General features: G+C 42.0%; 4 protein-coding genes and 2 long non-coding RNA genes across 7 annotated transcripts; 1 reads left to right on the forward strand and 5 right to left on the reverse strand.

Moving 5' to 3' along the window:
* Positions 1-3,426: 3,426 nt before the first annotated feature.
* On the forward strand, positions 3,427-13,619 carry LOC136714750 (uncharacterized). Its single transcript, XM_066692358.1, has 2 exons — positions 3,427-3,802; positions 11,360-13,619. Exons 1-2 carry the CDS (start codon positions 3,505-3,507, stop codon positions 12,922-12,924), a joined length of 1,863 nt encoding a protein of 620 aa, XP_066548455.1. The 5' UTR covers positions 3,427-3,504; the 3' UTR covers positions 12,925-13,619.
* Positions 13,620-19,055: 5,436 nt separating this feature from the next.
* Positions 19,056-64,553, reverse strand: abl2 (c-abl oncogene 2, non-receptor tyrosine kinase). Of its 2 annotated transcripts, none has more exons than XM_066692592.1 (11): positions 64,021-64,553; positions 40,466-40,636; positions 38,526-38,821; positions 36,969-37,241; positions 36,315-36,399; positions 35,726-35,903; positions 33,320-33,504; positions 32,768-32,920; positions 32,236-32,325; positions 31,302-31,469; positions 19,056-24,837 (listed from the first exon to the last, which is right to left on the reverse strand). In XM_066692592.1, exons 1-11 carry the CDS (start codon positions 64,250-64,252, stop codon positions 23,120-23,122), a joined length of 3,549 nt encoding a protein of 1,182 aa, XP_066548689.1. In that variant the 5' UTR covers positions 64,253-64,553; the 3' UTR covers positions 19,056-23,119. The 2 variants fall into 2 exon arrangements, with proteins under 2 accessions (XP_066548689.1, XP_066548690.1); XM_066692593.1 differs by lacking the exon at positions 64,021-64,553 and adding an exon at positions 41,984-42,598.
* A 1,084-nt stretch (positions 64,554-65,637) lies between these two features.
* Positions 65,638-66,906, reverse strand: LOC136714656 (uncharacterized). The gene is made up of 3 exons (XR_010805038.1): positions 65,959-66,906; positions 65,795-65,840; positions 65,638-65,720 (listed from the first exon to the last, which is right to left on the reverse strand). It is a non-coding gene; the product is annotated as an uncharacterized LOC136714656 (long non-coding RNA).
* Positions 66,907-68,008: 1,102 nt separating this feature from the next.
* Positions 68,009-105,748, reverse strand: soat1 (sterol O-acyltransferase 1). Its single transcript, XM_066691848.1, has 16 exons — positions 105,596-105,748; positions 100,253-100,374; positions 89,648-89,706; positions 83,161-83,309; positions 81,116-81,175; positions 80,019-80,126; positions 79,327-79,609; positions 78,899-78,977; positions 78,198-78,279; positions 77,697-77,742; positions 77,185-77,314; positions 73,935-74,032; positions 72,737-72,835; positions 72,386-72,521; positions 72,022-72,167; positions 68,009-71,257 (listed from the first exon to the last, which is right to left on the reverse strand). The coding sequence occupies exons 2-16, from the start codon at positions 100,371-100,373 to the stop codon at positions 71,180-71,182; spliced, it is 1,674 nt and encodes a 557-aa protein (XP_066547945.1). The 5' UTR covers position 100,374; positions 105,596-105,748; the 3' UTR covers positions 68,009-71,179.
* Positions 105,749-107,673: 1,925 nt separating this feature from the next.
* LOC136714546 (uncharacterized) lies at positions 107,674-111,018 on the reverse strand. The gene is made up of 4 exons (XR_010805033.1): positions 110,924-111,018; positions 110,348-110,428; positions 109,811-110,023; positions 107,674-108,457 (listed from the first exon to the last, which is right to left on the reverse strand). It is a non-coding gene; the product is annotated as an uncharacterized LOC136714546 (long non-coding RNA).
* A 5,197-nt stretch (positions 111,019-116,215) lies between these two features.
* LOC136714994 (collectin-12-like) lies at positions 116,216-124,841 on the reverse strand. Its single transcript, XM_066692654.1, has 11 exons — positions 124,792-124,841; positions 124,394-124,447; positions 123,758-123,811; positions 122,810-122,863; positions 118,815-118,868; positions 118,205-118,258; positions 118,056-118,109; positions 117,569-117,622; positions 117,416-117,433; positions 117,137-117,190; positions 116,216-116,266 (listed from the first exon to the last, which is right to left on the reverse strand). Exons 4-11 carry the CDS (start codon positions 122,837-122,839, stop codon positions 116,216-116,218), a joined length of 369 nt encoding a protein of 122 aa, XP_066548751.1. The 5' UTR covers positions 122,840-122,863; positions 123,758-123,811; positions 124,394-124,447; positions 124,792-124,841.
* Between the last annotated feature and the right edge of the window lie 19,338 nt (positions 124,842-144,179).

The raw sequence follows: 144,179 nt of genomic DNA on the forward strand, positions 1-144,179 counted from the left end.
CCATCTGCTCCCCACAGTGAAATCCGAGCCACTCAACATGAGCGCAAAGTTAATAAAAGTTTCCAGGGTCCAGTCACATTTGCCACAAGGTAGCAAGCATGATATGGTCTTGTCCAGTCCGAAACGAAAAACGTCCTTAAGAGCGACGTCATCGAAGTGTAGTTGACTGGCCAGAGTAGCAAGGAGACTAGGCTTGGAATCGTAGGATTGCTGACAAGACTTCACCCCAAGTGAGTGCAGTGAGGGGGTTTAAGAAGAGGAGCAGGTACTGGGAAGGCAGGTGCAGGGCCAATGGAAGCAGAGGTATGGAACAAACATGCACATGGTTGAGACGAATGTTAATGGAAAGATAAATAGAAGAAAGCAGTGAGGGGAGAGAAAAGGCAGGGAAACAGTGGCCACTAGAGGTGATAGCGGGTACAGACTGGGAACCATGACAGTATCACACCTGTCCCATACTTTCCTGATCATGAGCTATCTGTATTTAAACCCATGTGTCCTGCTCATCTATGTGAAGTTTTGTCTTGCCTCACTAACATCAATTCTAAGCCTTTCTATTGTAGAGGTTTTAGTAAATCCCAGGATACACAGATGAGGAAGCAAGTCTATTATACAAAATAAGAAATACAAGTTTACTCTGAGTTCTCCTTTCACATGTAGTGAAGAAAAGAACTAACAATGAGAATTGGAAGAAGCCTTTTTGTATCTTGTGCTGAACAATAGGTTCATTAAAATCCAGTTGTACTGTACAGGTTTTCAGTTTGCCACATGCATAATAATAGTCGTTGGTTAAGTCTCCAAGAGATTGAAAATACAAAAGACTGGTTGGTTAGTTAAAGTGCCCTCTCAGGCAGCAGTTGGCCAAGTATTCAGAACATAATGGCTGTATACAATTCAAGAAATTATAAACCTTAAGGTGGAGACAGGGTAACATGCTTTTTGTAGATTTCTGTAGTATTCAGAGTTTGGTATGAAACTACAGATGAAAATGCTTTAACAATAAGTTAAATACAAACAAATGATTGCTTCATAGACAAAACTGAAACAATTAATAAGATAAAGAATATAAAGTTAAAAAAAGTAAAGTTTCCCACTAAACTATTTTACTACTGCCTGAATTCCTGTGTCCTGACTCAAGCCTGATCTTTGTCCCTCATTCTCTAGATTGCCCTGTCTATTTGGTTTGCCCGAACGATTTACCTGGTGCCCGTTTCCTCGACTACGCCTTTCACCTCAGCCCCTTTGCACTGTCTGTAATTAGATCCTACTTTCTCTGTCACTTCTGGGTGTCCGATCCTAACCGCAACAATACATTGTTTTATTTATCACAGCGTTACACACACTGTTCTCACAGACACACACATTCACACATCCTTCTAATTATTGTCCAAACACATTAACAGGTATCTTCACATAATCATTTTTGCACCAATGTGCTATGACCTCGGTAGTTGAGATGAGAAGCCCAAGGTTGATGAAATAAGTGTCCAACAGAGACGTTGGGTCAAAAACCAGGGGTGGTGTATTTATTGTCCAGAGGTCAAAGTGCATTAAACAAAGTGGGTAAGCAGGTACCAGAACCAAAAACAAAAAGGGAGGAAATAAATAGAAATAGTTTGCAGGCATCCCTCAGTTAAAAGAGGGAAACTGAACCAACAGTTGGAAAAATAAACCAAAACAAATATGGCAAAACCACCAAATAAAGAAATGCTACATCTCTGAATTACAGTTTACAAAGACAATACCACAAAAGGACCCACACAGCATTAAAAACACCACTACTCACTCTGAGCCCCCCCACCCCCTACCCCACTGAATGGAGAGCAGCATTTTTATACCCTGGGTCTTGGCTTTGGGGGAAAAAAACATCTAAGTGGAGACACAGGTAAGTGAAGGGTAACTAATATGATTTACAATATCAAAAACATTGAAAACTAATGGGGAACTATGTATTAGTATCTATGTATCTAACTATGGGGAATTCAAATATTTAAACTACTAAATGAAAATGTAATTATACATTTAAAAACAATAAAAAAACATACACTTTATAACACAGTCTGTATTCAACTATGAATCCTCCTTATCAGTCATCTTCATAAGTTGATTTAGTGTGTATTATTGTTATGAATAATAGTTAGTATAGTGTTATTTTTATTGTTATGTGACAAAGAAAAAGTCCTTAGGTTTGAAATATTGCTGTCATTGAAATATTTGGTAACTAGACTATAAGGCCCCAGATGAAGGTGACATAGAGCCAAAATGGCGGCGGTGATGAAGGAGGGCTCAGTTCATCACACATTGCCAATACACGTTGACACAAGCACGTCACCACCTGCGTAGGCCACTATGTGTAGTGGGTTTCAATCGAGTTTGACTGGAAATACAGTGTTTTACAGAAAGAAAGAGCCTAAACACTTATTGTTGTTTATTCCAACACGCTTCTATTTAATTATGTAATCATCTAAAGAAGCAATTAAACCCCACAGGAAACCCCTACACAGTGTACTGGATACAGCTGTGAATGACAGAGTGGGTTTTGTCACATTGAAAATGAAACAGAAATACGGGAGACGCTTCGAAATGTAAAAGCCCACTGAGAAATGTAAATAGCAAAGCGGGAAACAGGAAATCATACATACATACATACATAAATGTTGACAAATACAGGAATTAATTAATGAATGTTTAAATTAATAAAATGTTGAAATAAATACAGAAATTAATAGATACATTATGCATGTGCTTATTTATTTATTGATGTATTATTTTCTCTTTGTATTTTTTATTTTTATTTAATTCTCGCATGGATAGTCCTCCATATCTTCCATTTGCTCGGTAAAATAAAATAAAATAAATTATCCATTGGGATGCCGGGCGCATCTCCTTTCTGTGGTTAGGAGGGGAATCAGAGTTGAATGGAAGGCGGTATAGTGACATGCGCATGCTCATACGATATGCTAATGCTAATGCTGGATGCTTTGTAAAACACTGTAAAAAGATAGTTATTTATTTCAGCCGTTGGTAAATTTAAGAAATCCAGTGCCTTTTGTTAATGTTGTCATGCGGAAAAAATGTATGTAGTATTCGTTCAGTTCAGTTTTCTTTATTGGTATGACAACATTGCTATTGCCAAAGCATTACCGAAATTTTGCAAACAATAGGGTACAGAAAATACATAAATAATATACATATGCATATCCCCCTTCTCCTCACATAACCCAAATATTCTCCATGTGATCGATCAGTTAAAAAATATGCCTTGACTATTTTTAAGGTTTTAAGATCCTTAGCCTAAACAATGGAAAGCTAAAAACCGTGACATTTAAAAGATTGAGAGAATTGCCACTGCGACATATATAATGTATACGTCTCAGTATAGTGTATGTACCACGGGGTGAATTATGTCCCTAACGGCGCCTCATAGCATCAGCAGTGTTTTTATATTGACTCAGACAGGAATACACACGAAGCGTCTGTCTGTCTAGTATGTATTGAACAAACATGTCGGCGTCTCCGTGTCTGGACGCCCGCCTGGCCTCGGCGCTGACCGGGCTGCTGAGAGCCGCCCTGTGGGAGATCGGGGAGGCGGTGGCAGAGACGGTGTCGGAGCACCGAGCGGAGATAACCCGCAGGGACGCGGAAAACGAGGCGCTGAGACGGAGGCTGCAGGAGCTCCTGGCGGCGGGGGAGGCGGCTGTGTGTGGCTGGAGCTCCGGAGCGGACGGGCCGCCTGTGAAGAGCCGAGGAGCAGAGTGGAGCTGCGGCCAGAGAGAGGGAGAGCCCCGCGGAGCTGTCGCTGGTAACTTCTCGTTTCTTTATGTATTCATGTGTTTACTTCTGTACAACATAGAGAGAGCACTTTACAATGAAAACAACACGGGCAACGTGTTTGCATTTGTTTGTGCGTATATTCTCCAGTAGAAAAAATGACACTAACAATACAGCACATCAACTGAGAAGGGAATATCTACCCCAAATGGTTGACTCGCATAAGAAACGGTACACATGCAAATTGTGTCAGGGAGTACAGGTCTGTAGTTACTGAGGAATCAAAGATGCAAGATATCAGTATATTTTGCACTTTTTGTTGTTTCCAACTACGGGGCGCCAAATGTAAAACAGCGCACACTTTTTAGTGTATTTTTAGTATTTAACTTAAACCTTTTTTTTCACGTTTAGTAAATAATTAAGCCGTTTTTTCCACATTTATAAATATTTAATTGAAATAAATACTTAAATAAATGCTAAATCTCCGTTTTTGAAGAATCATTATTTTTCGTTTGATTGAATATTTAACTAAATCACAATAAATATATAGGTTTTTTAATAAATAGTCTAAATGTAAATGTTAAATATAAACAAATGTTAGATATAAACGTTAAATGTAACTTAAATATAAATGTTAAATGTGCAAAATAAATATATAGCTAACATAACATGCCCCTTTGGCGCCGGTCAGCCTCTCACAGCAGTGGGCGGGGCGTGATCCCTTAAATGGCGGTAGTGTAGTGACGGCGGGTCCAGTGTATTATGTGTCTGTTATTAAGAGAAGAGATCCTGTCCGCACACTGCATTGAAAGGAAGCAAAGTTAGACATTTCTTTCTTTGTGGAATCGGGTCTTAAAGGCTCAAGAGAAAAAGCAGCAAACATTTCAGCTTAATTAGTGCGTAGGAAGCGCAGCTCACGAAGCTCAGTTTTTGCCAAAACTTAAAAATGCATATCTTACAAGGCATTCTAAATTAAACTGTCTGAATCCCATGATCTTTCCTATATTGAGTGTTTTACACGAGTAACTCAATGCATCTGTTTACAGGCATGACCGGCCACTATCACAGTGCACTAGTTCAGTGAGGGGACCACTGATGACCAGGACTGTGTTATTTATTATAAATCCAATATGCTGGTGTGACTGTGGGCTAGTGTCTCAAAAGGGGAAACTATTCTCTGTGAGTTTATACTACACACCCTGGACTGCTGGCCTGCTCATTGTATATAAACCCTGTCCTGACCCTCCTGCCGCATCTGCAGTTTGGTGATTGTTTTTAATTCAGTTTTTACTGGGAGTCAGTGTCCAGTCAGTGGGTCAGTGACCACTAGCTCCACTGACCGTATCACGGAAACACAATCCTACAATTTGATGCCCCCACGATGCATCGAAACGCAGCTCTCATTACACGGGTTGCTGAAGCCCCGCCCACTGCTGTGAGAGGCTGACTAACCAGAGGGGCGGGGCTGCATTTGCATTTTAGCTATATATTTATTTTGCAAACTCCACATTTAACATTTATATTTATATTTGTGTCCATATACCACCGAACTGACATAATATGAGCCGATATAATTATACTGCGTCGTGAAACCTTGAAACGCATTTGACGTGAATTTTAACGCGACATGTTACATGATCAAGGCATACAGTGACATTCTTCGAGGTTTACTGGAGAATTATTTCCCAGTTTTACATGAAAGTCTAAAATGCATGTGTCAATTGTGACCTGTTCTGTAACAACTTGTCTACAGAACAGGTCACAGTAGAAGGCAGGATTAACCAACTGATGCTTAATTGTAATAGGAAAATGTAGGCTAATTCACGGGACATTTTCTTTCATGAAATTGTAAGTGTCACTCAGATGTGCTACCTTGGAACAACCTTGCATTAGTATGAACTATATACATTACAGAACTGATGTTATGAATTCTGTATTTTATATTAATTATTAGGGGAATGAGTGCTGTTTTATTCCTCTCTACAGTGGGGGCAAAAAAGTATTTGATCCCCTGCTGATTTTGTACGTTTGCCCACTGACAAAGAAATGATCAGTCTATAATTTTAATGGTAGGTGTATTTTAACAGTGAGAGACAGAATAACAACAAAAAAATCCACGAAAACGCATTTCAAAAAAGTTATACATTGATTTGCATGTTAATGAGGGAAATAAGTATTTGATCCCCTATCAATCAGCAAGATTTCTGGCTCCCAGGTGTCTTTTATACAGGTAACGAGCTGAGATTAGGAGCACTCCCTTTAAGAGAGTGCTCCTAATCTCAGCTCGTTACCTGTATAAAAGACATCTGTCCACAGAAACAATCAATCAATCAGATTCCAAACTCTCCACCATGGCCAAGACCAAAGAGCTGTCCAAGGATGTCAGGGACAAGATTGTAGACCTACACAAGGCTGGAATGGGCTACAAGACCATCGCCAAGCAGCTTGGTGAGAAGGTGACAACAGTTGGCGCGATTATTCGCAAATGGAAGAAGCACAAAATAAATGTCAGTCTCCCTCGGTCTGGGGCTCCATGCAAGATCTCACCTCGTGGAGTTTCAATGATCATGAGAACGGTGAGGAATCAGCACAGAACTACACGGGAGGATCTGCAGCGCCCGCAAGGTCCCCCTGCTCAAGAAAGCACATGTACAGGCCCGTCTGAAGTTTGCCAATGAACATCTGAATGATTCAGAGGAGAACTGGGTGAAAGTGTTGTGGTCAGATGAGACCAAAATCGAGCTCTTTGGCATCAACTCAACTCGCCGTGTTTGGAGGAGAAGGAATGCTGCCTATGACCCCAAGAACACCATCCCCACCGTCAAACATGGAGGTGGAAACATTATGCTTTGGGGGTGTTTTTATGCTAAGGGGACAGGACAACTGCACCGCATCAAAGGAACGTTGGACGGGGCCATGTACTGTCAAATCTTGGGTGAGAACCTCCTTCCCTCAGCCAGGGCATTGAAAATGGGTCATGGATGGGTATTCCAGCATGACAATGACCCAAAACACACAGCCAAGGCAACAAAGGAGTGGCTCAAGAAGAAGCACATTAAGGTCCTGGAGTGGCCTAGCCAGTTTTGTTGTTATTCTGTCTCTCACTGTTAAAATACACCTACCATTAAAATTATAGACTGATCATTTCTTTGTCAGTGGGCAAATGTACAAAATCAGCAGGGGATCAAATACTTTTTTCCCTCACTGTATTTTGTTGACAAATAGTGTTACTGCTAACTAACAAAATGGAATAAGACATATTACTAATACAGGTCTGAAGCAGGAGAACCTTCCCACTATGTTGCACTGAATCCCTCGGATATGAATCCTTTAATGCTGTACTCCGTGTGGCATGTTTCACCAGCAGAGGCCCTGAGCGGGTGATCTTTATTGCTGTACTCAGAATAAAGTATGAAAAGTGTATTTGAACATAAAAAAACTAAATAAAGAACAAAACCTTCCAACATGGTATAACTGCAAGTCTTACATCTCACTCGGATAAATCCCTTACAACCTCTCTCCTCTATAGTGGTCTCCTTCCTACTGAGGTCTTGTATAGCCTAACCTCAATAGAATCTCCCCTGACTAAGGCTCTCACGAAGGGTCAATTTTTACCTTCAAAGGGTCAGAACACAGTACTAAAGTTCGAAGCAGGGCCAAAGCCAGATTTTTCCAGGGGGTGGGCCTGGGTATAACAGGGTGGGCAAGGGGTTTAAAGTAACTCTACTGTACTTGCACACCAACTTGCTACCCTTCAGTAATTTTTAACTAGTCACGGCACTGCACCGTGGTCCTGTGAAATCTGTGTAAGGGAAGTTTTTAATACACTGGGATATTAACTGTAATTGTTTCTGTATGTGGACTTCACTCCATGCTGCGTATAAAACAAATTACTTAGTGATCCCACATGGTACTTCGTAATGTAGCTAATGTGTATCTGATGTGTTTCTCTTCTCTGTCTGTCTACAAGTCGAGCACACATCTCTGCTTCTGGAAGCGAAGTATTTGTAGTGGGCGTATAGATCGTAAATTGCCATTGGACCATTGGAAATAGCAGCCCACAATATGCTGCAGTTGTCTACTACTAAAGATTGATTTCCTTCATCCTATTACACCAGTATCCCCGACATAAAGGCACAGGATAAACTAAGTCTAAAAATAGCCTACTCCAAATGATACGTATTTTCACAACAATGAGTAGAATATGTAAAGGAAGGAGTCATCATCTAATAATAAAACTTCAGGGCAACAAGGAATGTGCATATCAAGAATCTTAGATAGAGGAGACAAGATTCCAAAATACAGCCACATCAGAGCACTTCTAAACCATATACAAAAGGTTCAATGGTAGCCTGAGGACAAAGCAGACACAGAGGATCAGGAGTTTGCTTCATCTGAAACCGTTTAAGAGGAGTTGCATATGTTCTATGAATAAGGTTGTAGTGTATGAGTTGGTGATTTGGGTTCCTAGTAGGGCCTGACATGTATTGGAGCACCGATATTATCGGCCGATATTGGCCTTTTATAATGCACAAATACACTTTCTTAAACTGCTGACTAAATAGTTGTTTCAAATTACCATAACATCATTTTTACTGAAAAGTTAAATAAATCACTTTTCAAGATCTACAATAGCAAGTCAAATAAAGAAAAACACTAAGTAACAGTTCACTGAAGAATCTGACTGCATATTAGTAAAAAAAAAACGACACGCAAGTTCAGATCACAGTGAACAATCTAAAGAAAATGAGTGAAAAAACACGTCTCAGACAATGTTGGATAAAACAAACTATAACATTATATTTATAAAACATTCAAATCATACATCGTGTTTTGGCTATTATTCATATTGCAATACGTTTAACATATGTATTAAATAAGTACATTTTTTGAGCGCATTTTTAAATACATAAAAAAATTAAAACAATGCAGCTGTGATGTACTGCCTGCACTACAGCCTTCCGTGTGATCGGCAGTATTGAGGACTGAGGACCTGAGAGAACCTGACGTGTGTAAAATGCTAATATAATCTAGGCTAGCACTTAACACTATCTTATTCTTTGTTTTAATGTATAGAACATGCATATTGTTATTTCCTATTAATTTTATTTTAACAATGTTTGATTTGTGGTTATGTATGATGAAAATTAATGTTAAGTTTATTATGTAAAATGTAAAAATCCTGCCTTCAGTGCACATTTGACACAATTTCTCTCTGATAGGGAGAGATTTGAGGGATCCATGCTAGAAAATGTCTGTTTTGCATGCTTAGAAAAATATCGGCAGATATATAGGTAATCGGTATATTTGGTTCCGAATTATCGGTATCGGAGCCAAAAAAAAAGGTTATTTCTTCATTGGCAAAAGGTCCCTATTCCAAGTAGTATTGATCGTTAAAAAACTGTATGATGCTTGAAAGAAAAAAAAAAAAAAGCATACATTTTGGAAACTGACCCTCTATATCTAGTATAGTATGCAATGGCAGCTCTGTCCACATTTGCACTCCATTAGCATGCATAGCAGATCACTAAACTTGAATTAAAAAAGGAACAAGAATGGTAAGGCTCCATCCCTTTATAATGGACTCCAGGTGATTTAAGTACAGTATTTAGGGCTATTTCAAAGGCTCAATTGTTACATTCAAAGGTTCGAAGTTTCGTTGTACCAATTTGCATTATTTATTGATGACGTCACATTGGCTACGAGCACACTGTTTATGTACAGGTATTTGATTTTACTTGTATGACACATTATCCTTCCAGTAAAGAAGCACCTTACTCATAAGTCCAACTAAAGGAACTACAACTTAAGGTCAATATTTTATTATTTAGAAGTATAGAATAATAATATTAAGCAAATAATGCATATAATTTGACCAGTATAAATTTAAAAGATTATCAGAGATTGGTTCTTCCTCTGTGATGTACCAGTTTTTGCACAGTCCTTCAGCTTTTTTGGGGTCTTCTGTGCATTTAACAACAAATCTCAAATGACAGATGTTTTTCAAGACCATTTGTTTTACATTCCAATTTATATTATATAAAATACTTTGCTGTAAAGATGGTGGATAAAGAGAAAACATGTAGAATAACAAGTGGTCCACATGCATGGTGGTAGGTGGAGGTTAAGGGCTCTTCAGAATAAATATTTAATTAAATGATCAGTGCAAGCGTATATATTTTGTTTCATACTTATCTTACCATAGTATGTTTCTTACTATATGTCTTGCAAACTTGTACAATAAGCATTTACTCAGTTTACAGTTTAAATGTACCCCTACTTCAATGCCTGCTGACAAGACAGTGGCAACTGAGGGGCTTTTTATGATAGTTTTGAACTTTGTTACATCGAACAACTTTTATTTAAGTAATGGACATTATATAAATCAAATGTTTTAACAGCCACGGCTCGTCTGTATGGGCAGGTGGGGCAGAGCCCCACCAAAATATTCAGCCACTTGAAAACATAGAACTCTATATAAACTTAATAAATCCTAAAATTGTAAACTCGTAATTGTGTTCATCATTATTTCAAAAATATTTTTGGAGTTTCTAGGCTATTTTAAGTCGTAAAGTGGGATTGATATGTTGAAATTTAGCACATGGCTTCGGTTGACAGGGTGACTATATTAATGATTGCACTAAGCGCCCCACATTTTTCCAATGTAAATCTGTGGTGAAAAATGGAAATGCAGCACGCTCTAATAGAGAGCCATATGTGCAGATATGAGACTGCCCCGCCTGTTTTTACGTTACGTGAACGTAGTTCCGGACAATGCTATATCATTCTGCGTCAGCAATAATAACAATAAAATCATTGTTCTGAGAATTGGCTTTGTTTTCTTCTTCTGATTTTTTCCTCCTTGTAACCATTTAAATCAATATTCAAAGACAATAAATACTACATTAATATGTGCATTCTAAGATAACATTCTATGTATGTATGTTGAGCCTGCTAATCAACATTAGAGCGTCACCCGCAGGCTGAATTACACAAGGACACTAGATCTCTGCCCAAAGTGTTCTGCATGTGTTCAGTCATTTGTCAATCAATCGTAGGTTAATCATATAGAATCTGCCCCACCTAAATTTATGGTCAGGAGCCGCTACTGTGTTTTAATTTAAATAAGCTCTAAGGGACATCCTGAAGTGTGGTTTAGTACTCAAACATTGTCACAGAAAATTGAAGTGATGAACCTTCAAATGTTTGGAAAAACCTAACATTCTAAAGCCTGAACAGTATTTAGAGTAAGTATTTCAAGAAATCTGTAACTGATAATTTGACTTTTCATGCACTAGACTATGCTCTGATACAAAGTTCCTACATGCTCTCAATTTATTTAGACATCTACAGTATTTAGAGATTAAATATTTAAAGATATCTTGAAATCAGTTTGACATTGTATATATGAGCAGCCAGACTGTTTTGATTTTCTGAGTTTATATATGCTCCTAGTTTTATATGCTGACTGGACTTTGGAATAATGTTCCGATACAATGACTCATGTAGTAATTCTATTATTCTATTAAGTGTGAGTTTTCAGAGCTGCTGTTCTCACTGCTTTTCTTCTGTGTCATCTCTCCCCTAGGAGCTGTAGAGGCCAGCGTTCTCCCTGACTCTGGAGAAAGGGCTCCTGTTGAACAGCAGTCCTGTGAGCAGGAGTGGGACTCCAGTCTGAAGCAGGACCCAGAGCCCACAGCTACTGAAGGCAACCAGTGGCTGTCTGAGCAGTCCAAGAGCAGACCTAGCGAAGAGAAACTCACGGGACAGGAGTCTGGCCATATGGCAGAGCCACACACTGAAGGGTCAACACAGGGACTGCGGGCACTGGGATCTGATACAGCAGGGTCAATGGTCATGCCAAATTTAATAAACAACAACCCTGAGTTGGCGGGCTCTACCAGAACTCAGTGTGGACCCAGTCTGGTGTCTGATCACATCAAAACAGAGGACGAGACACTGGAATCTGTTTATGCAGTGGAGCCGAGAACACAGACTGTCTTCAGAGACGCACTCAGTAATCTCAAAATTGAGAATATTGCAGACAGCGCCTGTGACCTGGGGCCTGAGATCCCTGTAGCTGGACAGTGTGACCTGGGGCCTGAGCTCCCTGTAGCTGGACAGTGTGACCTGGGGCCTGAGCTCCCTGTAGCTGGACAGTGTGGCCTGGGGCCTGAGCTACCTGTAGCTGGACAGTGTGACCTGGGGCCTGAGCTACCTGTAGCTAGACAGTGTGGCCTGGGGCCTGAGCTACCTGTAGCTGGACAGTGTGGCCTGGGGCCTGAGCTACCTGTAGCTGGACAGTGTGGCCTGGGGCCTGAGCTACCTGTAGCTGGACAGTGTGGCCTGGGGCCTGAGCTACCTGTAGCTGGACAGTGTGACCCACAATCTGCTGCCTTGAAGACAGGGCTCAGTGGGGGGAGTGACAGTGCAGTGAGTTGGGAGAGCCCATCGTCACAGTGCAGACAACTACGTCCCAGACTCCCTAGACTACCTAGCTCATCCAGCTCCCCCTCCTCACCACTGCGGCGTGGAAAACAGCGTCCCCATCACCAGCCCCAGAGTGGGAAGGACTTCACAGGGCCATCAGCACTTATTAGGCAGCACAGCACTCACACAGGAGTGAAATCATTCCACTGTGCCCAGTGTGGGAAGAGTTTCTGTCAGGCAGCACATCTCATCACACACCAGCACACTCACACAGGAGAGAGACCGTTCTGCTGTGTCCAGTGTGGGAAGAGGTTCTCGAATGCATCTAATCTCAACAAACACAAGCGCATTCACACAGGAGAAAGACCATACTGCTGTGTCCAGTGTGGGAAGAGCTTCATTTATGCATCTAATCTCAACGCACACCAGCGCAGTCACACAGGAGAGAAACCATACTGCTGTGTGCAGTGTGGGAAGAGCTTTGCGTATGCATCAAATTTCAAGGCACACCAGCGCAGTCACACAGGAGAGAGACCATACAGCTGTGTGCAGTGTGGGAAAAGGTTCACTTATGCCTCTAATCTCAATGCTCACCAGCGGATTCACACAGGAAAGTGTTCCACTGTGCCCAGTGCTTCTCTGATGCATATAATGTCAACAGACACCCCTGCAATCATACAGGAAAGCGTTCCCTTGTGCCCAGTGTGGGAAGAGTTTCTCTAAGTCTCACTGTCTTGGGTGGAAATTATTATTAGTGTTATTGTTATAATTAAAGTATTTAACCATTATCCAAGGTTTCTTACATGGTTTGTCAGTCACTAACATGCATTGTCTTCTAGAGGCACTGTATTAAATGCATGACATCATCACAGTGAAAATACAATCAATACATAAGAAATACATTTAGGGACAGTAAAAATATATAAAAACAATTAGTTGAATTGACAATACAAATAATTCCATTATCCCCTTTGTTAAGATGTTTGAAAAACCTTCTGAACAAACAAATACTTACCTGGGGTGGGTTGTGGAATGGCCATCTTAGAGAAAGTAAGGTAAGGTTACAGAGGCTCTTGGTCTGGGACTTTAGAGACCGGAGTTGCCTTATTGCTGACATGGGGAGGGGGTTAAGGCTATTGTTTAGAGTATTATTTACTTGGTTTCTTTGGGGGTGTTTGTGTGGGGGGGGGGGTGCTGGAGTGTAGAGCACTTGACAGAGTGCATATATGTTGAATATGTAGACAACTGCAAACCTGACTCTAGGCAGCTCCGTGGTGTTACGGATCCTGGGAGTTTTCCTTTTCTTGTTTGTTCGTTGGTTCTTTTCTGGATTGAGTTTTGTTTTGAAACCTCCTGATTCTTTTTATCTTTTTTTCACAAGTGACAACAAATAAATTATATATTTTTTGCAAACCATATTTTTCAGTCTACATTGTTTCTGTTTTGTTTTAACACCTGACCCTTGGTCCACAACACCCTTCCAGATTTAAAATGAGCCAGCCCTTTCCATGTTGGAATAGTGGTGTCCTATTACCAACATTATGTTAAGGGGAATCCCAATATTGCCCCTCACCAAGACAGCCCCTGTAACCTCCAAGCATTCCCAAACAAATATGGCAACTCCCACAACCTTGTTCCACCCAAACCAAAGAATAATAAGTTAAAAGGTTATTTTGTTTTACATTTGCCCTTTGTACTTGGGCTTGACCTTATCCTCCCTCACCACAGGCAAGGACAAACTTTATTTAAACCCTTTTAACTTTCTAATAATCTTCGTTCTGTTGGTCCAGGGGAGATGGGCCTACTCCATCACAAAGTGATCTAATAGTGTTCATCTCTTAGGTAACCATGATGGGATAAATTTCTGTTAATTTGGCTAAAAAGGCAAAGCAACCATTTATATCAGATCAAAAGTATTATATAATTAAAAAAGAACAAAACGATAGAGTTAACCATTCTGATGCAGTAAACTGTCAATCCGTGTTACATTCCATTACTACAAGCATGCAGATTTAAATTAGATGTGTAAATTATTATATTGGGGTAAACACATAGCCTGTGTAATAAAAAATATCAATTTAAAATGAAGCACTTTTTTTGACATGCACCCTCTTTGGACTTCGCAGCAGCAGTGTTGCAATTCGCTGCAAAATGTATTTATATTCCTCAAACTTTCCATTAGAACGTTTTGCTCAGTCAGGCTGAAAAAGGTGCTCTGTTTTAATGTCATCTTAATGTCATCAAAAACATGGTGCGACACTACTTTAAAGTCAGCTGATTGTAGTGATTCAAATTGGGCCTTGGAAAGTGTGTCCAGCACCATATCAAGGCGCCATGCGGGCAGTGCAGGGGCATGAGATGGTCACCAGATACAATTTGAGCATGGACAGGGACTTGCGCTGGTCCAACAGCTCTTGTAAAAATTTTTACATGACCCTACTGGGGCAGATAACTGGGTCACATCAGGTGCGAAACATCCGCCCCAACTGAATAGTGGCTACTACTGCATCTGACAGACCCCAGGCTATCAAGTGATCCCACTCAGGGGCCAGGCCAAGAGCTGGAGCAAGCCTGGGTTGGTCTATAGAGGAGACAGCGTGATCACACGTGAGACAACATGTCGGTCCCCCAGGTAGTAAGGCCACCGGGGCTCCGGACCACATTCGGGCCACCAAGAAGTAAGGACATTAGTCACACTCTACTGGGAACAGTAATGCAGAGTGGGGAGGGCCAGTAGTGCCTCTACCCTCACCTTCAACAATAACTAATAACAATAATACAATAAGCACAGCTTTAGACACAGTAGCTCCATCAAGGGCAAGACTAATTTAAACCAATGAATTGCTCACCATGGTATAACGAGTCACTCGCTCACAGAATGCCGTAGATATGAACGTAAATGGAAAGCATCAAAATTAGAAGTCTTCCATGAGGCATGGAATGACAGTATAATAAGATACAAGCAAGCCCTGTCCTCTGCTAGGTCTGCCTACTACTCTAATTTAATAGATACGCATAAGAATAACCCGCATTTTCTTTTTAACACAATAATGACACTTACTAATTGACAGGTAAAGCCTGCAGAGGTTATCCCCCCCAATATCACCTGCAATGACTTTATGGATCATTTCAATAGCAAAGTTAACGGCATTAGAAAACAGACAGAACTGGAAACATACACAAATACTATAGCTGATGTATGCAGTCCTTCCATGCCTATTGGACTCCTTTAACACAGTAAATCATCAGGAATTAGTCTCCTTAATTAATAAATAAAATGAAAACTACAACCTGCGCACTAGACCCTATACCCACTTAACTACTAAAACAATCTCTGCCATTAATTATCACCTAATACACAATATTATTAACACCTCTTTATCCTCAGGATCATTTAAAATAGCTGTAATTAAACCACTTCTTAAGAAATCCAGTGCTGACCCTAACTCACTTAAACCCTACCGAACTATTTCTAACCTATTTCCCTTACTTTCTAAGGTTCTAGAGAAGGTAGTTGCAAATCAATTGCAACTAACCATCTTTATGAGAAATTTCAATTAGTGTAATCTGTCTGTCTGAGATTAAAACATGGATGACAAGTAATTTTTTTCTTATGCTTAATTCTGAAGTCCTAATTTTTGGGGACACAAATCTAACTGTTCATCATACACTGAAAACACTGAGTAATAATTACTTTAATTTCTCCCCTAAGGAGATGGCATGAAACCTGGGTGTTATCTGTGACCTTAATCTATCCTTTGAATCACACATTCAGAATGTGTCGAGATCTTCCTTCCTCCAGCTTAGAAACATTGCTAAACATTACATGACACTGAGAAATTGATACACGCATTTGTTACATCTAGATTGGATTACTGTAATGCCATATTTGTCAGGCAGCACAAACAGAGCTATTTCTGCACTTCAGTTCAAAATGCTGCTGCAAGAATTCTAACTAAAACAAAAAACATGAACACATCACTCCAGTATTGACTTCTCTTCACTGCCCGTGTGCTACAGTGATAGATTTCAAAGTTCTCTTACTAGCATTACCCTCTACTTACCCTCTGTTTTAGCCTTTAAATCACGGCTGAAGACTCATCTGTTTAATCTGTTTTTCTAGCACATAGTGCTGCCGGTGTGCCATGGACATGCAATGCACAACTGTTTTTGGAAATGTCCTGCACTGCATGACCAGTATCTGAACACAATTGTCTTTTTGTCATCCAGCAACAGCCCCATCTTCCGATGAGTCACCCCGTCCCCCACCGTGGAAGCCCAGCTTGGCACAACCCTGCCCAGAGGCACCCCACTACGGAAGGCTAACGATGCACCCACACCCCAAGGTCTGATGAGCCATTGTCACCCAATGTCTGTTGATGGTCCAACCCCCCACCAGAGGAAGACCACAGCCAGCAGCACTGATTAAGAGCTTTCTGATCTCCTTGCTGCTGTAACAACTATACTGCCTGGAGGGGAGGCAACCATTAGGCCTAGGCCTAGGCCTTAAGCCGTGGACCCACAGAGATTTATTTTCTGGTCCTCCTCCCAGGACACCTGCTGACTGCCCCTGTCAAGAGACCAGACAGAGAGGCTCCCCTCTGACTCCAGTGGTGCGGTTTGCACAGGCGGTGGAGTAACAGGGGGTGGGGCAGAAGGGAGTGGAGGAGAGCCACGTAGGCCATCTGAGCACTTAAGATTGTGTAGATCTAGTCCATTCTGGCATGGAGGGCCAGAAGGGCAGCATCGCGAGGTTTGTCTGCAGAGCCGTGGATCCTGTGCCGGCACCTCTGTAGTGAGAAAGAGGAGGGGGCCTCTGGGCACTGCTCAGATAGTCTCCCTCTTCTCTCTACTGCCTGCATGGGAGTGTATGCAGCAGGAATGGCAGGTGCAGGTGAAGCAGCAGGGGTGGCTGCTTCCAAGGCTGCTGGCCTGGTGGAGGAGACAGAGGCACTTAGGGAGAGGTGGAACTCAGATCCATTGAGCCCCTAATGTTGCTCGCTGATGTGGAGGGTCTTAAGATGTGCACTGCTGTAACCGAAGGAGACTGTCATGACCAGTATCCCCAGACCATGAAGAGGCACTGTAGGGACCAGATGAGCTGCTGTGGCCACAAGAAGCACTGCCAAGGCCAGAAGAAGTGCTGCCATGACCAGAGTCAGAGAATGCTCTGATGGGGCAATTGAAGAGGGGCTGCCATGGCCAAAGCCACCAGAGCTAGTGGGCACAATTCCTGGGCAAGAGTGACCAGAAACGGAAGTACTGTGACTGAGATTGCATACCCTACCTTTAAGTCCTGTAAATTGCGAGGTGGGGCCTCCATGGATCGGACTTGTTTGTCCAGCACATCACACAGATGCTCGATTGGATTGAGATCTGGGGAATTTGGAGGCCAAGTCAACACCTTGAACTCGTGATTCATCAGACCAGGCCACCTTCTTCCATTGCTCCGTGGTCCAGTTCTGATGCTCACGTGCCCATTGTAGGCGCTTTCGGCAGTGGACAGGGGTCAGCATGGGCACCCTGACTGGTCTGCGGCTATGCAGCCCCATACGCAACGAACTGCGATGCACTGTGTGTTCCGACACCTTTCTATCAGAACCAGCATGAACTTCTTCAGCAATTTGAGCTACAGTAGCTCGTCTGTTGGATCGGACCAAACGGGCCAGCCTTCGCTCCCCACGTGCATCAATGAGCCTTGGCCACCCATGACCCTGTCCTTCCTTGGATCACTTTTGATAGGTACTGACCACTGCAGACCGGGAACACCCCACAAGTTTGCAGTTTTGGAGATGCTCTGACCCAGTCATCTAGCCATCACAGTTTGGCCCTTGTCAAAGTCACTCAGATCCTTAGGCTTGCCCATTTCTACTGCTTCTAACACATTAACTTTGAGGACAAAATATTCACTTGCTGCCTAATATATCCCACCCACTGACAGTTGCCATGATAACGAGATTAGTCATAATGTTATGGCTGATTGGTGTATGTTGCTAACTGCCAAGGGTGCTAATGATAAATTAGGGATGTAAAAGTTTATACAGGGGTTAAAACAGCAACTTTTTTGTTGTAATTAAGCAAACATGCCAACAAAACAAACTGCAATCCACAATACAAAAAAATACACACTATGGACAATTAAAACCCATCCATTCTTACTTACTGTTTTTGTCAGCTTCCCCTGGTCCCCGAGTACAGCACAGCAGCACAAAACATCACATGAATATTCAGAGGATAACGTGAGCGCTGCTCAATTATTTTGGGCAGGGTCTTCCGTGCAAAACAAACCGAGCCAATCAGCTCAGATAATCGAGGGGTGGGCTGGCAAAAAAAATGAAGAAACGCAGATAGACGCTCATTTTGTGTGCCAACATATGATTACGTGTCACAGGTTTGCCATCACGGACATACGATGGAAGTGGGTTGACATGGTGCGTCAGCTTGGGTAGGGTGACCCGATTATCACTAGACTAAATTGGCAGCAACTTAACAAGCAAGATGATTCGAATGGACTTCTTAATTGTAACTATTCTTCTGTTCCTCAGATGCTCTTAACTGGAGGTCTTGATTCAGAGCACAGGGCAAAGACCCAGCTCTGAGGACCATGACACCTTTTCAGATGATTTAAGACAATAAAATGGCTTTGACACACTGTACTTTTTCCCTTTGTCAACAAAATATTGAATTGGCACACCTCTTGATAAAACTGCTGAGCAGGATCAAATGAAGACCAAACCTGAATTTCCATGTATTTTATAAAAAAAAAAAAAAAAAAAAGAAAATAAAAAAGTTGTCAAATGTATCTAGGAACAGAGAGTACACTTGTTTTTGTTTGTCATTTTATTTTATTTTAATTATTTACATCAAGTTTAACACTGATAAAGAGAACTTCACAGTAATACAATATTCAATGTGAGATTTAAATTAGAAACACAAAAAATATATATTTTACAATAATTAAAAAAAAAAATACTGATAGTGTTAATTTTGTTAACATCTGCCATTCATTTAAATCCCTGTTAAAATTCACATATTTACAATTAAGAAGGTGTTTAGTTTTCATTGCACTAGTAGAACTGAAGAAAAAAGTGGCCTTTGGTATAAATGCTTACGTAGTGTTTCTTCAGTACAGTTTAAAACAAACAAGAAAAAGAGTTGCACGTGATGCAGTTGTTACAGAAAGGAAATAATAAATAAACAGTAAGTCGCTGATCTTGTATATAAAAAATAAAAAAAAACATGGACATGTTTGATGCACAAACACCACTACCATCCTGATTGCCTTGTAAAAGCATTTGATTTGGTGAATAAACTGACAGGATCATCGACAATACAAATGATTAGGTGGTACGTTTCATACACCCTGGTAACCCAAACTATTGGACTTAAAAACAAGGAAACGACGTCCAATTTATTTGAGATGAAAGAACTGTAGTTTTGAATGATCTCTGCAATAAACAGTAATTAAGATGTTGCTCTTGTAACTGTTGCTGCTTATAGTATTTAACAGAACAACTCGCCTCCACTTTAGATTCCATTGGACTCTACTTGAAATTAGAAAAACAAGACCGGGTCAAACTGTCCCACAGCTATGATGTGTGAAACAGCAGGAGACCAACATCTGGTGTGCAATTCCTTCATCATACTCGCGATACGAACAAGTGGAACGAAAACCAACCGTCCAACCAAAAATGGCCCACAGGATGTTTGTGTCAGTTCTGCTCTACAGTGTTTCGTGTAGTTTTGCTTCTGTACAAACATGTCAAGGGGCAGTTTAGTACAGGGGCTGGGTAGGGAGAAGGGACACAATCCAGAGCCCCACATTCTCACCGAGAGCAAACGCATTTTTTTGAGAAGTGGGTCTGCTTGTGCTACACTGAACTGGCTAGTAAAACATTTAAAGTTCATCAGTGATATTTAGGCAGTGCTTTTCTGATGGATGTCCACATCAGTTGGGCTATGAAATGTCATCCGCATCACAGAAGGTGAGTGATAATCTCTCATAGTTCTCCAACACCAACTACCAGAGTTTTTAACAGGGCTAAATTTGGTGTAGCCATGTCACCTGACAACGTTTCATAATGAAAACTCTAGAGAAAAAAAAACAAAAAACGAAAAAGTATATACAGAACATGATTATAACTATCTTGGACACAGTAGTGCACAATCCATGAAATGGGTTTTACAAAAGGCACCATGAATCGGCTAGCTTGCCTCCAGTAGTTAAATGGCCTTCGTTCTCTACAGATCTTGCAATGAAACGCATCATGGTTAGGTGGGATATTGCAGATTGTCACCAGATATAGCAACCAAAATGGGTCTCCAACACACAGGCTGACAAAATGACTCGGGGGCCCCCTTTCACACTAGCACACTGAACTGGGTAACAACCCACCTTGTAGCCAGCCGGGTTCTGATTTTGGTTAGTGTGACGTACACTGGTAGAACGCAGGTTCACGCGGGCAGATCAGGCGTAACCCACCTCGGGAGGTGGGCCAGCTAGCAATGACCCACGTAGAGCAAGATATGGCATACTTTTCCGCCAGTGACCATAGATCTAATCCACTTTGCTGAAACTGTAGTGTGAGAGCGCTGGACTGACCCCCTCCCCTCCGTACTAGAACCTGGGTAGGGTCGACCTGGGAAGAGGTAGCTAGTGTGAGAGGGGCTTTGGACTCATGAAGAGATCACAGTACGAGGGAGAGGCGTTCAAGCCCCCAGTGGTATTTTTGAAAGCCATATCGCAGGATGTGAGTTGAGCAGATTCTCTTTAAATGTAGTTTTAATGGAAAAAAAAGATGACCAATTTAAATTTGACAATTGATAAGATGAACAGATCTCAGATTTGTACCTATTTTCCATTCTAGTTTGACATATTTTAAGGCAACAGGTCAACTGATACAAAGTGTTCAAACCGTTGGGTTCAAGGGCCTTCACGGTGTGGTCAGGGCTTGGTTCAGAATGGGTTTTTACCATTTCAATTTCAGCATGCACACTGAAGCAGAAATTGAGGACTTTCTTTAAGGCATAGTCCTTCTAGATTCTACATGTTGGACAAGGGAATAAAAATATAAATTAATTAACAGTGAGGATTAGAGGGATCTATCGTCAAAATGTGGCACCAAAAAATATTTCCTGCAATAAATTGTTGTGCGAGTGTGCGTTAACTGCGCTCGTCTAGAAAGTAAATCAACGCAAAACAGCAGAGACAAGAGCACTGCATACCTGGTTGTGGTTGTCACATTGTTTAAACAGCTGGATAAAACTGGGAGATTGGGACCCTTTTCCGAATTATATGAATGGAATTGAACAGTAATCTGGAGGAATTCAATATGAACTCATGAACACAAAATAGCAATCTTGCAAGTCATGCTTTCATTTGTTGTTGGCGGGATTTATTACGCATTCACTGCACTGGTGTGTATGAAGATGGTTCTGCATTTTGATTGAAAAAAAAAAAACATCTGAAGCTGATGGCATGTTCTGGAGAAGATGCATTTAGAGGCTGTTGATTACTTTTTTCACTGATTTATACAGTTTGTATTCAAGTTTTGTTTTTTAAATAGGTAATGACTGAACGGATTACATTTCAGTTCTCCATGGTGTCAGAAATTGAAAGGCAGTGCAGACGTTTAAAATCAATAAAGAGGATTATGTTTTTGATGGGGATGTGTCTTAATTAAGAAACCAAACGGAATTATTCAAGATTAATGGAGATGGTTCACCAAACAAATAAAAAAAAAACAGCACACTTTTGTCTCAACCTTCTTTTTTCAGTGAAGAAACGGTTTGCTTTTAAAATAGATGAATACTCCCTCGTCTTCACCTTTATTCTGAATGTCTGTGCTTCAATTCACAATAAAAATACAACTGGAAGTTAAATATTTGTAAGGGACCTCATGATAGAAGTCAGATCTGCTACGTTGGAGTTCTTTAAGATGCAAAGTTCTACAAAAAAGGGAAATGGCATCTGATGTTGAGAGTACTGTACCTTCGATCATCACAAAGCTGATCCTGCCACCATAATGATAAACTCAACAAACCTTCTCTAACGTTTCAACAATTACTTTTCAGACGTGCACAGAACTGCTCTGGGTAAGTGTGCATGGCAGCCTAGGCCCCTGATGTGAATGTTACGCATTGCTGGGCAATCAACATGGTCTTCAGTGTGACCCCTAGTGCTGCACAGGTCTGCTCAAGCAATGCTGTGCCACGCTGACATTCAGCCGTTGCAGTCGTTAGTTTCTCAAGTGCAAATAAAACGTTGCAAGCAGTGATTTTATGGAGGGAGAGATATTAAACAGGCTTGTTTAAGATTCCCCGTGTTGCGATTTCATTATGTGAATTCTAAACATTAAAAAAAATGTCAGGAAATGGAAAGTGTTCGAACGACGACAACTGGGTAGTTTCGCTATAATGCACCAGCAAACCTGCTTAATTTGTTAGAGTTTGTTAGGGGAAGCACTTCAGTACTGCAGCTTCTACCAGTTAAATGAGTAAAGAGGCCTGAATAATATGATCCATGTTACAATGACACACACTGTGCCCTGCACCATGGTCTCCAAACTCTACTTGGTTGTGTCCAAACTGACAAGATGGCCGGCAATCTCTCGCACAAGCCCCAATCCCCAAACCCCCCCACAATGGCAGAAAGCGATCAGTCTTGGCTTTGGCGATTGCAGGCGCATCCAGTCACTTCAGAAACAACACAAGCGCTCCTGTAGCCACTTGGGGCCAGATCAGCAACAAGTGTTCCCACGGATGTTTGAAGACTGTAAACAATGTGATCAATGTAGTGATTTTCTGAGGTACTGCGCGATATCCCATTCCCCCACTGCCTCCGCCCGCCCCCTCAAAGTGGAGAGAGAGAGAGAGAGAGAGAGGGGGGGTGGGGGGGGGGGTGGGAGGGGTGTGGTGGCTACCTCTGCACCACATCGCTGATCTCCTTGATGCAGGTCTGCAGGTTGCCCAGGGCGGGGCTGGCCCCTGTGCTGCTGCCCGAGGAAGCCCGCAGCTCCTGCAGGCTGAATTCCAGTTTGCCCACCGCCTCCCTGAAGGCGAACTTATTGCGCATCTGCGGGATGCAGTCCACGTAGCCGGAGCAGTAGTCCAGGAGCTGGTGTCCGGCGTCCAGCACCTGGCTGCTGGAGGAGGGCTCAGTGGCCCCCGTCAGGGCGTTGCTCAGAGACTCAGCGCACTCCAGCAGCGCTTCCTTGCTGATCTTGTCCAGCGGCACCCTCTCAGCCTGTTGACGTGCTCTGCGCAGGGCCACCTTGGCACCACCCCCGGACCCTGTTGGAAGGGTGGTGGCCCCGTTCGCCATCTTAGTGGGGGTGGTGTTCAAGGAGGAGGAAGTGCACGACGATGAGGGAGGCACTTGCGGTGGGGGCACTGATGGTCTCCCTCCTGCCGCTTTCCCTGCTTTCTTCAGCCCCTCTCCGTTCACCTCCGGCACGCACCCCCCTGCAGGCTCCTCAGCCCCATCGCCACTGTACAGAGAGGTGGAGTGGTGCGGCAGCAGGCGGAGGGTGGGTGGTGGCGGAGGTGCACACTTGGGCTTCACCAGCCTGGGCCGGTCTCTGTCACTCTGGTGCTCCGAGAGGAGCTTGAACCGGTTCCCCTGAGAGTCGACGCCGATGAGGTGCACGTCGGCCGCAGCATGCTTCAGCGTGGGTGAGATCAGCACAGGGACTTTGTGATTGTGGGCGGCAGCAGGGCTCGAGACAACAGTCTTAGAAGGGGACGGCCAGCCTTGCCTGTCCTGCCCAGTCTCTTGGGCCCCCTCTTTGGCCCGGGAGTGAGAATCAGAATCGGACTCTCCCCCGACGCCTGGTGCCCTCAGAGCCCCACCCCCCACCCCTCGGGGCAGCAGTTTGGCTTTGGGTCTGTCCCGGATCTGGGCAGTGCCCTCGTCCATTTTGCGGAGCAGAACCTCGGATGACCTCGCACCGCCCTCCTCGGGCTGAGAGGTGGTGGATGACGTCCTTTCCAGTTGAGCCTTGGAGCGGTGGGCATTCCTCGGCAGTGTGAGTGCCATGCGCTCCAAGTCAGGAAGCCCGGAGGACATGGAAGAAGTGGAGTTTGACCTGGGGAAAGGCTTGGCCATGTTACTGGCCACCTCTTCCACCCCTGCAGGCTTCCCAGTCCTCAGCCCCAAGGTCTTCTTGATCAGACGGGGGGTGAAGAAGCCAGCTAGCCCTGCCCAGCCGCTGCCCCCAGGAGGGGCAGCTGCCGCCACCGCAGTGGAGTTGGCAGAAGTCTTTTGGCCAAAGCTGGCCCCGCAGCACCGTGACTGCACGTGGTTGGCCTCCCCGTGCGAGGGTGAGAAATTGAGTCCCTCCCCCTGTGGCAGAGAAGCATTGAAGCTGGTGAAGTTGGAGTTGGGCTCGTACTTCTTGTGCGGCTGGTTCTCCATCTCCCGGAAGGAGATGCTTCTCTTGGGCGGCGTGGGCAGGCTTGGCGGTGGGGACGGCTTCTTCTTCATGAAGGAGCTGAAGAAGCCAGCCTTGCGGTCCCGTGTGAAGGTGGTCTCCCGCGAGTCCTCCAGGAGGCTGCTGGGAGATTTGTCCCTCTGCTTGCGTGGTAGGGCTGGGGAACCCCCGGGGCCTTCACCCCCCAGCAGGCTGGCAGACAGGCCTGTGGAAGGGAGAGGAGGAGAACACTGTCATTACATACTGCAGCTGTGCCTGGCAAATAACATTACAGTAGATTTAAAACACTGGAGGGTTATTCATTGTGTACAACCAGCCTACCAAAATAACGCTGGGAGAATAAATAATCAGTTGGTAATAAAACACACAAAACAAAAGATTACTGATTTCACACAACATACAAAACTTGAATATAAGGACAAGCAGGCACGACAACAAAAACCTGGCATGTTTCATTTAGACAAACGGCTGTGTTTCATCCACAGTACAGAACCAGGAAGGCAGCCAGGATAGGTAGACTGTCCATAGAGTTAAATACAGTTGTCTAATTCTTGCTACAGCTGTGCTATTGAAGTTCAACTTAAAACAAGACCCAAACTATGGCTAATAAATAGCAATACAAAAATTGTTGCTCTTGTTGTGTATTGTGTTAAATGGGGTTGACTGCACAGCGATGGGATGAGGTTAGGAGAGGTCTGAGTAGAGGCTGATTCCACAGTGAGGGGAAAACGCATCAGAGAGCAGGTTTTGGAGTTCTGAAACTTATATTTTATAACCTGAAGTGGTGCTGTTAAAGATGCAAGACAGAAAACAGCCTTGAAAGCACGGGGCTTGCGCCAGACCATTGACTGCGTTGAGTCAGGTGTGAACAATTCCATCAAAAATGACCAGCATGTGTGGATGTATAACATGGCTACATAAATCTGTACAGAAGAGCATTGTATTGTATCTAGGGTTGCACAATTTTGGGAACATTCAAAGATGGAAATTTTCCATAGGAATTAACAGGAATATACAGGAATTATTGGGACTAAAATGGAAATGTAGGGGTTATTTGCACAGGCTGTATTTACCATGTCATATGCAGACAAACATAAACCTTTTAACTTATCATAAGCAGACATAATTGCAAACCCTTCTAACAGAAATAAAAACAATTTCCCCTCCAAAACATACCTTTTCAACATAAAACTGTAAAATGATAGTAGCCTAAAGCAGTGTTTATATAAAGCTAATGATTCAATTGACATTGAAGGCAGTGACCATGTTTTACCTGAAATGAGTGCTGATAAAAATAACAGGAAGTTGCATCAACTTTTAAGGCTTCCAAGCTATATCAGTAGGTTTCAGATTTTAGTATGCCTTTATAGTTGGAAAGCTTGTATGGCTGAAGGTGTGCATTTCTCTGTTAATGGATTGTAGTTTAAAGCTGGGAGATTGAATATTTCTGTTATTCTAGGCCAGTGGTCTCCAACCCTGATCCTGTGGAGCCCCAGTCCACTTTATTATTATATGTCACCTTAAATCACCAATTTCTAAATACTGTGAACAAGTCAATTATTCTTGAGTTAAGCAACTACTATTTGCTAATTTACTGAAATATCATATCAAATATATTCACCCCAGTAATGTAATCAAACTGACTTGAGAGCCTGTAGTTGTGTAGTACAGTAGTGTGGCTCAATAGCACGACATTCGACTGAGAATCAGCTGCACATATGATGCAGGAGTGCACTGTGCAGCAGAGTGGTGCAATTCTACTGGATTCCCATTTAATGGGGATATTTTAACCAAAACATGCCATAAGACCTAGAATTGCCTAATTATGTGTATTTTCTAATGTCACTATTAGAAGATATTTTCTGATTAAATTGGGCAAAATGTCCAAAATTCCCAGACTTAACTTCCCATGGAAAATGTACAGAACATTATCGGAAAGTGTCCAACTCTTTGCAACCCTAATTGTATCCCACTACACTACGATCAAGAAGCCAGGAAGTGTGTAATGAGGAGCACAATGTTTTATAAAGAACAGAGTCTCAGTACATTAAACAGATTTATTTTTTTATTTTGTACATATAAAACTGCTGTACTGCTTATTAAAAGCAAAGATAAGGGCAGGTCAGTATAGTGAAGGAATGTCAAAGATTGCAAGATTCATGGTATAAATATCGGGCAAATTGTACACTTTATTTTCTGTGGCATAAGTTGTACCGAAATCCGATACCAGGTTGCAGGAAATATAAAAGCAGAATCATAAAAATTAGCTTACTTACGATCTACAGATGAAAAAAAACGAAACCTAAGAGATTATACAGAACGTCTCAGGTTTTTGGCAGATGAACTCTCCAGAATACACTATGAAAGCAGCAGCACCCAATAAACTCTTTGCTTTGGCAAACTAGCGCTCAAAGTGATGTATCCTCATTAAAATACACATACTTTGTCATCTTCCACAAAAGATTTAGTGCACACACCCTTCTCTGTTTCACTGCCAACTTTGCAGTGCAGGCAGGAGACAGGCATTGGATTATAGGCCAAAGTAGAAACAAAACACTGGTTAGGAAAAACAGGCCCTGGGAGAGCCAGGTGGCTGCACAGAGGACAAGAAATAAATGCATTTTAAATTCAAATTCTGGGCAATATGTCGGTTTTGAATCAAGGCCGCTGTATTTTATTTACATGATATATACCTCTTTAACAACCTGCTCTGATGCTTCTGAACTATTGATTCTAAGAGATGGCAAAGTGCTTTGTGATGTGCACAGTATGAGGACTGGCCATTATATGGAAGCTGGGCATAATCATTCATTATGTTTAGGCTGGGATCATCTCAGCCTTCTCTACTGCTCGATCATATAGCAGAGACATTCACTTGGCTTTTCAAGTGTCAGCTGTTATTGTCACTGTGATTTTTATTTTAAGCATTCCTAACATTGCCTGTAGCCAGCAGAATCCTCTCTGACCTTGTACCGGTGTGCTTCATTTGAATGAGATGCAAATGGTCTAGAAATGACACTTCACTTCTGAAATATGTTGCACAGAGTTAGTGTGCCGACTATTTCATTCATACCCTTACAGTGGGGGAAAAAAGTATTTGATCCCCTGCTGATTTTGTATGTTTGCCCACTGACAAAGAAATGATCAGTCTATAATTTTAATGGTAGGTGTATTTTAACAGTGAGAGACAGAATAACAACAAAAAAATCCAGAAAAATGCATTTCAAAAAAGTTATACATTGATTTGCATGTTAATGAGGGAAATAAGTATTTGACCCCTTCGACTTAGTACTTGGTGGCAAAACCCTTGTTGGCAATCACAGAGGTCAGACGTTTCTCGTAGTTGGCCACCAGGTTTGCACACATCTCAGGAGGAAAAACACCCCCAAAGCATAATGTTTCCACCTCCATGTTTGACGGTGGGGATGGTGTTCTTGGGGTCATTCCTCCTCCTCCAAACACGGCGAGTTGAGTTGATGCCAAAGAGCTTGATTTTGGTTTCATCTGACCACAACACTTTCAACTAGTTCTCCTCTGAATCATTCAGATGTTGGCAAACTTCAGACAGGCCTGTACATGTGCTTTCTTGAACAGGGGGGCCTTGCGGACGCTGCAGGATTTCAGTCCTTCACGGCGTAGTGTGTTACCAATTGTTTTCTTGATGACTATGGTCCCAGCTGCCTTGAGATCATTAACAAGATCCTCCCGTGTAGTTCTGTGCTGATTCCTCACCATTCTCATGATCATTGAAACTCCACGAGGTGAGATCTTGCATGGAGCCCCAGACCGAGGGAGACTGACAGTTATTTTGTGCTTCTTCCATTTGCGAATAATCGCACCAACTGTTGTCACCTTCTCACCAAGCTGCTTGGCGATGGTCTTGTAGCCCATTCCAGCCTTGTGTAGGTCTACAATCTTGTCCCTGACATCCTTGGACAGCTCTTTGGTCTTGGCCATGGTGGAGAGTTTGGAATCTGATTGATTGATTGCTTCTGTGAACAGGTGTCTTTTATACAGGTAACGAGCTGAGATTAGGAGCACTCCCTTTAAGAGAGTCTCAGCTCGTTACCTGTATAAAAGACACCTGGGAGCCAGAAATCTTGCTGATTGATAGGGGATCAAATACTTATTTCCCTCATTAACATGAAAATCAATTTATAACTTTTTTGAAATGCGTTTTTCTGCATTTTTTTGCTGTTATTCTGTCTCTCACTGTTAAAATACACCTACCATTAAAATTATAGACTGATCATTTCTTTGTCAGTGGGCAAATGTACAAAATCAGCAGGGGATCAAATACTTTTTTCCCTCACTGTACTTAAGTGTTTAATAACCACCTTTGGGAAAAACAAAACAAAAATAAACTGACAATTTGTTGAAGAAAGTAATTTGAGTGATAATATACAGAAAAAGATTCTGCATTTTGAAAATCGTGAAAATCACTGTTATCCAATTCTTATATACTTATATACACTCACCTAAAGGATTATTAGGAACACCATACTAATACTGTGTTTGACCCCCTTTTGCCTTCAGAACTGCCTTAATTCTACGTGGCATTGATTCAACAAGGTGCTGAAAGCATTCTTTAGAAATGTTGGCCCATATTGATAGGATAGCATCTTGCAGTTGATGGAGATTTGTGGGATGCACATCCAGGGCACGAAGCTCCCGTTCCACCACATCCCAAAGATGCTCTATTGGGTTGAGATCTGGTGACTGTGGGGGCCAGTTTAGTACAGTGAACTCATTGTCATGTTCAAGAAACCAATTTGAAATGATTCGACCTTTGTGACATGGTGCATTATCCTGCTGGAAGTAGCCATCAGAGGATGGGTACATGGTGGTCATAAAGGGATGGACATGGTCGGAAACAATGCTCAGGTAGGCCGTGGCATTTAAACGATGCCCAATTGGCACTAAGGGGCCTAAAGTGTGCCAAGAAAACATCCCCCACACCATTACACCACCACCACCAGCCTGCACAGTGGCAACAAGGCATGATGGATCCATGTTCTCATTCTGTTTACGCCAAATTCTGACTCTACCATCTGAATGTCTCAACAGAAATCAAGACTCATCAGACCAGGCAACATTTTTCCAGTCTTCAACTGTCCAATTTTGGTGAGCTTGTGCAAATTGTAGCCTCTTTTTCCTATTTGTAGTGGAGATGAGTGGTACCCGGTGGGGTCTTCTGCTGTTGTAGCCCATCCACCTCAAGGTTGTACGTGTTGTGGCTTCACAAATGCTTTGCTGCATACCTCGGTTGTAACGAGTGGTTATTTCAGTCAAAGTTGCTCTTCTATCAGCTTGAATCAGTCGGCCCATTCTCCTCTGACCTCTAGCATCAACAAGGCATTTTCGCCCCACAGGACTGCCGCATACTGGATGTTTTTCCCTTTTCACACCATTCTTTGTAAACCCTAGAAATGGTTGTGCGTGAAAATCCCAGTAACTGAGCAGATTGTGAAATACTCAGACCGGCCCGTCTGGCACCAACAACCATGCCACGCTCAAAATTGCTTAAATCACCTTTCTTTCCCATTCAGACATTCAGTTTGGAGTTCAGGAGATTGTCTTGACCAGGACCACACCCCTAAATGCATTGAAGCAACTGCCAAGTGATTGGTTGGTTAGATAATTGCATTAATGAGAAATTGAACAGGTGTTCCTAATAATCCTTTAGGTGAGTGTATATATATAAGTAAAACATGTAGAGAAACACTAGTTCTGCTATATGAAATGCAGTTCGATGTGGATGTGCCCAGAGTACAATCAGCAGGCATGTCAACTGCCAGCGAGTAAAGGCAGGACACAATTAAATCTCAAATACACTTTACAACACATGTTAAAAAAACACCTAAAAAACAGGGCTGAATAGAATGATACAAAACTATTTTCATTTCATGACACTGCTTTACACATGGATTTGAAAACCCTACTCCTGAGTAACACGTGGCTATCTATGGACAGGAAACCAATAAATGAATTAAGAGTATTAATTAATATAAGGGTATCGATAACTGCAGATAACTGCATGGATTCCACTATAAACCATTTTTCCTGCTAGAAGTTGCATTAAGTATACTTGACAAGAAAACATGAAAATATTACATCAAATATGAGTGACTTCAAGCCATTAAGGTTATTTTTGGTTGGGAAGGAAGTAAGCACTGAAGGATAACAACGTGTATACACAGTATAATCATAAATCTCGAAAAACTACTCACTTCTAAATCTTTTGTAATCATTTTTGTATTACTTTAGTATAAATACGTTAATTTTGATTCATATGTTGTTTTTTCCGGCTTTATGTGAACGAAAAGACACACATTCGCCCGTTTTCCCATCAAAATATCATTGTCCTGCTCACAAAAGCAAAGTTTGTGGGACATAATAGCCATTTTCTATACTTTTGAGACATAAACAATTAGGAAATAACACTTACTACCCAGGAACAAAAATTGCTTTACATAGTGTAATTGAGACAGGCCTAAGCAGGTGATGCCTATTGGACAGGTCTGGTGCCAATGGCCATTGAGAGAGAAATCTTACAAAACTGCCCACCTGGTTACAGATACTAAGCAAAAACAAGACTGGTACGGTACTGGAGCTCTAGGAGGAAGGCTGGGTGTTTTCTGGGTTTGCGGCTTGACGTGGATGCAGTACCTGAGGGGGCGCTCTGCCCTGGGGACTCCTGTCGCATCTCCAGCCCCCCCTCGATGTTCTCCTTGTTCTCCGTGTGTTTCTTCGGGGTGCGAGATTTGGACGGCAGGATAGGCAGCTGGGGGTTGAAGGTGAGGGCGGTGGCAGTTTTACACAACTCTTCTGCGACCTCTGTTGAAAGCAAAGAATGCATCGTAAGGGCACAAAAAAAAAACATTATATGCATTTCTCAGTAAACATGAGAAAGAGACTTTCGACTTGCCGGTCACTAAGGGAAGCAGTAAGGATCATATCTGCCTCTGGCCATCTTGTGCTCTGAAGAAGCAGTTTCAAGAGCTGGTGCAAAGGATGAGATAAATAACGGACTATTGCCGTCACTGCCTTGCATTGCACATGGGTTTATCATGTTGCTATTACTACACATACATACTGTAATTGAAGCATCTAGAACATATGATGCAGATATCTTCCAAACAGTACTTTTTAAGGTCTTTGATATCCTTGCTTCCCACATAGCAAAGCTGATCTTAGTTCACTAGGCCTTGCTTGTGACAGGGATGACAGGACACAGTATCTGTTCAGACTGTACTTGTAATCTAGTTGTCTATTATCCTGTACAATTGCACTGATTCAATGTAATTTTTGACATACCCCTTGCTTTGCATTACTAGTACTCATATTGATTGATTGTGATTTCCCCTATGCCTCCTTAATGATGCCTGCACTTACTAGCTTTTACTATCTAGGATCTAGGACTTGAATTGTTTGTTGTATATTACCTATACATGCATGTAAATTGGAATTTGTAAATTGCATGATGCTCTGAACTGTACTGGATCTTTGCACTTTGTAATGCTCTTATGTTTTATAAGTCACCCTGGATAAGGGTGTCTGCCAAGAAATAAAATAAAAAATAAACAACAACAACAACTAGTACCTTCAGAGATGCTGGAGTCGTGGAACATTGTTTCGAAGGCCTGGTGGATTTCAGCAAATGAAGGCCTGTCCATAGGGCTCCACTGCCAGCCTGGGAAAATGGCAAAATAATCTGAACTGAATAAAAACAGACATGCAGTGAATAAAAGCAAACAACTCGCAGGTCGTTCCTACCTTCGGACAAGAGCACTTTGCATCTTGATAAACCATGAAAAGTCCATATGTCCATATTAGTTTCTATTTACCATGTTTAAATCCAAAAAATGACAACACAAGGGAACTGGTTATAAAAGTATTAATTGCAGCTGAAGTCTTACTGACTAGCTCCTGTACCAAACAAGAAAGAGGTTCTGAACGGTATCTGTTCTATGAATGTAATGTAATGATACGTGTTGGTCTCAAACATGTTAAAGATGCTTATTGGAAGCACACAAACACTGGCACGCCCTGAGGATGAGTATTCATGGGATTCCAATGTGCTGTTGTTTCAGAGATGAAGGCCCATATGACCCAGGCTCCGCAAGGCTACTCACAGGCTCTCATCAGCTCATACACTTTTGGAGGACAGCCCTCAGGTTGCTCCATACGGTAGCCCTTCTCCAGCAAGTCATACACCTGGGACAGGTCGATTCCAGGATAGGGAGACATCCCATAGGTGGCAATCTCCCACAGCAGCACTCCGAATGCTGAGGGACCAAAACAGGGAAGGAGTCAATAGGAGTCAAAGCCACAGCACACTGCCGTCACCCAGGCCTAACAGCATTGATCTGCACAGTTGTGGCTTCTGAAGGCATCGCTTCTCCTTTACGTGCACATAACAGATACAACTCAGTGGCTGGTCTACAGACACACATAGAAAGATAAAAGGTCAAGCCCAACATTTCCAGGAGACACAGTATTGATAGCACAGCACCAGCTATTGGACAAGGTACTATTGTGAATTTAAGTTAGGTAACGAAGAAATGATCAGTATCTGAATCACATGTTATAACAGGCAAGATATGGTGACATCCTGGGGTTAATCTATAGGCACAGCACAGTTAAACACCTCCACCCCTCACACCCCGGGAAAGGGCTTCACTGACCCCAGACGTCGGATTTGATGGAGAAGGTGTTGTAGGCCAGGCTCTCGGGAGCGGTCCACTTGATGGGGAACTTGGCACCAGCGTGAGCAGTGTAGGTGTCCCCGGTCATCAGACGGCTCAACCCGAAGTCAGCCACCTTCACCACGTGATTCTCCCCCACCAGGCAGTTACGAGCAGCCAGGTCCCTGAGACACAACGCCCATGTCAGACAGGGCCGCACTGACCAGCATCTTACGCCCCTCTCATATCTCCCAATATACTTCAGTGGGTTTCCAGGGCAACACACTGCCTTTTTCCCTACCCTTGACCTTTGTGGGGTTATTTTTACACAACTGATTACTTACAGTGCCTAAATCATTTGGTCTACTTCTAATTCTATATAGTGAGGGAAAAAAGTATTTGATCCCCTGCTGATTTTGTACGTTTGCCCACTGACAAAGAAATGATCAGTCTATAATTTTAATGGTAGGTGTATTTTAACAGTGAGAGACAGAATAACAACAAAAACATCCAGAAAAACGCATTTCGAAAAAAGTTATAAATTGATTTGCATGTTAATGAGGGAAATAAGTATTTGATCCCCTATCAATCTGCAAGATTTCTGGCTCCCAGGTGTCTTTTATACAGGTAACGAGCTGAGATTAAGAGCACTCTCTTAAAGGGAGTGCTCCTAATCTCAGCTCGTTACCTGTATAAAAGACACCTGTTCACAGAAGCAATCAATCAATCAGATTCCAAACTCTCCACCATGGCCAAGACCAAAGAGCTGTCCAAGGATGTCAGGGACAAGATTGTAGACCTACACAAGGCTGGAATGGGCTACAAGACCATCACCAAGCAGCTTGGTGAGAAGGTGACAACAGTTGGTGCGATTATTCGCAAATGGAAGAAGCACAAAATAACTGTCAGTCTCCCTCGGTCTGGGGCTCCATGCAAGATCTCACCTCGTGGAGTTTCAATGATCATGAGAATGGTGAGGAATCAGCACAGAACTACACAGGAGGATCTTGTTAATGATCTCAAGGCAGCTGGGACCATAGTCACCAAGAAAACAATTGGTAACACACTACGCCGTGAAGGACTGAAATCCTGCAGCGCCCGCAAGGTCCCCCTGCTCAAGAAAGCACATGTACAGGCCCGTCTGAAGTTTGCCAATGAACATCTGAATGATTCAGAGGAGAACTGGGTGAAAGTGTTGTGGTCAGATGAGACCAAAATCGAGCTCTTTGGCATCAACTCAACTCGCCGTGTTTGGAGGAGGAGGAATGCTGCCTATGACCCCAAGAACACCATCCCCACCGTCAAACATGGAGGTGGAAACATTCTGCTTTGGGGGTGTTTTTCTGCTAAGGGGACAAGACAACTGCACCGCATCAAAGGGACGATGGACGGGGCCATGTACCGTCAAATCTTGGGTGAGAACCTCCTTCCCTCAGCCAGGGCATTGAAAATGGGTCGTGGATGGGTATTCCAGCATGATAATGACCCAAAACACACAGCCAAGGCAACAAAGGAGTGGCTCAAGAAGAAGCACATTAAGGTCCTGGAGTGGCCTAGCCAGTCTCCAGACCTTAATCCCATAGAAAATCTGTGGAGGGAGCTGAAGGTTCGAGTTGCCAAAAATCAGCCTTGTAACCTTAATGACTTGGAGAGGATCTGCAAAGAGGAGTGGGACAAAATCCCTCCTGAGATGTGTGCAAACCTGGTGGCCAACTACAAGAAACGTCTGACCTCTGTGATTGCCAACAAGGGTTTTGCCACCAAGTACTAAGTCGAAGGAGGCAAATACTTATTTCCCTCATTAACATGCAAATCAATTTATAACTTTTTTGAAATGCGTTTTTCTGGATTTTTTTGTTGTTATTCTGTCTCTCACTGTTAAAATACACCTACCATTAAAATTATAGACTGATCATCTCTTTGTCAGTGGGCAAACGTACAAAATCAGCAGGGGATCAAATACTTTTTTCCTCACTGTATAAAACAGGCAATGCATTGCCTAAACTTAATGTAAGTCTAAACTAAAATTACAAACAAGTGTGAACACTTTAAAATGCATACATAAATACATACACACGTTATTAGTTTCAGAGCTTTTATTTCCTGTTGTTCTCCTACTTGTAGCAATGCTGGATTTCAGTTGAGAGCGTTTGATGACCATTCATTATGTTGAGCAGTTCAAACAACACTGGGTCTGACTGAGGGACTGAAATCCTGTCAGGCTACGGAAGCACATAAAAGAACAGATGCACTGCACGACAAACTCGGTTCTAGTCTTCCTGTGTAATGACATGTTACAGGTATCAAGGCAGGACGAGATGCAGGTGGAAGCATCCACACCTGAGCACCTCCCCGTTTCGACACCTAGAGGTTACAGTAGCAGATGTGCCATGGAGGCAGGGTTACCTGTGGATGAAGTTCTTCTTCTCCAGGTACTCCATGGCGGACGAGATCTGCGTGGCCATGTAGAGCAGCACCACGGCGTTCACCTCCTCCCGGTCACACTCGCGCAGGTAGTCCAGCAGGTTCCCATGGGGCATGTACTCCGTCACGATGTAGAACGGCGGTTCCAGGGTGCACACGCCTGACCGGCAGACACACGGTCAGTAAAGGGGAATACAGAGGGCAGATCTCCCTGTGGTACCCAGAATTCAAAACCAAACAAGAGACTGACAGTATCCACGTGATTACTAGGTGCACATGGTATTCGTGTGCTATTCACACATCATATAATTATGAATGGGTGCCCATGATTATAAAGTGTGACCTCACAACCAATACAACAACCACTAAAAAAAAAAGACCAAGAGGAGATTTCAAACAGCGGTGTGAGCGTTTTACAGTTAAAACCAACGTCAACCTTTTATGTGCGGAAGCTAAAGTAGTTGAGAAAACCTAAACTGAAATATGAAGACAGATGTGCCACAGTACCAGGCCCAGTGCCTCTAGTGTGGTGGTTCAGGATCCACCGAGGGACCGGGCCGGTGGGACTCACCGAGCAGCTGCACCAGGTTGGGATGTTTTACTTCTTTCATGACTGAAGCCTCTTTCAGAAACTCCTCCACCTCCATTGTATCTTCCTAAAGAGAAGACAATACAAAAAAGGGAGTTAATTTGTCAAAATCAAGAGAATGAGGAAATTATGCTCTTCCATGTCCACTTGCAGAAACAAAAGTGATGCAAACACATTTTGTCCATTAGGTGGCAGCACAGGGCCACAAACCAACTGGAATCCTCTCTCATTGGTCAACATGCAGTCATGGCTGTATTTCACTCGAGATAATATTTTGCTATGTAGTACAATTCCCTAGAGCAAATTGTACACTATTAAGTATTAAAAAAAAAAAAAAAAAAAAAACACAACGTGATATTAAATACACGTCCTCATTATTTATTAACACAAGCATACTCGAGGGTTTCATAGACAGTGGTGAGAACTAATCACAGACGGTCCAGTATCATTTCGGGGAAGGAAGTCACTGGTGCAAACCTGGGCCTGTGGAAGTAGCCCAATAAGATACAAGACCAAATTATTGATTACCCATTTAATTGCACAGAGATTTATACAAAAAAGACACCGCCATCTTTGTTGAGGCTCCTAGCTCATGCCCCGCAACCGCTCATTAGCTTCATCTGCCCCCGGGCATACCTTGAGTGTTTTCACTGCCACGGTCAGGTTGTATTTTTTCCAGAGGCCGACGTAGACCTCTCCGTACTGCCCTCCGCCCAGCTTGTGCTTCATGGTGATGTCAGTGCGCTCCATCTCCCACTTGTCGTGGATTGGCGACACCCCATAGACGGTGGGCTTGTTGCACTTGGGTGCCGGGTAGTGCAGCGTGGTGACCAGGCCGTCCGCCACCGTGGAGTGGTGGTGCACAAGCTCTGCCAGCGTGCTGAAGCGGCTCTCCGCGGTCACGTACACCTGGCAAGAAAGACACGAAGAGAGGCACTGAGCCACTGCAGGGAGGTGGTCCAGCACTGCATGTTGGCCCAGTCCCCTTTTCATTTCAAGAGGCCACTATCGTTCTGCTTTCTTCATCTAGAGCTCCGTTCATTATAACATTTTACTTCCACTGAAACACACGAGTATAAGGTAATGTTTAATACATTGTAATAAAGATAAAAATGTAATAAATTGTAGTAACAATAATAATATTCCCTTTCACTAGTGGTTGTAAGTGTAACTGACACGCACCGGGAGCTATTACTGACCCAGTTTTCATATCTTGTCTATCATTTTTGCATTCTGGGATGACATTTTGATTTTGAAGTCTTGGGAAGTAGATTTTCTAGTAGCATTTTCTAGTATCACTGAGACACAGTGAGGCTGTAAATGTCACTTCCGCCAGAGCACTGGCGGCCTCTGTGGTGCTGCTCGTCTAGATTTCAGAGCACAGCGTGTCAGAAAAGATGGTGAAATTGACCAATTATGAAAATCAGCTGATAATTTATAACCAGTTTTTTTTTTTTTGTTTTTTTTTTCCCCACTTAAAAACAAAATAAGGAGCAGAGGACCAGACTTTGGGCATCTAGTAAGTGTTCAAGATGTCTATCATGCAAATATCCACTAGGAACTGAGTTACAAGCAGTATAGTTACACACACACACATCTAACTTTAAAAAATTACGCTGCTCTTCTGAATCCTATTCCCCCCAGAACAGCATCAGAGCTCTCCAAAACGCCAAGAATAGTACATAACTCAGCAAGCCACTGCATACGACAGACAAGGGATCACACAACGCAGAAGGGGGGGCTGCTTCACGCAGGCAAGTCCAGTCAAATTCAGCAGACAGGCAAGCGGTGAACCAACGAGAAATCATCTTGTCTGGGCTCATATCTGCTGGCCTGCCTCCACATCTCACACCTGGCGACTAGTTGCAAGTGTTGCAAGAGCATCGATCGAATCAATGAGGCGATGAAGGCATGATGAGCCCAAAGCCCTGTACCTGTATCAGGCATAACATCCTCTTTTAGGGACAGGCAAGAAAAACCTGGTCGTGCACAATACCCTTATAAAGGTTTCCCACAGAGGAACATCTGAAAGTGGCAGAGAGAGGGGAGAGGTATAGTGCTGTAAACCACGATACAAACAAGGACACACAGCAAAGTGCATGCATCACACAACCAATGTGAACCATGATCAAACTCCCGAGGGGCCGGGTTTAGACACTAGGGGGCGCCCCTGCGGCGGTGGCGTGTGCTGACCTTGGCGTCGGAGGAGGTGTTGATCCGGTAGTGGTAGACGCGGCCCTCGTAGCGCAGCGAGATGGACAGCTGCCCGGGGCTGCTCTCACTCTCGCGCACCAGGAAGCTGCCGTTGATGAGGCTGCTGAGCAGGTACTCGGCTGCGCTGCGCGACACCGGCCCGTGGTACCAGGAGTGCTTCTCCAGGCTGTTGACCGGCGTGATGTAGTTGCTGGGCACCCATCCCTGCCCGTTCTTGGAGCGCACCTCACTCCACTCACCATTCTGGTTGTAGCCCAACACTCGTAGTTTCTCCCCTGGGGGGGAAGGGACAGAAGAGAAGCACAGTGTCAGAACGGGCGTGGGCCGAGGAGATTCCTGCAGCAGCTGTCTCAGCCTGCAATAAGGATCTGGTGGGACTGACAAGTTCAGTCAGTGAGTTCACCCCTGCAGGCTAGCTTTTCCTTTGTAATTAACATTTTTTATTTTGATAATTTGTCACAGTCAGAGGCTGCTGCTGTAACATGGCTGCCTGTTGCCATGGAGATGTTTTGGAGAAAACAAGTCCCTGTTACGAAAGCAGTTCAGGCTGGCTGTATTTGAATGTTAATCTGTACACTAAACAATAGACTAGCCCCCCCCCAACCCCCTACCTCCCCCAAAGGAACAGATGTAACAGGAAGTGCCACAATTCAGCAACAAAAGCACCGGAAACGCAAAAACAGCAGACGTACATCAGGGCCTCTGAAATCATTATGATTATTGTGGGGGTAATGAGAGGTTGAGCGCACATTTCACAGCACGTTAACACTCCCTCTCAACGCCAGCCTGTACCTCACCGGTCAAGCTCCCCTTCAGTGGCGTTTCAGACGGTTCTCCAACTCTCAGTATAGATCGCCAATGCTTATTCGATCAAATGCCATTATTTTAAGATTTGTGTTCAAGAGCAAAAATCGATTCCAATGGATGTTACCGCATATAATTACATGGAGTAGTTTTTGGTCTTGTCTAGCCCACAGGGGGCTGCATCAAGTTTGGACTTTCCCACGCAGGAAACGTCAGATTTCAATGTCACATACACTGGAAACTGGGCCTAAAAAGGTTATTATACTCCTCTTACATTTTAGAGCAAAAGTGATGATTTTAAATCAAGTGGATACTTGTATAGTGATTATCATCAATTTCTACAACACTTTCCAGGCTTCAGATTTTAAAAGGGAATAAACTTTTCCTTCTACAGCTAGGAAATGTGGTTTTCAATCAGAAATTCTGAATAAGGGTGGTTCTGGATGAAGCCATGCCTATGTGAGAGGTTTACCCAGCCCAATTTGTACATGTTTTTGAAGTGACAAATATATCCCGAGCCAAAGACAAACACGGGTGTGGAAGTACCCTGGCCCTGGAATCGGTGATTCAGAATAACCTTGCATTGCTTCAAGAACAAGGAGCCCGCCACATTGCCTGATTAGCAGGTATCTCCACATATTTCTCAGATGAGAGTGTGCTCTACTGAAGATCATATGATGGAATAGCCACCCCCTGAGAGGAATGTGTTTAGACGGAACTAGCCGATATTGAAATAGAACAAAAGACAGAGAACAAACAGAAAAATATTTATAACAGTCAAATGAAGTAGGCTTACTACTTAATTAACACTATATTAATAGATTTCAAAGCTGTATTTGATGGTGAGCACCTATTATTGGCATCCATTGCATACACATATTTGTCCTTTAATTGTCGATATGACAGCGTTTCTGCTTGGTCAGTTCAATTGGTCTAAAAACCTATAACTTGTAAAACCAGAGAGGCTTAGGCATTTGCTGGGACAAGCTACTAGATCCCTGTGGTTTGTGTCGGCTTCCTTTTTTTTAGTTCGCGTTTTGTGTCAGTAGTATTACCTTCTCTTGTTGAGGCTGTGCACGTACAATCGGGCACCGTATCATTTTGCGAAGACTTACCTTTAGTGATGCTCAGTGTGTTGTCCCCACTGGCCACAAAATCATAAAGTGCAACAAAGAGGTTGGGATCGCTCTCCGTGGCTCCCAGCAGGTTCTCCTTGGAGCTCCAGCGCACGGCCTCCGTCAGGGCTGCAGAGTCCGGATCGAGGCCAAAGGGACGGTGCAGGGCCTCTGGAGGAGGGAGGGAGAGAAAGTGTCAGTGAAGAGAGATGGAAAGAGCCACAAGGTAGCGCTAACATGTAGAACCTGCCTGTGAAACCTCACCAGTGAGCTGGAGAAGAAGCTACACTTTGAACAACATTTGGCGACAAGACACGAAATCAATTGCTGCCAGCTTGGGTCCTGTCTGCTCTTCCTTACTTCTACTTGGTCCCATTCAAACAGACGAAACCCCGATGGGTTATTGCAGTTTTTGCCAGCCATCTGGAAACTGTAGATGACCTCAATATTTTGAATCATACATTTTTTTGGTGAGCTGTTCTTAATTACCCCAATGCCTGATTTAGATCCCAGTGTCTGAAGGGTGATTTCAAATGTAATTCAAAGCAGCCAAAGCTTTAGTAGACAAGATTAATATATAGTCTATATATGAATATAACTTAAAAGTATCCTCACTCCATGAGGTGCTGGGCCAAGTAAGGCAAAAATATATAATTAAAAATGTATTTAGTAGCCACTTGTGAGGTATTTAGACAGGACTATTTCTTGTATTTAAAACAGTTTAATTTGACTGAATACTGATAAGTATGGCTACAAAATGTTTTTCATTAATATTATATATATATATATATATATATATATATATATATATATATAAACATTTTTAACTGATTGAAACCCTGGATCATTAGTCATTTCCTATTAAATACTCAGTTCTGAAAGTTATACATCTGGGGGCCAGAGTTCAATTTGGCCACAAGACAGATATATTTCGTATTTATGCACATATCTTGCTGTCACTATGAAAGTCTATTTCAAACTCAACTGATAGAGTTCAAAATGCAGGGGCCTGGTCTGAATATGACTGTGGATGAATCCCTTCAAATGCATCCATAGATGTCTGGTATTTCTAATACAAGAACTGAAAGTTTGAAACTAAACGGGCACATTAGCTACTTCCCTCCCCCACCAATAATTTTAACTACTAAAATACAAAGCTTATGGAAAAATCTAAATATTCATTCAATCACCATTGCTGAAATCGACTCAAAGAGCAATGCCTCACATGGCAAGAAATTACATTTGTTGATGAAACAGCTGCATTCACAAGTCAATAGTTTACTAGTATAAAAATAAATATAGCTATACCAACAATAACGACAAAAAAACTTTAAAGTATATTTCAAAACTCTGCAACAGGCTCATGACTGTAACAGATGTCTGATATCAGAACGGTTTCCTCTTTGCTAACACTGTAGCTCCATTTAAAAACCTCTGTACACAAAGAGACAAAAACACCAGAGAAAAGCTGGTCCAGCTATGGTCCTGTCCAGTTTTCGTTGGCCCATGGAGGAGTACCTGAGGGGCTGTTGTAAATGACATCCTCTGGTCCTTTGCCGGTCAGTCTGCCCCACTCGTCTTCAAAACTACTAGAAGGCAGGAGAGCCTGCAAAAGCATACTCTGTCCTCACGGTCCACAGTGAACAGGTTTCCTTGAGTTAAATCCTTTGGGTGAGTCCAAGCACACACACTCAGAGAGGAATCTGCTATAAAGTCAAGGCAGCTTCCCACACACGTCTATATCTCAGAGGGGAGTGGCCTAGCGGGGATGGAAAGATACTCCACGCCTGTCTGCCACGGACTTGCTGCTGAAAACTTGGCAAGAGATGTGGGAGCAAGTCGGGGCAGCTGTGCTGGAGCCAGGGCTTGGTGCCAGGGCTAGTGTGCTCACTGAGTTTCTCCTCATTTACTTCAGGTTGGCACAATATTCAGGAATGCCTAATAAGGCAGATGCTCCCCTGCCCAGCCACTGCCCTTTGTTGTGAGGACACCGTTCTCAGGATCACAGGACATCATGCTGTGGGCATAGAAGCAGGGCCCGATCACCCGGTCAGCAAGGGAATTATGGATGATTTTCAAAAAGGGTTCATTCTGAAAATCGGCATGTTCCCATGATATATGCAATCTGGTAGCTCTCAAAAACATATTCCCTGACAGAACCATGAATTTAACCTCACAATTTGTGCTTCCACATTGTACCTCTGAAGCTGGAGATGGAAAAATGTGTGGGGAAAAGTTTATACACCAGCAGACACTTTATTGTTGGTCTGATTCCTGTTTAAACGGAATATCAATGTTGGTATCACAAACTGAACATCTGGAAATACTGCTGGTATTCAGAATAGTGGTTATTTTGAGACCTAACACTAGAATTAAGTGAAACATGCTTAAAAATGGTTGTAACATTTTGAAAAGGCTTCAAAACATTACATTTATTTATTAATTTGTCTTTGTAAATCCTATTGGCTTTATAGATTACATAACAGATTTTACATAAGCAATGCCAGTATTATGGAAATAAACCAGTAAATAGGGTACACCATTTGTAGTTTGATATCCTATAATGACATAACAAAAGTAATTTTAGTGACTTGCTTCTTGCATTAATGATTATTTGTGTTTCTTTGCAGTTTACAAAGTATACAAATGGCTTTTGAACAGACTTGTGGGAGCTGAATATGAGCTGATATTATGTGCATTTCAGTTTCTTCAAAATAATTAATTCTGAATCTCGTCAGAGTTAAATTACCATTTGAGGGGTTCCTGCTGGACTTCACGACATCACTTTTTCCATGACAAACTACTGGGTTAAGTACCAGGATCTGTCATAACAGCAGTCTACTCTTTTATTGACCAGCAACATCAGCTAAGCCTTTCACAAAAATAGGCTGCATCATTGAATACATTTCTATCAATCACACCGCAGACAACTCACATGACTGCACCTTGTGACCCAGATCTGCTGCAGGTTCAGGCCGAAGGGTACTGTTAGAAGTGTCTATGAATTGGTAATGGTTTAATGGTTTTAAGTAGAGGAGGAGAGCTTTTTTTAAACTCCTAATGGGATCTGAAATGCTTTCCAAGGGCTCTTAGATCAACCCTCAGAGACTCCCCAAACCTTTTCAGTTAACAGCACTAGACTAAAATGCATACCAAATCAACAGGCTGCAACAAATGCAGGACTGTACCAGCTGCTGGGCCTGGGACTGATTGAATTATAAGTCTGTCGTCAGAAGATCACAGGATTATGCCTCCCATTCTTCAGAGTTCTACATTAGGCCTAACTATTTCATATGGGCTTTTAAACATGCTCCTCTAGAAAAATGGTGCAATGTAACTTAACAAGCATACATTTAGAAAGGTTCCCACAAACTCTACCCTAACGTATCTCTCTTTTGCTTCATATAAATCATTATCACCAGTTCTGTGCTACTTCACACTCCATTTTGATTCATTCTGCTAGATCAGGACATATTGGTTATTCACGTAGGCTATATATTGTATCATAATCCTTCAGCTTTTCTTTAAAGTTGATGGCCTAGTTTTAGCCTATGCTTTCATTAAAATGGATCGTAATATTATGGACTCACAATTGTTTGTTAAGCCTGCTACACTGTGTAATTTAGAGTTCCTTGTTCATAAAAAACACATTTGCACTGGAGAAAATCAAAAGCCAAAGAAATGGACTCAAACATGTCTGAGTCCACAGGACACTGGGGTCCAGAGTTCACTGGACGGACAAAAACAATTCACTCAGAACATGCAGGCATTGTATGACAACTCCCCTTCTGAGACAACAGCCGAGCTATAGAGCAATTGGGCACAAACAAACAGTCATATCTGAAAATACAGCTCTGGAAAAAATGAAGAGACCACTTAACATTGATTTCTGAACTTGGAGTGGTCTCTTAATTTTTTCCAGAGCTGTATATACGAGTGGATTGAAAACAAAATGTCCAAGCAGTCAGGTAATTATTGTACTTGGTTCAACATGTACAGTTTAAAAGTGAATACAGTTTAATAGCTTTATCCATATTGCACAAGTTGAAAACCCCAAAAAACAAAACCATGAGTCAGATGGCATCACATGCGTGGCTTGCAGCAGAGATCATGATTGTGTCTTTAATCATGTAATCCCCAATTTATTCTAATTATACAAGCTCCTTTTAATGGCATTGCAGGCATTAATATGTTAGGAGGTGCTGCAAGCACCAGACCAATATGAATTTTGGAGCAAGGGTTCAAAGCTGCCGGATGCAAGCCTCAGGGTGGTGTCCGCACCCCCCACACCTGCATCGGAACCGAGTGGACACCCTCCCCGATGAGGGGACAAGTGGCCTTCCACACAGATTTGTGTGCTGTGAGGACTTGCTCATGCAGTGGTTAACAATAGCAGAGAAAGTTTACACTCAAAGGACAGAAACAGAAAAAAAATCAATAGGAATAACAAGCACATTAAATGTGTACCTATTAAGTGTCTGAAGAAACAATTAATTATTGATGCCTTGAGAGCTTTATGCTCTGCTGTAAACCATCAAATATCCAGCATGGATCACTTAAAAACACACTTTAAAATCAACCAAGTCAGACTATTCTTCCACAAGTTCATAGCTTTTGAAAACTCAGATAATACACAGTGGAAATTTCAAGCATGGCATAGCTGAAGACTGATGGAGGAGAATTTGTACACACAAATGGATTCCCCCCCCTCCTCATGACGAACAAGCCACAATAATGTATACCAGCCATACATAACTGAACACCAAGCGGAAAAAGAAGCATCTAAAGATGATTATCCCACCTTTCATCCCAAACAGAACGCACTGCAGAGTAGTTCCACTGAACTGACTCAGCCACAGCTCCCAGTACATTGTAACGGCTCTGTCCAGCATTCAACACATTAATTCCTCATCCACTTTCCAGTACAGAGTGGTGGAAGACCGCGGATTCAGCCTGGCCAATACATCCATTCTCATCTGAAGATGATGCAGGACTCAAATCTCAAAAGCACAACTGATTGCTTAAAAAAAAAAAGTTTTAAGACTTCCAAATTTGAAACGTAAGTCGTAGTTTTTTTTCAATCCATCTTCTGTGACAAGCTTTGATTTGGTTTTAGACACATCTCATGCCTGATTCATCGTACCATTTATTTATTTTTAATTTCATCACACTGGTTAATAAAACTATTTAAAAAAATTCTCAGTCTAGACATATCTACTGGAAAAAACACCAAGGGCTTCTCTGAAAAAGTCTGTGACTCTTCGTTGGAGGACTGTGCCTGGACTGAGGGAGTCTGTGTGCAGGCAGTCTTCATTTAGGACTGTGATTTCTACTCCCTCCTTTTGTCTCGACTCTGGGCAGTCCTCAGCAGTCTGAGAGGCCCCTTCTCTCTCTCTCGCTCGCTCGCTCGCTCTGTGTCTGTCACTCAACCCACATAGCAGATGGGGCTTTGTCAATGACACCGTGCCCTTTTTGGCAGCCTCCATTGACAGTCGCCCATGATCCAAAACAAGCTGAGTAAAGGGAGTAGAAGAGAGCAGATACAGTCTGCCACACCTCTGGCACCGAAAACCTCTCGTCTCTCTGTTTGAGAAATACAAATCCCACAAAACAAAAAGATAAAACTAAGGAGATATACACCGATCAGCCATAACATTATGACCACTGAATAACACTGATAATCTCGTTATCATGGCACCTGTCAGTGGGTGGGATATATTAGGCAGCAAGTGAACATTTTGTCCTCAAAGTTGATGTGTTACAAGCAGGAAAAATGGGCAAGCATAAGGATCTGAGCGACTTTGACAAGGGACAAATTGTGATGGCTAGACGACTGGGTCAGAGCATCTCCAAAACTGGAGCTCTTGTGGGGTGTTCCCGGTTTGCAGTGGTCAGTACCTATCAAAAGTGGTCAAGGGTGGCCAAGGCTCATTGATGCATGTGGGGAGTGAAGGCTGGCCCGTGTGGTCTGATCCAACAGATGAGCTACTGTAGCTCAAATAGCTGAAAAAATTTATGCTGGTTCTGATAGAAAGGTGTCAGAACACACGGTGCATCGCAGTTTGTTGCGTATGGGGCTGCGTAGCTGCGCAGTCAGGGTGCCCATGCTGACCCCTGTCCACTGCCAAAAACGCCTACAATTGGGCACGTGAGCATCAGAACTGCACCACGGAGCAATGGTGCCTGGTCTGATGAATCACGAGTTCAAAGTGTTGACTTGGCCTCCAAATTCCCCAGATCTCAATACAATCGAGCATCTGTGGGATGTGCTGGACAAACAAATCCGATCCATGGAGGCCCCACCTCGCAACTTAAAGGATCTACTGCTAACGTCTTGGTGCCAGATACCACAGCACACCTTCAGAGGTCTAGTGGAGTCCATGCCACGACGGGTCAGGGCTGTTTTGGGACCTACACAATATTAGGCAGGTGGTCATAATGTTATGGTTGATCGGTGTATTCTAGGTTAATGTCCTACTGAAACCCCCCCGCTTCTCTCAGCTATTTATAAACCATTGTAGCTGAAAGCTTTTGCTCCCCCTCATCTGTAACAATGCAATTTGGCAATATGTTTGGTTTCAAATACTGTTCATTCAGCTAGACTTCTGTAGTTTGTTGCGTACTTATTCAGTTTAGAAAAACGGTCAATATTACAGGCTACTGAATGTTATTAAGACAGGTACATCACTTCAATTAGGCAGAAAATGCTAACAATTTGTTTGAAAAATCAGTTCAGTGAACAATCTATTTACTAAAATAAAGGAATCACTGAATAACATCGTGTCATATTATAAAGGGGATGGAGGTGGTAATTTGGACTATTATGGTACCTAGGACCAGTGGCCATCTGTATAAAACGATGTCAGTTCTGCCTGAGCTGAAGGAGGTTTCTACCTTAACACATTTAACATTAGTTAAAGGTATATAAAAGCTGCTATATTTCACAAGCTGTTTGATGCTTAAGGTGTGGGATGCAACTGGAGCCCGGTCTCATGGACAGATGCTCTCAAATGTGCATGCTTTGTTTCATTTAACAGTTTTATTATTACGCTTTCCAATGTGCTGGAGCTACCCAGGAGATGGAGTTTGCTTGCCTCTTCTCATTTCCATATCTATTGAGCCATTCAAACAGTCAGTCTGTGGAAAGCCACTGAGAAGCCATCTCTATTGAGATTGAGGCACTTTGTCTTTCCCAGATTCTCCCAGTGCAGCTTGAATACACAGACGGGTTGGGGGGGGGGGTTCTGGGATTGATCTGCATATCAGAAACAGGCACTGGTCCAGGGCCAAGACAGCTGAGGGCCCAGGCTGCCACACCGGGACCCAGTTCTAACTCAATGGGGGTATTGAGTGCAGAACCCCCCCCCCCCCCCCAACCCCCATCCCCGTGGCACGGCAGCTCTCTCACACCACAGCAGCTGTCGGAGGAGCAAGCCTCATGAAGTGGCAGCTGAACCAGACGCATGGCTGCCCCTCAACACCAAGGGCAGTCAAAACAAAGCAGACATTGAACCAAAGCACGTATGAACAGGCAGACAAATACACCCCCCGCCCACGCATGGTGGCGAGATCTGACCCAGGTTTTGCATTGAATGAAATCTCCAATGCGAGGATGTGTGGCGTTACAATATCATTAAATGCTTTCTTGTCCAAGAGACAAATCAGGCCTGCAATGGCAGGGTTCCCTGTTCCCTGGCTTCAACAGGGATCTCAGGACTGGCACGAGTATTTTTTTTTGGCTTAAACATGAAATGGATTACTCTGAAGTACTTTGAATTTAATAATATATAGACACTGCGCAAACCAAATGCAGTCCTCCAACTGTCGTCATGCTAACGTACCATTTACAGCTGCAAATGTCTTTCTGGTAGGGTTTTGTACATGAAGACCTTTCCAGAATTGTATTAGTTTCGATTAAGAATTAGTGTCTGGATGCAGACTTTTCCATGGAGAAGTAAAACTAAAACAGGCAGTTGAATACCACTAACCCCAAGAACCCCATACAAAAGTGCACTAGCCCTGGCTGCTCATGATGCCAGAAAAGCATTTCCCATGATGTCAAAAAGGCTGTTTGACTTCCACCGGAAACAGGAGAGGTGCTGTGCTCGGGTGAAATGCAGACCAAAGGCGGCTTAATTACTGCCTGGGAGGTGGTAGGATTCAGACCTTCCTGTTAGAAGGGGAAGGATCTCCTCACCCAGAGGTACAGCCACTGCACATTACTGAAATTCCCCTCCCACTGGTCAATTACTCCAGGTAGTGGCCTCAGACAGCGGTCGGAAGCAGCTCCCACGCAGTGCGGGGTTCCAGTCTGCGTCTGTGTCCTGTGGTTTTAGGAACAAATCAGCTGATGAGCCCTAAAATAGGACTGCAGCTCCGCGCCGCTGCTGTTCTTAGCAATGCACACTCCCACACTGTTGTACTGCGAGTCTGCAGAGGTGTGACCATGCGTGTCTATACAGAAGGCATTAAAGGGGTCACGAACTGCCTTTTTTTTTATTTTGTAATGTTTTCCGAGGTCCACTTATAATGTTATCAAGATTTTTACATCAAATAACATCATAATTTAGAAGTAATAGGCTATTTTCTGTCCTGTTTTGACCCCCCTCATCGGACCACACCGTTTGAATAGGCGTGGCGGATTGCAGACTCGGAAGTAAATGCCCACTGGTATGATTGGCTTGTTTTGCATATTTAAACATTTTCAAATTCCCTGTCAGTACACGTGTGGAATTGTTTTGAAAATTTCCGATGTTTAGAAATGGCAGCCGGTAAAATTCAGCCAAACATGTTTGAGCCAGAGTCTGATCCTGAATCACAAGGCAACAAACCTGCACCTCAAATGCCAAGGATACTACAGCCTGCGACAGCATGGTAAATAATCATCTTTATTTATATTCATACTTTATGTATTTGTGAGGTAGTTAGCCTATTACATTATATTAGAGTTTAGCCGAAGATGCTACAGAAAGCGGTTTGTGTTGTTATGTTGTTAACATTTATGCATATTACATGTTTTATATTTCATTGGTTGTTGCATATAAAGTTTAGATACTAGGCCAATACAGTTATATCTGACAAAGGATAATTCACGCTGCTTCATGTAAATGAAGTATAAATGAATGTACCATTGTTTGTCAAGCTGTCGTTCTTATATTCATTGTCCATCATTTTCATTAAAGTAAAAAAACTTGTCAATTGTTGTGTTCGTAGCCATCTTTATCGTTTGGTTTCTGCATAGACCTGCGTTTGCCTCTCTCGTTATTTACCTACTATATGTGTGAATCGGTGGGCGGGGCTAAGCAGGCAGTAATGTAGAAGCAGGTATTGATCTTCTTCTGTGGAGGTGGGGTTTAGCCACACTATTACATAATAAAGTGGCACATTCCACATCCTGTCGTTTTTGCAGATTGGCTTCAATATAAGGTGTTTTTAGACTAACCAGAAAGTTTTGAGTTCTGAAACTTACAGGATGTTTTTATAGTACAATGACCTCTTATATGTCAAAAGATCAAGGGAATTTTGATTTCTCAGTTCATGACCCCTTTAAAGGAAACACAGAGGAATGCATTTTACATTGGTCAGCAACTGTGGAGAGACTACCTATTGTGGTAGAGAGATGTTTGACTATAATTTTTTTTTTTTTTTTTTTTTTTTTTAATGTTTGTTCTCCTGTTATGGTTGAAATTGAATGAGGGATTATGTAATTATGGTTACAATGTCTGAGTCTTTACTATGTGCTGCAGCTTTCAAATCTCCTGGCAGAATTAGAAAGCATGGGCATCAAATCTGCACTGGAGAATGAACAGTTTATATAGGACAGAGTGACCAAGCGGTCTTAACGGACAGGTCACACAGCTGGATCAGCTTATTGGGACAGGGCTTTTAACAGCACACCGTCTACTCCATTCTTTTTAACACCAAGGGGCACTTCATTGTTCTAACTGGCTGATCTAGAGGAACCGCAACCCTGATCCAGGGGGAGGCCAAATTTAACATGTTTAACAGGTCACTGGTAAGCCATCACATTTACAAAGATTGGAAACACTCAATTCGAGTCAGTTACATGGGCATGTGGCAGCTTTGGGAATTCAGAGATCATCTGTATCAAGCACCTGAATACCAGAGCTCCCTTAAAACAAGTGACTTTTAATATTTATTTTTTATTATTATTGTTCAGTTCAGTTCAGTATGAAATGCTCCCTGTCTTTCAAACAGGGGTGTCTAACTCCAGTCCGGGGGGGCAGCAGTGTTTTCTGGTTTATGTTCCAGGCCGTTTTCTTAGTTGCTTAATTGGTCTAGTTAAATGATTAACTGGATACATTAAAGGCTTCTCTCCAGACTACAAATTATTTTATGGGGACAACACCTTGAGTAATCAACATCTTTTAAGCTCTATGCTGTAAAAACAAATTTGAATGTCTTCTTCCAAAATTAAAAAAGAGCATGTTCTACAGGGCAAAGGTGTTTGTCCCCCCCTGCTTGAGATGGACCGATTTAAGGTGATCTATAACAGTAACTAGGCTGGGGATATCCAGTATCATGGCTAATAGAGCCCAGACAATAATGAAAAGAAGGCTTAAATAAATTAGGGAAAAGGGGAAGTGACTAGGGCTGGCTGGGATTAAAATATAATAAAAAGAAAAGAAAAAATAATGCACTAGATTAGACCAGAGGCAACAATCAGGGGCAGCATCTTTGATCCCCTATGTCCTGTTCTAATCTCCATTTAGTCCATTTAGGGAGGTAAAGAGTGCTGATGCTCTTCCCAAATAGAAGATATTTCAAATCAAAACCTAAAGATATACCTTAGAGCTCAGTAGCCACCACTCGGGAATTTTTAAATCTTTTTAAATTACCAGCAGATTCCCAACTACTCACTACTGCAGACTGAGAAGCGTTAAGCTCTTAGATGAGGTTTACTAGAGCTGCTGCTTCAGACAAACAGTTCAGATGTGTACATGTTTGGATGAAGGCCCCAGCTTCCTATGTAGATTTGGGTTTTCAAAACAGGTATGGTTTCCATTCTGGTCACGCAAAAGAGGGATACGTTTACGCAAATCACTGTACTGTGTCGGATGTGTGCATGCAGAAACAATAGCCAGGCTGTGTGCGCGATGATTCAAACCCATATCTTGTGAAACTAACCTGCTTTTCAATTCCTTAATGAAGGCTCAAAAGAAGTGTTGAGAATAGCTGGTCCCATGGCACAGCACACCCTATGACCAAACGAGATGGTCTCATTAGCCGACATGTGCATGCTTGCAGCAAACGCGGCCAGAGAGGCTGTCTAATGGGAGCTGCTGTTGCTAAATAGGAAGCGTTGCTTTCCCAGAAGATCAAAAACAATACTCATTAGAACTGAGAGCTGGAGACGAATATAAAGGCCACAAATAAATGATCACAAATAATCCAACGATACAGTGCAAACGTATGCGTTGTGCTCAGCGTCTATGACTGAGCCAACACTATACCAAATCAATTGTAATTGGGGAGGGGGGGGTGCCAGCTCCAGCTGACAATAAAAACAGCTTACGTATGTGTAACCTAACACCCAACCTGTGAGTACAGCAGGGCTAATTGAGAAGCACAGCAAGCAGGAATGCTGTGGTTGCTGCCAGGCAGGCGGAGGCTGGCGCTCAGAGATTCGGCTGCACCAGTTGCACCACGTACTGCATGAAGGGATTAGAAACAATGCCTGCCAGCAACGTGGAAGGGAGGGGGACAACAAGCTATGGGCAAGAGGGGTACCTGGCTCTGGGCCAGATTTCCATAATGTTTCAATTGGGACATGCCCCCAAAAAACTCAACTGGACCAACTGTTAAACGGCATGGATCTCATTGTCCTGAGCAGAGGCGCTGCTAATCACTTAGATCAAAGGCCTAAAAAAAGGTAAACATTCTTTAATAACTTTTGAAGTGATATCAAACAGTTCAGATTCAGATCCCCAGAGAAGTGTATTGGATATTTCAGCAGTGGAAGACAGTGAGTCTGGAACGAGAGAGGTGTTTTCCTCAGCGAATACCCAGTCATGTCCATAATAAACCCGAGGAGGGAATGACTACATAACAGGGGAGGATGACAACCGAGAGGATTATTCCATCTTTCCTCATGTCCAAGATACAGTAATTAGCAGCCCTGCAATCAAAGTTATACATCATTAGATAATGCAATAATGTAATTGATGCGGCTCCTGTGACTCCTGTAATTGGCTAATCTCCAAGGTAACATCATTTCCTTTGCCTTCCACACTACTTAGAAGAATATTTTAAGTAACATTTAGAATAGCTCCAAGTTGAAAGGTCATAGTTTAAATTAATATTAATGAAAACATTTGGCAACACATACCTCATTTATGGGATGAGAACACATCTCATTCTTTCAAAGAAACAAACAAAATCCAAATCATCAATGGAAGAGAAAGGGCATCCTTTGGATATCTATACCTGGGTCAGATCTATAGCAACAGGTGAAAAATTTTAATGAAATATCTACGATGGCCGAAATAACTCGATATCTTCTAATAAATCAGCACAACTTGAATGTAGTTACTACCGAACAGGATGTGAAATTATCTACATTCAGAAACCAATGGGATATGCCGTAGTTTGGTGCTCATACTCAGTGAGCGTTGTACATGCGTTTGTGAAGGTTGTCACACTTCAGACTAGAGCATCTAGATTTTCAGTATCAGAGGGAATGCAATTTTAAATGAGGCATTTGTTTCCCTTGCGTTGGTTTGATTGGAAGGAATTGATATTCTGAGTCGCAGTGTACAGAGCCCCACCCCCTTAAACAAACCAGAAAAAATTATAAATACTGCAGAGGCAAAGAAACACCTCAGGTATACAATTTGCATTTTACAGAGAACAAGTGGGAGTTCTGTATGCAACCATAACCACCCGACACACACCCTTGAACTGCTCTACGCTGAGTAACCATCACTCGGCGCCGCTTTCAAGGAAGTATCAGATTCCCCAAATTCCTACTTCAATGTTCTGAAATCACCACTGTGCAGCTTAAAAAAAACAAGTTGCCACAACAAAACAGGGCGCTGAGGGGAAGACGCATGAAGGTAACACACCTAGTTGGAAAAAAATTATAAAGCAGCTGAAGAACAAAAGTGGGCGCTGGAAGTAAAAAGAACAAACTAAAATCAATTAAAAAAAAAAAAGTGAAGCTGAAACAGGAGAGATTTAACTGAATCACAAAAGGTTCAGAGCACTGCAACATGGCAGGCCCAAGGAAAACCCAGGTACCGGATACGCCTCGATACATCCTCACAAGATTCAGCAGGCGTCCAACTGCTCAGAACAAGAGCAGCGGGTGTGTTTATTAGGCCATTATTACATTCCATTTACTGCTTTTTATACTTTAAGAGAATGCATTTTGTACTGCCCCTCAGTGATAATGACTAAATCAGATCTGCAGCAAATTAAAATTGAACACCTTGAGTTTATGTGGACCGTTACTCTAGTTAAGCAAGAAGGACTGAGTATCCAGCCCAGATTACAGCTTTCAGCTCCTGTGTGCCAAATTCATATTCCCATGGCAGTTTCGTTAATAGATCACCATTAAGTATTTCCATCTCTTCACTCATTGCCCGAGCTGCTGAAAGCAATCAGCCTTTATTTCAATTAAATGGGCCAAAAAATGAGGCGACATGACTTTTGCTGTCGAGATCCCACCCCCTCCTCAGGAAAAAGACTGCCCGAATCCAATAAAGAAAATGGTGAAGAGAGATTATGTTCCACTTGGATCCGATTAAAAATGAAAGGGAAGAGGCTCCAGTGAGAGATTATCCCGAGCACAAGACGCCCCTCCGAATACATCTCAGCATGCAAGAGTCTGACGAGGGGTCAGTCGTCTCAGAACACACTGCCATGCAATCGCTGCACTGAGAGAGAAACGCAGGGCATGAACGCAATCCAGAACGCACCCTGGTGAGAGGAGACAGACACTGACAAAAAGGTGATTAAGCTCCGAACAAAGGCAACTCCCTAGATACGGGTTACTTTGAGATTCAATGTACATGACAATCAAAGACAAGACCTCTGCACAGCTCATCGACTTTGTGTGTATGTGTGGAGGGAGGGGAGTTAGCAGTGCAGCCTTTTAAAATAATGTAGGCTTCCCTTAACTAATGCAGATAACAGACACAATTAAAACTTCACATTTCATTAGAAAACACACAGCGGCAGTCTCGAGTTTACACACGCTCTCTTCAGGCATTCACATTCTCCGTACCTTAAGAAGAGCACTGACTTAAACACCTAAATCACACCCCCTACCTCGCCTCCTCACACTGGCACTGCACAGGGTCAAGGCACAACAGATTGTGGCCATCAGAAGGGCCTACACCTGCCTACTCTGCAGATGGCAGAGGGCTTATCAGAATGAAAAATATGTGCAGTCGTGAACAGCTTCCTTCCCCATCTGCACAAAACAGTAGACATAGTAATAACTTTCTGAACCATCATGTGATGAGAAAGCAAACAGTTGTGTGTGCGCACGTGTGGGGGGGGTGGAGACAACTTGGAAGGCTCAGTATTCACAGCACATAACCGACAGCTGAAAAAGCCAAAATTAAGGTAACATCTGAATGATTCATGAGTGGGAATAAGTACCGAATTTTGTCCTGTTCACAAAAGCCTTCAGTTTTTGTTCCTTGCATTCTGTGACGTTCCAGAACAACCAAGAAAAACAGAACTGGTCTTGGCGTATTTTAACTTAAAACAGAGTACGGCACCACCTGGTGGTTTGTGCAAGTAAATGCATAGGGCTTCACTATGGAAAACCCCTGTCAAAAGCCTTCTAATTACAATCTGTAATAGCAGGGCTCTCCTGCTTCTAGCAACCTTTGAACCATCTGCTGTGCTTGCAGTTTGGGCTTATTTCAAGATTAAACCTTTGCTAAAAAACATTTGCAAAGTGTACAAAAGCCCTCTCTCTTTTGCCCTTTTACATTCAGAACTAATTTGAATGCAAGCCATTCCTTTGCTTTATACCACAGCGCTTTAATCAAGCATGGTCCCCGATGCATTAAGTTGAATGCTCCTCTGCTAGTAAAATCAGAGAAGCCCAAGACACGAGTCCAGTGGCACTGCAGGATGAATATTTCAGAGCCTACAATAGGTCTAGAACACAAGCCATAACCCTGGATTATTTGCATAGACAGAAGTGAAGTTCTTTCAGGGGCACAGTATGAGCTAGAGCCTCAAGTCTGAAATAGATGAGATGTCTAATGGAGCAGAAGCCTTGTTTTTCCACCCGCTGAAAAAAACACTGGCTACTTTCAAGTTCCTTTGGTACTATATTCAGAAATGCAGTCAATGACACCGCTCATTTTGTACAGTACAATGCCTGCATCCAGCCAGCTGGACAGCACAGCAGGGTAAAGCCAGGGATTGAATCTATGAAACAGGGGTACAGGGATGCTGGCTGGGTTAAATCACAGATTATTTACCTAGGCGTGATTTCGCTGAAAAACCCCGTCTTGTCTTGTCACTTAACAGCATTCCCTGAATCAACTCAGCAGGAAGACATTCAATATTCCCCCCAACTCCTTGATTGAATTCTGTTTTTGAGAAAAAATAAATCAAATTTGTAACTAGCTTGTGGTTGTTTCAAAGGACTTAAGTGTAAAGTGGAAATACAGTCGCTAACACTGCTCTTGAATGTCACAAAATAATCTAAAGATCTTCTCTTATTTCAGGGGAAAACATGTAACGTAGTGGGTTTGAGTATAGTGGTTAAAGTTGGGGCAGTGGTAGGTAAGCCTGATGTCATGGTGGACTTCCACAGAAAGGCCTTCAAATCCAAAGAAGTGGAAGAGAAACAATGGGAAAATGAGACAATGAGAATGTTGAGTTACTCCCTTTCAGTAAGACTGCGAGTTGCAACCTGGATTGCATCAGAAGCACTCCAATTGCTCCCTCCAGTGAGTCAAGTTTGGCACGTCGTCTCTTGTGGGAAATAGAGGGGGGGGGAGGCAGTACCTCAGAGACTGGTCAGACCCTCAAAATGCAGGGATGGCATGGAAGGAAACTCTGATATCACCACAACACTGCACTTCAGGGCCTCCAGCAAGATCCCTAGCCCGCTATCTGCTTCTAGACAGAAGGGCCAGACTCTAAACGAGCCAGAGCAGGAATCCGGAAGCACAGCGCTCCCCACGGCTCTGCTCTCAGCAGCCACTGGAGCAGCAAAATCTGGACTGGGGCATTCAACCCCGTCTTGCCTGTCAGGCAAGATCTTCCTATAGGAAAATCCCAACCAAGTGTCACTTGTAACTGTGAGAAATCTTTTGCTGGAGTCCTTGCGAGGCTTGGGTGTTCAGTTGGCGAGAATGGCATTTAACACATGGAGGTCTGATTCCTGCTAGTTCCCATGCTCAGCAGCTTTTGAGCACTCCTCTACAACGGAGAGATCTTCGGCTACCAGTGGACTGGCCACAGTTGGGTAGGGTGAGGATCCCTTATGTGAGGACAACAAAACAAACAAAAAGCAATGTAATATTAGCATTCCGCTTCTAGGATTTTCATATGAAAATCACATCATGGCAAGAAAAACTTTTTTTTTTTTTGTAGAGGCTGAGAAAAATATGAATATACCACTGGGTGGTCCGATTATTTTTATTTAAATGTGGATACTAAGTGCTCCTGAAGGTCACCGCTGTGGAACACCCGCAAAGATTAATGTTGGCTTTCTGAAGGCAGCCCTGGGCCCTAGCCACACTAAAAGCCATTGCAACGCCACAGCAGCAGAACATCTTTCAGGATCTCCGGCAGTTCTCCATGGCTTTGACAAGCTTCTTCTCATTCACTGGAAACTTTCACCAGCTGGTTTGCACAAGATATTGTGTTTACCGTGCCACCCTGCCCAACCGAGGTCAATAACCTATGAAATCTTACAGTAAATGAGGGGGGGATATACCGTCATCAGAAGGATGGGAGGTTCTGCTTTCACTGCAATTTAGTTTCTCATTGCAACATGATACAAGCAATCTGCGGGAAATCCGAGTGAAACAAAAGCAGAAAGAAGAACTAAAATCCTCAAGTCTGCAAGTTTTTGACTGTATTGTATTCGAACTGCTGCAAACTGTACCGCTTGAATTCTCTAAGACGAAGGGCTGCATCTTTCCTGCCCTGCACTGAAAATGATCAGAAATCCCAAGTGTACAGTAGGTTTATTTATCTATCTATCCATCTACTCATTTATTTGCATGGCTTTTGTTTCGCTTTGAACCTTGAAGATACATTCCAGGGTCAAAGTCACTGGCACAATGTGAATTCACATGGAGCTGCCTGAAGTAAATGGCCGGCATTCTCAGCCCTGTCCTGTCCTGTCTGAGAGTTGTACCTGGTGTGCTGTGATATTCCACAAGGAGATATTTTCAGAGGACTACTACTTCAAAAATCACAGCCCAAATCACATTGTGCTGATATATTACACTTCCCACTGGCCTTTTCACGGCACATGCAGTGTCTAGGCAGCTACACAGCAACAATGGAGGCTCCCATACTTATTCATATTCGCTGAAGCTCCTCTGTCAGTCCATATTCCCACACTGGATTTTTTGAAAGATACAGGCCTAGAAATCGAGAAGATATGTTAAAAGGACGTGACCTAGAATTCAGTTTTCAACCAAAACCTTCTCAACTGAAGATCGCCAAATGTGCTTAGTAGGTATTTATGCGTGTCTGGGGTCAACACAGGCCTCCTATTGAAAAGCAGTATTGAGCCGTTTGGCTGGGAGCTCAATCCATCACTTGGACTGAAAGAGAGAATGGTCAAAGGCCATCACTGTCAATGTCTCATTATCCACCTCGGTCCAAGACGCGGACCTTGAAGGAGTGCTTTTTGACAAGGTCCGTTTTCTAGCCATTACATTATTTCGTCATAATTTGAGGTGACTAGCAAGGTTCCTAGAACTGAAATCTGTGTTTGGCAGAGAATTCCAGAATTACATTTTTCCTTATTGGTTTATTTATTTTGAATGTATGAACTATGCTGATCATTTTATTTTGAGTGTTTAGCTTACCCCCGAGTAATTCCTGAATTGCACAAAACATTTTCCTCTTCTGATCTGTGCCTAAATATACTTTATTAAACATTTAAAAGACAAAACTGTGTCTGGGAAGCTACTGCTCTAATTCAAAAGCTTCCTTTAGTCATCAACATTTGGGTTGGATAAAATATAAATGCCTTTTCAGTTCCATTTGTTTCCTCAGAAAACATTGTACTTTCTTTCAGAGGACAACACTGAATACTGCTTGTGGTTTTGCTAAAATGTTAAAATGTAGCCCCAATGTTTGTATTTATTTATCAGGCTGATGGTTCTCCATGGGCTCCAACCTCATACAAATTATGTTTGAATAAATAAAAGTTCTGTAACTTAATATATTGCATTTGTTTATATCCTGGTTACAAACACTGTAGGTAGGTGAACAATATTAAACTTTCTCTAGGTGCATCTGTACAGACATTTCAGAATTAGACATTTAAGTGGATATGTATGAAAGACAGTTCATGTGAATCACTGACCATGTCTGTGTGAATTACCCCCTCAATAATGCCCATCCCAGATTGACAGCTTAATGTATATGACACAGTGTAATTAATATTACAAAGTAACTAAAAGAATGTTTGGCGTGCCTCTCTAATTGTATTTAAAAAAATACACAATTAGATTTGTAATTGAGCCAATGTCTGCTAAAGGCACTTTAAACTGGCTCCCTGACTTAAATTGGCTTAAACCATTGCACAAGTTGTTTTGCATTAGAAAACATTTACAGTTAATTTGAAACGCAGACATCCCAAGTCCCTGACACAAAGTTGTATAAATATTCTCTTCGATTCCTATTTCATTGGGACTCCATCGGACTGTGTCTAATGTGCTTTGTCGATCTATGTGGGGGATTGAAACCAAGAGTCTGGGGAAATAAAACTCCAGCTACCTGCCCCTGGAGATTTGCTTTGCAGGGGATTAGTCTTAGTGCAACAGCATGCACTCTCGCCAGCTTTTCCCCCCAAGACTAGCAATGACCAGAATCTGGGACACATCAACTATTCCATGACTCCTGAGTCAGAGAGATATGGAGCACATTGGAGCTCAGTATCAAAACAAAAAGGGTACACACAAGTGGGGAAAGGAAATATTGACACACAGGGCTTTACTTATTTGGGCAGTTGTATGTGATCAGAGAGGAAATGCACATGAATATACAGAAGACAAGGATTGCTCAGGATTTCAATACGTTGAGTAATTTACAAGATAACAGGAGCCTATGTGGGTGGTTAGTTAAAAACCTCATTTTTTTCAATATCTAATAAGAACCCCCGCACCAGTCACTTACTTTCACACGATCATGAATACATTTATGTTTTTATTAATTCTTGTGAAACTCAGGAAGCTACTCTGGCTACATTAGAGTCTATCCACACAGTCAAGTCATGATGGCCCCCTAGCTTCCCAATGAATATTTTATGAATTTCACTTTTGACTCAGACTTCGCTCTAATGACTCACACAGGAGTTTGATATTGAACCAAAACAACTCACCGCAGAAAAACAAACATATGATAGTCACCAGCATGGTAACGAAGAGAAGGAAAACGCATTTTCTGAAACATTTTCAAGCATTTTCCTTTTGCAAACGCTGACCTTGTATCCATCTTGAACACGGCACAGGCACGGCTGGAACCTCTGTATTCCTGTGGACAGGACACCATTTATGCCACAGAACAATGAGACTCCTTACATTGACCCTTGAATCCAGAAAACCACCAACATAGAACACTGCAGACCTTTTAAAAGCCAATCAGGATGCCGGTTGAACATGTACCTTTGCTGACAAGCCTCCATAGTTTGGCCCTGTGTTTTGTATGACTGCATTTTAAACAGCATGTCAGTCCTGCAAAGTGCACCAAGTGTTCTGCAGTTTACCTGCATGATTTACACCTATCACCACTACTTCTTTTTTTTTTGTATTATAGTCCATTATACCACGCTGCCAGACTAATCTACACAGTGCTATGCCCAATGATTGTTGATTTGGACAGGGACATAGGACAGATAAACTGGACATACATGAGATTCATCTAATGCCCCCAAGAAATGGCCTACTAGAAAAGACGCTGTACATTTCCAGAAAAAGTAAAGTTTCTTTCATGTTCAGAGAACACAACATGAGATATCCAACCCAGTACACACACCTAGGATCGAGGTGGATAACTAGGATTGGACAGGGATACTCCCTCTCTCCCTACACACACGGAACCGCACAAGCTTCTGGACACAGATGCAACACTGACCCATGTCTATTGGAGACTGACAGTTATTACCCACCTAGGTGTGATTTGTTGAGATTGACGTGCTTGATAATCAGCTTTGCGGAAACCTGAGTCCTGGATGAAGAATGCACTACAGAGCACCAACAGACTACAAGAAAACCAGAAAGGTTACTTCACCCATATGAGAGGACAAGACTGACAGAAGAACGGCATGAGGCTGCTTCCATAAGGACCCAGGTGACACTGCATACAGAATACGCCATGGTGAACTGCTCAACATTCATTATTTTATTTTATTTTATTTTTTTTATGTTTTGAACCTGGGTACACAAGTTTCAACCTACCTGAGGCGGAACTGTCAGCAATAAATCAGGAACAAACGGATAATAAAAGTAGGAACTATAGATCAACAGACCATTGCCATAGCTTTTACTAACAGATGTTGAGAAAACTGACAACTACGTCTCTACAGAGGTTTCCGTTTCAGGTGTTATTTTAATGAGTGTAAAACTCCTATGAGCAGATATTTGCATTGAAGCGAGCACCAGGTGTTAATAGTGGGTAGCGATCCTGTACAGGAAACTGAAGTTGTCTCCATTGGTCGATACTCTTGATCATCTTTAAATAATCCCTTTGGTTGATTTGCATTCTACACCATGTTCTACCCATTAAAGAACAGCGATAGGCTTGCAGGAGAAGCTTGTCCTTGTCTTCAAGAAGTCACCTAGAGTAAACAATAGAACACCTTTTGAACTCTGCATGCATTGACTTTAGAAACCACTCATCTCACAATTACAAAAGCCAGCTTTCCCCTTGACACTTTAAAGACCTTAGGCAATTTGCAGGTTGTTTTCCTATTATGCTGCAGGTCTTGCAGTAGTGTGACAAAAAAATTGAAATTTGGCAAAACACTTCATTTCCTATTCCCATCACATCTGAGTGACAGCCTCCTGTTCTTGTCCTACCCCAGGGGGTGCAGAGAACAGAGAACGTTAGGTGTGTCACAGAGTAACCCTGGCATACCTGGGATAAGTGTGATACAAATTCACAGCATTTGCAAAAGGCTTTAAAGACGATTTACCCCTTAGCACCTTCATTACACCCAGCTCACCTGCTCCTGACATGCAAAGCCTTCGAAGGGGACAGAAGTAGTTAACAGGATTAAGAAAGGGTTGCTAGTGTTAACTGCATGGTAATTGCTAGAGCTGTGCTCAGACGGTCTGCTTTCTACATTAAGTCGGAAAAATACTTCAGGAGCATTTGCAAACCCATGTGCAGCAAAGGGGGCGTGGGGTTGTTAATCAACAAGCAGTAGAATGATATGAACTCAATCGTATAATACAGCATTTATTTGTGAATGAACTATACCTCGGGTCTCTTGAGTTTTTCAATTCCACTGCTGCCAGGCTCACCTCCTTTGGAAATTCAACAGTGCCTTCTCTCTATTACAGGAGCCAAGGTTTAGCACAGGTGACTGACAGCTTTCCTTAGAACAGCAGCAAAGCAATTTTACATGTAAGCGTGAGTGAGTACTACATATTATAACCAGAGGGGCAGGGGAATACTGCAATCCCTGTAAATGTGTAAGAATATGCATCCAAGTACTACATACACTTAAGCTTTTATGTATTAGTACTGAGCGCAGTACATTAATGCACATCTTTTCTTGCAATGTTTAATTACACAAATCTAGTAGACTGTCTCCCTCACTACTGACAGCAACGAGAGAAATGAAATGCCTCCAATGCTGAAATCCAGCGAACTCTCTCAAGCCTGCCATTAAACTCTGACCTGACTGGCAGCACCCATCGGTCCTCACTGCCAAACCATGTGCTGGATTTCCAGTGTGGACTAATCTCTGCTGGGAGCGAACCTGGATTCTACATCAGCTATTCAGAAGGGTAAGCCAGGAAATGAGTCCACTTGCTGCCCTTTGGCCAATGCTTTACGCTTTCTTAAAAAAAAAAAAAAAATCCCTACATAAATAATGCAGGAGTGATGCGGACAAGCTGTCGGGGGAACACGGCCCACATGATGTTGGGTACAGAATCATCCCAGGAATGTTCCTTTATTTATGCAATGAAATAACCACTGCCTGGACTTTATGATCTAGGTTTAATGCTAATTTTATTTATTTTCAAATGTGATGTATAGTACGGAGTGAAAGAAATGGCTTAAAGCTCACAATGCAACAGCTTAGGCAGTGAGATGCAGCAGAGGATCATGCTGTAGCCCCCGGCAGTATTGACAAAGGGAATGAACTGTCACTGGACTGGAGGCGCAGCTGTGCAGCTATGAAGGAGGCTCTGTCTGCAGCTCAGCACAGCGCTTCATCAATGCTCTCTCAAGCCCATGCACTCCATTGAGACAGTCCTGATGGACACACACTCCGTGGTCCTGAGCCTGCATGTCGCTGACTTTCCTAAACAGCCGAGGATATCAACAGACCCATGTTTTTTTGTTTCTTGAATCAACTATGGCTTGTAAAGAAAGGCACAACCAGTCCGTCCCAATGCATTCATGACCGTCCCTTAGCTGAACCAAGCGAAACGTGGAATGAAAGCACTGGACATTGTATCATTAGACTTCTAGTAGAGTGCACTCATGATTTATTTCTCCTGTAAATCAAATCAGGTTGAGTTTACGGGTTTGCCCACATTAACTCCATCAGCTAATACGGAGAGACTTCCCTGGCACAGCCTCGTCCATGGGCGATGCACCGGGTTTCCGCAGCGGAGACAGACGCGCACTAAACCCACCCGCTCCAGCGGAGGAGACGGGTTGATGCCACACGGACGATCGGAGATTTCACGTTATTCATCGTGTGACTTCAGGGACATTATAATATGTTGGACGCGAATCCGTTTCAGGTCTCGCACAGGCGAATTCAGTAAAGAAAGGTGCAAAGGAAGGAAAGTCCCGATCTTAAAAAAAAACAAAAAAAAACATACGGTTTCATTTGAGCTGAACCTCCGGCGATTGTCTACTCGCCAGGGCGCTTCAGGCACTCAGACAGGCTTATGGTACCGAGCAGCCTGAACCCCGACCCGGGGCAGAAGGAGGCTCAATGTCGGGTACCGGGTTGGCGAAGCGTTAGTTCACAAAGAAGCCCCTCCTGACGCGCAGGACTGGAGGCACTCGCCAGCCCCACTCACAAAGCTCGCACCACATACCGCGTCACCGCCGCATCGCAGGGCTCCAGCCCTGGCTTCTCCCACACGTTTCCCACAGCTCTGGGCCAGGTCCCCCGCCAGCCTTACCTGAATGCTGGGTGAAAATGTTGATCCCCGGATCCGGCGCGCTGACAGCGACAGCCCTGCCCGGCGGCGTCCCGGCGGCCGCGGACTCCCGTGCTCTCCTCCCGGCGCCGCTGCCTCGGCTCGCCCGTCCCGGATGCTGCTGTTGCGGCTGCGGTTGTGGTTGCGGCTGCGGCTGCGGCTGCTGGAGCCCCGTCGAAGCTCCCTCCCCGACGCGGCCTACCTGTTGTCCCATATCCCCAGACCTCAGTAGCGCTGTTCCGCGGGACGTCACCCACCTCCCTCCTGGTTCACATCCCACAAGAGCGGAGCGGCCTGTTCCTGAAGCTTTGCTCCGGGCTGCTGTACCCCGCTCTCCACCTCCCACCACAGTATGTGTGACAATTCGTCCTCTCCGCCAACCCGGGTGCGCTCAGCGGGCTGCGCGGCCCTGTTCGCTGCCCTCACCCCGGTTATCTCGTTCCTTCAGGGTCGCTCTGTCTTCCTCCGGCCACTACGCGCCCCCTCTGCCGCCGCCATCTTTACCGCAGAACAGCCCTTGCTGTGGGCAGTCCACTCGCAAGCTCCGTCCACAGCAGCGAGACCTCCCGGCCGCTAGGCGGACAACGATCGGGGAAACCCAAACCCAGCAGCCGTACCACCGTGGGCGTTGTTTCACAGTTACCATAGGAGCACAGATTGATTTATTATTTATTAAAGTAAGCCTTCCAGCTCCGAGAAGTCATGGCAGCACTTCGTCAAAAAATCCGAACCACGTTTTAGAATTAAAGGTCCCCTTCATTTCCTTCTGTCATACGTCTTTTGAGAGTCTATCATTTCTTCTGAAGCTAGACCCCTCCTTACAGCCTGGGAGTCCTCTACACTGTAGTGTCTGATGATGATTAAACGGCCCCTTATGCAACAAAAGTAAATTATAATGATGAGCCGATTAAAAAGAAATAAAACCCTTGGAATGTGTTAATAAGATATGGTTTTATTCATACGCGTCCATTCTTTAAAAGGAGAATTCCAGTTAATGGAAGTATTGCACTGTAAAGCAAAAATTGTATTTTATTTTCAAAGACATAATCGCAACAATTCGTATATTAACATTAATTTATACTGTAAATACCAAAAGGTCAATCTTAATCCACATTGTTATGGTCATTTAATTACCCTTTGAATTTAAAGGCATTTTTAATATTACACAGTCACAGGCAACTTTTTTTGGTGGTTGTAACAAGTGAGCATTGAAGCAGATAAATCCATCGAATGAACAATTTCCCATCAGTTTTGACACTTTCGCTAGTCTCCCACCCTCAGAAATGCCCTGCAATGCTAAAATTTTTCTGTGACTGACTCCTAGAGAAAGCAAGCCTTTAGGACTATCATCTTAAGAATCACACTCTGGGAATTATTTTATACATTGGTTTTGCATGCACCTAGTTTGTGGGATTTAAATAACCAGTTCATTAGAACTATATACCTAAAAAATAAATAAAAGGGACACTAATGCCAAAAGATAGCTACAGCATTCATTTATGCATGTATAATTTCCAAATGACCTCATTGTTGTTATTTTCACACCTGCAATGAGGAATTGGACAACAGTTTGAAGTAGCAGATTTCACACACAAAAGGTAGTTTTATCAGGTTGCTTTATTTAGGAAGATTCAAAAGTTATACACCACATCTTCAACATAAGGATTCCAAGTGGAATTCATCTGTCAAGGAAAATAAAAAGGATTAGTTGATGGAAGTTTCTAATCAAGCATTGTTTAAGAGGGCAACAACTTACAGCTAGGGAAAGTGAGGTTCCTCATATTCATTCTCATCCAGCTCACCTACAGAAGAGGGAGGCAAAACAATACAAATAAAAATCAGGTTCCATAATGACTTTGATCTACCACAAGAGATAGCCGTCTTTCATTTTGGCCAAGGAAAAAGTATATACAGAAATACCTCCATATGCAGAGAACCAATCAGCATCCGGAGAGTCAAAATCAACAGATTTACCAAGGGCAAAGTCTTCCACATCCCAGTCAAAGTGCTGGTCAAAGGCATAGCCACGATAGCCAGTCTCCCCAAATATGCCATACCTGTAGCGCTGGTTTAGAAATTGATCAGAGACAGAATTGGAGGAATGTGAAATAGAAAATGGGTGGACTTCAGTATCCATGAAGACATCCTGTGCCATAGGTTCAAGCTCAGGTTCCTGATCATCATCCTCAACATTAGGATCAGGATGACGATGCACCTTCGATTTTGTATCATTAGTAGCACGTAAGGAAGAGTGTGAAACAGACTGTCCATCTGCACTGGTCCCACTACCACCAGCTATCTTAACAGCCTCCTGAGTAGAACTTGAAGAGTTGAAGACTTCACTCCCAGAGCTAGGTGGTCGAGTGTCCTCAACATTGGCAGATTTGGTCTTGGGCCGGAAGAGTACTTCAAAGTTAGGTACTTCATCGTCAGGAATGGGTTCATCTACACCCTCCAGCGGGGTTTGATCCAGCAAGTGGTTACTTGGAACCTCAGCCGAGGTGGGAGAGTTGGCAAGGCTAGCATCTTCAGACATATTGTACCACTCACTACTTACAAGGCCATCATCTCCAGAAGCACCATCACGATCAAGGAAATCGGCCAGGTGATCAGTAGAGGTTTCATTTTCTCCTTGATCAGACTCTTTCCCACCCCCAACATCTCTTTCAAGAGGTCTATTTATTTTAGAGCCAGGAGGAGACTGGAATCCCAGATTTGAAGTTACTTTGTCCAACCCAGGAGCAGCCTCCTTCTCATCTGTTATTTGAAACCCTTCCTGGAGTCCAACATGTAGACACATGAGGACCACTAGCTGCATTGTACACTCTATTGCACACATTGATAACAAGAACAAATTCATCCATAAGATGCCCATCTTAAGTGAGTTATATTGGTCTAAGAGTGGTGATTGATATGAGGCTGTTAAACTGAGGAAACGAATCGCCGCGGGGCCCGTATCTGCATTCTCACGCACCTGACACTTTGGTCGTGTTTTTGTAATGCGTTTTTCCGCAGATCTGCGCGCCTCCACAAATGGGATGTGTGGGATTCTGTAAATCAGCGCAGAAATGCGGAAAGCTGTGCTACACCAACACGATCATTTTATACGATTTTTTGGCGTCGTTTATTCATGATCATCGGCCTACGTGTAATGTGTGTATGGAGAGGTTTTCTACAAGACGCTTTTCCAAAAAAATACAATCTTCAGATGACTTTCCTTTCATTTAATTTCAAGATATGACGGTTTATTGCGTTGTGATCTAGATGTAATTTTTTTCATATACAAATTACGTGGTTATTATAAAACAATAGGTTATCTAATCTAAATAGACATCATTGATTTTTACTGATAAGGAAACAACACCCCGGATTACAAATCCACCCACCTATATTCATTCCAAATCGCTAGAAATGCAAGAAACAATGTTGCTACCTAACATTATAATGTGAACCCAAGACCCAAGTGTAAATTCGGGATTATTCATTTTAAGATGTAAACATCTAGTTATGCATGTGCTGTTCAAATTATTTCGTAAATCTCTTGTCTATATATTTAAACCAAGCTATAAAGTGTATTTTTCTATTGAATGATTATCTTAACTTTATCTTCCGTTTTATTATTTTGAGAGAAAACGCTACTATAATGTGTATGTTTGTCTTATATTACTGTGCAAAACGGCGTTTTGTACAGCATTGTGTTTGATAGAAGTTCTAGAAGCAACTAGTACTACCACCAACGACACCCTGGCAGTTCTACTGGGCATTTTGAAGTGGACATTGATGTGTTAATTGTTGTGTTGGTTTAAGGGGTTTAACAAATATTAAATATTTAGAAGACCTAATATATTGTGGCATCACGGTCTCTGAAAAATGTGGACAGAGCTTCAAATACAGTCATGTTGTACGTCTCCACTGTAGTAAACCAAATGACCCATGTACTTCAAATAAATAAAAGTCAAACCAATCAAAATACTATTAAACGGGTAATGCTAAGCTTTATTGTAGTACTGTATACACATGAATATAGAAGGGAATTGATCTGTTCCAAATACCTCCAAAACAAAATTAGCAAAACAGTGCAATATACAGATTTGTTTTAAATTACAGGTTACAAATCACAACATAAGTATGGAATGCAAGTTAAAAAAGTACATATTTTGTAACACAACAAAAAAAGTGTAACAGTCACAATTTCAACCTTCATATTTTATACAGTGGCTATGCCCACATGTGATCACATTTTTCCAGTAGTTTACTTGAATGTGTTACAACTTGTATTCCCGTTTTATTTCAAAGCACTTTCATAGTAAATAGTAGAGTAGGTATCAGTACGTTTGATAAGGATACCTTCCCCCATATATAATATTCATATGAAAATATATAGATTTATATTTCCCATCACACCGTCAATTTACATTTTGTGGAAAACTGATTTTTCATTCTTTATGAAATGCTTTAAAGTTTCTGCCTCCATAGATTCTATCTGCATTAATAAAATCGAATAATCACGAAAGACAAAACCCTTTTGCACCAGACCTGCCCGAGGACTAGGGCACTTCATATTGTATCTACAGTGAACACACTTTGATGCTGGTTTTGGACAACAAAAGTCTATTGCATTGCTTTAGGACTCTTTGTGCTTATTCACACTGAGCAAAGGAGGCGATGGGGGTAGGATTCAACACCACCACCACCACAATATTAATATTATTAATAATAATAATAATAATAATAATAATAATAATAATAATAATAATAACAACAATAACAATAACAACCTCAACCTTTGAAACATACAAAGACACCTTGTTTTCCAATAAGCCCTCGTTTGATTGACACTAAATCACAAGACATTCAATGGCTCTTGAGTAAAGCACAAAGCCAACACATTTAAACTTAAATGCATTTTTTTTTTTTTTTTTTTTGCACTTCACCCCCACCTTACGTTTAAACAAGTATTCACCAGAGCAAGGCCATCACCCTCCCACAAATCACTGCTATAGGTTTTTGGCCCCAAACATAAAACGGTTTCTAACATCTAACCTCAGGTTTCTGCTCATTAAAGGCTGTAGTGATGATGTGCATGATGGACAGACACTACAGGTCTCTTCTTACGGACTTACAGCATGATTGCAGTATTTGTAATATGTACCCTCTGTGTATGATAGGTTTGGTCCCTTCAACAGTGCCATTCAATTGCCTTCTTTAGATTTCAGAAAGTCTTAAATCCTTACATACAGGAAACATTGCAATCTATTGATCTATTGCCCCAAACGAGTGCCAACATCTAAACAGAAATTAGCTAAGCATTTTGGCACAGTTCTCGGTAGGTGTCGATCATAAACATGTTCTATTTTGTAAAGTATCTGCAGCCAGCTGCAGCTGTATTAACACCTGCCAGAGAACTAGGATACACATACAGAATTGCACACTTCTAAAGGACGCAAGACACTTTGGAGCAAAGTATAAGAGATCCTCCCTGGTTTGTATGTTGCCCTTCCCTCTCCCCTGGTTCAGCCACTGAGTTTCTCCACCTGCCCCCGGAAGCCACACAAAGCAGTCTGAGTTTTTCAATGCACCACAGTGCAACATTAATGCTGTGTAAGCAGACCCTCAGTTTAAACCCTACAGTCATAATTGTAAAATGGAATTAATTCATATATTTATATTGAGGTATAATATTTTTGAATCTGTGCAGTAGGCTAGTATCGTGGGATTATATTCACTGCCTACAGCAACACATTCTCATCTGACCAGAATGGATTAAAAGTGACATGTGATTGAGAAAAAGAGGGTCACGATGATCGCCCCAGTATCTGCCCGTTTCTGGCCGCAGTTGCTCTCTGCAGTGGAGGAGCAGTGAACCTCATTTGCCAGCGGTAGGTGGTAATGGGACAACAAAGTCTGATCCCATCGGTGTCTGAGCCTGGGGGGAGGGGGGGTCTGGTAAATAGCTGCTTCATACACAAACTTACATTTATCAAAGTACATCGGTATTACACTTCCAACAGCCCTGATCCCAGAGACCAGACGATACTGCAAAAACAGGAGTAGGTGGAGCCTCAAAGGATTACAGGACTACAAACGCAGTAGATGTATGCACATTAGTTCACAGAAAACATCAGCAAAGTTTTAAATGACTTGACTGAGAGGCAATAAGGATAATATGACTGATATTACCAGAATCCATGACACACAGGTTCATTTTTAAACAGTACACCTGTGGACCAGCCTACTGCTAGAGTTTCCCCCATGTATACAGTGTATCCCAACTGAAAGGGCGTGAAGGTCGTCTTCCTTGTCTTGGGGAAAAAAAAAAAAAAAAAAATCTTAGATGTAGTCAGAACAAAGTAGAAATACTGGACATTAGAAGTCTCTTTAAACTAGCCATCATCGGACAGACTGACTTTTACAATGCGCACTGGCTCCAACTGATCTGTGGTTTCATTTTCTGAATTCGGCATTCGTTTCCTTTCACGAGTGACTGTAATTCACTCGTCACGCAAAAAGAGACAGACGCATCATGTCCCAACGTAGAACTGTGCGTAGGAGGAATCTGATCTCCAATACTGCCCCTGGTCTTGAGCGGGAATGCGAGGGACTATGAAACCGGGGTGACAGAGAGCGCAGGAATGTTCAAGAGCCACAAACCATGGGGTATACGCACATATAGAACAGCACGGTCATCGACATCATTAGGTTAGGGACCTAATCTCTAATTGGAATATTAAAATTAAATAAAAATAAAGGTTTAAAAGGTGACTTTCAGCCCCAGTTTATAGAGGAGGACAGAATGGTACTGTGACCCAAAGCGGATCCGAGTGGAATGCCCGTACCCCCAAAGAGTCACATAATACTTCGATGCAAGGTTTCTGTCCCCCTGCAATAGGCTGTGGGAGCAACTTGCTTTTCCTTTTGAAAACTCTGGGACAAGAGAGCACGGAGTTGCTAAACAGGTGTTTGGACAGCGTCCAGGCAGAGGGTCGGAGTCCCTCTCAGTGAAGTCCAGGCACAAGGTGGTAAATCATGAGAAGGCAAAACAGAACACAAAGGAAAGGGGGGGAAGAAAAAAAAAAAAGAAAAAGTATAAAAGAAAACATCACATTCATTTGGTTCATAAAAGCGGACTGGATCCGGTGGTTCAGTCGGCGGGTCCAGTCAACGATACTTGTTGGTTGCAAATCCAGGATCGTGGCTTCAGCAGGTCCAAGAAGCAGGGCTGAAACCAACACAGCACAACCAAATTATAGGCCAGGTCAAAATTCCAACACTTCAGACAGATGGCATGTGAATAATACACACAAGAAACTGGATGAGATCCTGGGATCAATACGCTGATGGCAAACTAAACAAGCAAGAGGGTCTGAATGGCACTATCTACCCTTTAAACTTTCACTGGTTATGATGAAACCATTCAATAAGAATCCAGTGGAAACTCATGCTCCGCACAATACAGGTGCCGCAGAGGCTCTCCTGCTGAAATCCTGTCAGCAGCCTTCAATGTGACTCCAGGCAGAGAGGTGGAAGTCGCTGCTATATTAAGAACTAATGGACAGTGATGGCAAAACAACGGGACTAATGAAATAAGTTTATCCCCTTTGTTTCATAGACTTAATGCTTCGAGTTACATGGTTTCAGCTTCAACTGTGTCTTTTAGGAATGCATCAAACATTCACACACCGTCTGTCTAAACTCCATTTCGATCAGGAATCCCTGCTGAATCGGCGTTCACCATCTCTGAATCATTTAGTTTCATTAACAATATTTAAACTAAATGAATTGCAGAAGACCACCTTCTCAAAGGAAGGGTCTGAATATTTTGAAATATAACTGCATATGTGTCTTAAGCTTGAGTAATAAAGTGACAGCTGAAAGGGATGGCTCAGTATTATTTAGTTGTTCTTGATTGAGGTCCATCTCAGACTGCAGCTGCCACATCCAGACAGCACAGTGGAGCTGTGGGAGAGAAGCAGAGATGCTTACGTTCTGTATCGGGCAGTAGCGCTGGGCATACCACTCCTGGGAGTACAGACACAGCAGCACGCCCTGCCCCAAGAACAAGGAGGTCCACATGATGATATTCCAGATGGGTCCTTTCCTCCGGTCATGTAGGATGAAGTTAAACATCACTAATTGGGGAAGAAACAACAGTGGGGTCTTAACACAGAGCCTCAATACACTGAGCAGAGGGTCAGCAGCCAACAAGAGGAAGAGATGAATGTGGCCACCAGAGGGAGCCCTGCACCATGTGAGCACTCTCATTCTCAGATACAATTCAAGCAGGGTCACCGGAGACTCTGCATCTTTTTCAAACACTAACACGACTGATTGTGGAGAGGAAACTTACTTCCGAAGCACATAAACATGCAGAAGAGAACGGGGTAGAAGAAGCCAAAGCAGATGGCCAGTGCGTACTCATGGACCACAGCAGACACGGTGAACACGGACAGCATGGCAGCCGCGCGGAACCTCTTCCCTGACAACTGGAGGAGAGAGACGAGGAGAGAAGGAGAATTTTTTTCAAAACAAGTGTGGTGGGCTTTAAAATTTTTAGTCTCAAAGTCGTCTCTCCACATCATAGGGAGACACTTAAAAACATTTAGCGTCTAAGGTGGAAGTTCCCCTTCACAAATTCCAAAGTTTCTCAGCCAGTTCTCTGGGTTTGGAGAACATCATCCTCCAATCACAAGCCCCTTACCCAGAGGAAGTCCCGGTAGGCGTAGTAATACAGCCAATCGTGAACCACGACGTTCCAGGTTCGGTAGTAATTGGCAAAAGATGTTGAGTTCCACCAATCCTAATAAGAGAAGAGCAAAAATAAGACAATTTTACTGCCGTTCGACAAACAATAAACAGTGTTATTGTCATCAGAAAATTATGAGTTCATCTCAGTCCTGCAATGAATCCCATTCCTAAATGACTAAATTCTGTGCTGACTGACACTGCGACTATCCTGTAAGGTCTGAGGGCAGATCTATCAACCTCAATTTCTATCAGTCCCAATTTTAAAGTAGATCACCAGCCTCTTTAACAGTAGCCCTATGCAGACCAGCAATGCACAATTACAGTAAGTGCTATATGGTTTGTGGGCTCCATAGGACATGGAAGGACATTTAAGTATTGCCTGGGGTGAAGGCTCCTGGGGAAAAGGCCGTGACCTTTAGGTGGCAGCACTGAAAGGTTCAGAGAGGCCTGTGCTCTTATTGATTTGATCTTCTGTGTGAGGTTTAGATGCAAGTGGAACTGGCAGAGGGGTGTCCTGGATCAATGTGATTGGACCTCAGCTGGACACTCTAGTAGACTCCCACTAAAAGACACTGAGTTGGGCTGTCGGTCTTCTGCTACAACAGGGGCCTCATGCCTGTGAGTCTTCTAGTGCTTGCTGTAGCCAACAGGAAGAGGTCTTTTACTGCTCAATGTGTTTCAGAAGAGCCTTCAGATTAAGTAGGATGTCAACATCTTCATAAGACTCCTCACTGAAACCCCAGAAGCTTTTTAATAGCTCCTACCTGATGTCCTCAAGGTCTTAAAAGTTTCATTTCTTTGGACAATTTCTTTTATGACTTAATGATTTTAGTTTTTTCATAAAAACTAACACAAATGTTGTAAAGAATAAGACAATTAAATCTTCTCATCTGCAAAACAAAACTGGGGACTTATTGTGCTTTAGTGGCGAGTACATGCACATTTCACCACAGCACTTCCCACAACGGTTTCCTTGTGGTAATTCACACCTCCAAATTTGGTATACGATATACTGATGAGTAAGTCCAGCAGTCTGAACTCAGTTGATTACGTGATGTAGTTTTTCAAATCAAGATAATTTCAGGGGGGGTTTCTTTACAACCATTGTGACTGAGAACATAATCTGTAAGGCAAAGTGATCGTTTACTGACCTTGTAAAACATTCTGTCGGCAAAGCGCAGCATCTCCGCAAAGGCGTTGAGCCAGCAGTGGAGGAAGGCGAAGAAGGCCAAGAAGAGGACCAGAACACCTATCAAAACAGAGCCTTCGTTAGTGATCGCCACTATCATGGATAACACTCTCTCACAACCATCTGAGGAGGTTGAATATAAAAACAACAACTCTGGCACAGGTCACTTATTTATACCCTTCCATTCTGGGGAATTGCCCAGGTCTTTGCCACATTCACTGCTGTAGCGTCATTATGTCAGAACAGAAATTACATTCTGAGATAGATTTGAATTCCTCTGTCTCTGCGTTTCTTCCCTGAATGGAGTCACTCTGTCTACCAGGCTAGATGATAAAACTGGCTAACCCTTTTTTGTTAATATTAAGAACAAGCCTACATAAACACAAATGAGACCAGGACCCCTCTTCTCAGCAGCAGTGCCTCCAGGATGCCCTTATAAAGTCAACAGAGAAAGAGAGATGCGACAAATGTGCCCACATGCAGATCAACCATCGCCCATTGGCTGGATACCTGACCAATCAACAATGGCAGGCTGTCCTCGGACTAGAAATGTGGAAGGAATCCACAGGATGACGAGCAATCAATAACATGGTTATCTGGTGATAAAATAATCTAGAGAAACAGGTGACATGGATATAGATGATCCCCGGACTCCACGTTCTGAGCCCCGAGAACACGGGGCAATCATGTATAGGTCAAGACCTCAGATCCATATGTGGGATACAATTGGTAGAATCAATATTCATTGAAGTGATTAATATGCAGATGTACAGGATTGTATTAGTTACTGCATAATCAACAATATAGATAATGTGCAAATATGATGCCCCGTCATCATGCCTAGTAAGTCAGTCACTTTGGTGAAACTCTTTAAACCACAGGAAGGTTTATTATCAAATTTACCGATCAGCCATAACATTATGACCACTGACAGGTGAAGTGAATAACACTAATAATCTCGTTATCATGGTATCTGTCAATGGGTGGGATATATTAGGCAGCAAGTGAACATTTTGTCCTCAAAGTCCTCAAGCAGGAAAAATGGGCAAGCGTAAGTATCTGAGCGACTTTGACAAGGGCCAAACTGTGATGGCTAGACGACTGGGTCAGAGCATCTCCAAAACTGCAGCTCTTGTGGGGTGTTCCCGGTCTGCAGTGGTCAGTACCATCAAAAGTGGTCCAAGGAAGGAAAAGCTGTGAACCGGCGACAGGGTCATGGGCGGCCAAGGCTCATTGATGCACGTGGAGAGCGAAGGCTGGCCCGTGTGGTCTGATCCAACAGACGAGCTACTGTAGCTCAAATTGATGAAAAAGTTAATGCTGGTTCTGATAGAAAGGTGTCAGAACACACTGTGCATCGCAGTTTGTTGCGTATGGGGCTGCGTGGCCGCAGACCAGTCAGGGTGCCCATGCTGACCCGCTGAAAGCGCCTACAATGGGCACGTGAGCATCAGAACTGGACCACGGAGCAATGGAAGAAGGTGGCCTGGTCTGATGAATCACGAGTTCAAGGTGTTGACTTGGCCTCCAAATTCCCCAGATCTCAATCCAATCGAGCATCTGTGGGATGTGCTGGACAAACAAGTCCGAACCATCCACTTACAAGATTTAAAGGATCTGCTGCTAATGTCTTGGTGCCAGATACCACAGCACACCTTCAGAGGTCTAGTGGAGTCCATGCCACGACGGGTCAGGGCTGTTTTGAGACCTACACAATATTAGGCAGGTGGTCATAATGTTATGGCTGATCGGTGTATGTTTACCTCTAAAAAGATCAATAAACATGAAATGCTTTGTGCACTGAGTGATGGAGTGTCTAGGTCTTCTACAGACATCTCAAGACTCAGAACAAAAGGCAGATACACACAAGCCCTCTATAAAGCAATCTGAGCAATTGGGATTACTGTGTTAATTCGATATAGGTGTTGATCAATACTCAATTTTCTCAAAAAGAACTACCACATGGCCTCAGATGACAGCCTTTGAATTTGAATGGTCAGATCACCGTATATAAGGAAATGGTGAGAAGAGCTAGCACGCTTCCAATAAGGTTCAGATTTGAGAGCCAAGAGATCCAACAGGCTAGGAACAGGAAGAGGTTGAGAAGCATTCACTCTTTCCCCATGTGCTGCACTCTGTACCTCCAAGAAAGGCCCCAACTAACTCAAACCACTTCGTTAATTGCTACAATAATCCCAATCCAGAAATGAAGACAAGCCAGATGCTAGCCTTGAGTTACAGTGAATATATGAATGATTCGTACAAAGTCCATTTGAACAAAGAACTTTAATTGTGAAGCAATTTTCAAAACGAGTTTCAAACCTTCTAACAGTTTCAACACCCTTGAAACAACACAAAAGACCTCCAGAACACGCTTCCAAAAGCCTGGGCATTACAACACAACTTCTTGGCAGGACTAAATTGAGAAGTAGTGAACATTCAATATGCCATATTTTATGAACTTGAGAAATAAGCATTGCCCACATAAATGTATTAGTGATATAATCTGTTAAAATAATATCCAAATGTATTTAATGTTTGAGTACATGAGAATTATTGTAAAGGTGCATTGGGTGTAATTTTAACTAATTATCACTGTGCACTTATTCACTCTTCTGCCTTTAGCCATCTTGAATCCAAATGTAACGGGAGTTAATAACAGATTGATTTGTGTAGAGACCCTGTCTAGTATTAAGAATTAGTGGGGAGGCCAAAGACATCCCAACCTAAGGGGAACAATAACTGTCTTTTTGGGCATTAGATAATGAGTCTGATCGATCTATTTTCGCTAATACAAAATACCGACGCAATTAGATATTCGTGTCAGGCTAACAATATTCATATTAAGATTAAGCTTTTTAAATTATTGTTGTCACTAAACCCCCATTGTACACAAGATAATATACTGTTAGTATCTCTGAATAAATACTTGTACTACTAGCTGTTGATATAATAAAATGTAATTTTATATTTCTGTGAACTTGTGTGTTGTGTTCATATATTCTAATACATTTGGGACCTACAGACTAAGCAACGCCCAATTTACAAAAGAGTTTGTTGCCTTTTTGAGGTTTGTGGCGACCCTGGGAAGAGCTTTGGATTTGAAAGACCCATTACATGGCAGAGAGGTTCCCTCTAAACTGCAGGCTTGCTTGAGCCCGGCCCTGCGGACACCCCCCTCATTCCCTTGGCCCCCCTGCGAGAAAGAGTACCTGGGAGGATTGAGTTGAAGACACACAGCACGGTCACCTTCAGGTTGAATGGCTGTAGGCTCACGTTCCTGAACTGAGGGATGCAGAGGCGTACAAACACGTAGTAGGCATAGAACAGGCAGCCCAGCACCTGAAACGGCAGCAGCAGTCAGAACCAAAAATTCCATTTCATACACTACTATATTATCAGCTCACCGTTGATCAAACTTCACATGTCAGTTAGCACAAGAGACTTTTAAAAGACAAACGACTCTGGTTTGAATAAACATGAATGAACAGCCTACAGTTTCCACAGCAAATGTAATGTGGCAAAGTGGAGTATCGTCACAGCTTCATGCATGGGTCATATCATTTCTAGGGACAACCAAGAATACAGCATAAGGTCTTGGCAAGATCTTATATGCCAGAATCTAATTAACAGGATACTTGCACTACCTGTTCTGTGGAACTGCAAGGGCTAGGCACATTAAAACAAATATAACTGTGGGGGGTATAATTTAAAAATCACATACCTGTAAGAATTTGGTTGCCACATACCCCCATCTAATCGACGGGTTCCTGTAAACATACAAGGTTTCACATTATTTGGTAACAGCCAGGTTACAGAGATTAATACAACAGACGTTCAGAGGGAATGCAAATGTGATGAAAAGCGTAACACATAATTCGAGACGCATTTTAAGGGAAGCCAATGGTGATGCCAGTTGGGCTCTCATTCTTGTTGCGTTCGGAGACTGAAAGCAGTTATTACTGACCAACTCACAATATTTTTTTGTTCAACCTTTGTACTTTCAGAATCAACACAAAATACATTTCTTTTTATACCCAATTTTGGAACTGACGATCTCTGTTTGGCCCAGGCACACAACTCTCTTACTTGTACAACATTATGCAGAACTGGGCTGATGTCCAAAGGAACACGAGAATTGCCCATTTGTCCAAATTCTGCTTAGGTACTGCCAAATTATGTGAGGAGGGAAGGGCAATGTGTTGTATGTAATTTTGCTCTGCACCTGGGATAGTGGTCTCTGTAGATGAGCGTTGGTGCAAATAGGAAGTAGAGGTACTGAGACACCTGGGGGATCGGCAGGGAGCCTGCAAGAAAGATCACATAAGGTTTCAGAGTTTACTTTGCTTTAAGTTCTACTTAGATTCCAACTGTATACATGGCAAGATGACCAGAACGGAAAAACAAATAACTTGGAGTGATGTGAGGACAATATTACCTAAAGATACCCCTAAAACCCATAAAGATAAGCTCTTTCTTTTGACCGGTGCCAAATATGTTACAAATTAATGTTGGGTGTCAGAACCGGTCTGACAGAACTTGGCACCTGCGTCAGGCAGTCAGGCGGTGCCTGATAGAGATGTTTTGACTACACTGGGAGTGTGATTAAAGCAACCACTTGCTTTGATTACGTAAGTGTGGTTCAGTTAGTATTATATGAAACACTATAGAATTTGCACTATCATTAGTGAATTTAGTGTAAAACTTAAAAAATACAATTCCTGAGAATCCAATATACTAACTTTAGTAATATTCACAGCGTGAAACCAGTGTATTGTAAGTATGTTGTTTAATACAGTGTTGGAATTGTGGAAGGATTGCATATACTTTTAGCATCTAGCACAGCACATTGTGCAACAGATAGCATGGGACCATCAATGTTAACACATTCTGCGTTGGCTCTGTGTGTGGGCCGCTGTGACTCACTGTTCTTCTCCTTGGTGGAGGAGAGCACTCTGGGCACATTCTCCCTGATGAACGAATGGGCTTTCATGACGAGGCGAACCTGCAAGAAAAAAAACTTCAGGAACTCAGGGGCAGGAAATTTTAAATAAAACAAACTGTAAAACAGCATTTCTGTATTTTCAATCTGTACAGCTCTCTGTGGTTACCCTGCAATGTACTAAATATAAATAGATTGATTGGTTTATACCAAGTTATACTAACTATACTTAGTTTAAACTATACATTTCTCACACATTTATACGAAAACTGCCGAAAATCATAACAGACTAGTCTGACAAAAATGAATTCTGTCTCACTGCAAACGTACATCTTATGAGCCCCGACAGAACTGCCTTCAAGCCGATAGAGCAGTCTAAACATTTTAATTGGACTTTGTATCAGTGCCTCACCTGCTCCAGGATGACGATGAAGCGTGAAGCAGGCGGTAACCCGTTCTTCAGCACCACATAGGTGGGCAGGAAGCCCAGGCCCAGCACCTGGAAGAGCAGGAAGAGGGAGCCGGCCAGCAGCGAGCGCAGGCGGGGGTGCCGGGAGGAGCGGTAGTGTCGGGCCCAGAGGTGGAACAGGCCATACGGCACGATGAACGCAGACAGGAACATGCACAGCCATGTGGACACAACCAGGGGAAACTGGCCGAAGGCGAACACCAGCAGGTCAAACTCCAGCACTAGGCTGAGAGAGAGAGAGAGGGAGAAAGAGAGAGAAATAGAGAGTGTGTGCATGTGTGTAAGAGTAAGTGAGAGGCAGGGAAGGAGTGAAAGAGTGAGGGAGGGAGAGTGAGAGAGAGGGAGCATAAGAGAGAAAGGTAGGGAGAGAGAGAAAATTTGACAAACGACACCTTATTTTCAATGTGTATGCTTTCTTAAACAGACAAAGCAAACCAAAGCGTCACAATCACTTAAGAGGGCCGAAAGTCAAGCTTCGTTGTTGAGCAGGACAAGCAAACTAGAATACCGAAGTATGCTGAATTAAACCCAAGGCTCTTAACATGTTTCAAAGCACATGTCCCACAAATCAGCAGAGGCTGCTTCAATGCGATCGGTCAGGCCAGTCAGAGAACGAGACGCAGGAGGCAACTCACCGTCCTTCATCGATGAAGTCCATGGCCAGGGTGCTGATGATGAAGAGGATGAGCAGAGCGATGAACATGTGGTAGATGGTTCGAATGTGATTGATTTCAAAAAGCTCGCTGGAAGAAGAAAAATAAAAAAAATTGTGTAAGTCTCACAGAAATAACACAAATGCCACGCTGAGGGCAAACCGTGACTGTAGGTCTCCGTAAAACTCCTTAAACCATTCATTCTGCTCAGTATTTATAGAGATCTGTAATAAACACCTGAATACAGACCAAATTATTTTCCACCTAGGGCAAGCCCGAATCAAATCTTAGACCCAACCATGAATTGTAAATATTACCCCATCACATTTTGATTTAGAAGTAGTGGAAACTGACAATTTCACTGGGATAGGGTTCATGTTTGCAATTCACTGGTAGATCAAAGTTTTGATTTGGTCTAGCCCTTAGTTGATATTGTGACATCGTTATTTGATGAATAGCGAAGCTGTGGTGTCAGTCTTTCAAATCAGGTGACTTAGGATGAAGTAAAAATTAAAAAATAAAATCACGGGATTGGGGCCTTGCAGACAGCAATGCAGAAGTGTAGGAATGTCTGATCTTTACCAGTACCGTTTGTCATCTTCAGCACTGTCTTCAAGAGGAAATAGGGGCATCAAGAGTTTTTTTTAAATACTAACTTGTGAAGCGGGGACTGCTTGGTTTAATGACATTTGCCTGGTGTAATACTTGGCATCGCTGTGCTGATGGACATGCTCAGATCTCAGCCCTTCTTAAATTTCAATGCAATATTTATTTTCCAATGTTTTTTCCCCTCCACGTAATTCCACCCATCCATCCACTTTCAATGGTACTTTATCTAGTAAAGGTGACGGTGAGCTACAGCCTAACCCAGCGGGCACGGAGAGCAAGACAGCCACAGGGAGTCCAACCCCTCACAGGCAGGAATCAAACCCGAGGACACTCAGAGCTCACCAGCGCCTGGTTCGAAGCACAGGAACGCTGTAGCAAAGTCACAAGCCCAGCTTCAAACCACAACAGCGCTTTCACTGACAGCCCTTTCAGTTCTTAACTAAGCACCATGCTCCAGGAACACAACTTACTCTAACAAGGAGCGGCGGGTCACAAACAGCTTGCCATGATCCGGGGAGGATCGCAGATGCCTGGGTAAAAACAAGGAAAGGAAAGAGTGCGTTAGAAACAGAAGGACGAGAACTGACAGCTCTGCGCATTTGTGCCTTGGGCATCACCTTCAACGATTATGGCTGGGGATCTCCTGTTCATTCATCTATTCATTTATTTATTTATTTTATCTGCAATATAATTCACAGCTTTAGGCTCTTAAAACATAACTTCCCAATCAAGTCTCATGTTGTAATGAGATGTGACTGATTGGTAATTTGGTGCAATAGCCAGGGTAGGTAAGATTGGTCTTGATTGGTACAAGTGGGTGTGAAAGACACTGTTAGTTTGTTACAGTCAATCGGTTTGCTTTCTTGCTGCGATGTCAACATGAGCTCGTCAGAATTCAAAATGAAGCAAAGAAAGGAGCAGTGGCCATGGAGCACGGCTTGATGAGCCACTGACAGATGAAGCGCGTGATAGACTGATTATAAAATGACATGATGGATATATAGGCAGTAGGTTCACTTTTAAAGACTTGATAGAGATGACAGATACAAAACGCTTTTCCTTCTCTCTCTCCTATAACAAATAATCTCTTAAACTGAAATACCAAATCGATGAAGCACAACCATTCAGACACAAAAGAGTAAATATATATCAATTAACACTAGATATAGTTTTTAGATCACTGGTATATTTTTATACTAATATTTATTATATATTATATATATATTAATGGTATAGTTTTATACTAATACTGTTACAGTAATACCATTATTACTATTCTATAACAAGCCGTTTCATTGTTAAATTGATCATTTCAAGTATTAATACTATAATTTATTTAAATGTACTTTTTCTCATGAAATGCCTCTGTGAATGAGCAATTTACTAAAAGTAAACCAGCTGTACATTTCTTAAACTAAAAATCAAATCTGTTTATGTATATGAACTCTGCAAGTACTGTTTACTTAAAAAGTTTTAAATGACAATGGTAAAAGATTAATTGCAAACTAGATGTGCAAGTAAACTTAAATTTAATGCATTAATTCATTAAATTTTATTGAACTGTGTTGATTTTGGATTCATAAACTGAAAGGATGGATGAGGTTACTAAAAGTGTGGATGACGTAAATGATGCATCTGCCCCCCACCTTATTATCGACAAAGCCACACAGCCTCTTTAGTTAGAGCAAAAGATCAAAGGATTATGTCATAGAAAGGTTTTGATATTGCAGATATTGGTTACAGCCAATTAATATGGAAAAATCCCAAATCCTGAAACAGAATCCATTGGAAGGGCCTGTATTTCATTAGCCCAAAATACCATTGAGTTTACTATTGGTCAAATAAGCAAAACACTTGTTCCAGGGAACTCTAGTTTCTGAGGGCTAAGGGAGACGTATCAAGAGACTTATTGAATTGAAGAGAATTAAAAGGTATTTATAAACTGATAACTACTTGACTGAACTACTTGAAAAAACCAACTTGACTGGGTCTCTCGAACACCAGTGTTGGAGACTCCTATTCAAACTGTGAATGTTGCCCTTTTTATACATTTAATAAACATGGGCCCCCTTTGCTCTGTATTAGATACTTATTATTGCGTGATTGTCGCATTTCTGTAACTGCTTCTGAACAGTTGGTCCTATTGCCTGCTCTAACCCCACTGCACACAACACTATTGTAATGATTGCACTGTAGTGATGACTGATTTCAGCTGACTTGAAGGATTTATGGTGGGTGTTGTACAGAATGAATTACACTTACTGCAATATGGAATGTTTTGTGAAAAGTATTTGTTGCAACTATTACAAAAGTTACTCTGGTTAGGGGCATCTGCTAAATGTTATTATTATTATTATTATTATTATTATTATTATTATTAATATTGTTCTTGAGCACTGTTGTTGATGTCTAGATTTCAGAGAGAATGCTTACATTTTAAAATTTACCGCGGTATTTTAGTTTTCAAAAATAAAAAGTATAAACTGTAAGCTAGCATGTGTGAGTGAGTGAGTACCTCAGTTTGTTCCTCTCTTTCTCAGTCAGCTGTGCAGAGAACACAGAGGGCACAGAGGGAGACTCCAGGCCGGCCGACTCCTCGATCAGATTGTCCACAAACTCGTTCACTTGGCAGTCAAAGTGCTTCATCAGGTCCATCTTTAGATGCTGTAGCGGGAGCAGAAATAAAATGTAATTGGGAGCTGAGAATACAGTGAGCAATGCATTTATCTCAATTACCAACTTCAATATATTCCTGGACAACCTTTATGTACACATATATAAATTAATTGGTCTTGAAATTAAGCACACCAATAACAAATCTGCCCTATCTTGTCACCCACACAAATACACTTTATTTAAAATCAAAATACAGTAACAAGATAATTGACTTCTTGATCCGAACGAGAAGGGGTTTGAAATCCACATGAATAACTGCAGGGGTGTTGATCCACCCACTAGACACAGCAGTAAAGAAAAATAAATAAACAAACAATCGCCAAATAAAAATAAATCCGCACCACACTGCATGAAAGAATCCTAAAAAAAAACAATTGAATAATCAATTGTATTCAAACAGAGGGGCCTTCCAATCCATTGCAGTTCGGGATTTTAGCTCAAGACCAGTTTTTTAACAGTATGGTTTAGCAATAATTACAATCAACTCTGTGATTTATGGATGTAGCAAGACCAGAGACCTGCATTGGATTGAAGAATCCACTACTACTACTACTACCCCTGGTAAATGAACAGCTTTCAGTGACCAGCTGTGACCCTTGGGTTTCTATAACAGGTATGTTATATTGTTTTATTCTGTGTATTTAAATGTTGACCTCTATTGTTTCTTTGCCAATTGGGCTAGCCATGTTGAGATCAGTCTGCATTGTTCATCTGTGAGGAAACTAAAAGCCCTTAAGAAAATGTATCAATTCATGTTTAGGCCAGTTTTCACCTAAAGTACACTTTTCAAGAGGAATTGTTTTGGGTCACATAAATGGTCTTAAGTTGTGGCATCTAAAGAGTTTTATTAGTCACACTGGCTTATGCTTGCTGTCCATTGGTTTCTTGCTTAGAGAGTAATCATGGCTGGGAATACAGCACGTGTTGGTTGGGGAAAAAAACAAACAAAAAAAAACTAAAACATCATATCCTCCTCCATGTAAATTGTCTGTAAAACCAAAAGACGATGATTTTACGAGTTCCAGTTCCTCCTAGAGGAACATTCAGCAACCGTCGGAGGGGAGCCCAAGTCCAGGATGGAGGGGGGCCAGAGGGGATGACAGAAGGGAGAGAAATTAAGAACCGGGGGCCCCGAGATCAATTAGCTCTACAGTAACACTTGAACAGCCGCTTTTCTTTCCACCTACGTCTACCACTTCATCCTGTTCACATAAGGAGCGACTACGTCCAACTGTAAGGAACACCGCAGCAGAAGTGAAACCCTGCTGATAGGACTGAGGAACAACACTGGCTGCAGTCTGAGGTCAATGTCAATTCTCCCTTGTGATTCTTGCGTCTCGTCCTGTCAGGGTCATACTGTCTTGTTTGGCAACACATCTATGTAAATAATGGGGGGGGGGGTTTCCACTCAGTCCTGTGACCTTCACATGACCTTAAAAAAAACCAACTCACTGCTGACCACTTTTTCTTCTCTATTTTGTATAGAAATACACAAGCATGGCAAAACAGCTGCAACTACTTTGAATACTGGTCAGGTAAAAATATGTTGAGGAAGTTTACTTTATTATTTTCACCCCAACGGACTGATGCTAATCATTATTATTAAAAATATATATATATTCTGGACAACGTATGGCTCATTAATCTGCAGGATTTACTGTAACCTGCCTCATCAAAAGCAATCGGTACAAAAGAGCGTCAATCGTCCACATTCAGCGGTTTCTATCGGATCTATTTCTTCCTATAGTTTTCCTTTAATCAATTCATACTTTGAGGAGGACTTGCCTAATTACAGTTTATTAGTCAGTGGTGTAGTGTATTAGTCACTGTATCATTGTTGCCTTTATTCTCTCTTCCTCGTGTTGGCGAGTCACTGCTTCATTGGCCAGCCCGAGAGCAAGTGTGTAGCACCAAGGATCCTGTTCAATTTCCTTATTACTCATGTCTGAGTGCCGGAAAAATCGCGCCACTCCAGCAACCACAGTTGAAAGTTTGAACAGTCACTTTTGGATGCGTTTCAGACGTGCTGATTACCCATATCTCATCTTCAAAAGTGGTATAATGGGTCATTACACAACCCTGCATTAGTGCCAGTAAATGACCGTGAAATGTTGAAACCGAGACAAAACTGAAATGTAAGTAGTAAATGGGCTTATTTCCTTTTAAAACAAACTACTAAAAAAAAAAAAAATGGCGTGGGAAAATGAAACACTGAGCTCCAATCCTAAATGTGTCTCATTTTTTTTTTTTTTTTTTAAACCTGCAGCTTTTGAGATCAACCTGGTCTCACTGCCACATCCTTCATTCGGGCTGGGGGAGAGATGCTGATCATTTACTGCACATGCACTCCCTGTAGAGCACCTCGTAAAGCCACTTCCATACAGTCCATTCTTCTGTAAGGCAGTGGTTGCCACCCTGAAGAACTCTGTGTTCTGGAAAAGCTGCGTTTAATAACAACTGATTCAATGGTTACAGTGGGTCAAGTCTGTAAGCAACAAAAAACATAGCTGTGAACGAGGGTGAAGAGCGAAAACGATGGTGTAGAAGGGTTGCTGAACAGCTTTTAATAATGACACTTTTAAATGAAAACATTTTTACCATAATAAATAAAGCTATAATTGTGTTAACATTCACCACGAGAGTCTGTGTGAAGAGCGAGGGTGGAGGTAACAAAGGTGTATGCAAAGCCAGAGCAATAATATAGGTTAAAGCACAGTCTGTGAGAACACATGAAATATGCATCCAGCAGCATCTCGCCATGTGTGATGCTAGGATGATGTCGCTGCACAACCGATTATTCTGACTCGCACAACTTCGATGAGTCGAATCATGAGTCGGAGACCTCTCAGTCAACAGATTCTTCAAGTTGAGCAGTCGTTTTAATATTTTTTGATTTTTTTGTCAGTCAAATCAAAAGTTATTGGAGTATTACAATAATTGTAGATGTAGGCCTATATTAGAGTTAGCACGTCTGAGCGTGAAACGTTCTTCCCCAATGGGAGACCAAACAGAGTGCATTGTGTATGAGCTGGCTGTAGCATTTTGTTCCGGCAGGCGGTCACTCCCCGTCTTTAAGGCCCCGGCCTCCGACAACCACTGTGATTTGACTGCTAAACTGTCAGTCATTTTAAAAGTAGAGGGTTGTACCAAAATGGGTGTAACTGTTTCCAGAGAAACAGACCAATAGAAATACAAAAAAAATCACGTGTTCGCTTTACCTTATATTTTCAAAAGGTATATCAACGGGAAACAAGCCCAATTTAGATTAGATATATTCATTTGTGCGTCTATATTACATATTAATTGGTGTTTTACCCAGAGGTATTTTTGCTATAAGCATTAAAATAAGAGCCACGCCTGTCCATTTTGAGTCTTTTTGCCGAATTCTCGGTCTGTTTACAGTGATTTCAGCAAATTCCTCACTTGGCCTGTGAGGACGGCAGTGCCTTTCTGAAAGTCGCACACACCTGATATCCTGTCTGTAGACGTTTCATCCAGGATCTGTCAAACCACTCGTGTCAGGGCTAAAGCAACAGCTACTTTCTCATTCACAAACTGAGCAGAGGGAGTGATGCCATCTCTACCTGGAAGTAGTAATAGCTGCCAAACAGGAATGTGAAACCAGCGCTCTGTCTGCTGCTTCTGTCTGAATGAGCTTCAGTGTGTGATTTTTTTTTTCTGGTTTACATTGTGGTTTTACAGACGCCACAGAATATTCAGTGCGGGACAGATTAAACTAAAAACATTCCTCTTGGAGGACTTGGAGAGACAGTCACAGTCACAAGTGTTACCAAGACCGTTGCCCATTTTTAGTGTGCAGTGTTGTCCAGCACTGTTGGGATATTACCTTTATTCTCGCAGTGTTGTATAAGTGATGGATTCAGTGTGCACGGCTGGTAGGTTGGAAACCATTAACCCTACACAAAACACAGTGTCAGAACGTGAAGAACTACACAAGAACACACCATTTTAAATCCATCTTCGAATGCCAAAACATCCCTTAAGCTAACACTCGTATTGAAGGCTGAATGAAAAAGCAGCCATAGGTAGGCGAGTATGAGCTAACTTGTAGAAGACCTGGCATTCAGTCGTTTATATAGCAATCACAAAATGTGTTCATAAACAGTCAAAATTAACCCCACAACAGAGGAACAATTCTGAGAAACAAACCTAAACAAACACTTTAAAATGCTGGTCAAGGTAGACACTGTGGGATGACGTTGACGATCTTTCCACCTGGCATTTCAGTTTTAGGTGCTGTGGGTCTAATACTAATACACAAATATGGAGGGATTTTCTAAAGAAACAGGTATCCCAAAGCAGCTTGTTAGGGTTTACTGCAATAAGAGTACTACTTCAACAGAGGATTATGCAAGATTAATTTCACCAATAGCTTGACGACTACGATCTGGCATCTGGTTGCGATATGCAATGAGGAACAAGATCACAGCGTCATTTTTAAAGCCTGATGCATGTCACAGAATAGCTTCACTCCCAGTTTCAAAGGTGCAGAATGTGGAGATATTTGTCTTTTGTCACCTTTTGAAAAGCAGTGTTGTAGTGAATTTGAATGTTCTGAGTAGGTTCTAGAAAGAATTGTGTAAAACCTTCCTAATTTCACTCATGAGAGCCAGTGATGCATAGTGTGGACTCAGACTCACAGGTCTCCACAAGCATGCTTCAACTGTTCTACAAAGATAATGAATGGCAATAGGATGACAGTGAGAACAGATTTCTGGTTACTGTTAAAACCACATCAATGCATGCATGAAACAAAGATCCAGGACTAGTAACTATAGAATAATCTTTATTATTAACCATTTTAAGATCTGCAAGTCATTTGATGTCAGTATGATATTGTATACATTAGCTAGTAGGCTAAAACAGACTATATTTATAATTTAGTGACGTTTTCGCGAATGCTGAGTTTAGGGTGCGTCATGTTTTCTTCCAGAGTCAAGGAACCCACGCATTAAGAGGATTGGACGATTCAGAGTCCTATAATAACAAGGCACAACTACACATGTGCTGTTTTACCTTCATATAAATATAAAAAAAGCTCTCAACCGAATTTGCCAACCAGTGTCCAGTGTCAGTGTCCAGAATTACACTGGCTAAGGCCTGACATAACTCTCTCGTTTTGTTTACATGTTAAGCAGGGGGAAAGAGGGTTACAAGGGAGGCATTCAGAGGGGATTTATATTCACACTGAACATCGTTGAGGATCCCTCCCAACATTAGGGGAGGCACTGCCAGCAAGTGGATGTATTTGGAGAAAACAAACAGGAGACAGCTCATGAATGCATTTTAAATTGTTTTCTAGACTTTAACTGTAATACAGCAGCCTCATCTCCTGGGCTGCTCAGTGCTTGTGCTCTTATGCAATTTCTTATTAAGCTATGCTTCTTTATGCTCCCACTTTTGATTGTGGTTTGCCACCTTTCTGCTTCTTTACATCCCTTTGAACCAGGGCTAGTGCTGCACAAGGGGTCCAAACCAGGGCCTAAAACACAAGATGCCCCAGTTCTCATCTGTATAGGAATGCTGACACTGTCTCTTCATGCTAACTGGCCTACAGAGAGGTCTCCCAATAATGTGGCTGGTCTAACTGGGAGAGCAGCAGGACTATATATAACTGTGGAAGTGTACTGTAAAATTAGGCTGAAATATTAGCAGATCAGCCAATAGTGTAAGGTGCTGTATGATGCAGACCCCAGACTCATTAAAGGGAAAGTTTAACTGATGCCATTGTTCGGGCCAAAAGATCAATTGTAAGTTACGAACACAAATGACTATATGTAGTGTAGTCATTACCATGGAATGGGTTCAAAATTATCTATTAAGTTAATGGTGTTGTTTTTATGTTCACATTTATGTTTGCCATGTAAATGAGTGCATTTTATTGTTAACTGATTTAAATAAATAAATTGAACAAATCTAGAAATACTACGATGTTTAGGTTACTATGGATAGGGTGCCACATCAAGGTTTATTTAGCACCACAGGATGCTCGTCTATGCTCGTTAAAACAGCAATGGGTCTGCAAGCATAAAATGAGCACCAATATGATTCCTTTAGATTTCTAGTTCGGGTAGTGGATTGCAACAGATTTTATACAACAGCAGCCAATTTATGTTGTGGAAGGTCATGTGAGGATATAAACTAGACAAGCATGCAGAACTCCCATAACAGGAATTGCAAATTTTGAAACCATGCTGGAAGCATTGTTGAATATCTAGACCCGACAGGCAAGAACCTAAGCCTGTATGTTCACTATTATAGAATAACAGACATAGCAGTGTGTGTGTGTACTTTCAAACCCTTACCTCAGCTTTCATCTTGAGCTGCATTTTCTTGGTTATGATGTGCTCCACATCCATTTTGCCTGGAGAAAGCAAAGAGAAGGGAATAACTTAATTAATAGTGAATGATCAGAGATCAACCACAACCCATGGCACTCCATGCTAAGAACAGCCCCTGGTCCCAACTCACAGCACACGCACTTTTAAAGTGCAGACCTTGCCATGTGAAGCCCCAAGAGCTTTACCAATTGAACCACTAAGGGAGCCAAGCTGAACATTTGAAATTTGTTCTTTCCTTTCTCAAATTTCACACAATAAAACATTTTCACAGATTTGACTTTTTTTACGGTTTCATGTTTGTTTTGTGCGATTGTAATAACGCTGAAGCTTCAGAGTTATCTAGCTGAGACAGAAGTGTCCTGTTCAATCCTGCCAGGGTGCCATAGACTTCAAGGGCATATTATTTTCACAGTTTTTTCACAGCCTTGCGGTTAGAACAATATTTTATACCACTTTAATAAGCTCTTCGCTAATGTGGCATTAAACACTTTAAACTTTAAACATTAAACACGCAAATTAAGGAAAAGAGAAACAGGTGTTTGTGGCCTAATTAGACAAGCTAGGACTAAAAAGTTATTGAATTTCACTATTTGTGTAATCTGCATCGAAAACCCAAAGGAAAGAACAGCTAGTCTTGGTTCTATGAGCGGTGTACCAGTCCCACAGCCGAGAACACCAATGCTTCAAACACCAGGAAACAAAATGTTAACATCGGCCAAAAGGTGCACATAATGATTACTAGGTTTCTATTAACCCAATAAAACAGTCAAACTGAGTACATAAGTAGATAAAAACAGAAGTATGATTGAAAATGATCATCCTAAATAAATATAGACAAACATTTACATAGTTATATAAACAAAGGATTGTTTTGAGAGTGAAAAGAAGAGTGATCTCTACTGCTGGAAAAAAATACAATCCCCAAAATAAAAAACTACCTGTACAAACAACTGGTACCAGGAAAACAAATAAAGACAACTAAAAACATTATTGTTTTCCAGGGAAGTCAAGGTGCCATGGCAGTAGGACAACAACTGCAAAACGTTTTTAAGTTTTAAAAAACTACAGTGACAACAGTGATTGGAATGGATTAGGTCAAAATGGTACTCTAAATGTACAGAAACAAAATTCATGTAGGTTTTCATGACATTTACCTAGTACTATGAAACACAGGTGAAGGAGTCATTCTGCTTGTGTTGGAGAATTGGAGAACACCCTTTAGCTAACCAGAGGAGCCAGTGCCAGAGTCTGATAAGAGCTTATTCATAACGTGAGGCTGTTGCCAAACTACACAGGATACATAATATTTGTTCAGAGACGGGTAAACAATCAAACACTCACCTGGAGTCATTACAACACAAAAGTGGCAGGGCTAGTGAACTTACAACACAGATGACCATGTCTCTCTAAGGCAATAATTTCCTACTTCACACAGTTCCAGTACTAATTCCACACAGGCCTACCCTTCTGTTCATTTCTCTACTTCAGCTGGACTGCACAGACCTTTCTATACTGAAACGCTTATCGGCACTACCTCAATACTGGACACTGCCCAGCTCAGAAGACAGGATCACAAGCACCTTGGTTCCAGTTTTTGTGCTACAGGTATGCTATTCAAGCACACTACAGTTACCTCATTCACTGGATTATACGAGGCTGTAGGTCGCATTGCACTTTGGTGGTGTTTTCAATAATAAAGTTTGTTTTTGCATTCTGCGATGCTTGCCATAAATTCTTAGTTGCTTGTTGAAAAGTCTCCTTTGTCAAAGGCCATGAATCATACAGGTAATCAACTGGTTTCCTACTAAATACACAGCCTCAAAAAATAATAGCTCACTTTGTTTTTTGTTTCTAAACATCTTAATAGGCTTAAAGGGGCACAGCATCAGGTTTAGCATGTTTTCGTGAATGTCAGAAATCATGGGTTACAATATAGGCTGACAGAAATCAGGAAACATAAGTAGATGCAGAAATGGAGGATAATTTATTTTAAACAAACACTTCAATATGCCAGCATAGGGCGAGGTGGGGCTTCAGATACTAGGTGAAAGTTAATCAAGTTTCTGTTCCACAAATTCGGTGAGAGGAAAACACCAACGCAAATTTAAAGACTGAAACGGAAACGACAGGAGGTTTGGGGTACAGAGAATACTGACGGACTGACTGCAGAATAATTCTTCTGTCCATATCCCCTAGGGCCTAGAACACAATGTCCCAATATCTCCCCATTTCAGTCTAGTTATAGCGGAGCGAAATCTCTCCAGCAGGCAATACAACCGAATTATACAAGCTGATTGACGCACCAGTGTACCAGCTGGAAGTATGATTTTATTAGAACTCATCTGAGACCAAAGCACTCCGATGTATGAAATGTAATATTATAATGATGGACTTGGTCATGAAAAGCAATCATTTAAAAATTAAAGGCCCACTTGCATATTGTATGATGTCTTCATCTAAGCAGCCAGCATACATCACAAGAACAACAAAAACAAAACCAGGGACCACAGTAGCAGTCTTCTTAAAGCACAGTACTTTGGTTGTTTGGAAGTGTTGCACAATCATAATAATGCAAAAAAAAAAAAAAAAAAAAAAAAAAAAGCTACGTATGGCACTTCAATACACACTGCTTTTGATACTACATAAGTACAGTGGAGTGCTCCTCTTGGCCAGATTTCATAGAAAGTTTTTGAACTGGGGAATATACTGTATATCATAACAGTTTAGTTTCTTCCTGTGCTCATTTCAAGGCTCATGGTCTGACCCATGGGAACAAAGTGGAAATTGTAACAGTACTGTCATGTGTAGTACATAATTTCCTTTTTAAGAAAAACATTCAACCCCATTATAGAACAGATCACTTCCAACTTGTTCAATAACATCGACAAACCCTCCCCAATTAGTCAGCGTGACTGTGTTAGTTTATCAATCAGGAGGAACTAGCAGCAATAGCAGCTTCCAGAGAAAGTGGAAGGAGCCCAGCCCAGAGAAGTCACCTCTATCCATGGGTATGAGCTGATCCCAAAGAAAGGAGCATCTTCAGTGGGGTGGGGGTTTTTCAGACTCAAAACAGCAGACAATGCAAAGTTGTGTCATAGTAAACTATGTATGAATCCAGTTAGGGCTGTGCCGGTGACAGATTTTTGGTATCGAAATACCGTGGAAGAACTCACCGTGGTGATTAGTATAACATGGGCAGACGGGGTGGCTTTTTTCTGGTATTCTGAAAAAGTAGGACTCATTGTTCAATCAAACAGTAGAACTAGTTACTACATAAATACAAAATAAAGGTATTAATGAATACACAAACTGAATAAAATAAAGATTTAAAATAACAATGTTATTGCAAATGTGTTATGGCTTAAAATCCAGACTTTAAAAGGAGCATTTGAAGTAGACTTTTTAGATTGAAATACATGATTAAGAACTGCATGTAAACGAATCCAATTCAATGTTGTTGTTGTTGTTAAGTATTAAAAACATGTGGTTTCGGTGAGGATGTGTGGAGGTTCTGTTCCAAAAATACCAACATGAGTGTCTGACTTTAACGATGATCGCATCAGAGTTGCAAAGTTTCAGTATTCGTTTTAAAAACAATGTATAAATGGAGCATAAGATACCTGTCAATTTGTTATGCACTTAGCATCACACATTTTGATAAGGGTGTGAGGAGGGCATGGGCACGTACGTGTATCGAAATGCATGACTTCAGAGCTATCTATGTAAACACACACTTCCTAGCATAACGATATTTAATACTGTAACAACAAAAATAGACCACAATTATAAAAAAATAGATGACTATAATTGGAACAATTGCCCTAACGTATTTTCATGTATTATTACATGTATTTATAGGCTCCGAGGAATTGAACTTAGAATGATACTTTATGCTCGCAGCACTTGCTCATGGAGCAGCCACAGCAGGGATTCAAACCCGGACCTCTGGCACCGCAGTGCAGTGACCTCACCGCAGCACCGAACAGAGGCTTCATTATAAAAAAAAGCTGGTATTTTTCACCACAGTGAGACGGTATACCGTTTACCAGCACAGCCCTAAATCCAGTGGCAGTATAAGGATGCCTCTTATCAAATCTGAATCCTGACACACACATCGGTCATTTTATCTACAATACAGCAAGATATATTTTGGGCAATATCCCCCACCCTGAGGAAAACATTGCCAGAGGCGATAGAGCTTCTCATGGCTGTGCGTGACAAAAACAGCCGAGATAGTTTGGAGGTTTCCAGATGGCCTTGAGGGACCCTTTCCTCCATCACCAAGGACGTCTGGGCAACACAGCAATGAAGATAATGTACAATATTACAAGGACAAGAGGTCTTCAGCCTGAAACACATCAGACTGTACTTCACTAAAGGGACCTGTTCCATGCATTTGCATTCACTTTGTGAATCAAAAGATTCATTTTTTGTCTGGAGAATATTTTCATTTCCCAGGATAAATCCTTATAGTTTTGTTCCAAAGATACAGGTAAAGCCCTTTTTACTGTGATCTGAGGGGCTGTTAAGCTGATGAGTATATAAACTGGTCATGTTCTTGTCTCTTTCACTTCCTGTTTATGAACAGGAATGATCAAAGTGTCTTTGTTAAGGGTATCTTTACGCAACAATACTTTTACATCAGACGTTTTGCAAACTGACTGACCCAACTGATAGTCTAAACACTGAACTAAGAAGCATCACACATTGGCTTAATCAGAATAATCTTTTCCAGAGCATCAAAAACAAAAGGGGGCCTACATATTCTAACCTCTCATACAGTGAGGGGAAAAAAGTATTTGATCCCCTGCTGATTTTGTACGTTTGCCCACTGACAAAGAAATGATCAGTCTATAATTTTAATGGTAGGTGTATTTTAACAGTGAGAGACAGAATAACACAATAAAATCCAGAAAAAACGCATTTCAAAAAAGTTATAAATTGATTTGCATGTTAATGAGGGAAATAAGTATTTGACCCCTTTGACTTAGTACTTGGAGGCAAAACCCTTGTTGGCAATCACAGAGGTCACACGTTTCTTGTAGTTGGCCACCAGGTTTGCACACATCTCAGGAGGGATTTTGTCCCACTCCTCTTTGCAGATCCTCTCCAAGTCATTAAGGTTTCGAGGCTGACGTTTGGCAACTCGAACCTTCAGCTCCCTCCACAGATTTTCTATGGGATTATGGTCTGGAGACTGGCTAGGCCACTCCAGGACCTTAATGTGCTTCTTCTAGAGCCACTCCTTTGTTGCCTTGGCTGTGTGTTTGGGTCATTGTCATGCTGGAATACCCATCCACGACCCATTTTCAATGCCCTGGCTGAGGGAAGGAGGTTCTCACCCAAGATTTGATGGTACATGGCCCCGTCCATTGTCCCTTTGATGCGGTGCAGTTGTCCTGTCCCCTTAGCAGAAAAAAAAACCCAAAGCATAATGTTTCCACCTCCATGTTTGACGGTGGGGATGGTGTTCTTGGGGTCATTCCTCCTCCTCCAAACACGGCGAGTTGAGTTGATGCCAAAGAGCTCGATTTTGGTCTCATCTGACCACAACACTTTCACCCAGTTCTCCTCTGAATCATTCAGATGTTCATTGGCAAACTTCAGACGGGCCTGTACATGTGCTTTCTTGAGCAGGGGGACCTTGCGGGCGCTGCAGGGTTTCAGTCCTTCACGGCATAGTGTGTTACCAATTGTTTTCTTGGTGACTATGGTCCCAGCTGCCTTGAGATCATTAACAAGATCCTCCCATGTAGTTCTGGGCTGATTCCTCACCGTTCTCATGATCATTGAAACTCCACGAGGTGAGATCTTGCATGGAGCCCCAGCCCGAGGGAGACTGATTTTGTTTTTTCCATTTGCGAATAAGCGCACCAACTGTTGTCACCTTCTCACCAAGCTGCTTGGCGATGGTCTTGTAGCCCATTCCAGCCTTGTGTAGGTCTACAATCTTGTCCCTGACATCCTTGGACAGCTCTTTGGTCTTGGCCATGGTGGAGAGTTTGGAATCTGATTGATTGATTGCTTCTGTGGACAGGTGTCTTTTATACAGGTAACGAGCTGAGATTAGGAGCACTCCCTTTAAGAGAGTCTCAGCTCGTTACCTGTATAAAAGACACCTGGGAGCCAGAAATCTGGTTGATTGATAGGGGATCAAATACTTATTTCCCTCATTAACATGCAAATCAATTAATAACTTTTTCTAAATGCGTTTTTCTGGATTTTTTTGTTGTTATTCTGTCTCTCACTGTTAAAATACATCTACCATTAAAATTATAGACTGATCATTTCTTTGTCAGTGGGCAAACGTACAAAATCAGCAGAGGATCAAATACTTTTTTCCCTCGCTGTAAACCTTGGGGCCTGTCTTTATCGATGATGAAAACAATTAGCAGCACTCCTTAACTCCAGAAAGCATACATGGATGAATTGGAAGACAAACTTGAGGAACAGCTACTGTACAATTGGGCTGTTTCTACATTTCTCCACATGCACTGCTTGTACAATGGTTATAATTACATGCAACATCCTTTTCCACCTTCCAAACTGGTGCATTAAAAAAAAGCACCTCCTACAACTCTCTCTCTGGACTCACGGTTTTCCATGACCTCAAAGCATTCTCCTTCGCCACTCTCTGCCAACACTCAGTCCTTGATCTAGGCCATCGGAGGAATCATTCTGTATTTCCGGCTTCTGTCTGTGACCCTTTACCCAGACACTCAAAATCAGAAGTGCTTGTCAACCAGATCCCTTTCAGAAGTAGCCTTATCCTATCCCTGTCTTTAATTACTCATACAGGCGTATTTGTTTTGGTCTCTAAATACACAGCAGCCTGCTTTGTCCTCCCACCTGCTTTGACTCCCTGGAAGAATTCAGGTGATCTCATCAGGAATTAATATTTGTGGTCTCGTAAAGCCTGGGGAGATGTAGGATTCCCTAAGGGACACTATTGCCCCATTTCCACTGTCCCCGGACGCTTAAACGGGTGTTTCCACTGGCTGAGCGTCTGGACGCGTCCGTGTTTTGTGGCCGGTTAACTTGCTGGTGCTGGACGTGTCCGTAAGCGTCTGTCCCCACTGAGGACATGATTCACTTTCTGAACTGGAGGTGTGTACTTGACTTGAGACACAGGGAAGAGATCAGATACATTGTATCGGAAGATATAATCTCAAGTGCCGTGTGCGATCACGAAGAAATTACAGTTTTATTAGCAGCATGGAGTGAAATCTACATACAGAAACAATGACTGCTTACAGTTAATATCTGAGTGCATTAAACACTTGGATTTCACAGGACTGGTGCAGTGACTGACTAGTTAAAATAAACTGAAGGATAATAATCGGAGCGGTAGCAGCCGATATTCTTAATATTGTATGAATAACTGGCCGGTGTTTCAGGCTCTGTTGTGTGAATACAGCAGATCTGGGTTTCCCTCTAAAACATTAAGGACTGGATTAATAAATGCGTCCATAAACGCCATGACTGAGACGCGCACACTTTAATTATAACCTGCTATATTGTAGCTGGATGATTAATCGTGAAACATGTGCATTTTGTTTCAACTGTAACTTGCCCTGGTTAAGGACGTCTGATAAGTAAATTATAAATAATAATAAAAGTATTGTTTGCAGTTACAAATCTGTAGTAAGAGTAATAAGTTAAGGGAGTCACGCTGTGCCGTTTAAAATACATATATAGTAGCACAAATGATGATGATAATAATAACAATACATATTTGATATTCATTATTATTGTTGCACATGGAACCGTATTCTTATGTGAACATGCTTGTCTGAATATAATGTTGTCTACACGTTTAGCTCTTCCTAATATCTCTGCACAGAAACGTGTATTGATTACGCTGTTTACAATCATGTAAAGCACAAATAATAAAACAGACACTGAAGTCCTCTCCACGTCAGGCTGTATCGCTCGTAGTGTCTCCTGTCTCTGTTTTTAACACGAAACACAAACCAAACCCACAGTCGCTGCTCCTCCATCAGAGGGACGGATTTCACAACAGCTCTGGGACGCGTCTGAGGACGGCGTGGCGCGACACGGACGCTTAAGACAGTGGAACCGAGGCATGAGTGTGTGATTGAGCGTGTGTGAGAGAGGGAGTGTGTGATTGAGCGTGTGTGAGAGAGGGAGTGTGTGATTGAGCGTGTGTGAGAGAGGGAGTGTGTGATTGAGCGTGTGTGAGAGAGGGAGTGTGTGATTGAGTGTGTGTACTGAGGGGGCGCTGGATTGAAGTCATCAAGTCTCTTTAGCTCTCCGGTCAGCAGTGACCCTTGTGGCGTCTCTGGCATTTGAACGTCTCCAGTGCGATCGGTGAGGGCTGTGTTTGCTCTTCATTCAGCCAGGACTTTGGACTAGCCATGTGAAGAGAAGCAGATGGCCCGACTGTGCCTGGACTGCATCAGGATGGAGGCACAGCCGTCTACATCTCTTCTGCGTCAGAAGGAGGACAGGCGTAGTGAGCCGAGCTGAAGGATGTCCCATTGCACACTGGGGGAATACGTACATATATATTTGTATTGTCATAATTTCCTCTGCGGTTTACACCCACACATATAAAAAGTGTATGTTTTCATGCTTTCTTCTTTGGGCTTTTACTTTGTGTCTTAGTTGATTCACTGCATGAAAAAGGAGATACAGTTAACTTCCCATTCTGGGCTGTTGTGTCATGGGTGATACTTCAGTGTAATGTACATAGAAATACAAAATAAAAAGATCCTGAAAGAGGCTCATAGATTTTGCTTCCAAAAAAACGAAAAGGAAAAACTCCAGTAAAAGAAAGAACTGCGAGTTCAGTCCAATGCAATAATTTAATCATTAGGCCTCTGTAGAGGTGAAGACAGCCGGTTTTAAATCTCACTCCATTTCAGGGACATTTGCACAGAGCAGCATTGACCTCTGGACTGGAGAGAGCACAGAGAGGTGATCATGATCAGAGGAATAGCAGCAGAGCAGCATTTACACAACACTCTGGGCGGGGGGGGGCATTTCTTGTTTTTCTCATCTCCGAGTGAATCATAAGCCCCTTTTGTCACAGCTACAGTCAAATGAAAATGACCACAGAGGAGCAATTCAGATGAGCAACTGGGCTAGAGGTCACCCTGATGAAACTGAACTTTAACTGCTGTCATCTCACAGTAATAAACACACGCTGGTCTGATTGTTCTGCCTCCGAGTTTAATAGCTTGAAACCATCTACTGATTTGAAGATTACAACTTCCGAACATGAGCACATCTTTGAACACCTTCAGATTGATAAATCTCTCCACGTCAGGAAAAATGGCAGATCGATCAAAACAGAGGTTTATTTAGTATGTTTCTTATGTTTTATTTTGTATATTATGTGTAGCCCTTATGCATTTTTAAAACAACTATGATCTAAACTTGCTGGGAAGTGATTTTATATGGCTCATTATTGATACTCAAATCTAATATCTTCCATATATATAGCACTTTTCAAGCACAAAAAGTGATCAAGGACCTTCCTTCATGCAGCTCTGAGGAGCAGACCCCTCAGGAGTGATACAGGTCCACACAGCCACCCATTTGTTTAAAAAAAAAAAAAAAACACCCCCGCTAGCACTGCCACACTTTACTGCGAGTGAGCCACACCTGTAGGTACGCTACTCCTGCCTCAGCAAGTACAGCCGCATGGTTACATGAGTTCAGTATGAAATACTGCCTTAAAGAGTTTGTCATTCATTGCATCAGACACTTTAGTCTACAGCTATTAACATCATTATATTTCTTAGCACACGCCCTTAACCAAGACGATGAACAATTGTTACAATATATCACTATTTTTTTACATACAATTACAGATTTATACAGCTGGGTTTTTTCTGGAGCATTCTGGGTACAGTGCCTTGCTCAAGGGTACAACAGCAGAGTCCCCCACCTGGCACTGAACCCACAGAGCCCATAGGCTTATTAATGGGCTGGCCAAATACCCTTCACTACACTGTCCTCAGAAGCATCAGAGGGAGAGAACGTTACATCTACTTCAGCAGTGGCTTTGACCTGATTTTCTCCATATGGACGAGGACCTCCTCCAAGGGACCACCACACATCAAAACAGCTCTGATAAAGCGCCAGGAAGAGACTGGCTTTTCCTATAATCAGACAAAACATGTGTGGGCCTTTGCACTGAATACCAAACACTGTGATGTCTTCAGAATGGATGAAGCTTGAAAAGACTCACACCCATGTGAACAGATAACACTTCAGATAGAACTGGGTAACTCTTATTCTTATGTTGTGTAAACGAGTGTCAAACAACACTTAGATCAGGGCTCTCAAAACAAGATCCTGAATGGTCAGGGTGCTGTCTTTTTTTTTTTTTTTATCAATAACTTAAATAAATTGTATCAACTAGACATAATTTACATTGTTGCCACTACCTATAAAAGAGGATGCAGCCTTTGAGAGGTTTTTTTCAATGCAAAATTAATTAGAGAGCCAGATAAAGTAACTAGGAGCTAGACTGCAACCAAAGCCAGAAGACACCAGATATTCCGAGATTCTCAGCCCAGGTAAAAACGGGTTCCTTACCATTACTGGTCAGGTGGTGCTCCACCTCTGGCGTCCTCATTGGGCCATCCATTTCCAATGAGCCAGAGGTCTTGGCGGTCAGTCTGCGACTCCTCAGAGAGATGCCATCTTCGCTCGCCATCCTGCCAGGAGACACAGACAACACTGCTCAGTTGTTCAGGGCCACACTCTCAGATCCCATGTGGAAGGAAGATGCAAGGAACACTAGCTATCCCAGGCCAGCTCATCCACAGTCTTAATGATTAACTCCAGTGTTCAAACCTTTGGACCACCAAGTCACAAAAAGCCTTCCTGTACAGACCCATTTTTAATAGATTTTTGTAAAGAATCAACTAGTCAAGCATTCTGTTCTCATCACAAGCACATCAGCAAAGGCAATGGGCCGCAGCGCGTGTTAGGAGATAAACGTGCATAAGAAACAGGACCACCCCCTGAACTGCTCTTGCAAGACCTGTGTTCATGCAGCTTCAATCCAAAGTTTGTGCATTTCACAATTTCAAGAACAACTTAACTATTTTTGCTTACTTTAACTCAGAGCAAGTACAAAATGCATTGCAAGATTTTGTTTCTTAGCATATCTTATAGAAAAGGAAAAAACAGAAGTGTGTGTATAAGGAGCAGGGTTGGGGGGCAGCAAGCAGAAGACCAAGACAGCAACGTTTCAATTAGGCTACATCTGCCCAGAGGTGTAAACCTTAAGATTGACCAAACCCTCCAGAATCCTGCTTTTACCTCTTCCCCACTCATCTCCGCCTCCATCCCCTGCTCTTTGGCACACTTTCCTTCGTAAAACTGCCTTTGTTTGGTTAGCTCTCCTAGAAAGAAAGGCAGGGGCATAAACCAGTCTTCAGTTTCCTCTCCCGACTGTTCCTAAGCAACATTTAGATTATTATGTATTTTCAACTAAAGTGCAATTAAGTCTCAACCCACGTCGAGCTTGGAAAATTCCCAGACCCCCTCAGACACACCGTTGAAAGGGCTGATAACAAATTATTATATTTCTTAGCAGACCTACAAGGGCAACTTACAATTGTTACTATAAATATCACTTTTTTATTGTAAATATAATTTCCCATTCATACAGCTGGGTTTTATTGGAGCAATCTAGCTAAAGAACCTAGGCTTCAACACCAGTGTCCCCCACCTGGGACCGAACACACGACCATTCACTCAGGAGTCCAAACCCCTGAACGCTGCTCCACACTGCTGCTCCAAACCGTTTATCAAGCTTAAAGAAGCATCTGCAGTTCAAAAGAGCAGCTCCCGATCTGGCTAATATCAAAGGTTATTATTATACCCCCATATACCCCCTGAAACTGATAAAAGTGGATGAACAATTCACTTAAAGATTAGGGGCAGGCTCCGATGAGGCCATAGGCCCTAATGTCCACAGAGTAAGCTACCTTCCTGGGATTTGGTGTTGTGCAACAGACAAAGACCTGAACACTGTGCTGCAAACTGTTCCTGGCAGAGAGATGTGGGCACAAGCTGGTCTCCTACAGAGTGGGGATTATTATGTAAAGGAGGACCTCTGTCACATGATAAGCACCCTTTTACTGAGACAAATTAACCCATTTAAAACAACCCAACCAAACAAAGAGAGACTTGCAAGCATTCCTACAGGATAAAAGACTGCCGTCACCTTGTTAGGCTGGTAAAGAGGTCACTACTTTATATCACAAAACATAGTTAGATCCAGAAGTTGACGCCACATATTACCTTAAACTCTAAAAGTTACAAGAGAAGGTATTTTAAAGTTTTATGGACTTTAATAATCTAAATCAACTATGATAAGTTAAAAGGCTTATTATCTTTTTATCTTCCGTAGTGGAATTTAAAAAGCGTAATGGCTTCTGTCCCATACAAAACAAGCAAAGAGCACTCTGTGTCCTTTTGACTGCTTGTGTCCCTTGGTTGTTCCCGGTTTATATCCCGGTGTAGCAAAACTGATGTGATGATCATTATGAGTCAACAAAGTGTGCAATCAGGCCCCCAAAGGTTCAGCATGTAATCATTAACCTGGGCCTGGTGCAATGCCTGCAGTTACAAGGGATAATGTACATTCATATCAGAATTGTATTATATGGTTGTCAGCTCATTTCACTTCCGGTTTTATTCTAGTAACTGAATGCTGGTTATCATTCGGACTAAATAAAGTACTAAAATAAACTTTGAAAAGAGGAAGGCGAGGCAATGGAAGGAAACAGACAGTCAAGTTGCAAATAAAATCCTCATTTTGGACAGTAAATTGCCATTTTATTTCTCAGTGGAAATTAATGAACTAGAAAGTTTGTTAAACACATCTTTGCGATTGTGTTCTCTGTTCTTTCATAGTCTTTACAGCTCTGTCAGAAAGGCAATCAAAAATGAGCACGAATGTAGGCTTAATTGCAGCATTGCTTTCTTCTCTGCCCAGATAAAATAAATACAATCTTTGAGAGGCAGAGATTTTACATAGCATTCAGACTCTAATGTCTTTCATCCAGTACAAAAAGCACTGTAGTGTGAATAGCCATTGAACTAGTCACTTATACAACAAGCATTCACAATGGAATTCATTAAAAAAATATCACAAAAGGAAAATAAAGTGTCTCCAGACTCTTGCTGTATTGCCATTAATACCATAGCTGGTTTACATATCTTTATTGGTATTATCTACACACAATTAGCACAGATTAGGCTCAACCACAGAGCCCAGCCCTGGGGCAACTCCAGATTTGAGAGATCGCTCTGGAAACATGTCAGACGAGTGAAACTTGGCCTTGAGGTGTGCGGGACTCTGCTGTCTGTCTCTGTAATAACACAAAGCAAGGCCGGCTCCCCTGTTTCTTCACTGCTGTACAGGAGGTCAAGGGAACCTGGTTTACCACATCTGCATCGCACAAGGTCACCTGTAAGCAACTGCAGAAGTGTTTATCCACATCAAAGTGCTAGCTTGGATGAAGCCTGCTCTATTCTTAACTGCATTTGGTTAATTTCATTAATATTTACTTAATCATATTTCACTTCTTAATCATGAGGACAGGCCATGAGCCACCGTTACACACATTCAAATACTACTGAAATAATCATGCATTTAAATGCCAAATCATTCTCAAAATAGTTTTTTTCCCCTAAGGCATTGACTAGATGCCTCTATCCTAAGGCACAATATATATATATATACATGTTTTATCAAACTAATATTTATATACAACATTACAAGGGATCATGTCATCACTGCAAAAACACAACCCTGTAACAAAACACTTACTTCCAGTGAGCAGTGGCATATAAAAGAACATGCTGCCCCTAAAATGTAATAAGCCACAGGCTGTATAAACCAGAACTCAATAAAAATCAAAATCAATTTATTTTCCAAGTACAAACAGGCACCCACTGAGCCATGTTGACAAAGTTCAGTATATATAAACTTCTATTAATCGAATACCCTGTTCGAGTCTGTTACTGTAATTGAGGTTGTTCTCTCCATGTTTCAGGTCTGATGTGAAATGCCCCCAGCTGTGTCTTGGCCTGCTGCTCTCTCTGATACCATCCCCTAAGCTAAAGATGCATCAAGTGTTGTTTTTACTTCCCTAGTATAACATGTTGCCTTCGCCAGTCCAGGAGTCCTTTACACTGCCTATATCTCTGACTACACCTGGTTTACACCTTCAGCCTCTTTCTAAACCTAGAAAAGTTATGAAGGTGCCACACATTTATACAAATATACAATCAAATCGACCAGCCATAACACCCCTGCTAAACCTGGGATTATGCCCACTTATTTTGGTTAGCTTCATGATTTGTTGTGCTATACTTTTGTACCATAAATTGACTAAACACTACAGCGTGAAGTCAAATAAGATCCCCAATCGCAAAAGAGTTTGAAACTCCTCAGATCACCCCAAAATAACCGGCTCTTGCCTGGGCTGGGTGCTGTGTTGTGTTGTTTCACGCATTCAATGTCAAACACGTGCATGAGCCGTTAACATTATAGACAAAGCACCTCCTTGGTAAACGATAACATAAGAAAGTGTCCAATCGAGAGGAGGTCATTCGCCCCATTGTGACAACTGATCCAAGGATCCTATTTAACCAGTCTATTTTTGAATGATCCCAAATTGTCTCTTCAGCCACATCGCTGGGGAGTTTGTTCAGATTGTGACAAGTCTGTGTGAAGAAGTGTCTCCTGTTTTCTGTCTTAAGAGGAGTCTCTCTCTCTCTTCCTATTTTAACACTATCTAAGTGTTTTCATAAGGAATAAAGTTGCAGTGTCAACTCACTAGGTACTAACACAAACTAAAGTATAAATGTTCAATGGTTGATGGAAAAGGTTATTCATATTCTCTGGAGGTTTTCCTCTCCTCCCCCTCTTCATCAATGCGACAAAGGCAACTGGTGTCTCGACGAGATGACAAAACGAGGCGCGTCTGCAACACTTCAAGAAGTACTGACAATGTAGTTAAAGATATTTATGAAGAAAGAAACGCTCAACCACGTGTTGACTGTCAGCAGGAGGGGTTCGCGCATCTCTTCCTACTGTGGAGGATGTGCGCATGCGCCAACGCGCTCTAGGAACTGCGGTCGCAGATCTGCGCGGCTGCACCAATGGGAGCGGTGGGACTGTGCAGATCTGCGCGCATTTTCAACAGCACTGCTTCACATCAACCTCGTTCCCCAAAAGCCTACAAGCAATGCGTGGGTTTGTGTGGTTGGTTGTGGACATTTACATCCAGCTCACGGGAAACGACGTCCGAAACAAGTTAGTAAACGAGTAACACAAATAAAACACTCGTTAATTGACCCTGCCAACATGCAGTGCGTTAAGTGTGTTAAGCGCCTGCAGCCGCTCGCATGGCTCTCCTCTGGACAGTCCGCGGGCTGGTCGCACCTGAGCAGCCGGGACCCGGTCACAGCGGGACGGGCTGACACAGAGGCCGGCGCCGCTTCTTCGGGCGGGCTGGTGATGACGGGGCCCGCGGCCAGGCGCTCGGATGCCTCCTCCGGCTTTCCCAGCTTTCACACCCCCCGCTCGCTGCACAGGACAGTATCCGCTTGGCCAGACTGAGCCGTGTCCCACTGTGTCCGTCCACTAACACGTCATGTCCTGGATGTCGCCAGACACTTGGGTCCTCCACTGGTGGCCAGTTAAAGCCCGTCCAAGCGCTGCTCAGAGGAAATGGGAATAATCCCGACCCGGCGGACGCGCAGCCCGGCTGGTCACCGATAATCAGCTGTCAACACGCTTACTGTCCCCTGGACGTGCGAGAATCGGACCCGACGTTCAAAATGGGGAACTCATTCATTGTTCAAACAAAGATGCCGGGCCGATCGACCCAAAACAGTGTGCCCCATATTTACCTGTTAGCGAAGCAATCCCAGAGCGCTGCCCGAGTGGTCCCGGTGCTCTAGCCTCTGTGTATCGGCAGTGCTCCTCTCCGGTCGCCGGTTCCTGTGTGTCTCCTGAAGCCGCACGCAGGAGGAGAAGCTCGATCTTTCCTGTCCGCCGCTCCGCCTCCCGCACGGCCCCGCACGGCCGCTAGGGGCGCTCTTACCGCCTTCACTGCCCCTTCAAAACCAAAGGTAGTGCTTTCACATGAACAATTGCAGTGTCTTCAACATGAATAAGTTGTAGTAGCGTGATTTTCATTGTCTTATTCCTAGCAGAGACGGTCACAGTCACAAACATTTTTCTTGAGCACAAGAACATCAGGTATTATATGACAACAGACACAGGCCTAGGATACCATACCAAGACTTTGAATCTGCCAATCACAGATTCAATTCCCAGTAATCAGTTTTTGATAGAACATTGCCTGCTGATAAGTACTGGGTTTATACATTGAAATTGGCAAAGGTTAGATTTATTTTAGTACATTGTCTGCAACCTGATACAATAAATGGAGGCTGCACAGTGTTGGGCAGTAGCTCTGTCCAGTGCTAGCTGGTTCAATCATTAATCAATCATCAATGAGGTAAATTAGTGGTGGAAAAAGAGAAGAGCACTATATGGAGCAAGAGAGTGTAGTCGTGGGATTGATCATACTGAGACCACAGAGAAATAGAGACAACCCTTCGAATTGTAAGAATAGGACAGTTTTTTAGTTAGGTGGGCCGGTAATAGGCCTATATATAGTATTTGCACCACTTCTCTGTCCTAACAAGCATGTGGCTGCTCTGCGTGCAATGGCCAGCCGTGTTTCTGATTGACTAAGGAGGAGGCTGAGGCTTTGGTTATGCAAATTCTCATTCAAAGTCAAACGTGCATGAGAGCTGCTTTCACTCGGTGTCATTCGTTAGAGATGGATCGGAAAAAAAAACTAAAGGTGGTGAAATGAGACCAAGAGAACAAGAAAAAAGTTATCCCGAGGCAGACGTTACTAAATGTGCCAAATGTTTTAAAAGTTCTACTTCTGCTGCACAGAACAGCACAGTATTAGTCATCGAGGACGAGGTAGAGACTAGCAAATAAACCGATTAAACTATTTTTACAATCTTGCATGTATGAAGTGCTAAACATACAGTTGCACAACTTTTTGCATAAAAACAGGTGCTCTATAATTATTTTGATATGCAGGAGGTTTATTAATCCCTCACTGCTAGCTGACCTGGGAGCTTTTGACTGTAGCTCCCATCCACAACTCGTCCACCTGACTGTATTCCTGTGTCTGTTACTTGTGAGTTCTCCTCCCCTTCTCAGTCATTTCACTGGTCTTGCTCCTTTGCAAAGTTCATTTGAGACGAAAGTGTTGCTTTTCAATATACACTTAATGTACATGCATGCATTGACCACTCACATGTTCAGTTATTTTTCTTCTCTGCTTACATTAGCCCTGCTGTGATGGGCTAAACCGACGTCTGCAAAATGAAACCCGTTCAAAGGATTGGGCTTAAGTCTCCCATTCATACAAATGCAACAGAAGAGATTCCAACCAACCAAACACACCAACAAAAATCATATGTGGTAATTTCTAGGCTTAATAAAATGAAACGACACACCAGGACCAGTAGTGAGTGGCGCTAATCTGGATTCACAAAAAAAGAAAACATTAACAAGGAAGGTGTGACACCAGATGCTGTATTAGTTGCTGGCCCAGTTTTTGAGGAAGACTGGAAATTAAATGCTAAGTATTTTTTGAAGCCTTCGATTTTATGGGCAAGGTGTCTAGGTTGAGATTACTTAGTCCAGCTGGAAGCATGCTCTATTTAAAAAATGGTTTCAGAGAGAGAAATGGAGAGGGAAGGGTTAAAATAATCTCTATATACTCATATCTATTTAATGATGTTCATTTTCCAACCTATAGGTTAATGAGCTGGAGCTGGTTGTAAGGTAATGCCCACCAGAAAAAAAAATTGACGTTTTCAAAGCAAGAGGCAAAGGAGTGAAGGACAAAAGTAGAACGTGAGGAAAAAAAGACACCCTGAGATTGTCGGTCCCCTAACTTTAATCACATCCCTGCTTCAGAAGAGCAATATCAGGTGGATACTGCTACAGCGGCCCTGGCCTGACAGAAACATTGAGCTCTGATTAAACAAACAAACAAACAAATCTGGTCAGGTCTGAAAATGAAAATTATTCTCACAAATATCCACAAAGAAATCCAAGTAAAGCAAAATAATAATTATGACAAAGAACAATTGGTCTAGAATGACCTATTAGCAGAAAGCATTGACAAACTGAGGAGAAAACATACTGAAGGGTAAAGGTCTGCACAGTGTCTTTGTACAAGCAGTAGCTGAAGCTTCTTAAGGTGTTTTAATTTGCTGTGTTACAGATCCCAAGACTGGAAGACTATTCAATACCACTGGAAGCTTCTTAAAACTGAAAACAATACAATAAATAGGGCTAAACAATCCGTTTTAGTCTGTTTTATGGCCTTAGTCTGTTTCTGTTCTGGACCATATCATGTTTTGCGTGTGTTCTCCTTGGCAGTGGGTCTTCTATTAACTTCCCTTCTTGGGCCTTCAGCAGAACCTGAATCTCATGTTCATGGCCTTCAGTCACTCTTTTGTATCGCTCGCAGAATGGTCAGCCATCCCTTAAACTGTGCTGGCCTGCAGAGTTCTGTCTGGGAGCTACAAAAAGCAGAGGGGGCCCAGGATGGCTGCGAAATCTCTCCCTTCATCCTCGATCCTCTCCACCCCCAGGTCTCTCACTGGCAGCAGCTCTGTGTCGGGACCCCGAGCCTCCACCCTGATCTGGATTGACTCTTGACTTCTGTCCTGTGAACACAGTACAACATGCCCGGCTGTCACACATTCAACTGGATCACAGGTGTTCCGTAAAAAACAGGGGGATTTCTGGGATTGTTACTGGTGGTATTACAGACCAGAACACCATGCTACTTCTACATACGGTGGAAATGGTTTCACAACTTGCCAGAGAAGATGGTTAAAAAACGAACAAACAGTGATTACATATAACTTACAGAGTGAATGCTGTACTTGGCAAAAGATTCCCATTGAAACACAAAGATACAAATATAGGGAGAAAGGGTCATAATATAGGCTACATTGCCATCTGGTGGTACAAGTCTGCATTGCAACACATAGTGCAACATAACTGTACATTCCTGCGAACTAAAAATAAATAATAAAAACCAAGAAATCTAAAATCAAAACAAATATTTTAAATTATCATGCTGGGGATGTTTGTATATGCAGGCTTATAATAGCACTAACCACACATCATACTGTTTACATTATATGGCATGATTTGAGATGAACATGTTAATATTTACATGAGTTATATCCATTTACTATCATCCACCACTCCATTCTGTTTCACAGCTGTTACGGGGGCTCGGCTGTTCTTTTGCGGGGGTGTCAGTCTCCAAACTCAGCTCCATAATTGGTTCACTTTTTTAACCAATTAACTGGACGAACTGACCCGTCTCTCTCCAGACTCCTATGTGTTATGTGGGTCCAATATTGTGGGTAAAATCAACATATTTTAAGTTATCAACTGTAACCATAAACTGTAAAAGTCTTAAATAAGAATAAAAAAAAGAGTGCACTGAGCCATTAACAGCTCCTGTTTGACCACAAACTAGCAGACGCTGACCAGTCTGAGCCTCCTGTTCTATTGCACTGACATTTTAATGGAGAGCAGAAGTCAGTCAAAACTTCAAAATACCCACCAATCACAACTAAAGTCACAACGTGAGGCGCAGTAGGAGTGTTCGTTTCTGAGAGAGGTTGCGATGGAACATCTCCAGAGGTTCATTATTGTAGGCACCCACTCAGATGAAGCTGAAGTGAAACAGAGATGGAAGCTAAGCCTACTGTATGCGATTATCAGATGACTGCCAGTGTGTAAAGCACAGCGCAGCTCTGTTTGTGAGTAGAAAGCTCTCTCACGCTGTGGACAATGTGTGCAGTGTTTGGGTGTCTGGGCTGAAACAACAGTGACAATGTTATTGAAAGCACACGACCCAGCGTTAATATCAGAGGGATAATTCAGCATTAGGACCCTTTACTGCTGTATCTTGGCTTCTAGATATTGCGTCTTGTAATGAAATGAACCCCATTTTGAAAACAATACAAATTTGTTGATCGATGACCTATTGACTTTACCTCACATCCTGGCTGGGAGACCCTGTAGGCCGGGTCTGTGTAGCTGATCTCTTTGTCGTTGTCTCCCAGGAAGTGCAGGGCAGGGTCCTGACCTGATGTCAGACCGTCATTGGCAACGGTGGACGGGCAATACACGGTGAGGAACTGAGAGGCGGAATTACTGTGTAAGCGTAGAAACCGTAGCTGGACCACGGTGAGGCCAGCGAAGCCCAGCTGGAACACAGCCACTCAGAGAGTTAAACAACACATCAAAACAGCACAGTTTCAGCCAAAAAAACTGTGTCCTTTATTCCAATTGAATACATATTGTTCTATCTGGAAGGGAAATGTCTGAGTGGTAGGAACAACTACATCAAAAAGCACAATCTGTGGTGTATTTAGGAAAGAAGTGGAGAGGTACCTCTTTATACACAGACTGATAGAAATTATGGAAACTGATTGACAGTGGGTTAGAACGATATCGGTCAAGGAGAATAGGACTGTGGTTTCTATGTTTGCTCATTTGATCATATCGATCCCTGTGGAAGTGTCACTCACCCTAAAGCCATTGTTCAGCTGGCTAAACCACTGGACTGAAGCTTTGGAGTCCCTCTCTTTGGAAGCCCACTGTCCTGAGATCTATGGAGAGAAGCATGTCTTTGCTTTATACAAATTGATTCCTGTTGAAAGATTTCATATACTTTTTAAAGCTTTGCTGCTTTTCTAACCAACAATTGCTGCCAACAGTGTAACTTGGCATCTCGGCTAAAATAAATAAATAATTTAGCTTCATCCAAAGGAACTTAAATTTAGACTGAAGTAAAGTGCTGCTCACTTACTATAGGGATTTTATTTATTTATCTGTTTTTTTGTTTGGTTTTGCTTTTAAGAAGGCCACCCAGGCAGACACACAGGGTGTTTAAAAAGGTATTTGGCCTATTCCAGAGGTAGGGGTCCTGGAGGGATACAGTGCTGCAGGTCTCTATACATTACCACCTGCTAATGACGTGGAAACAAAGGCCGTCTGCTAATACATTAATATTATTATTATTATTATTATTATTATTATTATTATTATTATTAATTTTATTACTATTATTTTATTATTATTATTATTAAAAGATCGGATGTTACCTGTGACCTCACTGGAGGGACGCAGGTCACTCCCCCCGCAGTGAAGTTGCAGAAGACGTACAGGGCGTCGAAGGGACAGCCCTGATTGGGGTCCATGTAGTAATAGCCTGCAGGAACACAGCAGGCAGCGGCCATTCAAATCTCAATCAGTCTCTAATAATCTCATTGCTTGGGTGGAATTATTTAACATTGAACAGTTAAATAGATACACAGCAGTGATTTGGAGAGAGCAGAACAAAATACAAACTAATAAAAATAAATCTGTACACCGGATTAATCGGTATGATTTTCCAAAGGAACAAGGAAAAGTTTGTTGCAAAAGTGATTTTACATTTGTGTCACTGAATTAACTATGGGTCAGAAAGTGGACATTTTATATAAATCCCCTGTATATTAAGTATATTAAGTGGCTTGATTGACGTTTAATAATATATTTTCTTTTTTTTACCCTTTCTAAAGATACCCTGTAAGTGTCAGTTCCTCAGCCTGGCCTAATTGTACAGTTTGGCAGGATCTCTCACCGTCTTGTAAATGAGGGTAACTCAGCTTCAATTCCAAGCAGGAGGTGGCCGGATCCTCCTTCGTGCCCTGCGCCTGGCTCCCCAGCTGTGCAACATCTGGTTCCCCCTGGTCCTGCTGAGATCTCTGCCTCTGCCTGTTCACTTTCTGCCTGCCCACTTTCTACAACATAAAAGGCTCATGTTTTAATCTCTTGTATTTAAATCTTAAAAAAACAACTAAACTTTGCAAACTTTTTGCAAAATTGCCATAACACATCTTATAATAGTAATAGAATGAATTCAATACTAATTTGAAGATTAATTTAAACAAATACAGCACAGATGTGGTGCAGGATGTCCGTATACGTAAATGGTGAGCTTGTGGAATGAAAAATTAAAGATCCTTGTGATGGGAGCCTCTTGGGCTTTATGAAGCAGTGCTGGTGAAAAAATGAAAGGTCTGTAGATCCATTAGGAAGAAGGGATTTTTAAGGAGGTGCCTGGAAACAGTCAAGTGAAGGGTTTTGTTGAAACTGAAAAGAGCTGCATGCAAAGAGTGATGGAGGATACTGTGAGATTTTCAAAAAGGTCTGAGCAAAACCTGTTCACCTGAATGCTAATAATGTAAGGAATTGAATTAAAAAATCTCCCTGGACCGAGAGGCCATTTTCCAATGTCTTCACGTTAAGCTGGAGTTGTGAGGAAGCCATCACTGTGTTAGGATGGTCCTGTGGAGTCCTGTGGAGACAGTGCTGTGTAGAAGTGTTGGTGTAAACCTACATTTTGGAGACTTCTGCTCGGTCCAGGAAGTCCTGGTGGTCCTGATCGACCCTGCAAAGAATATTTCCCATTTTAAAAGACCTCAGTGAGCGCCTCTAGAAATGTTAACTCATTTACTGTAGTATACCATGGTAAAACAACAGTAAAACACAATGGAAAACTAAGGAAAATATGTGGTGTACTCATGAGAAAACCACCAAACTACGGTGCAAATTTGGTGGCAAGATACTTTGATAATGGCCAGATGCGGTTAATATACCATAAACCTTCAATGAAACGCCCCCGGCATTTATTCCAAATGCAAGAAGCCCCAGCGTCTACTGGAGACCGGCTTTTGTATTAAACATTCATAAATAAAAAGACTAATAAAAATTGCAGACTCATGCAGGGTAAGAAGAGCCTGGAAACATTGCTTCATTGTAGAAGATATATATATATTATAGGCATGGACTCCACTAGACCTCTGAAGGCGTGCTGTGGTATCTGGCACCAAGACGTTAGCAGCAGATCCTTTAAGTCCTGTAAGTTGCAAGGTGGGGCCTCCATGGATCAGACTTGTTTGTCCAGCACATCCCACAGATGCTCGATTGGATTGAGATCTGGGGAATTTGGAGGCCAACTCAACACCTAGAACTCGTGATTCATCAGACCAGGCCACCTTCTTCCATTGCTCTGTGGTCCAGTTCTGATGCTCATGTGCCCATTGTAGGCGCTTTCGGCAGTGGACAGGGGTCAGCATGGGCACCCTGACTGGTCTACGGCTACGCAGCCCCATACACAGCAGACTGAGTTGCACTGTGTGTTCTGACACCTTTCTATCAGAACCAGCATTAACTTTTTCAGCAATTTGAACTACAGTAGCTCATCTGTTGGATCGGACCACACGGGCCAGCCTTCACTCCCCACATGCATCAATGAGTCTTTGCTGCCCCTGACCCTGTCGCCGCTTCACCACTTTTCCTTCCTTGGACCACTTTTGATAGGTACTGACCACTGCAGACAGGGAACACCCCACAAAAGCTGCAGTTTTGGAGATGCTCTGACCCAGTCGTCTAGCCATCACAATCTGGCCCTTGTCAAAGTCGCTCAGATACTTACTCTTGCCCATTTTTCCTGCTTCTAACACATCAACTTTGAGGACAAAATGTTCACTTGCTGCCTAATATATCCCACCCACTGACAGGTGCCATGATAACGAGATTATCAGTGTTATTCACTTCACCTGTCAGTGGTCATAATGTTATGGCTGATCGGTGTATATAGTTAAAGTGAGAAATAAATTAATAAAAACACACATGATTTTTTTATTTTTATTAATATACGGTATATATATTTAATGAAAACAAGAAATAAAAATAAAAGTTTACGTAAATATGTTGTGGAAGGTTCTTTCAAATGTGTAAATGTATCTTTAGAAACTATCGATTTTCCTTTTCTTTATTTATAAAAACCTGGCGTTTTTTAGAGACTGGCTTTTGTTTACATGATTATGCAAATCAATTCGGTGACTATTGGAGAACGGCTGCTTCTTGAGACCTGGCAAGTATTGGAAGTTTTACGGTACTTTAATATGCATACACTAGGTAAAACTAGGCCTCAGAGGCCTTGAAATACCTGTTAATTCTCAAAAACTCTTAAACTCATCTTACAGTTAAATTTTTCCCCTAAACCTCTAAACTGCTAGTTATTTATACTCACAAATGTTCACTGTGAAATCTACAGCAACCAGCAGCACTATAGCAATGTGAGGATAATGAGGAACTGTGTACGGTGAATCATGCAACTGCTGCTAGGCGTCTCAACAGTATACCGGTCCAACAAAAGCCCAACACTGTTTACTGAATATTTGTTCATAATGAGGTTCATAAAATGACATCCCCATCAGTCGGCAATGTGACAATTTGTCAGCTTTAGGCTGAACTACACAAATATGGTGTGAAATTGTCCAGGAGGAAAATAGAACTTGTTGCTAGACAGGGAATTATGAGCAAAAAGACATTTCATTAGCCCAGTGTACGTAGTTACACAATTGTCGATGGTTTAAAAAACAAGTTGATTAATATTGTGTTTTAACTTTAGCTTTTACATAATAAATGTAATTTAATTTTGAGCTCTTTGATCAGACTTAGTAGTAGTAGTAGTAGTAGTAGTAGTAGTAGTAGTAGTAGTAGTAGTAGACTGTATATAATGCTCTGGATAAGGGGGTCTGCTAAGAAATATATAATAATAAGGATTGCTTTATATAGGGCCTAATTTAATTACATTTCCAAGCAAATATTAAGTGACATTGTGCCTATACACTCACCTAAAGGATTATTAGGAACACCTGTTCAATTTCTCATTAATGCAATTATCTAACCAACCAATCACATGGCAGTTGCTTCAATGCATTTAGGGGTGTGGTCCTGGTCAAGACAATCTCCTGAACTCCAAACTGAATGTCTGAATGGGAAAGAAAGGTGATTGAAGCAATTTTGAGCGTGGCATGGTTGTTGGTGCCAGACGGGCCGGTCTGAGTATTTCACAATCTGCTCAGTTACTGGGATTTTCACGCACAACCATTTCTAGGGTTTACAAAGAATGGTGTGAAAAGGGAAAAACATCCAGTATGCGGCAGTCCTGTGGGCGAAAATGCCTTGTTGATGCTAGAGGTCAGAGGAGAATGGGCCGACTGATTCAAGCTGATAGAAGAGCAACTTTGACTGAAATAACCACTCGTTACAACCGAGGTATGCAGCAAAGCATTTGTGAAGCCACAACACGTACAACCTTGAGGCGGATGGGCTACAACAGCAGAAGACCCCACCGGGTACCACTCATCTCCACTACAAATAGGAAAAAGAGGCTACAATTTGCACAAGCTCACCAAAATTGGACAGTTGAAGACTGGAAAAATGTTGCCTGGTCTGATGAGTCTCGATTTCTGTTGAGACATTCAGATGGTAGAGTCAGAATTTGGCGTAAACAGAATGAGAACATGGATCCATCATGCCTTGTTACCACTGTGCAGGCTGGTGGTGGTGGTGTAATGGTGTGGGGGATGTTTTCTTGGCACACTTTAGGCCCCTTAGTGCCAATTGGGCATCGTTTAAATGCCACGGCCTACCTGAGCATTGTTTCTGACCATGTCCATCCCTTTATGACCACCATGTACCCATCCTCTGATGGCTACTTCCAGCAGGATAATGCACCATGTCACAAAGGTCGAATCATTTCAAATTGGTTTCTTGAACATGACAATGAGTTCACTGTACTAAACTGGCCCCCACAGTCACCAGATCTCAACCCAATAGAGCATCTTTGGGATGTGGTGGAACGGGAGCTTCGTGCCCTGGATGTGTATCCCACAAATCTCCATCAACTGCAAGATGCTATCCTATCAATATGGGCCAACATTTCTAAAGAATGCTTTCAGCACCTTGTTGAATCAATGCCACGTAGAATTAAGGCAGTTCTGAAGGCGAAAGGGGGTCAAACACAGTATTAGTATGGTGTTCCTAATAATCCTTTAGGTGAGTGTATATATATATCTACACAGACAAAGATCGGCAGGTTAAACATAATAGTTAAAAGTATGCATGCTTACAGTTAGGCACTTTATAATGCTCTCCCTTTTGATCTGACATAAAATAATAATTTTTACCACGATTTTCTAAATCCCACCGGGGGAATCCCCAGCTGTCAATCACAGCTGTCAGCACATCATGCATTTATGCATCTATTAGACATCGGCCTGTGTTTACAGTGGCGCTGTGGGTCTATTATCCATAATTCACTGATCTACATTCAGACATATACAAACCACCCATTTCTCAATCAAATAAATAAATTGAACGTCCATCACACCTGTAACTGTTGATGGCTTATGTATGTGGATTTAAAGTGATTTCTAACGACACTGCTGAAGGCCTCCACAGTGGTTTGCCTTCTTGCGCTCTCCACCTGTGTTTGTCTTGAGTGAGAGTGTCACTGCTGCTCATCAGTACTTAAATCTCCTTTGTGTATGTTTGCACTACCCTGACATGCACACTGGACACTGTGCTGGACCAGTGACTAGTGATGCCTAGAAATACAACAGCATCAAAATCCCTCATTAACGCAGAGCTCACAAGTACCCAGAAGGCCACAGAGGGGCTTTTGCATGACAAGCCCAAGAAAATCTGCCTGACCGAGTCCACACAATCCTACCAGCGTGTGACCAACTGGTCCCAGTCCACCATGACATAGTCCAGACTGAAGCTGCAGAGGACTAAAAACCCAACCCAACCCGCACTTTGTGTGGAAGGCTTTTACCAGTCAGGCCATTCAGCTGCGCCTTTTAGACTCCCCCAAACTCTTTTAGACTCTTCAAACCCATGCTTGCGAAATAATGATCTGCTACATTTATAAATCGTAGTATTTAAACAGTTTTTCAAATTTTGCAAACTCCAATTATTATTCTCCCTTTGTTGAAACCAACTTGCAATGGCCAATGACTGAGCTCAGCTAACCGGTGCAAGGGATGAGAAGAAGCATGCATCCTCCAATACACAAGGCAAGGTCAAAGCCATCTGCAGATTTTCCACTCTGCCCAACTCTTGCACCAATGACAGGATGTGAAATGTGAACGTGCAGGTGTCCGAGCAGCCTCGTGGGACGCCCAGTCTTTTACCCCAGCTGGTTTCCTCCCACCCTCCCCCTGCTGATGATCAGCTGTCTGGGAGCTCCCAGACAAAGCCAGCAGTGCTATAGGCTGGATCTGAAGTCAGCTGCTCCCAGGTATGGGACACACCCTGAACCTCAGTGCAGGCTTTTACCTGATGAGCTTCAGGAGCCTTTCAGAAAACTGTCCGCTGACTGCCAGTGTCCTGACTGAAAGGTGAGCTGATGTTTGAAAGTTTTTCAGGGTATGTTGAACAAAAAATGATTATTATAATAATAATGGTGATATTACCGGTGGGCCACGTCGTCCTTTAAAACCTCTCCTTCCTTGAACTCCTTTCATTCCCTGTAAATGTCAATGGAAGTGATATTAAAGCACACCCACTGTTCCCCAATCAAGACCTAAGACCTGCGTTTTATACTCCGTTTCAAAATTTATAATTTGTGTTAAAAAACAACACAATGAAGAAACACAGTAGTGGGAACATTATATTACCCAGAGTTGTGCCCTTCTCAAACTGATGTTCTGCTTTTCAAGAAGTTAAACTGACAATAACATTAAAATACTTACCTTCTTTCCAAAGAGGCCCTGTAAATGTAAAGAAATGTAATTTAAAAGGCAAACAGACACCACAAAACAACATAAAACCATAAACACATCTCAAGGTAAGGCAATTGGGCTATTGTGTTAATCCTGGTGATCATATCATGACTGCATACTTACAGGAAATCCTGGTAGACCCATGTGGCCGGCAGGACCACGTGGACCAATGTCTCCCTGAAACAACATTACATAGATTAACAACAAACATGCAAACAGACAAAAGATTAAATTGTGGTTTTAACGGCAACAAAGAGGACAGTGAATATACCAATTTTGGTACTTTAAAATAACACAAACTCAGACTCCTAACTAGCCACAAAGCCACTGTTGTACACAACCTTCCTCAATGGACTAGTCACCTTTGAATAATAATCTCAGGGTGGATTTTATAAATCACACATTCTTCTGTGGCCAGGTGTATAAAACAGCTAAGCTTCCAGTTAAGTGTTTTCTGCATTTAAAATTGTTGCACAATGTACCCTAACACACCGAAATCAATGCGCTACTTAAGGGAAATGCTACTATTTTTAATAATTAAGAAAGGGTCATAAATATAACCTGTTTTCTGTGTTGTGAAACTCTCATAAGGCACAAAGGGAAAACACACCTGCTTTCCTTTCGAGCCTACAGGACCCTTGTAGCCGCGCAGGCCTCGATTCCCCTGGAAAATAAAATAATACATTCAAAGTGGGATTCTTAGGTTTATAATATTATTCCTTAAACACTCCATGTCCATCTTCCAATTATGTTACTTACTTTAACACCTGGCGGCCCATTTGGCCCCAGAAGCCCCTTGGCACCTTTTAATCCCTGAAAAATAACACGACAACACTGATGAGTAAAATAACACTTTATTTGTCCTCAAAAGGGCGATTTGCATTTATTGTCTTATGGGCACCATGTTTTTCATCTATTCCAAGTGCCCTTCCTGACTCACCTTTTTGTGAACTCACAGAAAGAGTCAACCATTGATAAATCATGGAGGGGAAACTCCCAGAAGCCTGTCCTGATGCCAACACCGAAGGAAGAATATTGTGTCCCAAAACGAAGATATTGGGATCCCAGATGGCTCAACTGTTAGAAGCCTTTGTTCAGACTGCATGTTGCTGCCTGTAATCCAGACAATGCTGGTCTTAATCTGGAACGTATCATAGTCGACTGTGGCGGGGATGTCCCATGGAGTGGTGTGCGACTTCCTGAGCGCTGCCTGAATGGGCTTGAAGTTGACTGGGGATCCCCCAAGAGTGACTCCTTTAGCTGACCTGGGACCTGTGCACCAGTCCCTCCATGCTACAGCTCTACTGTAGTGTTTAACAGCACTGATCTTTTTGGATCCTTTTGTGCCTGGCAGTGATTCTTGACGTACCTTTGCAGGCTGAGGCCCAGTCTTCCCCTTGTCTCCTCTGAGGCCTGGAATTCCCTGCACAACAACACAACAGCCGTTAAGAGTGCACTCTCGAATGCCCACAGAAACCTTGTGGATTCTAATTAATCTGAGCTGTGCTGTGAAATGACACGACCTTTGATATACAGTTAGGTCCATAAATACTTGGACAGTGACACAATTGTCATCACCACAATGGATTTGATAGGAAACAATCAAGATGTGTTTTAAGTGTAGTTCCCTTGGCAGCCATACATGCCCATGCCTTAACACCAGATTAGAGTTTGCCAAACAACATCTAAAGAACCCTGTACAGTTCTGGAACAACATCCTATGGACAGAAGAGACAAAGATCAACTTGAATCAGAATGATGGGAAGAGAAGAGTATGGAGAAGGGAAGGAACTGCTCATGAATCAAAGCATAGCACCTCATCTGTAAAGCATGTTATCGCATGGGCATGTATGTAGGGTTCCCACGCAAATCAGATTTTTTTTTCATACACAATAGGAAAGAACCACATAATCAGCTTTTGTCATGATAGCTTCCTCCTCCCCTTACAGCCATCCAATCCACCCACTTTAAAAACATGCTACCATCAACTAATAAAGAGCACACAAAGATGTAAATGCAAAATTAAACCTAGTACTATCTGATCAATGATATATAGTATAAATGTTAATTACAGTAGAAACTATACACAACAACATTAACAGTCTGTATTTTAATGATTTTAGCAGTAATTCTGAATTACCTTGAATATAAATTACTATAAATCAGCTAAATTAATTAATAAAAACATACATTCAAACATTACGATATACAAATGGTCAGTTCAGTAGGGGCCTACAGTAATCCTTTCCTGAACGCTGCTAATGAAGTATTTTAGATGACTGCTTTGTTTTAAACTTGAAAGCTTTTGATTATTTTTTTCTTTCTTTCAAAAAAATTATAAATAATGATTTTTACCAATAAATTACCAGATTTATGTATTTGAGGAGTTTGGATTTTACTTATTTATACCCATTTTAAACACACTCAAAATTATTTTCAGTTTATCTGTAATTATTTTTTATGAAACACTACTTCACAAGCTTGTTTGATATTACAACATTATCTTGTCAGCACTCACATTGAAGCTGTTCTTCAATGCAGAACTCACACAGACACTTGGTGGAGGTACTGTGTTTAATATTGTGCTATATGATTGCTCACAGACGGAGGTTGGTCACCATTTAATTTCTTGAATAATATGTATTGCTATTATTTACTTGATTTTAAATTAATATGCATATCATACATTTGGCTGCTTCATTTAAATGCAATGGTCACTTCATAAAGTTTGAGCATTTAATGTAGGCAGGGGTTCTCAACACTGGTCCTGGGAACCTGTGTCTGCTGGTTTTTGTCCTAACAGAGAGCTCACTTGTTTAATTTAAACCTTAAATGGAATTATCAACCAACACATGAAAGCTGAAAATAACAGGACATTTCTAATTAATCACTTAATTTGTTAAATTACAGGTTTGCTTTAATAATTGAGAGCTGAGAGCACAGGTGAGTGAACATTAGAAGAGGCAGTGGTTGAGAAACACTGATCTATTTTTTTTTTGTATCTTATTAAACCCAGATTTTGTTGTACCCTGCACCTACTAAGTAAGTTGGATGTGCACATGATTAACTTTTACTATTGACTTTATTTCACATAAAAGGGCAATCATCATTCTGGCAGATCCTGACCAATTTAGTCACAATTGCGTACACAGATTTACGTCATTCTGCTCAGAATCTACACAAATACTGTGAATTTACTGGCTGAATTGTCAGATTCTGTTCAGAATGACGTACATTTGTAGCACAAGAACGCAACCAATTATCTATATTGACGAAAGTCTGCATGTCATGAACGCACTGAGCTTCTTTGTGTAACTATATGGTTACAGGAGTTATAGGTTAAGGTCTATATGGTTATAGGAGTTGGGGATAATAACCACATGTATTACAGAGTACGTAATAAAAGGAAATTTTAAGCAGGATTTAATACAATGCACCATGAAACTGTGACTTTGTATCAGAGTGTACATTATATCCCATGTATGTTGTAAATGGGTTTGGCTGTGTATATGTGTAGCTATTTCCGACGACTTCAAACTGTTTGGTAATTTTCCATGACTTTTCCATGACTTTTTATATTTTGGTAATTTTCCATGACTTTTCCATGACTATTTTTGTTTCCATGACTTTTCCAGGATTTTCCATGACCGTGGGAACACTGTGTATGGCTGCCAAGGGAACAGGTTCCCTTGTATTTATTGATGATGTGACTGCTGACAAAAGCAGAAGGATGAATTCTGAAGTGTTTAGGGCGATATTATCTGCTCAGATTCAGCCAAATGCTTCAAAACTCATTGGGTGGTGCTTCACAGTACAGATGGACAATGAGCCGAAGCATACTGCGAAACAACCTGCACTGTTCACCCAATTTGGATGTAATTAAAGATTAAAGTCTACACTTAAAGCACATCAAATCCATTGTGGTGGCATACACAGCCAAAATGATAGGACCTAACAGTACATAAACGTCTTGTCTGTGCATGAGCTCCCCATTCAGGAATCCAGACTACTTCTGTGTATCAGCAAGAGGTTACTGAGAACTAAGGAATAAGAATACAGTATATGGGAGAGTTTTTGTCACTGATATTATATTTTGCGCAATACAGTAGGCCAAGTCATGTGAAAAAGCAGGGCCCTATTGATATCATTCTGAAGGTGAAATCACGTCTTAGAGTAAGGGATAGCATTACTGTGTGCGATTTGATAAGAGGCATGACCTTGAACTGACTTGGCAGTGTGGTTGTGTTGCACAAGCGGTCACGAGTGTGGCACAACAACTCTTTCGCAGGCTGAATAGAAACCAAGAGTCATAGCTGTAAACAGGGCAGTGCCGGTAACTGGTGAAAAATAATTTATTGTCAATACCGGAGTGGTGAGCAAGAGTGGGGGGCGGAGCATGTGCACTTATGTTAAAAAGTATTTTTTGAGGCCGTTCACTTATTTCTTTGGCCAGTCAGCACCAATTTTTTGCCTGAATAGCACTGCAGGAAACCCTGGAAACTAAATCAGTTTGTCGTGTGAGACATTGGAGTAGGTGTCTGTCAGGTTGTTCACAGCTGTAATATCAATCCATTTCTATGACTGTCTTTGAACAAACCTGTTTGAAGATGCTAGTGTAGCTGCAGTCAACTGGTGCTTCAATCAGGAGCAGAAGCATCTCAAACTCAGTGTCTCTGATACTCGCAGGAGCACAAGACATCTGCCAGTCTTTCTTTAGTGCCTTTAAATGTTGGCTGTCTGTACAGTTAGCAGAGCCGCATTTTCTTCTAATAATAGTCTAATAAATTCTCCCATGATTCTCTTATGTTGCCACTTTCAATATGTTGGTATTTTTGACAGAACCTCTGCACACAACATCACTGAAAGCACATGTTTGTAACCCTTACTGAACTGAGTAATTCACATATCGGTCTTTTAAATATTTATTAGAATCTAAAAAGTGTTTTTCAAATGCTCCGTTTGAGGTTGCAAATTGTCTTCCTTCTTCTTTTTCCATCCTACTTTAAGAGTCTTCCGACTTCTTAAAGAATTTCGGAACAACGGCCCTTGCTGGACCCTCAGGTAACACAAATGGACTCAACTGATTGCAACAGAATTACTCCAAGTTCAGCAGAAGTTTAGAGCAGTAAAAAATAATACAAACTCACTTGTGTTTTACCTGCCTATGCACGGCTCAAGAAAGTCTATGGGTAAGTACAGACATCAGGCTTGTCTTGAATTTCAATTTCCATTTCCATTGTGTTGCTGGATCATTTCCAATAAAGATGCACACAAATGACTATAAACCTTGAAGTTTCCCACATGAAAATGAGTTGGAGTTAAATAGTCAGCTGTTGTGTCATGTTATTATGATATCAACTGTACCTGTGGTCCCATAGGCCCTGGGGGTCCCATTCTTCCTTTGAGGCCGGGGTAACCCTGATAACGTGAACAGGGTTATACGACATGGGTTATATGAACAGTTCAAGGCGTTCCAGTCAAGCTAACTTCATTTATTTATCTTTAATCTTCACCTTTCGCTCCTACATCTTTAACATACATATTCAGGAACAGGAAAGTCTGTAAGTGCCGATTGTGGTCCTTTCCTTCCCTTTATCACATCCTTTAACATGCTGTGTGTCTTTTGCTTCCTCCAGGCCAGTGTGAAGTCCGTGTTAAATTGGTTTTAATGAACTTTCCTTCCTTAATCGCTATTTTTTATTCATGAACAAAATTTGATGAGCCTATATACACATACACAGACACACTTTTGCTTTTTTGGGACACATCTCCCTCTGCTGGCAATAGATTGTACTACATGCGCTATATAGAGGGCCTCTGTGTGCTAGACGCACACTCTGTCTGGTCACAGCCAGTTTATGCCATTATGGGAAAGACCCTGTGTGCTGCATGACTGAAATACAGTTTAAAAAGCTAAGTGCTGAAAAACGCAGGGCCCTAATTATGGGACATGGACTGGCGCTGCCAGCATTTCAATGTGGAATAGTGGCTGATGACCATATCTTGAGTAGGACTGTAAATTTGCAGATACATTAGGGATGCTGAAGCCCAGCTTGGAGACTATGGAACATTAGACTGGGCCCAGACCGGGCAGCTCCTCATTTTGCAGAGTCCTGTTCCAATGCCTCCTAAAAACTCACATCATCAGCCCGTCCCTGTAGACCTTGAGAGACTTGTCTCTGCTTGGCCACCTATAAGCTCTTCTGATGCTTTGCTTCCTAGTTGTATTACAGTAAGATGTCCAGGTGATACAATAAGGCTGACAACTGGCGTGTAAATGTAGATGCATGTTGTGCACAGGAAGGCAATTACCTTAGGCCCAGTGGTTCCCTGCCTCCCTCTCAGTCCAGGCTTTCCCAGTGAACCCTAAGGCATACAGAATTGTATCGTTGCGTTACTGAACAGCATAAACTGGCCAAGCCCTCATGCAAGTTGAATGTTTGACACTTTGGTGCGTCTTGATATTTCTCAAATGAGAACTTTGGCAGAAAACAAACTGTGAAGTCTGGAAAGCTTCCCAATTGCCCTTCCCTAGATTGCAGAGATGTGTATTAAAGATAGTTACCATTTGGCATCAATACATTGTCCGGAAGTGCAGGTTAATTAGGTGTGTTGAGCTTAAGCTGGTACAATGATGGCATAGAATATTTTTTTGGATATGGGGAGGCTAACCTCAATCTAAATTATAAGGCAATATTTTATAACCCCCCTAAAATATCAATCATGTTTGCCTGGTCAGAGATCCAAATGTGTATGATGAGTACAATTTAAGATTTCATAAAATATAGAGGGGAAAAAATACATGGGCCTGTATATTTTATATATGTTGAACTTTACACTCAACTCCCTCCCCCCATAAAACAGTCCTTAGATTCTGTTTCGATACAAAAAGTGAGGTTTGTAGTAGTGATGTGAGAGTGTAAAGTAGTGTACCGGCAGCGTGCTCACCTTCTTCCCTGGGGGTCCTGGAGTACCTGGGCGCCCCGTGCGACCACTGTCCCCCTGGAAACAAGAAGTTCTGAATACACACCAACTCTTGAACACACATCCCCACAGGCACTCTCACACCGCACAGCTGCCACTCTACTAGAGTTAAAAGAAGGATATCTGCTCTGAATTCAGATTGGCTTTCAATTTCAGGTCCAAAAACTCTCAACTAGGATTGTTAACCTTTTGCCTGAAAGAATTGACCAATTCCAGTCCAACAGCTTCTCTGAAATGCACTTACACATCTTATTAGTGACCTAGTAACAAAACACCAAGTGACAGCTTCCAAGTCTAGGCTGCCCCACTTGTTCTTGTATGCCATGATGCCTTTAGATTTAGCATTAACAGGAAAAGCTTACTGGATCTCCTTCGTTCCCTTGAACACCCAGCAGTCCATCCAAAGCCCTTGGGCCCTAAAGATTAAAAACAGAGAAAATACCAATATACTTAAATAAATGTATCTATGCTCTGTTTGAGGCTGGCCTATTTTGAAGATGCAATAACAGACTCTATTGCATCTCTTTTTGAGGGTCAGTCATCACAGAAGGGTAACAGAAAATAATAGCTTTAATATAGCGTCTTCAAAGGAAATTGCTACAGAAAATGGAAAGTTTAAAAGGAAATGGCAAAACAGGCAGAAACATTAAGAGTATCTTTTATTGCAACCAGTGTCTGGAGTGCGATTTTAGATACCTTTGATTAGATTGTTAAATAAACATATATTTACTCCTACTGCAAAAGCCCCAGGTTGAATAGCTAATTTAGGCTTTTAGACTTTACCTTACAGCCCTGATCCTACTCTCATATTTAACCAAGTGTTCTCCTCCTGTCACTGAGCACTTGATGTTAACATGTTATGAGTGTGACTGGTATAAACTACAGCATGCCTCCCCAATGGAACAGGGTGCCCTGGCTGAAGGCATCTGCTAAGAAATGAAGAAGACTCCATCCTCTTCCGTTCAATGGCCCAGCTGTATAGATCCATTATTTGTCCTGGTCCTTACCTGTTTCCCTGGAGGTCCAGGTGGGCCTCTCTTTCCTCGATGACCTGGTGGCCCCTTCATCCACAGAGAGAATTGTCAGAAAATCACCACAGACATCAGCCAGCCATTGTTTGGTGTTTTTTCCCAGCAGAAGCTTTATGTTAATGTATGTTATTGCTGTGGGAACCTGAAATTATAGGGTGGGTGCTGTGTAGAGATGAAAATTACTGGATCTTGAGAGCCATGACCTAGGCAGTGACAGTGACAGAGTGAGAGTGCCTTCTGGGTTTTCGATCCAGCTGTGAATAAACTGGTTTCATATCACTCCTCAGTGAGTGCTGTATGAAAACTAAAAGGACTGTGGTGTTGTGGGACCAGGGTTGCCAACCTTTGATCTATATTTTGGCCTTTTTGGTTATTTGCTGAGCTCAGGTCAAGGACCCGGTGCGTGATATTGGCTTGGCACTGAGAGCAGGGGTGATGTTCATTGCTGTCAACTCACCAGTTTGCCGGGAACGCCCCGACTTCCTTTCTTTCCAGTGCCAGCCTTCGCTGCCTGAACACCACAAAATACAAGGAGCAACAGGGTCATTCCACACTGAACACAGCTGGGTAAGCAAAATGTCACATATACCGCCACACACACACACACAGAGGGGCTCCGTCATGGACAGAGTATTAAAAAATCATCCTGTTTATGAGATTCGGAACTACAAAGGCTTATTTGATGTCCATAACCAAAGGGCAATATACTTGTATTTTGATCTATGTATTTTACTTTTGGCTGTGATGGGTACAAAGGGAAAACATTAAACATAATTATTATATATGTAATTTTTCCTGGTTTTCAAAGATAAAATACCTTCCCAGTTCCATTCCTCAAAGGGAAAGCAGCATCATTGTGCTGAATTTAAATACTCGTGAATTTAAAACTACATGAGCCTGATATTTTTATATATATATACACTCACCTAAAGGATTATTAGGAACACCATACTAATACTGTGTTTGACCCCCTTTCGCCTTCAGAACTGCCTTAATTCTACGTGGCATTGATTCAACAAGGTGCTGAAAGCATTCTTTAGAAATGTTGGCCCATATTGATAGGATAGCATCTTGCAGTTGATGGAGATTTGTGGGATGCACATCCAGGGCACGAAGCTCCCGTTCCACCACATCCCAAAGATGCTCTATTGGGTTGAGATCTGGTGACTGTGGGGGCCAGTTTAGTACAGTGAACTCATTGTCATGTTCAAGAAACCAATTTGAAATGATTCAACCTTTGTGACATGGTGCATTATCCTGCTGGAAGTAGCCATCAGAGGATGGGTACATGGTGGTCATAAAGGGATGGACATGGTCAGAAACAATGCTCAGGTAGGCCGTGGCATTTAAACGATGCCCAATTGGCACTAAGGGGCCTAAAGTATGCCAAGAAAACATCCCCCACACCATTACACCACCACCACCAGCCTGCACAGTGGTAACAAGGCATGATGGATCCATGTTCTCATTCTGTTTACGCCAAATTCTGACAGAAATCGAGACTCATCAGACCAGGCAACATTTTTCCAGTCTTCAACTGTCCAATTTTGGTGAGCTTGTCCAAATTGTAGCCTCTTTTTCCTATTTGTAGTGGAGATGAGTGGTACCCGGTGGGGTCTTCTGCTGTTGTAGCCCATCCGCCTCAAGGTTGTACGTGTTGTGGCTTCACAAATGCTTTGCTGCATACCTCGGTTGTAACGAGTGGTTATTTCAGTCAAAGTTGCTCTTCTATCAGCTTGAATCAGTCGGCCCATTCTCCTCTGACCTCTAGCATCAACAAGGCATTTTCGCCCACAGGACTGCCGCATACTGGATGTTTTTCCCTTTTCACACCATTCTTTGTAAACCCTAGAAATGGTTGTGCGTGAAAATCCCAGTAACCGAGCAGATTGTGAAATACTCAGACCGGCCCGTCTGGCACCAACAACCATGCCACGCTCAAAATTGCTTAAATCACCTTTCTTTCCCATTCAGACATTCAGTTTGGAGTTCAGGAGATTGTCTTGACCAGGACCACACCCCTAAATGCATTGAAGCAACTGCCATGTGATTGGTTGATTAGATAATTGCATTAATGAGAAATTGAACAGGTGTTCCTAATAATCCTTTAGGTGAGTGTATATATATATGCCAACTACAGAAGATCAGGTCACAAGTGTCTTTGCTTGAATTATGTTTTTTAATACTCTATATTCCAGCTCTTTATTAAATGTGAATTACCTAGAACAATGTTGAAAGAATTATCATTTAAAAGTGTGCTGATCATGAATGCTGATTCTCTGTCAGAACCTGATGGCACTGTGGTCAGCCATTATCCCTACCTTAGGCCCTGGTCTCCCTTTGTTTCCTTTGTCCCCTGGGGGCCCCCGAGCTCCTGGTCTTCCCTTGGGGCCGGTCACCCCCCTCAATCCTCTGTGGCCCACTGGACCCTGGTCATTGACATCATACAGTGAAATAAAGTAGTTGACTATACCAATATCTAGGGTGCAATTCAGCATTTATACAGAGACACCCAGCAGTTTAATCTCAAATTGCCTTCATAGCAAAAAAAAAAAGGAAAATAAAAATCAACAACAAATTAACTAAGCCTAGCTTCAAAATCATGGCCCCCGCAGGCATTAGTGTGGGAGTTGTCACTTTGGATTGATGAGGGGAACCAGCACACAGTTGAGCTGACTGCTGTTCATTAGGCAGAGTGCTTTGGCATTTACATGTAGGTTCAGGTAAATTAGAGATAATGTATTAGAGATGAACGGGGGTGGGGGTGATCAAATCTTCAATATTCACCAATATCCTGTGAGCACACTCTGTAGGGAATTTATCTGAAGTGCTTTTTTTTAAAAAGAGGCTATATTTAGTTCAAACACATCACTGTGTTGTTGTGTGTGCTTTCACATCACAAACTGTAATTACAATGGAGTCTACAATTGCTCACCATTTTCCCTCTGGTTCCCGTTTCTCCCTTCTTTCCAGGAGGTCCTCGAGGCCCCTCCAAAGAACAAACACAAATTTCAGAAAACGGATATTCTGTTAAGGATGTGTTACAGATTAAGTGTGAACTACCTGACAACCACTTATCTGATAATGGTCTGTATTACTGCACTTTCATGATGCTTTAAAACGTTTCTGTATGTCACCCTGGATATGCACATCTGCTAATAAATAAATAATAATAATAACAGTGTACTCTGTAGTCAGAAAAAAAACGATTTAATACTTTTGATCTTTGCCAGTGCTATTAAGAGGGTCATAGTGGTGAGGGCCAAATTGTGAGAGTGTAGATATCAAGCAAAATAAACACAAATAAAGCCCCCTGTAGTGCAAACTGCATGAAATAACTGCACATCAGAATAACAGGCCAATCACAGTTACTGCAGAAACCATACCAGCGGTCCTCTGTTTCCACGAAGCCCAGGCCTCCCATGCTCCCCATCATCACCCTGAGAGAAAAGTTGTCAAATCAGAACCTAGTCATCTGAATTTAGTATATGTTTCTAAAGCACTTAAATATCCTAAAGATAAAACATAAATATTCTACTTTATAAACATTTTTTGATATATCACAAATAATAAAGATCATACATTAAGTAAATATTCATGTATATTTCATAACATCACTGGAAATAGTAACACCATTATACAATTTCATATTCCTGAAAAACTATCATTGTATACTCAAAAATACACAATTTAACATGTATTTTACTGTTAATTTACTTGCACCACTCGCATCTGTATCCCTTTCAGGCCCATAGTCTTCAAAGCTTCCAGAGGTGGTTAGATTTTAAAATGCACTGTGACAGCAGTGCTTTTAGCTTTGTATTAGTCCCTGATTTCTTGCTGATCATAGCAAAGAGGTTGGCAGCACTGGGTACAGGATTCAGTGCTCATTCTTGGGCAGTGAATATATCAGCTATAACTCAGAGGGAGATCCAAAGCAGGGGTTGAGAGCAGTGGTCTACCTGGCCGTGGAGGTGTAGGTTGGTCTTGAACTGATTTGTGATTTTATGAAATGGGCAGGTGTCGTTGGGGGACTAGAACTTCAGGTCTCTATTGGTGAACAGCGCTACCAATTCCACTAGTAACAACTAATTTCCAAATTATGATTGAAGCCCGAAATATATAACATACCTTTGGTCCTTGAAGTCCAATCTTACCCACAGCACCCCTGGTACCTGGCAAGCCCTGTTGGGACAGGAAAAGATGGGTCCCTTCTTGCATACTAAGAACAAACCACCTTGGGATATCAGAATCTCATCACACATATTGTTGGTGAGTGGTTTTACACAGGTGGGAATCTGTAGCGGTGACAACACTTTCAAATATAGGAAATTGTTTTAACACTATAGTCACTATAGCAATTGGACACTGTCAAGTGTTGTGTACCGATGTCACGGTAACAGGCTCAGAACACAATATGTTCTATGACAACAGCAGAGCCACTTAGGCAATTATTTTAAAATAAAATAAAATAAAATAATAACAATTAGAACAGCAAGGTAATAGGTAATCTTCCTTTGTCAACCAGCTCACCTTCCTCTCTAAATCCTTAGCAGAGAATTCACAAGATTTCCAAAAATGTTAAGCTTTCTAAAAGGCAAAAGCTGCTCTCCTTTTGTTGTGGAATCTTTTGTTCTGAATGTGGTTTGGAGAACTTAAGTCACTTTGAGGTAATAGATCTGACTGAGTTGTCAACCAAAAGATGGAAGACTGGCGTCACAAATGTTTTAGTACTGAATAACATGTTGGAGAATCCCATCATGAAGCTGAAGGATGTGCATGAAATCTCAACCTTTTTTCCTCTTTGAATGCTATTGTAGACTGCAGACAATGTGTACATTTATAAAATCAAAGACAAGATGACTCACTCTGCTTCCCTTGAGACCCACTTGGCCAGCTCTGCCCAGCCTACCAGCTGCTCCCTGCAACACAGACAACAATGAACTAGTCTGACCGTCAGTTAAAACAAATACAGAAGCTGTATAGTATTGCATAGATATGCATGTAACATTTTCTGATGACTTCATCTTGTTATCTGATATGAATATTCTGTGGGGTTACTTTTTGGCACCTATGTTAATATGTACAATTACGTAGGTGTTAATAAAGGTTACTAATGGATTTTCATCAGACATTCAATGGCTGTCTATATATCTGGTATAGTACCTTCTGTCTCATCCCCATATTAATAAGAAAATGTAAAGCATTTGCCTAAAATTCCAACACCTATGAGTCATGTAACACTTCTCAATATGGTGAACTTAAAATTCATTTTCAAAGATGCTGACATTGAGCAACTGGTGCACACACACCAACAAACAACAACTCAATTCAGAGCCACAGCCTGTCAGATGTTGTACCTCATAACTCCTTCATGGATGGAATTAAGACAAACCTGTTACAGCAAAAAAAAAAAAAAAAACCACCTTCTCCAACACCTATCGTCAAGTGAGGGTGTCAGTGACATAATTCCATGTCTCCATCCTTTTCATTCAGCTTTGAAAGTACTTCTCAGAAGCAATTTTCTGTTTGTCACATAAACCATGCACAGACAGCAGCCCAGAGAAATTACATATTTTGTTTCACGATGAAATAAAATAAGAGGGAGAATGCAGGTTATCTAAATGGTTTCTTCAAAGCCTTTTGGGATTTAATTGCACTAGCTGATTTTATCATGCATGGTTAATTAATAAGAGCAAAATACATACTTCAATATACATCATTCTTTGCCTGACATACATATCAATATGAATATATGGATATATTCATTTTCTGTATAGCCTGGTATTAGCCAGACTATCATGGACTGTTTGAGGAGGTTGTTAAGCTGTTCTTCTACCCACATACTCACAGTCAGTCCTGGAGAGCCTTGCTCTCCCTTGGCGCCGCTGTGTCCTGTCTTACCCATAGGGCCTTGTCTCCCTGGCATCCCGGAGTGGCCTCTCAGACCAGGCCTGCCCTGCATTCACAAACAATGGAGTCTGCATTGGGAAATTCACTGTAGTAGATTGGTAAGAGTCAAACACCTTTCCTTCAGCATATGGGTGCTCAGTTCTGGTCCCAGAGGACCCTACATTTAGGTTTTCATGTCACCTGAGCTCTTTACTACCCAGTTCATCTAATCGTTGGGGTAACTCAATCAATCAATTTGATCAATCATTTTTATTTTTACATTTTTAAACAAAAACTGCTAAAGGACGGCAGATTGTTATAGCAGAAAATAAATCTCTGGAGGTCCATGGCTTAAGGCCTTGGCCTTATTGTTGCCTCCCCTCCTGGCAGTATGATGCATCAGACAGGCAGCAAGAAAATGTCCTTAAGTGGTGCTGCATTCTGTTGCCAGTTGAACCCGTTCAATGATCTGTCATTTTGACTGCAGTCCTCCAGGAATAGGGTTGTGCATCCCCAGTTTAGGAAAAAACATGAGTTTGCAGCAGGCTGTGCAATACATTCAACTTGTTTTGCCTATTGTCTCCATCCAGTTTAAAGGTCTATATAGGCATAACTGCAAAGGGTCTATCAGCATTGTTATACAAACAGAAAAAGGAAGTAAAAAACACACACCTTCAAACAATCAGAACTTGTACTTTCACTTCTGAGCGTAGTGCAATGGAAGGTTTTCCCTCTAATTCCATTTGCAAAGTGAGCTAAAGCAGGCCTAGGGTTTGTTGCACATGAATATTAGACCTTGAACATACATTTGTGATGTACAATCAGCTCTCCACACCATATTGGTGGCTATGGCAACCACAGAAATAATTACTCTCAAGCCAAAGGAATAAGTCATCATTGTAAATAGACAAATGAGCTAAAAGCAGAAAGGAAACTAAATTAATGCTAAATTGATGTAAAAAAAGCAGCCCATTGGCATAGCTACATGTGCGTTCAAAATTGAGCTGTGTGCTTTTGTATTAAAACAGAAGAGATCTATTTTGTTTTCGGGAAGGCCAATTATAATTTGTTTGACCCAATTAGGAATTGGCAAATGGCTCATCAACTCATGTCATCTGTATGACTCTGCAATCAACCCAGTAGGGGATGCAGGTATTTAACTCGCCTTACAATGTGTGCTGGCAAGCCACCCACTTCATTGTCGCACTGCACATCTGATGGGCAAATAGTAGAGCATTAGGATATAGGTAGTTCTCAGTGATAATACTGTAGGATCAGAGGCTACAATGGTCATTATGTGCAATATGTCTCAAGACCACCAAACACCTTGTGAAAGCTGGACCAATCCCACAGCATCTATTGGCAATCATTCGGGTCCAGATTCGACCCAGCCTGGAGTTTAGGGCTCAATTTGCACTCCATACACAGTCTTTAAATAAATTAATGGCTGCTCTCAGTTGTTAAGAGAGAAGATTCAGACAGACAGATTGCAGGCCCAGCACTCACCCTCTCCCCTGGCAGTCCATGCTTCCCTCTCTCCCCTGGGACCCCAGAGTAACCCTGAAACCAAGGAGACAGCACAGGGATTCAAACTGAACCTAGTCCTTCACTCTGTGCTGGGATCTCGAGTACACTCTATCGACCATGGCAAAGAGCCTGCTACAGTTACGGTTTGATAGTAAACAGCTGGTTACAGATGCTAAATGCTCTTGTGCTAAGAAGTAATGGGGTTTCAGAACATTTTTATGGGCTTTCTGGGAAGCTTAGCCTTTCAAATAGACGTCGTTTAGGTTGGCTGTGTGCGTCACTGATAAAAAGGAAAGCTACTACACAGAAAAACACTACTACCACTCAAGCTAAGAGTATATAATTACTTATCTAGATCCTCCTCTGTGTTAATCTAAAACTGAAGCTTTTTGTAATAAAAATAAATAAATACATTTAAAAAAGGTGCTGTGTAGTTATGTATTAATCCAGATCCATAAGTGTTTTAAAGCTACTTAGCTGCACTGAGTGGGTGTGATTTGTATATACTGTGAAGAGACGCTGCTCCAGACTACATTCAGTCAAATATCAGATCGGTTTTGAGGTAAAATTATAGTCTTTTATTATAATTAATGTCAAAAACTAAATGACCAATATAAATATAAATATAACTTGGTGTAGATAAAGGGCTGAATCAAAGTCAGGCTGTCTTGGAATGTGGATCAGCCCATTGAGAAGCATGTGGGCTGACTGGCCTGCACAGCATCATAAACACTTGAGTTTGTTTATACCACAACCCTGTAAAGAGGGGAGCACTCAGGTCAGTGGGAGGGAGAGCAATCTTCAGTGGGGAGGAGAGCCCTGCTTAGGAAACCCACTGAGTACCACAGGGTCTCCTCTTCATGCAATCAGAATTTCAGCCCACCTCTCTCCCTGGCGGACCCCCTCGTCCCAGCAGACCTCGATGGCCCCAGTCTCCCTGAATGCCTTTGGCCACCTTTGGACCCATCGTCCCTTGATGCCCCTTTTTGCCCTGAGCAACAGAAAGAACACACAAATGAGTTGAGATAGGGACAGGAAGCTTGATCACAGCTTCAAAACAACAATACAATTCCTGACAAAGTCTGTTGTCTATGCTCAGTGTTAACTGTAGCAAAAGTGACACAGATTCTATGAACACATGTGGACGCATAAACAAGTCTTACTATTGAAACCTTTTAAAGATAGCCTTTTGTCTTTAAACTGTAATGTATTGCTCACTATGCACCAAGTCTATAAACTACACAGAAAAGGGAAAGGAATGGAAAGGATTTTTTTTCTATGTTTAACTGAAATCAAAATGACAATAATTTTCTTTCTGGCTTGTTCACAAACTATATGTCACATCCATTGCTTGTGGTGAGCTTCTCCCATTGCTGGAAAAATAGCACAGATACTAGCTGTGTTGAAGCTGTTTTGGGGTCTAAAATCGATCATGTTAAACATACTCACAGGTGGCCCCTTCAGCCCATCTGGGCCTTCAAGCCCCATTAATCCAGGAGGTCCCTGAAATACAACAACATTGGTATTATACTGGCATGTATAATACCAGCAGGAATAACAACAACAACAACAACAACAACAACAACAACTTTAAGAGTGCAGCTACAACCAACAATACAAACACTGCAAGGACTGCCATAAGCAAGGATCATAATACTAATAGTACAGCTACCTCTACTACTACTAATACCTGAAATACAACAACCACTACTAGACCTTACGTCTACTCCTACTCCTACTATTACTACTATTCATATTATTGTCCCGTAGAAAGGTTAAGAATACTGACAGAATAATTTAAAATATAGGAACAGAGATGGATTCCTAAAATTGGAGAAGTGTGAGTGTTTCTCAATGTCCTCCAGAACCATATGATAAGGAGAGTGTCTGTTAAAGCCATCAACTTTAGTTATTAAAAGGAAGTCTTCTTTTATTGTGTTGGTTGCTCTGTGTTGGGAGTGGATGGAGACAATGTCCTAGACAGTAAGAGAGACTAGATCCCTATTGTTATTTTTCTGGATTAACAAAAGCTGTTTAAATGGATTAGCAAATTGAAAGACTTTTATTATTGATACCATTGCTTATGCTGATAACAGTGCAGAGCTCAGAGGCACCTCTTAAACCACAAGACTCACTGATGTGCAACAAGCTGAGAAAAACTGACTTCCAGTCCATCCCACCCAACAGCGTTTGGCCAATTGTTTGTGGCCCCATGGGGAATCCTGGTCCCAGCTGATATCATCAGAGCGTCCAGGCAGACTGAACGAAAGGTTGCACTGCCTGCTTTCAACATTTATTTCTGCTGTCTCTGCCTGCTTTTCAAGCTGTAATTAGCATTGTTAATCCATGTCTGCTTGGCAATGAATTAGTCAGTGTGCCATCACAGAATTCTTCCAGTGACTCACTGAGCACTGATCTCATTGGAGTTATTTTTTGTTACAATAATCACAAGGAAGGGCATATGCTCTCAAAAAGTCTTCCCTTTCACTCGAAGGATTATGCTGAAGCACCCTTGAATAGTTAATTACAGCTGTATTACCTCGGGGTTGCAATGCAAGGAGATTTATTTTAACAGAAGGTCATAAATCACAAACAGTTGATTTGCCATCAGATCGCTATGAATAAACTGAAAAATGGACAAGGATGTACACTCACTGCAGCTTCAAAGACAGGTAGTGGGAGCAGAAAGTCCAACATTTATCAACCTCGTACCTCATCCTGACTTGAAAACACAGCAGATCCAGAACAAACTGGACTTGGGGTGTTTGCAATACTACACCTCACTGTAATAAGGTATGAAAACACTTTCAAGACTCAATAATCTACAGTAACAATTTAATACTTCAGGAAACTAAGGCCCAGAATCAAAATGTTTAGCAACTAACTAATGCAAATGACAACCCAGTTCTTGATGGTGGCTTTTTATTATGAGAAAAAAAAGTCATCCAAGAAGACAGAACAAATATTTATTTGTGATTAACACAAAGGTCAGAGTTTTGATTTCATTCCAGTCTGGAGTAGTGTGTTTGGTACATCTGCTAATGTGCTGTGGGAATAAACTAATGAAATACAGTATGATCAATATACCTCCTCACCATCGAGACCAGCAACTCCCTTCTCCCCTGGCACCCCATGCACACCCTGCATGACACAAAAACCACAAACAAATGATCACAAGGTAGAAACATGTCTACAATGCATATTAGACTTGGCCTACTCATTATAATAAGTAGGATTTGCCAGTAATGCCAAGACAACAATTCAGGCTGTACATGCCATGTTCTGTTCAGGTTTTCAACATGCACTAGAGAACTACACTGAGTGGGTTATTACAGCAGTCTCCTCTGGTGTGTGAAATGAGATATGCCCGACCTTGTCTCCTTTGTTCCCCTCCAGGCCTACTGGTCCTGGCTCTCCGTCTTTACCCTAAACAGAAAAATATTGCAGCTTAAATCAGGCCAGCATTGCTGCATACAAAGCCACAACCTCAGCTGTTTCAGTGGAGCTGTGTGTGCTTGTTCACACAGCCCACATCATTTATAAACTTTGAGCAGGGTTAATCCACTGGACCTGGGGGGTTCATACTCTTGAGAGCACAGGTGAGTCATGGTAACAGGCATAAGATCTCTGTGACATCTTGATGGTTATGGAAGAATTCTAGAACTTGAATAGAGCACCTTTTTCCTGCCACATCAGCTGTTCACAGGCAGGGCCATTTTGCTCTTTGATTTTTGTGTTGCTTTTTATTAAAAAACAGTAATAAAATATTATTGCAATCCGATATTAGTCTGTCTGTATAACCTGATTGCAATTTTAAGATCATCCTCTTCACATCAAGGGATTATTAATGAGTGATCCCTCATCAGAAAATCTGTGATTTAATTGAGCAAAAAACAGGCATTGACGACACTCATTACAGCGCTTAAGAGGCAGGTGGGGACAGCAGAGAAAAATGGCGAAAAGCACAATGCCTAGATATGACTTTGAAAATCATCCATTACTAAAAACATCTCCAAAGGTTCAAAGTTGACAAAAAGTTAATGGGTTTGACCCTTGCTTTCTGAAGCAATAAAGCACACTCACAGGGTATCCCAGCAGCCCGGGTGGTCCTGAAGGTCCTGGCTGCCCCCTGTTGCCTGGAAGACCAGGGAAGCCGATCTCTCCCCAGGGTCCTATATTACCCTGCAAACCCTAATGGGAAAAAAAGACTCTAGATACCCTCTTCTAAGTATTTAGGAATACTTATTTATATTTAGGAACAGGGGTGTTCAAACTCAAGAGCCTCAAACCAACAGGCACTGGGGTTGAACACCATTGTTCTGGTGCATCTGACTGGTAATGTAATTTTAACCATATGGATACACAGCCGTGCTTCACTTTGTCCAGGTCTGAAGGTTTGTCACCCCAGGATCCAACTAACTGGTTTCAGTGGCTGATGTCTCCCTGGGGAATCTTAACCACAGTCATTAAGGGGCCCAACCTGGATTCAAACCTGTCATCTCTAAGCCCAGTGATTCACCCCACACTCTAAGGACAGAGGCTTGTCCTAGATGTAAAGGTCAGCTGAAAACTACTGAAAAAATGTGCCCAACATTATTATAGACATTATTTTTATCTCAAGAAGTAGATGCCACTTTTAAACACTTCTATAATGTGCAGAGGAAGACAGACAGAGATGAAGATAATTTGGTTTCATGCTAAAAAGGAATTGATTTAAAGTCTTCCAAATCAAGGCTGAGAAACTGTTTCCCAGATTAACCACTCAGTGCACTCAGCCATATTGACTGCAAAGTGTTGTCAGGCTGCCCATCGAATCTGCTCTTACGGGAGGTCCTCTGTATCCCCTGGGCCCAGACTGGCCTTGCTTGCCCTGCAACAAGGAAGGTGACGGTTCTGTTAGTGGATATATGTCACTGTGACTCAGGGAAATCACATCACAATGCCAGCAAGTTAAAAATCACAAACAAAAAGACAAAAAGTTTCACAGAACATTTTTATAGTGTGGAAAAACATATTGATCAGTGCTACAGTAAAGTGATGAAATGACACCACCCTTTATCAAGTTTCAGTCTCTATTGCATGTTTATGGGTCAGTTAAAGGTACAGCAATACTTACAGGGCTCCCATGCTGTCCTTTGTGGCCCTCAGGTCCCCTCTCTCCCTGTAGGGACAGTGGCAGGTATATTATTTCAATACTTACACCAGCTGGAGTCTCTGAGCACTGTTTTCAGCCTGAGACCGACCTGGTGTTTGAAGTCACTGCTGAATCAGTAATACAGTGGCGGTGATAATAGGCCAGCCAGATGGATATCATTTATGCGCTGCCACAATTTAAACGGCTAGCGCTGCCCTCCCATGAACACAGTCTTAACCTGCACTGCCTCCCTCCATGCTTTGAGTGCCCATAATTGGTTTAATTATTGCTACCCATGGTTAGTAAATAGTGCCCCTTTAATTCAAATGTGGAAATCGTTCTCCCAGTCCATTCTGTGTATGCCTTACTTGCTAACAACAAGAGTATAACTGAAACAGAACAACAAAAAATGAAGTCCTTGAGAAAACATGTGTTGCAGGTGAGGCAATTAAGAAATGTAACGGGTTGCTGTTCATTCACTTCTGATTTAGAAACAACTCAAAATGTGGAACGCAGTACCTTTGAACCAGGTATTCCAGGATATCCGTGAGGACCAGCTTTCCCTTTCACTCCCTGTGGAAAAACACAGCAATGATTCTGATCGAGAACCTGCTTTACTAAATTGCCCCCCAAAAAAGACGGTCAGTGTGTTAGCTTTGGTTTCTGCATTTGTAAAGGTAAATGCATTTGTGGCCAACAATTCAACAATGTAGGCCACACCTACATAGGTTAATGTAGGCTTGAACCTTTTCCTGTTTCAGCTGCGTTATTGGTTAAAAAAAAAAGTTTTTTCTGTTGCCATCTAGATGCCTTCTGTATGTCGGCAGGAGGTGAAAACCATAATAAATCTTCACCTAACTAAGTGCTTGCCTTTTACAGATATCAACAACAACAAAAATGATTCTGTAACACATTCAAAATCAGTATAATGTAAAGAGGGTAATGCAAGGCTGCATCAGTCTGTAATTGGCCCTAGCCTATACTGAAACTGAAAACACCAGTGTCCAGTTGCATAAAACAAAAATAAGTGTTCTTTCAATTGAGCAGTACATTAATTTAAATCAATACAGCTGTTAATTAATGGAAAAGCTTCAATATTTGGTATTTCAGTTGAAAAATGTTGCCCCAGGACTTGTACTGGGGATTTCATCAGATAACAAAAGCACTTCTGGATGGAGGTGATGCAGTCTCCCATTTGAGGTCTCTGCTCTCCAGCCACTCACCTTTGGGCCAGTCTTTCCTCGAGGGCCAATTTCCCCTCTGCTTCCGATGTCTCCCTGAGGAAAGACAATCTCAGTCACTTAGGGTTACATTAGCCGCCATTAGCCCAAGCAACATATGCCCCTGGCTGAGTAAGGACAAGGGACCTCAAAGCAATTGATACTGGTTTCCAGATTATAACAAGCGGGCCCAGGCTTTTAGACAGCTGAGGTTACCTCTGTGTACGGAAATAGTAACAAGAGAGTACTTGAAGCTACAGGTTTATTAGCATCCTGCATTTTTGATGTTTTAATCTGAATCCACACCTTTTATAAGGATTGTATTATCTTCTCTGACTTTCTCCTCTTCTCACTGGTACTTTTCCTTTAAAGCTGAGTTTATCTGGGCATTTTGGAGAATTAACCTTTAGGCCCCGATAATGTATACAATCTCTGTTCAACATCCTCATAGTGGCAACTGTCAGAACAGCATGAAGCACAAACCCAAGATACAGAAATGGTTTCAAATGGTACTTACACTTTTCCCAACAGGCCCTTGTGTCCCAGGTGTGCCTGTCTTCCCTGTGATGCCCTGAGAAAGGCACAGAGGTAAAGTGCTGTTTACGGAGACAAAGACTGTTTGACACATGCTGCCCTATCATTAATGTTCAGGCATAAAATAACATTCCATAATCTTTCTTTACCAAAAGCCAAGTCTGGCGAATATACTCAATAAATGGGATTTAGCTTATTGTCAGAATGAAAAGCAAACACTATTTTAACATCTGGGAGAAATGCAACACACTCTACAGTTAAAAATATATATTATATACAAGCTATCAGCCTGTCCAGTGCCAGCTATGGAAATCATTATAAAATATTCAGTGGGTTGGGCTCCTACTCTGAGGCGAGGCAATCCAATTACTCTTATAGATCACCATCATATACCAGTTTTGCATTACTGGGAACACATGTTGGTAAATCATCACTCAATCTCAGTAGAGAGGAACCGACGATATACAGAAATCTTTTAAGCATATTAAGACATTACCTTTTGTCCCCAGGGTCCAGGATTCCCTTTAGACCCTGGATGACCGTAAGAACCCTGCAATGCACAATGGATGAATGTCAGGACACCAGGCTGTGTACTGTTTGAGACAGGTAATACCATTTGAACTTGTATCTGCTGCTGTATAGACCCTTTAATTGGATGAGAGGCTGCAGTGCTATCTCCCTGGAGGCATCTGATTGGCTGATCAATGATGTGTGACATGTGCTGTCAAACCTCAGAGGTGCTTGATCAGGCACAGCCCCGCATGAGAAACAAGCCCACTTCAACACTAGATGGGTCCCTGGACATAGGAGTCTGTCCACTCTTCCAGTCCCAGGGAAGTGCCATCTGCATCCCATGGCAGATACAGGGGCATTCATCAATCTCACTGTACAGACAACCAGCCAATCACAGAGCCAGTATAGCCACCTCCAGCCACGTACAGCCAAGCCAAGACCCACACCTCCAACTCATGTGGTTGGCACTTATTCTCAGCCTTTTGACTCCAGTGACAGGTTTGCATTGCAGTGACTGAAGAGATGGTTCTTACCGGAGCGCCATGAGTCCCATCCATCCCACGGCTGCCAGGAATACCTTGGAAGCCCTATGGAGATTAGGGAAGCACGGCTTAGCTTTACTGCTTCTAGGCACACAAAGTCAGAATGTCCCTCTAAAACAGAAACTCTCTATCGGGCACAGTGGACTTCTGAATACGGATTGTGAGCTAAAAATAGTTCCAGTATGAGCCGGGCCTAACTTGTTTCCTATACCATCACTGTGGAACTGCCAACCATTTTTTCTGCCACTTGACATATTGGGTTTTTGCCAGAAACTGTGCAATTGCTTCAGATGTACAGCTTCAAAATCCAACTGCAAAGCAAAATGCTGAAATAAGCTTTTGAAACTTTACTGACTAGGGGCTGGTCCAAATCTTATTTATTGTGCAGTGAAGGTGGGTGTGAAACTGTTAAAGAAAGACCTGCAAAATATTGTGGTATCAAAACAAGCCCCTTTCGTGGTGAAAGCTGGCAAATCAAGCAAATGTCAGGGACAGATCCATTCATGAATCTCCATTTTTTTTTAAACGCTGAAAGCTGTTCAAAACTATTGTGAACTGAGGAAGAAGCTATGAAAACATAACAATAACCATTCTGAGAGCTGAAAAACCTCTGGAAGTGCCAGTACATATGCAGTCTTTCACTGTCACAGGTGCAATAATGGTTTAGCAGTGAGGAGCCAAGTTCTGTGGGCACTTCAAAGCCGTAAAAAAAGAATGTTGGGATCCCTCATTCTGATCAGAAGTATTTTATTTGGTGAAAACACACTAAAAACAAAGTAAATGTTTTGAGATGCTGGGACACACTGGGAAACATTTAGCTTTTGATAACTATTTTATTAATTCAACACAGCCTTCACAAACACTGATAAAAATATCAGCTCCAACTAAATAAACCAAAGAATTCATACCTTCAGTCCCTTGGGTCCAGCAGTGCCTGGGACTCCTGGATTCCCCTTTAATTACAAACACAGTGCTTCAATTGAGGTCCTGAACAGCAGGTTATAACACAACCAACAACTAAAAAATAGAGGCTGAATCTTGGGCTGTTCTTCAAGCTACAGTTAGGTCCATAAATATTTGGACAGTGACACAAGTGTCATCATTTTGGCTCTGTATGGCACCACAATGGATTTGAAAGGAAACAATAAAGAGTGTAGACTTTCATCTTTAATTTGAAGGTAGTTACATGCAAATTGGGTGAATGGTGTAGGAATTACACCCATTTTTATATGTGGTCCCCCCTCAAAAGCATTTGGACAAACTAACATAATCATGAATTAAATTGTGAGTTTGAATACTTGGTTGCAAATCATTTGCAGTCAATGACTGCCTGAAGTCTGGAACCAATAGACATCACCAGATGTTCGGTTTCTTCCCTGGTGATGCTCTGCTAGGTCTGTACTAAAGCTGTCTTTAGTTCCTGTTTGGTCTTGGGGTGTTTTGCCTTCAGCAAGTGAAATGCATGCTCAATTGGATTCAGGTCAGGTCATTGACTTGGCAGAATATTACACTTCTTCTCCTTAAACAAGTCTTGGGTTGCTTTTGCAGTATGCTTTGGGTCATTGTCCATCTGCACTGTGAAGTGCCGCCCAATGTGTTTTGAAGCATCTGGCTGAATCTGAGCAGATAATACAGCCCTAAACACTTCAGAATTCATCCTGCTGCTTTTGCCAGCAGTCACATCATCAATAAATACAAGGGAACCAATTCCCTCGGCAGCCATACATGCCCATGTCATAACACTACCTCCACCAAGCTTCATAGATGAGGTGGTATGCTTCGTATCATGAGCAGTTCCTTCCCTTCTCCATAATCTTCTCTTCCCATCATTCTGGTACAAGTTGATCTTTGTCTCATCTGTCCATAGGATGTTCCAGAAATGTACAGGGTTCTTGGAACTTGGATCTGGTGTTCCTGTTTTTGGGGTTTACCAATGGCTTACATCTTGTGGTAAACCCTCTGTATTTACTCTGGTGAAGTCTTCTCTTGACTTTTGACACAGTTACGCCTACCTCCTGGTGGGTGTTCTTGATACGGCCAACTGTTGTGAAGGGGTTTTTCTTCACCAGGGAAAGAATTCTTCTGTCATCCACCACAGTTGTTTTCAGTGGTCTTCTGGGCCTTTTGGTGTTCCTGAGCTCACCAGTGCATTCTTTCTTTTTAAGAATGTACCAAATAGTTGATTTGGCCACACCTAATGTTTTTGCTATCTCTCTGATTGGTTTGCTTTGAGGCACAACTGAAGGCAAAACACCCCAAGAACAAACAGGAACTAAAGACAGCTGCAGTACAGGCCTGGCAGAGCATCACTAGGGAAGAAATCCAGCATCTGGTGATGTCTATGGGTTTCAGACTTCAGGCAGTCATTGACTGCAAAGGATTTACAACCAAGTATTCAAACTCACAATTTAATTCATGATTATGTTAGTTTGTCCAAATACGTTTGAGGGGGCGCCACATATAAAAATGGGTGTAATTCCTACACCGTTCACCTAATTTGGATGTAATTACCCTCAAATTAAAGATGAAAGTCTTCACATAAAGAGCATCTTGATTGTTTCCTTTCAAATGCATTGTGGTGCTGTACAGAGCCAAAATGATGACAATTGTGTCACTGTCCGAAATATTGATGGACCTAACTGTATGTCTTTCTGTTGCTTCAGTTTAAACTCAAAGAAGACCAAATTTTGTCTTTGTTGAAACACAAATGGAGTATTTCCATCTGCAATAACTTTTCATTGACTATGTGCTTCAATTGAACCTTACATGATATTACAGTAGAAGTGCTGAATTGAGATGTTAAGGGGGGGAAAACTTGCTGAAATGAGCTGCGTTTACATGCTGGTAAAATATTGTGACAGTAGAAGAAGTGTCAGCTCTCCTTTTAAGGTTTGGATTACAATTTTAGTGTAGTTAATACTGTATTAATTTAACAGTTCTGGCTTTTGGCCTTTATGTTTTTGCTGTGTTTATTTGTGTTCCAGGTTATATTCAAACCTAAACCAAGAATATTTAAAATTGTAACCAGCCATAAGTATCTTGAAAGTCATTACAATATCTCTGTACTGACTATACAAGCATGTAAACACAGGCTATGTTGACTAGGCTAGTCTGACAAACAGGCATCTTTTGACATGGACTCAAAATCGCTTTGTGTTGACAATGTTATAACATCTCCTTGATTAAAGTAGAAATGTATATACCATGAAAAGAAACATCTGCATCTGTCTGACTTTTTTTCAAGGAGGCCATATATATATATTGTTAACATACAGAGACATCAATTTTTCCTATTTATTAAGATACTTATTGCTTAAAAGCCCAAATAATGTGTTTTGGATTGATACATTTATTCTG

This window comes from Amia ocellicauda, chromosome 19 (assembly GCF_036373705.1).
Source record: "Amia ocellicauda isolate fAmiCal2 chromosome 19, fAmiCal2.hap1, whole genome shotgun sequence".
NCBI classification, from domain to species: domain Eukaryota; kingdom Metazoa; phylum Chordata; class Actinopteri; order Amiiformes; family Amiidae; genus Amia; species Amia ocellicauda.

What these genes read in the sequence shown, in the direction of transcription:
- soat1 (XM_066691848.1), bottom strand. Translation starts at nt 100,373, where the DNA reads ATGGCGAGCGAAGATGGCATCTCTCTGAGGAGTCGCAGACTGACCGCC. An exon ending in GCACCACCTGACCAGTAATG is followed by an intron (nt 89,707 to 100,252) that starts GTAAGGAACCCG and finishes TGCTTTCTCCAG; the next exon opens with GCAAAATGGATGTGGAGCAC. An exon ending in CCTACCGGGACTTCCTCTGG is followed by an intron (nt 72,522 to 72,736) that starts GTAAGGGGCTTG and finishes TCTCTCCTCCAG; the next exon opens with TTGTCAGGGAAGAGGTTCCG.
- LOC136714750 (XM_066692358.1), top strand. Translation starts at nt 3,505, where the DNA reads ATGTCGGCGTCTCCGTGTCTGGACGCCCGCCTGGCCTCGGCGCTGACC. An exon ending in GCCCCGCGGAGCTGTCGCTG is followed by an intron (nt 3,803 to 11,359) that starts GTAACTTCTCGT and finishes TCTCTCCCCTAG; the next exon opens with GAGCTGTAGAGGCCAGCGTT.
- abl2 (XM_066692592.1), bottom strand. Translation starts at nt 64,252, where the DNA reads ATGGGACAACAGGTAGGCCGCGTCGGGGAGGGAGCTTCGACGGGGCTC. An exon ending in CATCAAATCCGACGTCTGGG is followed by an intron (nt 32,921 to 33,319) that starts GTCAGTGAAGCC and finishes TTGGTCCCTCAG; the next exon opens with CATTCGGAGTGCTGCTGTGG. An exon ending in GTATGAGCTGATGAGAGCCT is followed by an intron (nt 32,326 to 32,767) that starts GTGAGTAGCCTT and finishes CCATTTTCCCAG; the next exon opens with GCTGGCAGTGGAGCCCTATG.
- LOC136714994 (XM_066692654.1), bottom strand. Translation starts at nt 122,839, where the DNA reads ATGGGACCCCCAGGGCCTATGGGACCACAG. An exon ending in CAGGGCCTATGGGACCACAG is followed by an intron (nt 118,869 to 122,809) that starts GTACAGTTGATA and finishes GTTGTTGTGCAG; the next exon opens with GGAATTCCAGGCCTCAGAGG. An exon ending in AAGGACGACGTGGCCCACCG is followed by an intron (nt 116,267 to 117,136) that starts GTAATATCACCA and finishes TTGTATTTCTAG; the next exon opens with GCATCACTAGTCACTGGTCC.